This window comes from Lepidochelys kempii, chromosome 11, assembly GCF_965140265.1.
Source record: "Lepidochelys kempii isolate rLepKem1 chromosome 11, rLepKem1.hap2, whole genome shotgun sequence".
In the NCBI taxonomy this organism is placed as follows: Eukaryota; Metazoa; Chordata; order Testudines; family Cheloniidae; genus Lepidochelys; species Lepidochelys kempii.
This window is the reverse complement of record NC_133266.1, coordinates 33,471,422-33,615,600: the sequence shown is the minus strand read 5'-3', so window position 1 is coordinate 33,615,600 and position 144,179 is coordinate 33,471,422. Positions and strand designations below refer to the sequence as shown.

The 144,179-nt window shown below is 40.8% G+C and overlaps 1 protein-coding gene and 1 long non-coding RNA gene across 10 annotated transcripts; one reads left to right on the top strand and one right to left on the bottom strand.

The window, feature by feature from the left end:
• Window positions 1–32,026: 32,026 nt before the first annotated feature.
• On the bottom strand, window positions 32,027–67,990 carry TANK (TRAF family member associated NFKB activator). Of its 5 annotated transcripts, none has more exons than XM_073305614.1 (9): window positions 67,838–67,990; window positions 58,442–58,588; window positions 54,986–55,094; window positions 53,667–53,797; window positions 45,364–45,543; window positions 43,856–43,932; window positions 41,257–41,375; window positions 38,377–38,957; window positions 32,027–33,634 (listed from the first exon to the last, which is right to left on the bottom strand). In XM_073305614.1, exons 2-9 carry the CDS (start codon window positions 58,538–58,540, stop codon window positions 33,440–33,442), a joined length of 1,491 nt encoding a protein of 496 aa, XP_073161715.1. In that variant the 5' UTR covers window positions 58,541–58,588; window positions 67,838–67,990; the 3' UTR covers window positions 32,027–33,439. The 5 variants fall into 5 exon arrangements, with proteins under 5 accessions (XP_073161715.1, XP_073161717.1, XP_073161716.1 ...); XM_073305616.1 differs by lacking the exon at window positions 67,838–67,990 and adding an exon at window positions 56,983–57,061 and having other exon boundaries at window positions 58,442–58,487; XM_073305617.1 differs by having other exon boundaries at window positions 33,515–33,634; window positions 38,475–38,957.
• On the top strand, window positions 67,483–122,017 carry LOC140895577 (uncharacterized). Of its 5 annotated transcripts, XR_012154271.1 has the most exons (5): window positions 67,483–67,822; window positions 97,276–97,539; window positions 113,693–113,885; window positions 116,402–117,838; window positions 119,106–122,017. It is a non-coding gene; the product is annotated as an uncharacterized lncRNA (long non-coding RNA). The 5 variants fall into 5 exon arrangements; XR_012154272.1 differs by lacking the exon at window positions 119,106–122,017 and having other exon boundaries at window positions 97,293–97,539; window positions 116,402–118,997; XR_012154270.1 differs by lacking the exon at window positions 119,106–122,017 and having other exon boundaries at window positions 116,402–118,997.
• Window positions 122,018–144,179: the final 22,162 nt, after the last annotated feature.

The window sequence follows — 144,179 nt, the reverse complement described above, 5'->3', positions numbered from 1 at the left end:
TAAAGTGACCACTCTCCTTACAATGTGTATGATAATCAAGGTGGGCCATTTCCAACACAAATCCAGGTTTTCTCACCCCCCCCCCCCACACACACACACAAACTCACTCTCCTGCTGGTAATAGCTTATCCAAAGTGACCACTCTCCTTACATTGTGTATGATAATCAAGATGGGCCATTTCCAGCACAAATCCAGGGTTTAACAAGAATGTCTGGGGGTGGGGGTAGGAAAAAACAAGGGGAAATAGGCTACCTTGCATAATGACTAAGCCACTCCCAGTCTCTATTCAAGCCTTAGTTAATTGTATCCAATTTGCAAATGAATTCCAATTCAGCGGTTTCTCGCTGGAGTCTGGATTTGAAGTTTTTTTGTTGTAAAATAGCGACTTTCATGTCTGTAATCGCGTGACCAGAGAGATTGAAGTGTTCTCCAACTGGTTTATGAATGTTATAATTCTTGACATCTGATTTGTGTCCATTTACTCTTTTACATAGAGACTGTCCAGTTTGACCAATGTACATGGCAGAGGGGCATTGCTGGCACATGATGGCATATATCACATTGGTGGATGTGCAGGTGAACGAGCCTCTGATAGTGTGGCTGATGTTATTAGGCCCTTTGATGGTGTCCCCTGAATAGATATGTGGGCACAGTTGGCAACGGGTTTTGTTGCAAGGATAGGTTCCTGGGTTAGTGGTTCTGTTGTGTGGTATGTGGTTGCTGGTGAGTATTTGCTTCAGGTTTGGGGGCTGTCTGTAGGCAAGGACTGGTGGAGAGTGATCGCTTTAGATAAGCTATTACCAGCAGGAGAGTGGGGTGGGAGGAGGTATTTTTTTCATGCTTTGTGTGTATATAATAAGATCTTCTAAACTTTCCACAGTATGCATCCGATTAAGTGAGCTGTAGCTCACGAAAGCTTATGCTCAAATAAATTGGTTAGTCTCTAAGGTGCCACAAGTACTCCTTTTCTTTTTGTAGGATAACTACAAATGCTTACAAAAGGAATAATTTTCAATATCCCCATCTAGCAAAGTAGTCACTGTAGAAACATCAAAGCCAGTCTATTTAAATTGTCCTCAGTCATGGTAGTGCATTGTTAGTTTTAAACTAAGCAAGCGTGGAAGAAGGAATATTCCTAATAGCTGTAGTCATATGTGGAGTAGCAAATAGAGTGACCAGACAGCAACTGTGAAAAATTGGGATGGGGTGGGGGTAATAGGAACCTATAAAAGAAAAAGACCCAAAAAATTGGGACTGTCCCTAAAAATCGGGACATCCAGTTACCCTAGTAGCAAATATCTTTGGCAAGTCAGTGGCACAGCTGGGAATAGAATCCAGATTTCCAGATTCCCAGTCCTGTGCTCTCTCCACTGGACCACAATGCCTAGAAAAATCAAGTTTTCTACTTTACTAAAATTTTGTACTTTAGTAAAAGTTATTTCAACTAAGCAGGGTGCTGCATCTGGAGTAAAATTCAAATGGTAGCCAACTTGCATCTATACTTCTTCCTTTTGCACTACATGACTCAAAAATTACTACCTTATACACACAAAAACTGCCTTGAAAGATAGGAGGACCAATTTTAGAAGTAAGATTGACGCCTCTTTGAAAATATAAAGCGAAACAATTTTTGTCTTGCAACACAGAACACATTGCTTATTATTTGATATACACAGTATTCTGATTATTTTGAAAGTTCCTTGGATAGAATTTAGATTTCTAATGTATCGGCTGTTTATCTAGGTAGTAAACTTGACACTGTTTAGACCTTTTCATTTTCATTTATCATTTATTTCAATTCCTCCTTATATTCATTTGAGGATCATTTGTTACATTTTATTCAAACTACTGAAGAGTTTACCTAGCTTTGATACTTCTATGGCTACTTTCAAATTAGTTAAGATAACACTTCAGATGTAATATTACTTCTGAAAATGAAGTAGAATAGGTTTTTACTTGTTTATACTTTGTTAGAATAATAATGTATATGTATAATTTGTTCTTTGATTCTACCTTTGTGAACTGCTACACCATGAGAAGAAAATCTGAATAAGACAAAGCCTTTGATTTGACCAAGAGACCAGGCAATCTTTATGTATTTTGAATGAAGAAATAAGAGTAAAGAAGTCTCACTATTTGATGTTAGGCATGCAGAAACTCTCATATTTGGAAGTCTCGGACATTTTAACCAGTGTAACAAGCAGTTCTTTGTATGAATGCTAAGGATCCCACTAGGTACAAGAGTATTCAAAAGGCTCATTGGAGAATGCTGTTTTTAATTTGTTTTTACATTGATTGATGCCAGAAAAAAGGGAAGTCATGCATTATCAGCACTGGTATTGCATACAAATGTATTTAATTTGTCATTGTGTATACATTAATTATCTTCATGTTTATGGCCAAGACAAGTCTTCAAGAGCAAATTAATGGCATAAGTGATATTGTCCTTTCATTGTAATGAAGAATGGGCAATATAGCTTATTTTTATAAGCTTGAGGCCATCTCATAATAAATTGTGATCTTGCCAAAATGCACAAAGGAGTTAGTGCAAACTGGTGCTTTAAGTGAATAAGCCCAAGAGTTCCAAAGAGACACTGCCGCATCAGCTCTCTTTCTTTTGCACAGAACCATTCGCCCAATATGTTTGTTTTTAAGGTAAGACATTAAAGCAGAGGTTCTGGTTTGACATGGTCATCAAAATTCCCACAACACTCTAAAAGTAGGAATGCTAGCCCCAATATCTTGGCCAAACTCTGTCTACCTACATTCCCCATCTAGGTCCTGATTTTGCACCATAGAAGTCAATGGGAGTTTTTTGCTACTAATTTCAATGGGAGAAGAATCAGGTCGCTAGTTTCAATGGGATACAGTATACTTCTCCTTCTCCTGTGCTAAACTATTGTGTGGAGTGGCTGTTGAATAGTTGCACTTCAATGGTAGTCAAAATGATCCCATATAATCTGTATTATTAGTAGAGTTTGCAAAGCATATAAAGCTCTGCTCTTTGGAATCCATCTGGATGAAAAGCCCTTTACAGTTAAAAGATCATTATCATTTATTACTATTGATATTAAATATCTGTGCAAGTTGCATGCATTTGTTCTGAACATGGTGGTGGAAAATAAGGCCATGCATATTCCTACAACAAAGCTGTTCATTGTATAATTTAGTTTTCTGCTGAGTGAACTTACTGCAGGTGAAAATAAGATGATCCAGATCTGTCAGCACTGATATACATGTAGGTGGTTCCATTATTATAATTTGTGAAATGCTCACAAGCTGTCTTTGTGAGGATTCTTATATAGAATAATGTATTAAAACGAAGCAAGATGTTCTACCTTATGATGAGAGTTGCAGTTGTGCAGTTTGTATAAAGTGATCAAACGTGTCTCAAATACATAAGGAACGTTTTTGACCTGAAAGAGAGAATTTTGTTATTGTGTGATATATATTTTTGTGTAAGATATTCAATGTTGTAAGAAAAAAATTCGTTTCTGTTTCTAGGATGGATTCCCTTCAATCAAAAGTGACTGATAATATTTGTAAACCACCTGCTCTTTTCATGATCAGGGGGTTATTACAATAATTATAGCACAACTGTTCTCTACAGTAAGAATTGTCGGTAATAGTAGAACTCTCCATATCTCTTGAATGTGTCAAGTGGTTGTGTTAGTATCTTTAGATTAGCTGGGGTTGTTGCTGTTTTGAGAAGATCACTTTGTTTTTGTCAGCTGTTTCTTTAGATTCTAAAGGCAACTATTGCCTAAATTAAGTTTTCAGGGGTGACTGGAGCTTCAATAGAAGGTAGAACCAATTTGTAATGTCTGTTGAAAAAACAACAGCTTGATTTGACAAACAATAATGCCCACTTTTACTTTGAACACTGTTATTGTATTTCAGCAGTAGACCTGCTTGTGAAAAAAAGTTTGTTTCTTATATGTAATATGACAACATAACCTGATGTGATCCTGCACATAGTACACTGTATTTCAATTTAATTCTTTTACTTTTTCTCTCCAACAGTGTTCAGAAAAGTGGAGCCATCTCTAGTAAAAAAAAGAGAGGAAAAACTTGGTCTAAAACATGCACCAGTTTAATTTCACAATCATTCAATTGTATCCCCATAGGCAGGCTCATGCCACTTTGGAGCTTTGCTCAGTCGGGCTCTGTCTAGGCAGGAGTTGATTCAAGAGAGCATAAAAGAGAATCCAAAGCAAGCAGAAGAGCCAGTTCCATGAAACAATAGGTTAAATACGTGTTATGAAGACAATGAATTCTCACTAGTGGTAGGGTGACCAGATGACCGATTTTATAGGGACAGTCCCAATTTTTGGGTCTTTTTCTTATATAGGGTCCTATTACTCCCAACCCCCTGTCCCGATTTTTCACATTTGCTGTCTGATCACCCTAACTAGTGGTTTAATCCTGCAAACACTTAAACACATGAACAATCATATTCACATGAGTAAAGTCCCAACAGACTTACTATTCTTCTGCTTAAGTGATTTCTGGATGTGGGCCTACATGAGCATGGTGCTTGCAAACATGTGAAACGAAAAGCAAAGTATTCATGTTCTATACCTGAAAACAAAACTTGCATTAAAGTGAACTAAGTAAAACTAAATGGTTGAAGGGCAGGTCTCAGTTGGATAGGGTGACTCCTGAAGTGTATGTGTGGGAATTACAGGAGCCACTAAAGTTCCATACTGAAAGCAGCAGCACTGTTTTTTGCCTTTTGTTCTGGCCAGTGTGCCCATTTTTGAAGTATTCAAACAAAGAACCACAAACCGCTAGTCACACCATAATACCAGCTTGTGTTTATATTTTCAGCTCTCCAGATCATGAACCTTTTGAGTGCACGTAGAGCAAGTGTTCATGTGCACGCGTCCATACGCCATCAGGAGAAATGAAACTGTAAACACAAGCTGGTATTTTGGTGGGAGCACACTAATATGGCGGTTGGTAGGGTCAGAGGGTGGAAGGTGAATTATGGTTTCAGAATTTCCTTGCTTTTTACATTTGAGTCAGGCTGCTTACGCAGTAGCTGCTTTTCAAACTGAAATATTAATCTGCTTTAAAGCAATAGGGCCTAGATTACATGTTAGATTGGAGATCTAGACTTCCAAGAAAATTGATGGAAGCCTTACCAGTTAAAATATTGAAAGGTAGCCTTTCACAAAGTAATATAAAATATACTATGGGGAACTACTCTGCACTGGGAGAGGGATGGACTGGATGTCCTCACAGGTCTTTTCCATTTCTAGCTTCTATGATAGACCAACGGCCTGACAAATGTGATTGTTCAAAATTAAGTGAAATATAATAAAAAGCATTAAAAATTATGATTTTGGAGAAAGGGATGGTCATGTTTAAAACTCTGAGAAAACTATTTAAATCTAGGCTAAGGTTTGTATGCAAATGTAAACTATCAAACTATAAACCTCTTGATTGGTAAACTGAAGAGCTGAGAAATTTTTAACTATAGCTGCATTACCCAGGCATGTGTAAGAGGATTTCTAACGGTTTTTTCCCCTCCATTTAATTAATATTGTAATAGAATAGCATTATTCACCCAGAAGTGATCAGGCATACTTTAACCTACTAATGAGAAGGACAATTAAGGAGTAGCAAAATCATGAGTAATGGTAATGTTTCCTATAGATGAGCTAAATATATGTCACTGCAGCAATGCATACATCTTATATATCGGTACATGAAAACAAAATGCTGTAATATAAAAACTGTAGGTTTAGATCTAAGGACCCATTGGGGCTATATTTTCACAATGGTGTATGGAGAGTATATGTATAAATCTCATTGTCTCTCCTCTACCATATAGTACAACTAAGGCCATGTCTACACTACCACTTATGTCAGCAAAACTTACGTCACTCAGGGGTGTGAAATGACACATAGAATCATAGAATAGAATCATAGAATATCAGGGTTGGAAGGGACCCCAGAAGGTCATCTAGTCCAACCCCCTGCTCGAAGCAGGACCAATTCCCAGTTAAATCATCCCAGCCAGGGCTTTGTCAAGCCTGACCTTAAAAACCTCTAAGGAAGGAGATTCTACCACCTCCCTAGGTAACGCATTCCAGTGTTTCACCACCCTCTTAGTGAAAAAGTTTTTCCTAATATCCAATCTAAACCTCCCCCACTGCAACTTGAGACCATTACTCCTCGTTCTGTCATCTGCTACCATTGAGAACAGTCTAGAGCCATCCTCTTTGGAACCCCCTTTCAGGTAGTTGAAAGCAGCTATCAAATCCCCCCTCATTCTTCTCTTCTGCAGGCTAAACAATCCCAGCTCCCTCAGCCTCTCCTCATAACTCATGTGTTCCAGTCCCCTAATCATTTTTGTTGCCCTTCGCTGGACTCTCTCCAATTTATCCACATCCTTCTTGAAGTGTGGGGCCCAAAACTGGACACAGTACTCCAGATGAGGCCTCACCAATGTCGAATAGAGGGGAACGATCACGTCCCTCGATCTGCTCGCTATGCCCCTACTTATACATCCCAAAATGCCATTGGCCTTTTTGGCAACAAGGGCACACTGCTGACTCATATCCAGCTTCTCGTCCACTGTCACCCCTAGGTCCTTTTCTGCAGAACTGCTGCCTAGCCATTCGGTCCCTAGTCTGTAGCTGTGCATTGGGTTCTTCCGTCCTAAGTGCAGGACCCTGCACTTATCCTTATTGAACCTCATCAGATTCCTTTTGGCCCAATCTTCCAATTGGTCTAGGTCCTTCTGTATCCTATCCCTCCCCTCCAGCGTATCTACCACTCCTCCCAGTTTAGTATCACCTGCAAATTTGCTGAGAGTGCAATCCACACCATCCTCCAGATCATTTATGAAGATATTGAATAAAACCGGCCCCAGGACCGACCCTTGGGGCACTCCACTTGATACCGGCTGCCAACTAGACATGGAGCCATTGATCACTACCCGTTGAGCCCGACAATTTAGCCAGCTTTCTACCCACCTTATAGTGCATTCATCCAGCCCATACTTCCTTAACTTGCTGACAAGAATACTATGGGAGACCGTGTCAAAAGCTTTGCTAAAGTCAAGAAACAATACATCCACTGCTTTCCCTTCATCCACAGAACCAGTAATCTCATCATAAAAGGCGATTAGATTAGTCAGGCATGACCTTCCCTTGGTGAATCCATGCTGGCTGTTCCTGATCACTTTCCTCTCATGCAAGTGCTTCAGGATTGATTCTTTGAGGACCTGCTCCATGATTTTTCCAGGGACTGAGAAAACAGTTCAGGGACACAGTCCTGAGCAACATAGATTTTGCTGTCATAAGTGGTAATGTGCACAGCGCTATGTCAGCAGGAGAGCTTCTTCCACCGACATAGCTCCTGCCACTTGTTGGGGGTGGTTTAATTATGTTGATGGGAGAGCTCTTTCCCATCAGCACAGTGCGGCTACATGGGAGATCTTACAGCTGTGCCACTGCATCAGTACAGCGGTGCCGCTGTAAGCTCTCCAGTGTAGACATAGCCCAAGCTGTTGAAATGCTCTCAGAAGAGCCACTTATTTGTGCGGATATCTAAGGACTCCTTTCCGTGCTAGTGTTTTCCCAAATTCTATAAGTAGTAATTTCTGCTAAAAAAAAGGAGCAGTACATGTCAACATTACTCAAACCCTGAATTCTGAAATGAAAGTAAAACAAAAAGTTATCTTATTCACACATGAAATACTGTTATTTTAAGTGTATATTAAATACATTTTAAAAAGAGATTAACAGAGGATGATGCATGTACTGCACAGGGCTAAATTTTATCTAGAGAAAGCAAAAATTTGACAGCCTCTGTAAAAATCATTTATTCCACTGATTTGCACACAAAACTGATCCTGCACAACAAAGCCCATTTTCCCACCATTTCAAGATGACAGGATCTCATGCAGAGGCCATTGGTGGTCTATTTCCCTTTGCTTCTCAAAAGTAGAATATTGCCGGTGACCTATTCCTCCTTTCAGAGAGAGCAGCAATATGATGCAGAAATAGGCTGAGGGCCCTAAAAAACAAGAATAAAGATGTATGTCAAGAAGAGGAATGCCAGAATCTATGTCATGAACTCTGTGTGGCCTAGAGCAAGTCATATAACATTCTGTACATCTGTATACTCATTTTTAGGAGTTTAATATTTACCTGTCTCACAGGAGTTGTGAAGCTTAATACATTAATGTTTCTTTGGGATTACTGGGTAAAGGTACTATGTATTGTAAGTGCCACATACTATTATTTATTCTTATTATCAGTTCTGGAATTGTAATAGAGTTCAAAATAATCTAATTCTGTAAGTAAATCTGAGACAGTATTGCCAAACCAAGCATTCAAATGTAATGAGTCAGGCCCCCATAATCATTAAATTAACTTAAAAGTCATGGGATTTTTAAAATAATGAAACTTATGGGGCTCTTTGCTTTCTGGGTTTTAAGCCTTTAGGTCATATTTTAAAGCTTTTCTCTTCAAACATGCAGCCAAAAACTTATTTTTTAAAAAAATGAAAGCTGAGTTTCTCATGCAATCCCATCACTCCAAGAGCAGGGGCTTTAAGAACAAATCAATGTTGTGGGATTCTCAGTAAAATCATGAGAGTTGGCAACACTGCTAAAAGCTCGACATGCAAGAATTCCAGTGGGGTGTGTTGGCATGAAAATCCCATTTCCAATTCTCATTCCAATCAGTAGTTGTGGGTGCCAGTCTTTGGTTTGTGTCCTGCCTCTTTCCTCAGTCCTCTCTGTGCCTAAGCTCCCCTCTTCTTCCACTGTGGTGAGCAGCACAAGGTCCCTCAGTGGGGGTAGGATGCAGAGACCTGCTCTTTCTAGGCCTGCTGCCTGGCTTTGTGGGCCTCTCCTTCTCATTCAGTACTCCCTGTTCATGTTCCAGGGTAGAGAAAAAGAAACCCACCAAGGGGCAAAAGGAGTGGGAGAAACTGAGGGAATTCCCTAACTCCAGAGATAAGACAACTTCTGAAGAGGGGGAGTGATAGAAAGGCAGCAGACAGCCACCCAAAAACCCCTCACTTCTAGTCAAGGAAGGCTGTGGGGAAGAGGAGGAACTGAGACCTACTCAACAATCCTCCCTGATCCAGTCAGAAAAGCAGCTAACGGGCGCTGGGAGAGAGTGGAGAACTACTCAACAGCCTCTAGCTTCACAACAGAGCGTGAGTTCTGGTTATATTTCTCCCATTTCCATATTATTATTAGCAGTAGTGGTGGTGATGCTGTGTTGTTTTATTATTTGATATTTCCGTGAGTTCTTCTGTTATCCACCGGAAGCCATAAACCTCTGTTTCGTGACATCACCGCTGTGGACATGATTGTGATATCACACAGAGGATTATGACTTCAGGCTAAGAATAAACAGTAAAAGCAGATCAATCCATAAAAAGCACAGATCGCAGTTTTATGGGAATGTCCTTACTAATAAAAAGCCAAAAATCAGAAAATATTAGATAGTGTGGTGAAATCCTTTCTAAATAGACTATTATCCATTGTAGTGGTTTAGACTGGTTCCGCCCTGTCAGCCTCAAAAGGAGGACGCTCCATCTTGTTACACCACCTAGCATCTGATAGCCAATAGATAGGGGATTAGCGCAGTAAATGTAAGCAAAGAGGCTAGGACCCTGGCCCCTTAGGTCAGGGCAGGGCAATTGGCAGTCTATAGCCCAGCTCTCTGGCTGGAGCAGACAGCAAACAGTCAGGCCATCCAGCCTAAGGTGGGTAGGCTGCCACCTCAGGGGTGGTGTTGGCAGTAGGGGTTATTTCTACATTAGCAAAACTCTGATGTGGTGTTTGTAAGTGTTGAAGCAACAGATGAGCACCTTTTAAAATGCAAACCATTACATTTACAATTAGATTTTAAAACCTTTTTCCAAATGCAAGATTTTATGTTCCACATCTTATCCTGATTTAGGACCCAATCTAACCCCCATTGAAGTCAATGAAAAGACCCACCCTTACACTTATAGTATGTCAAGTGGCTACAGACATGTTTGGTGAAATACATTACTATTAGTGACCTTGTAATGACTATAATTGATTTGTTTGGTTCCTCTTGGTTTTGTGCCTATTTTTCCTTCAGAGTTAGGTCTTATTTACAGTGAATCCTAGGCAGTGAACTTGTGTTACTTTGTGCTCTTCAGTTAGAACAAGTTTTTGTAATTTAAAATAATGTCAGCTTGATACATGTGATTTGTAAAATAAAGTGATATCAATGTGTGTTTAAAAACAAATACTATTGTAATGGGTTAAGTAACTAATCTGAGTATTGTTGTAGGATGGGACACTAGAACAGATTGTAATAAGTTAGACATTAGTAAGAAAAAAAGCTATTATTAATTATTAAATATCATTATAATATGAAACTTAGGGCCCTGCTCATTTTCCCACTGAAGTCCATGAAAAGAAGCAGGATTAGACACATTCTCTAATTTCTCAGGAGTCTCACATGCCAGCACTTTATCAGAGATTGATCACTCAACTCTCTATGCAGAATTTAAGTAGACTTTAGCAGATTTTAGAGATTTAGGTCATAAAGTATATCAGGTTCTCCTCAAGGCAAGTAGACCTTGCTAGAGTATTCATTCATGTTAGAGTTCAAGATCTCTAACATTTCAGAAATAGCGGACAATACATTTGGGAATATAATAACTAAGGTTTATTGCAAAATTATTTACAAAAACAAAACAAACTCATCTTACGTTAAATATATTAACAGTGTTCACATCATCTTAACGTGCTCAAGGAAGGTTCAAAATGAAGACCTGTTTCTCAGAATTATTAATTGAGGTCAGTGGGACTCTGCATAGGTGTAAGGGTCCTCCAACAAGGATTCCTTGGTATGGTTAGGGACTTACTTGGGACCATGGTACAAATGAATCTGTCTATCTGTAAGAAGGTGGGTTTGCAATCCCATTGTTAGAGCTGGTCAAATAATTGATCATGATTAATTCACCTCTTTCTTTTCAGGAACTGTTTGTGAACAGAATGTGATTTTCTCAAATTGATTCATTTACTGTTTACTGTGAATAATTATTGGCCAGTTTGTTTATGAACAGTATACTGTGAATATCTGTTATTCAAAGGTGTTCTGTCTTAACCGGACACAGAGATACAATAATGATACACACAACACAGTAGTTCTCTCATCCGCACAAGCTTCTTCCTTGATGATGACCAACTCCCCCTAAGTAGTTCCTTATAAGGACTATCTTCCCAGCATGCCATCCTGGGAGCTGGCCCTTTAAATCTGGCAGAGACAGCCAGTTGTAATGCTAAAATGGTTCTTTTGCAGCTGGCTGCTGCCTCTCCCTCTATTTCAGCTGGTAAATACTGCGAACTCCTGTTATGTTTTCCCCTCATTTTCCTTTTGTTATCCCTGAGGAGATGGCACATTCCCACAGACAAAAAGACCATGTGTTAATTTTCTATTCCTTGATAGTATGTATCAGGTTGCCAGTGTGAATACTCATGACTACACATTCAGAATTCTCTTTCAGTGAATATTCTGCAATATTTGCTTAAAATTTGCTGCATCAGTGAATATTCCTTCAAGCTAACCCCAAAGGAGTGTGAACAGAGCTAGAGCAAATTAATTTAAAATTCCAAATTAATATCAAGGGAAGTTTTTGTAGCAGTATTTGGATAGCACTAATCAGTACATATGGCCTCATTGTTTCCTCCAAGATTCAGACATAGAAGGTTCTGCCATAGGTGATCTCTCCACCTTTGGTGTGGAAGTGGTGGCTAAACCACTTTTGTGACACCATTAGTTCCCTCCACCCTACCCCAACAACACCCTCTCCATGCAGTCTGGTGTTCACAATGGACGAACAGGAGGAAGATTGGGTGAGCCAGGGGCAGAGGAGATGCACATTTGTGCATGATGCAGACCTTCCCTGAAAAAGTTAATTCATCCTCAATGTGTACTTCCCCTCTGGATACCTTGTTTTGGCCCTATACCCTTACTCCTGTCCCGGTTTGTTCATTTGTTGTTAGTCAGTTGCTAACAGGGTTCAGTGGCTCCTCCCCCCTTAATTGAGGGGATGAGTCTTTAGTTTTGTGTGGACTTAGCCCCACTTGTTGCAGTACCTGCGATAGGGAACCTAAGAGAGCACAATCTGGCCCACAGAATGGAGTGTACTCAAATCTCCTGATGTCTGAATGGCCTCATAGTAGAATGGACAATATGGATTAAAACCCCAATCCATGGCAGGTGGATAAGAACATCAACACTATACTCTCACCCACAAAAATTATGAAATACCCTGCAGATGGTGAAAGGACGAAGAGGAAAAGTCTGTTTTTATTCTCTTTTCCTTTTCCTCAAAATGGAAGGGGATGGAAATAAGCTTTTCAGTTATGGTGTTCATAGACCAGGACTTTTCTCTAGTTACTATGCTATTTAACTGTGACTTAGTATTCCTTGTCTTCCCCAACCTTACAGATTACAAATACATTTTTCTTACAAGCTAGGAGAATGGGGATAATGATTCTAACAGTGAATTCTACTTTCTAACTTGTCTGCCCCAAATGTATTGAGATAGAAATTGGAAGGATTCCTTGCTTGATGGGTAAAAACCATAATTTCCCTCTGACCACTTTAGTTCTTAGCTGATGGCCAATTACGAGGAGGGAGAAAAATTGTTCTTCTTTACCTCTGCGGATAGGACAAGAAGTAATGGGCTTAAATTGCAGCCAGGGAGATTTAGGGTGGACATTAGGAAAAACTTCCTGTCAGGGTGGTTAAGCACTGGAATAAATTGCCTAGGGAGGTTGTGGAATCTCCATCATTAGAGATTTTTAAGAGCAGATTAGACAAACACCTGTCAAGGATGGTCCAGATAATACTTAGTCCTGCCATGAGTGCAGGGGACTGGACAAGATGACCTCTCGAGGTCCCTTCTAGTCCTATGTTTCTATGATACTTTGACAAACATGTAAAATAAATAGTCCAGCATCAGGGGACCCAAAAGTCAAAAAAGATCAAAAAATTATCACTCCTGTTCCTTAGAAGCAAAATGTATTTTGCAAAATTGATTTAAAATGTCTTTGGTTAGATTATATCATCTAGCATTTTTTAAAATGGGATATTTATACCATTGGCAAAAGTACATTCAAACATATGTACATCACTGCATATATCACAATTAGAAGAAATCTACAGCTAAAGATCACAAGCACATTCTGTCCTTGGTCCCTAGGTACTTCAGTACTCTCCAAACAATGAATGCAATGAGTCATGAGACAGAGTGCAGGGAGTGAACAGGTGAGCTTGCACTCTGATCACTCCAAGATCCATTAGTTCCCATTTCCTTCACTTCCTCTCCCTACCCCCAGAGCTGATTGTGGTAATCAGATAATCAGGCTGGCTGGCTGGGTGAGATAAAGAGCCAATTAGCCCATCATCCCAGAAGGATAAAGATACACAGGAAGGAAATGCCAGTGGAGGAAGGGAGAGAGGGAAAAGACAAGAAAAGATGGGAAGCCCAGCCAGCCAGCTATCTGAGCCCAGACTCACAGAGGCCTCAGAGAAGGGAGACCTCAGGTCCTGAGGAGAAGGCCTAAAGTATAGGGGATATTTACTGTTCCACATTTTCAGTTTTTACCCATTTTACTGATAAATTACCAGGGTTTTCTATTAAATGAGTTCAGTTTTTACTGATTTACACCTGTTTATCAATCCACTCAGTATTTTGTCAGGTACTTAATTTTGTTAAACACTAAAGCTTTACGTGATTGTTTGTCCTGCACCTCCAAGATTGAAGCTGTTCCACAGTGCAAAACACAGAACACACACACCGTGGAGGTCAGAAAATCAGAAACGTTAATATCTCGCTATGATTGGCTTATAAGGAGATGCTTCCTGCTATTTCTTTGTATCCATGTAGTGTGGCACTGAATTTAAGCAATCAGTCCTCCACAGATTAATATATGTAATGCCACTTATCCACCTGGTTACTTCCTTTAGTGCCAGTCTCCTTACAGATTTGGATGGACTGGCCTGGGTTCTTCTGGATCCCCACACAGTCAGTCCTTCCCTTTCTGTGGCTAGCTCCAGACCACCCCCCAAAATGGCTTCTCCCTCTTCCAGGGCTCATAGGAGAGGGAATCTCACTCCCTATTGCTCAGGCTAGCTCTTCTTCCTGGGCTTTCCCTTGTGATCATTTGACTCTGCCCCTCCCTCTGAGCAGGCACGCCTGCAATTCTTCCCAAAACCAGTGGGCCCCTGTTGTTCTACACAGTGTCTCTCCCCTCTCTCTCTCTCTGGGTTGCCTAGCAGACTGTCAGCCCTTGGCTCCCGCTTCCTACCAGGGACAGTGTGCTTCTCCTCCCTGAACTACCAGCACACAGAGCCCCAGGAACCTAGGTAAATTCCTTGGGGTTACATATAGATAAGGTAAAAAGTAAACACGGGGCAAAAATACAAATCTGTGCCTGAATACCAGCAAGAAAATCAGTGCTTCGAAATTTTCAAGAAAAGTGAAGACAGGAGTGAAGATGATGCCTTGCGCTGCAAGTACTGCAGCAGTGAGGTGAGTGCCTCCGCTGACGGAATAAAGGAGCATGTCGAAAGCAAGTGACACAAAAAGCTTAAAGGAGAAAGTGAGTTTTGAGATAAACAGTCAATATCAGGAACTTTCACCAGGACTTAAATGGAAGAGAGGACCCAGCACAATTCTGTCAATGAATTTGTGCATCATGCTTTTTTGTTTTTCCAGACAAACACTATTAATAGTAGACGGGCCTACTGGTGACTGTGCGACAGTACTGTCCAGCAGCAAAAACCCCTTCCGAATGCAGACCACCTCACTCGTAAGTATCTGAAAGAAAATGACAGTGCTTTAGTCTCTAACTGATGGAACAAATTGATGAAAATATGAGGTCTAATCTGATTTTTGACGAGCCTTATGATGCTTTGGACCATCTGATTCTTGGCCTTAATAAACCCACATTGTTTTGTGCTGATGTGACGTTCATCTCCTCTGCTGACAGCCGTTTTGTCGACGCAGTAATAACTGACATGTTTGAGATGTACCAACTAACTTGGGAAAATGTGGCCACAACTAACACAGATTCTGTTTCCTATATTGCTAAATTTACGCAGGAGATTAAACTCCATCAGAAACTGGAGTTGCTATGTATTATCTGTCCTGCTCATCTGATTAATGTTGCACTGTCAGAAGCTACTGCTACAGAAAAAATGAAAGACATGAATTCTTGCATCACTGGCTTCGGTGGCCATTTTCAAGCATGCAAACAAGTTGAAGGCTTTGTTTTACACAGTGCAAGACAAGTGCAGGGCCAACTGCTGATTACCTACCTCTGTTGTGCCACTTAGGTAGATGAGCTTGTATTTCGCTGTAAGTAATGAGCGGACTGTTCTAATGTGTCTCTTGATCATCCTCAGTTTGTTGGTTCTAAAGGAGAAACTCTGAAGAGACTGGCAAATAACCTAAATGACCACCAGATTCTGTGCAGTTAGGTAATGTTCATTGTTGAAAACTTGGAATCTCTGTGTGACACTCAGAAAATACTGGAGTTTTCTCCAACTACTGCCAACACATTTGCCAATACAGATGTTTACCACATCCTGACAAGGAAAATCTCAGCTGAACTGAGCACAAAAGCTGCAGGAGAAACATACAGCCAAAACCCCCAGCTGATTATGGAAATCCTTCTCACCCCAGAACACGAGAGAACCAAAAAACATTCAAAACCTTCAACACAACGCTCAGCAAGAAATGGGAGATGACCATTGCCCATAATCTGAACCCCAAAATGTTCTTTTTGAAATGTCATCCAGGTTATGCAGCCCTTCGTCAAGGTGAATTTTACAGCAGACTATGACTGTTATGCCAGAGTGTTTCAACCATTTGCCACTAAAGATGAAATTTCAAATCTGAAAGGGGAATTTACTACTTACATGAACTTGCCTAACCCTGACAATGTGAAACTAGATGTCTTGGCTTTTTGGAACATTCAAGACACATTTCCCAACTTCAGCAAAGTGGTACGGTGAGCTTTGAGTGTACCCCCTAGGTCTATTGATGCGGATTGCATATTTTCAAAGTTGGACTACCTCCAAGACAGCAAGAGATTCAACATAAGTGAGGATTCTTTGAAGAAAATTATGAGAGCATACACACACCAGGATTTCTGGAAAAACTACTGGGTCTGAGAGAGACAAAATATACCTTTGTACATTTAAAAAGTTGCAATTATATTATATTAAAGTGTGTATATTAGAAAAGGTTTTTTGTTTTGTTTTTTCTTTTGCCCTGGTTTTTTAATTTTTAACCCGAATTCATCCCAGTTTTAATGTCTGGAAAATAAACACTGAAAAATTCCCAGATTGTTTTACAAGTAAAAACTGAAAACATGGAACACTAGGGATATTATAAACAGACTGTTAAATGGGGACTGTAGTGGGCTTGATGGAGGGAACTCAAATAAATGGCACTGTGAATGCACCTCCTATAGAGTCTGTGCAGTTTCTGTGAGGCAAGAAAAAAGGACTAGATGTGGTGTACTGTCCAGGATCATGATTTTCCCCATGTGTGGTGACAGAGGACCAGAAGTGGGAAGCTGGTGGGAGGAGTTGGTGTTCGGGCAATGGAACAGACTCTACAATGGTTGATGGAACAATAATAAAAGATGCACAACATCATGCATTTGTTCCAGCAGTCCCACTGGATGGAACAGCAGTCCCTCCTTGCCTGGCAGACTAAGCAGCAGATGAGCCTGCAAGAGTTCATGAAGGAATCAGTGCAGGTGCAACAGCAATGGATCCGGAGTGTGGTGAGTCCCACAATGGAGAAAAGCAGTAAGACACAGGGTTATCCTGTGTAAGATGGGCTCAGCGCTTGACCTTGATGCATTTTTATCCACTTTTGAGGGGGTAGCGATGGAAGCCGGGTGGGATAAGAGATCATGGGCTCTCCGAGTGGCATCCTATTTGTCAGGGGAAGCACAGGCGGCTTATATGACCCTGAGTAAAGAACAGGCCTGGGACTACTATGGACTAATGGAGGCCATCCTGGACAAAGTAGGCCTCTCCATTGAAAAATCCAGATAGAAATTTCAGGCTGCTAGATGGACTGGAGGTGTGCAACCCAGGGTATTTGCATAAAAATTAACAGACTGGGCAACTCACGGGCTAAGGCCAGACACCCAAAGTGAAGGGGAAAGACACTAATATTGGAGGAATTTTTCCAGAGCCTCCCTGAAAGCGCTTGCCTCTGGGTCTGGAGGCAGCAGCCAACAGCCACAGAGGAAGCAGTGAAGCTTGCAAAAGAGTTTGTGGACATGGACTTTCCCAAGAAGGAATTACAGCTGTTTCAGGGACCGAACTCAGGGAAGAAGGGGGGCAATTTTTCAACACCAATGACAATCAAGAAGAAAAAGGAGGTGATGAGGAGACCTCATTCAGGGAAGTGGGGCATGGTTTGCTACCAATATGGATGCCCAGGGCATATAAAGTGGTTATGGAATGTGGGCTCACAGAGTTTTGTGGGTGGACTGTGGCTAGCAGAGACAGGCAGAAAAGAAAAACTCATAGCATCCCTGTAAAGATGGGGAGGAGGTATCAGAGGGGACTGGTGGAGACTGTTTCAGGATGTTCACTGGTCCAGAGAGATTTATTGAAGCCCCATTGGATGCTGCCAGGTGAGAGCTTAAAACTAGAATGCATACATTTTAGGTGAGAGGAGATTCTGTCTAATTCAGAGATGTCCCTAGAGGTCAAGGGGGCATTTAAGTGGAAGCTGGTGGGGGTGGGAGATAAACTGCTCACAGACTGGAAACCCTTCCCTTAGAAGAGAAAAATGGAAGTCTGGAGTCCCCTGTGACAGGAAGCAGGGCTAATCAGAAACAGGGCAAAGGAGCTTGACATAGAAAAATCAGAAAACCCGAGACCTAAAGACACAAGCCAGGAGGAAAATAGGACATCCCTAAGGGAGGCTGGCAGGCTGGGTAAGATAAAGAGCCAATTAGCCCATCAGCACGGAAGGATAAAGAGACACAGAAAGGAAGTGCTGGGGAGATCAGAGCTAGGGCTAGCTGGGCCCAGTCTCATACCGTATGTCCATACTGCAATTAAAAACCTGTGGCTTGCCTGTGCCAGGTGACTTGGGCTCATGGGGCTTGGGCTTAAGGGCTGTTTACTTGCAGTGTAGACGTGGGCTTCCACTGAAACCTGAGTTCTAAGACCCTGTGAACATCTACATTGCAATTAAACAGCGGTTTAGCCTGAGCCCTGCCAGACAGATTCAGGGCATGAGCCAGCTATGGCTGTCTAATTGCTGTGTAGACATACTCATAGAGGCTTCAGGGAAAGGCAACCTCTGCTCTGTTCAATTCCTGAGGAGAGGGCTGAGAGCACAGACAGTATTGTAAAGAGATGGTTGCATGGGGACTGTAGTGTTGGTGGAGGGAACTCAACCGAATGGTGCTGTGAATACACAATGAGTAAGGCTACATTTTAGTCACAGGTATTTTTAGTAAAAGTCATGGACAGGTCATGGGTGATAAAAATTCACAGCCCCGTGACCTGTGCATGACTTGTACTATATACCCCTGACTAAATCTTGGGTGTTCTGGGGGTCTCTGTGGGCACTGCTGGTGCTGGGGAGGCCACTGGGGCTGCTTGTGTTGGGGAGGGGGGATGTTCCAGGGTGCCCACTGGTGCTCATGGGGGCTTCGGGGCACTCACTGGTGCTGGGGGAAGGTGCTGGCGGTGTGATCTGGGGTGCTCGGGAGTGGGGGGATGACCTGGGACTGCCACTGCTGACAGGGGCCATTAGGGAGCACCGCCGTTGGTGGGGGCCTGCTGGGACTGCCGTGGCCACTGCTGGTGGGGGCCGGCCCAGGACTGCCGCAGCCAGATGCTCAGGTGGCCCTGGGGTCAGGCACACCTGCAGGCTGCAGAAGTCACGGAGGTCCCAGAAAGTCACAAAATCCATGACTTCCATGACCTCCACGACACTCTCACAGCCTTAACAATGAGTAATCTGTGCAATTTCTGTGGGGCAAGAAGAGAGGAAGGAAGGCATGCCCTGTTACAGAACATGTAATATGTTCTGCAAAATCATCACATACTGGAGTGAATTAATGACAGAGGACCAAATTCTGCTCCCCTTAATCAGGCATTTGGTCCCATAACTTCACACTTAATTTCTTTGGTTGGTTAAAGATGAATCCTAAAAATTCTTCAAGCTTATTTTTTGTAGAGTTAGGGTTTTTTAAAAAAAATAGTATTATTAACATGCTTTTCTGGAATTGTGTTGACTAAAGAGACTGAAATGGCTCCTTTGATCTTACTGTCTGGTATTAATATGAATTGAAATACATAAGGTATATATTTATTAGGTAGGTACAGTCCTGCTCCATCCAACAGAAGCCAATGACAAAACCTTCAATTGGAAAGTTATCGAGGCCTTTAATAGTTATGAATCCTTAAGAGCACTTACAGACTATAAAACTATTAGGGTTTTAATATGGACAAAAACAGACTATTCTTCACACGTTAGTAATTTTAGCCTTTCTAACGTTTTTATGTAATGTCCCTTATATTCCTTATATAGAGCAGGGGTTCTCAGACTTCATAGCACTGCAACCCCCTTCATTACTACACAACCCCAGGAGAAACATCCACCTTAACTGAATCGGCCTTGTTAGCATTGATCCCCACCCCCACCCCCACCTCCTAAGGCAACTCCCATCTTTTCATGTGCTGTAAAATATATATACTGCTTACTGTATTTTTCACTCCATGCATCTGATGAAGTGGGTTTTAGCCCACAAAACTTATGCCCAAATAAATTTGTTAGTCTCTAAGGTGCCACAAGGACTCCTCATTGTCTTTGCTGATACGGACTAACACACCTACCACTCTGAAACCCCAGGAGGGCAGACCGAAGCCTGAGCCCACCCGAACCCCACTGACCCGGGGGGAACGCAAAGCCAAAGCCCAAGGGCTTGAGCCCCAGGCAGGGAATCCTGTAACCTGAGTCCCAACACACAGGGCTGAAACTCTCAGGCTTTGGCCTTGGGTGGTGGGGCTCGGGCTTGGGCCCTGGGCCCTAGCAAGTCCAAGCCAGCCCTGACGACCCAAGTTTGAGAACCGCTGCTGTAGAATACAAAAATGCAGCCTAAACTATTTCACTTATTTACAGTTTTATTTTTTCACTTCTTAATCAGACTCTTAAATAACTTTTTACAAAAAATGTACAAAAATATTGAGGTGGAAACTTTGTAATACAGGCTTAAAAATTATTTGGGCTAAGAGGTGGTACGCGCACACTTGGAGAATTAGGTTTGTAATGGAAATGCAGTCAGAAGACTATTAACTGTAGTGGCACTAACAAGGCAGTGTTTAATAATAGATTTTTCATGTAGGAGACAAAGCCATTAAATCCACCTTGTGTGTGTGTGTATGTACATTGGAGGAACACCCCAGTAAGACTTTATGGAGAATTGGCAAGCATTGTCAATAAACAGGCAGGCACGGAGGTGACAAACTCATCTGTGTGGAATTATTGTTTATTGAATTTTCGGTGTATGGATTTCTGAATGTGTCCCTGGTTAAATTAATATTTAAAGAAGTCAGACCAAACTGGTATTTTCCGTTTAGTTAAGGATTCCACAATTTGAACTCTGGAAGCTCAAATGTTTCCTTAATTGTTACGATTCCCCAAATAACTTATTGTTTTAAGGAGCTGATGAGCGGAAGCCAAATGAGTGCATATTCCAAATTAAAATCGAAATGTATGACTCACTTCTTTACATTAAATATTTTCTTTACTTGGTGTAACGGGACATCCACCTATCCTTTGGGGGCTAGTGGGAAAAGGACTCTTAAAAAAAGTATGCAGCAATGGATAGTTATTCCTTTATTTTTAACTTTATTTTTCTTCTCTGAGTCTAGTTAAAGAGCTGTCTGGAAGTCTGAAGCTCTGAAGCTCTTGTTTTGAAGACAAGTGGGACGTTACTTTGGGCGCCTGGGTGAGCGTTGGAGGGCGATTTGATGTTGTTATTAGAAAGCATGGATAGTTTGTAAAGCCTTCCCTTTATTGGTCATGAAGTTTCTCTTTACAGATCAGCATGTACGTTGGTGATAGATTAAATAGACTTCTTTATGGTGACATCTCATCTGCATCACGTTCCCAAATTGTCTCAACTTGCGAGTCAGGTATCCTTGGGGTGTAAGAACAGGAAGGGTTTTCAACTAAAGACATAGTTAATTAGCAATGCAATGGCAATTAATAAGTGTGGGAGCGTAGATGGCACAGAGAAAAGAAAGCAGAAATGGCGATTTTCTGAACTGCATTCACGCTGCAGCATTTTATAATCTGCCTTTTCCTCCCAATTCCAGAGACGCTGAGCGCTTTAGACGTGAAAATATGACTGTTACGAATTCACAGATTATGGAAAACATTACCTAATCACCCCATCCCCGTGCTGGAAGAGAGAGACGTTGGGAAAGCACTGGGGACAGTCTGGTGTGAAATGCAGTAGTCCTGCCATGGGCTTTCCAAATTCATCCCCCTAGCACAAGGAAAGGATCAAGTGAGAATGCGGAGAAATGAAACGCTGAGAAATAAAACAATCAGGCTTCATCAACTGGGAGCCAATTACGCTTGGCGAAGTGAATTTCGCCAGGATTGCTGAGGCAGGCTGGGTGAAATTTGTAAACCATACCCTTGTCTATTGCTTTAGCATTGGCAAAGTCGCCCTAAGGAGCTGGTCCGAAGGCTCGCACGGCACAAGCCCAAGCATTTCATCTGCTTTGTTTAGAAAGATGGTAAGCAGTTATTTCCGAAAAAACAAAGGACAGGATCACCGGTAGAAGCGATTCCCCTACTCGCTGGAAGCGAGGCGCCTTGGGTATTTTTCCCCTGGGGTATCCTATTGTTATCTTTCACGATAAAGGCAAACTCGGCAGGACAACAAAGGTCTGATCTTTGTGTGAGAAGGGAAGGTAATAGAGTGAAAGTCCTCTCCAGAGGGTAATTAATTCCTGACCATTCAGACTAGAAGCCCCCTGTCACTGTTAAGGCTAATGTGCAGGTAGCTCCGCTCTATTTTTCTTTTTTCAAAAATCTTTTTTTTTAGCAGAATGTTATACTATTAATTGCCAATTTGCATATGTGTGCAGCTGCTGTTTTGGCTCCGATCTCCCATCCGATAAGCTTGCTGGAGGTATCACAGAGCACTTGGCAGCTTTCCTATTTGAAAAGAAAGCCTTCCTAACTACAGAACAGCTGATAGTCTATCAGTGATAGACCCTGATGGCGTGAATTACAATTACACTACTTTTCACACTAAATCTGGGTGATAGCTACTTGGAAAGAAGTTTCATCATTTTTTACCACAAACTGGAAAAAGAATTACATGGTCATGCTGTGCTTTTAAAGGCAGTTTGGTTCACTTTTGTCTATTTAACACCTAATTCGGAGGAGTCCATAGGCATCTGGAGATCTGAACGCCGCGTAATGAATTCACTGTTTAGATGGGAGATTTTTAAAATCTACCTCAAATTACATTTATTAACAAGGCGACCAGGAAGTGTTATAGTTGTTAGACGCTTCATTTATTAAATAATTTGTGGGTATTTTCAGTTGTCATATCCAGAGTCATGGGGGTTTACTTATTTTTAATTAGCAATTCCAAAACAATGCTACTGCAATTTAATAATTCATCGACTAATCTGGGGCTCTTCGGTTCAGCTGCTAATGTTAGATCATTCAGATTGTTATTTTGATCTGTTTATAAATCATTTTGCTATGGTAAGAGAACTGCTGCTTTGAAATTAATAGTCAGGATCCTTAGACTCTGCTAGAACCTACCAGCCAGCAGTGTCTACCTTTGGGTGACCAGTTTTTAAAAAAAGATAAGGTTTGGTATGTGTCAGAGGAATAGTAATTTTAAAAACTCACTTATTTTTTCTCTCACTTTATGATTGGTCCCTATTTCCTGTTGGCTTCCTTTGAAAATCAACTGTGAGAAGGAGAGGGGGGAAATGGAAGTGTCAAAGCAAATTTAATTGTAATACTAAGTCACCCGCATTGCTTCTGAGGTCACAGTCTAAACTTTCCTTTTTATGCAAGGCAGTGAATTCAGCAAGATCCTTAAATGTTTCAGATACTTAAATATGTTTTTTTTTTTAAATATTGAAATGCCCACTGGAAAGCACGAGGCCTGACGTAGCTAACCTAACAGAAAATAGACTCTGTTTTCCTTTTTTAGTTGCTTGCTTTATTGGATTTCTCACTCTCACAGATTATCCAAAAACGACCCATTGATTGATCGCCCGTAGAGCTGCATTTGGTGTAAAGAAAAACTTCACAGCTTTATTGGCTCCCAGGAGACAAAACAAACAGAACAAGATATTCTTATTAATACAAACAATGTAACAAATGAGAAAATCACCACATTTAAATAAGATAGTCAAGTCAGTCCACTGTACATCCCAGCCGCTGATAAACCAGGGATGGCAGCTAAGGTAACGACCAGCTCTCTGAGGGACAAGTTCCCCTGAGAATTGCAATATTGCTCACAGCATCTCATCATAGGGAACACAATTAAGCTAAGAAAACGCCACCGAAGTCAACTTTCAGAAAAAAGAAAAGGAGTACTTGTGGCACCTTAGAGACTAACCAATTTATTTGAGCATGAGCTTTCGTGAGCTACAGCTCACTTCATCGGATGCTGTAGCTCACGAAAGCTCATGCTCAAATAAATTGGTTAGTCTCTAAGTGCCACAAGTACTCCTTTTCTTTTTGCGAATACAGACTAACATGGCTGTTACTCTGAAACTTTCAGAAAGTAAACTAGCCTGCCTTTCCCACCCACTTATAATGGTGGTCCAATACGAAACTGCAACTCTGGATCTAAAAGGCGAAATGAGTTTATTCTTTCAAAAGCGTTTTGAAATCCTTCCTGGCATGGGAGATTTATATAGACTGTGATCTGAAAGCAGCTGGTCCGAATTTTGGGGCCTTCTACGAATAATCGTAACCACTATATTTACATGTGTGAGAGACCAGATCCAAACATCCTGCCACGTCTTCAGCAAAAATACAAAGGCCGTTCCTTACTCTTTAATTAGGACTCCCAAGTCACAGAATCAATCTCCACTTTCCACGTGATTATTTAAAGTGGAACAAATGTCCTCCACTTTTTAAAGGAAGCCAACAACCGATTAACTTCCTTTGGGGAAAAGTCGAAAAGTTTGGAAAAATAAAACAGAAAGTGAACCATTTTCAAGGTCAATGACCCAGTAAGTCAACCACGTGTCTGCTGTATTGGCTGCTAACCCATTAGAGGAAGGATGTAGCCAGCCTCTTGGTTCCTAACATTTCCTAAACTTTACATGGGAAAGCCAAGGAGGCACAGAGGGAAATATGGACCTCTTTGAAATGTTGTGGAAGTCTTAACAGCCTTCTGGTCCTGTTACACTCAGGTAAAGAGCTGGGGGATTGCTATTCTACCATGCCACCAGCAATCTCTTCTCTCCTAACAGACAGCCTAAAAACAAGTTAAAGAAACATTTGTCCAAAGTTTGTGTGCTTCTGCTAAAAACAGGATGTCCCCCTGCCTGGATGGCGGCCACATGACTTCGATGAGGCCAGTGGGAGTTTTGAGAAAACTGCACATGTGTCCGCGGGCCTTTACTCTTCTAGATCTGCAAAGAAAAGCTGAAAGGATGGGTTCTTATTGTGTGTTTGCAGAGGGCCGGGCCCAATGGTGTGCCATCCTGGTTGCTGCCTCTAGACCCTACTGTGATACAAATAAAATAAATAATGAGAATAATGAATAAACGCCTACTACACTCAAACTGGTTGACTTGCCTTTGGCCTGCTGTGGGCCTGTGAGCTTGAGAAAGGGCTGCAGGCTCTTTTGAAGTATCAGCTGAAGAACACCACTTTATGCACCTCCAGCTCCCAGGGATAATAAACAGGATGGAGGCCATTCATTCCAGTGGTCATGATGGGTACACAAGGGATGCAGAATGGCACCAGGTGAGCATATATACACGTGGCCCTGTGTATGTGTGTGTGTGTGTAATGTGTATGCCCCCCTACAGGCTTAGTGGCCAGGTAACTTCCATGACGTCAAGGGGAGTTTTGCCCAGGCTCTCTAGAAAAGGTATATTCATATTTAAAGAGTAAAACAATTATGTTTCTACAGTCCAAGTGGAATCGCTTTACCTTTAAAAGAAATGTCACCATTGATTGACTTCCACCCACACTGCTCTTGGTTGGGGCAGTGATTACATAAATGAGTTTCTAGGATTAAGAAATAAATTATTTCAAACAATTGCAATGAAATTATAATACCTAACGTTTGTAAAATTTTTAAAGTTGTAATCAAACAAGTTCCAATAAAATGCTCTAGCCTTAAAATCTTAATATATTATTGCAGGACATTTCAGGCCAAATTAGAAGCAATTTTCATATTACTTTCCAATCACGTTTTCTTTTTACATTACTTTGGACTGAAAGAATATTAGTAAAACATTAATCGGAACCCCCTCGGAAAACATGTTGATATTAGTGTGTTGGGTCAGATTTGCACAAAGGAATGCAAAGCCACTTTGATTACTAGGAAAATTTGCCGTGCCTATTCCCGGTGTTGAAAGATGACTAGACCTGGCAGACGACGCTGTCAAGAACTAATGTTCAAAGAATATTTACCATTTCTTGGATGCCTATGGGCACGATATTCCATGAGCAAGTAAATTAGGGATGACATTCCTTTTGCCACAGTCTCTGTTGTCACTTGAAGCAATTGCGAATCTATGCGTAACAAGTGTGCTTGATAGACTCTATACAAACTGCAGTTAAATGGACACATGGTTGAGAACTTTATTAGAAATTCAGTTTCTGTGGTTTTGGCTGCTGAGTCTCCGTGGGCTTTCACATCTTGAATGGCATGGAGCCCGAGGTTTCTTTCCACTGCTCCTATTGAGCTTGGACTTGGCTTTTTACGCCCCCACCCTTATGTCCACAGTTATGTGTACTGTATTTCCACATACTGAAAATGTAGTCTACACTGCTGAGGCTGACAAGGCTAACAAAGGCTCTTGGGGCGCATACACACCAGATCTATTTGTGCTCTGGAACGTAGCTCTCCAAGCAGATAGTTCGACTGATCTAGTGCTGTACTGGTTGATATGCATAAAACTGGGATTATATTTTTCTTCTCCTTTATCATTATATACCTCCTCCGACTAGGGTAATGCCCAAAGGAAGTCGTGGATATTGCAGTTTCCTTTAATCCACCACAAATAACCTGCTGTTCACAAGTTGATGGTTCGGATGCCCTTTCAACTAGATGACACTTCTGGGACAAGTGCTAATGCACTAAATTTCTGGATTGGATTCCCATCCTACCTACGGTTCAGTTTATGCTATGGAGGCACTGTATTGTCACTCACAGACGCGCCTTCACACACGCAATCTGCATGCGCATTCCTGTTGCACATGTATTGACCCTAGAAATAGCTTTAAATGTTTTTTCAAGGCACCTGCTGTAAACACAACACATTTTACAGACAGCTTCTAAGTCCAGGATCTCAATGTCTTGTTTAATTCCACTCTCCAATTAGTAATTGTTTTTAATAGCCGATGTGCGTGCGCCTAGTGGTGGCGACAAGGGCATTTGGTCCGTTAGAAAATAGCTACATTATCGGTCGCACCAATGTTCACGCTGAAGTATGAAAAAGATGCTTGTAATGACAGTGCATTTTTAGTGCTGTCCGAAGGGTAGCAACGCAGCTGCACAGGCTGCCCTGGTGCATCCGTCTCTTCCAGTTTGTGGGCAGGTACCGAATCGTGTCCCAGCTGGCAGGCAAAGGGAGTTAGCAGGAGAAGAGAGTCTTTTTGCGTATCTTCTGTGAATCCTCAAGAAACACAATCGCGTTCTTGATCTCTAGTGCTTGTAATTAAGAGGATGGCATCTTGGGCTGGAGTGGACGGGAGAAAATCACTTTCACAGCACCTGGAGAGCTTGGGGTGGTGTTTGCTGACTAGGATGACCAGATAACAAGTGTGAATCTTTATGAAGGTTCCATAACCTTTTGCCCTAAGAGACTGTACTTTTGACACGGCAGGATGGAATAATATAGATGTTTGTATGTGGGTGATAGTGCGGGGATTTTAAAACAACGAGACTCCTATTAAAGTATTTTAATGAACTACATTCAAACAATGAAACCCTAACAAAGCCTCCGTGTCCCTGCTAAGAGTAAAGTCTAATTGCTAGCCAGCGACTGTTTTGCTTAGCGAGATTTTGTATTGCAATCAGATACAGAGAAAAAGCTAGCAGGTAAGATTCACATTTAACGTTTTCAGCTCGTGACCTCAGAAATGTCACGCCACTTTTCTTCTATACATCCCCTTTACCTATAGATCTTTATAAAGAAAGTGGTAAAACAAACAAAAAGACTTCATTCGCATTCCGCGTCTGCCTTCTGTCTCACACATATTAAATTTCACAAAACAGAAAGAAACAATAGAGCTTATTAAGAAAAACTTGTTCGGATTGGCAAATTAAGCATAACGGAAACACACACGTTTTTACAAGTACGTGGTTCTCTTCACCAACTGAACATTTATAACCTTTTTGAACGTATATACTTGTCTCTGCAAAATGTTTCCGTTTTAGTTCACTTTCACCATGTCACCCTGTTACATAAATCTGTAATTCGGCCAGTTTTCAGAATCCCTTCTAAATCAGAGCACTCTTCGCCTTTATTTTCTGGGCAGATAGTAACCAAACAAGTGTAATCACTGCTTGTTGATTTTCTTTCCCAGTGAAATAGCTGGAGAAATGCAATGCACTTCTGTAGGTAAGGTTAGTCCCCACTGAACGTTCTTAGGCATGAAAGAAGTGATTAATATGATAGCCAGGGTGGAACCCACAGTCTCAGCATTCCTCTTTCCGGCCAATATGTGTATCATATGATGATGTATATGTTAAACAATCTTGGAAAATTATGTCAAAGGAAGCAACAGCCCAATAAGCCATATGTTCAGGGAACTTAACCGGTTTCCATTAGGGATCAAATATCAGTTCATCTTTGTCTCCTTGTGTGCAAATATTTTTTACAAAAATTCCATGTAGATAAACTATAAAGAGAGCCGAGATTTCATCCCCCATCGCTAGATTCAGAAGCAAAGATGAACAATCTCCTACTTAGCAAAGGGCACAAAGGTTAACATGAATGTCTCCCCCTATTTGTGTATCCAGGAGGTCGGTATTATTTACATATACAAAACTGTGCACCTAGCGTTTTTAACAGTTCTAAAAATGTAAAGAAATCTAATGCTGAGCATCGCGAGGTACTAGACTTCTCCGCATCCTGCGTATTGTAGCGATCTGGAGAATTGATTTTGCAGCCTGGGATGTCAGAAAGCCACAGACGCATGAAAGTCTCACCATCTGTATGCTCATGGAAAGTCTCATCAAATAGTCTCAAATAAAGGCGTAGCATCATTTAAAAAAACAACAACAATAACTAGCTATATACATATTTGAAAACAATTAAAAAGCTATCGAAAGTAGTGTTCAACCTGGATTAGCACGGTCTTCATCACAGGCCTAAAACTAGCACTTTTCTTTGTTTGCTTAACCTTCAAATCCCCTGGTAAGGCACACCAAAATGGTTTTAAATATCTCTTGTAAACGAGAGGTTTTAAACTAAACCGAGACGTGTGGCTAGTGGATTTCGGTAAACCAGGACAGGCTCAGGAACCGGGTGGTGGGCTGACTTTGGGATTAGCTAGTATTCTGAACAAAATCCTCCTGTACGTATTTCTCCTGTCTGTGCCAGAGAACAAGGGGTGTGTATTATTAGGAACCACCTTCTCCCTCTTAATGCAGAAATTACATCGTTCATATACACTCCTGCAAGTAATACAGCATCAATATGTTATTCCCTTAACATAAAAACATCCAGTTTGTGTAAATCTGTAATAAATAATATTTTAATGTTAAGGAGAAGTGTATAGTAATCAAAATCTTTAGGGGCAGGATGGAATAGAAACTGAGAAACATTTGACAGTAAACAATCCAACGCTCATTCTTCTGCCTCACACTAGGAATATGGCGCATTTAGCTGTATCAGTGGTGCAGATGCTACCGCTCTCGGAGCTGCCTTGGTGAAGTCCCGGGGTGCTGGAAGTGGGGGGCAGTGAGCAAGGCCGAGCAGGGCCTGGGCAGACAGCGTCTTCCCCCCGCCTGGAGCGGGGTGGGCGGCTTTCCGCGCAGGGACGCGGTGCGCGCATGTAAAGCAATGTAGACCTGAGCACCTTGTACCCCACTCGAAGGCCACCTCCCTTTGTGCCTCCTCGCAGCCAGCGAGCGGGACCGGCATGTGCCGCGCTTCAGGCTTGCAAGGCCGAGCGGTCTGCAAGGCACGAGGCTGGGCTCAAGGAGAGCCGGGGCAGGCTGCTGATCTGCCGGAGCCGACCAGCGAGACACAAAGACAGCAGGGATCCCCCGGGTCGGGAGCGGCAGAGGCTGGAGCCCCAGTAACAGAGCGCGGCCGTGCGCTTCTCCCGCCTGGGCACCTCTTCTCTGACTCCTCGGCCCGCTACACTGCCAGGAACTAACGGGTCCAGCCTATCCCGGGGCCGGGAGGGGAGCGGGCACTGCCAGGGGACTGCCCCACACGCCGGCCTGTGTGAGGAAGGCCGGGCCAGCGGGAGCTGGGTGCCCCCGGGGGGTCGGGCCGGCTTGCAGGCGATAGGCACGGCGCGCGCGTGGTGTGGTTGCGGAGGGCCCTGGGCTTGCCATGCGGCGGGCGGGAAGGAGGGATCGCGGCAGGCGGGCGGGCGGAGGGAGGAAGGAGGCCGGGCTGATTAGCATGCAGAAGCGCTCGCAAGCCCGGCTCCATTGTTTTAACACCTCCCCTCTCCTCCGCGCCAATCTGTCACCGTTCAGCAGGCGAACGCTGCTGCCTCGAATGCTGCTCTTCTCAAATGAGACGGATAATTAGCTGCCCCGCACGAATGGCGCACTCTTCTCACCCCTGATTGCTATCACCTTCTTGCTCCTGGCAGTTTTGACACCTCGTAATCAGCCTGCTGCTTTTTCTCTTTTCTTTCCCTATTTCTGATTTTTTTCTCTCCCCCTTATTCCAGTTTTTTTTTTTAATGCAATCCCAGTTGCCATTTGGATTGAAACTCCTCTGCTGAGTTAACCTTGTCGGGTTGCGGGGGAAAGGAGGATGTTCGGCAGGGAGGGAAAGAGACAGAGCTTCCTCTGAGCCCCAGCTGCTGAGCTCACCATGGGTGGGAGAGAGGAATAGCTTCGTTTGAGCCTCTAGTGCCCTTTTCTACTGAGGGACCAGCTTCTCCCGAGTCGCCTCTGAATTCACCGTGGAGAGAGAGTGTGTGTGGCGGGGGAGAGGATACTTTGAATGGCACACCGGCTCAATTAATGGGGGGGCAGTAGCATTGCCTCAGTTTAGTTACTTTTGTGGCATGGGGAGGGGAGTTTGAAAGTCCAGTGGCCATTTGGAGACTCTCTTCTGCACGGAGGGAGAAAGAGTTTAGCTTCATCTGAGGCTCCTCGAATGAGCCGACATCTGTGGGGGGGACGGGGGGGACAGCTCCCACTGGAGCGTGGCAGAGGGGACTGATTCCAGAGCTAAGAGACCTCAATTGATGTCCCGAATCTCTCTCAGCAATCACACAGGGGAGGACTCGGAGGATCTGTCACAGGCGTGTTTTCCTCTCCTCTACCGAGCACTGCCATGACAGGCAAATGACTGGAGCTACACGCAGCTGTCGCGGTAGCCGCGAGACAGAGGAGCTACACGTGTTCTGCCGGGCCGCCAGCACCAGGCACCCCCTGCACCAACGCTACCCCCAGGGGAGACCTCTCGGCAGAGGCCGGGGAAACACGCTGCCTGGGTGGAGGTCAGACCCACTAAGACCTTCACGGGCTGCTGGCTCTGAACACGTGCGTTCGCTGCCACCTACCGCCCTCCCTGCGGGGCAGAGGACTGCAAGCGAGCCAGCAGTGGGGGCTTGTAAGCCTCTGCAGCGCCAGGGCTGGCGGGGACTCGGCTCACGCCTCTAGCCCGGCAGGAAGTAGAGAGAGGGAGGAAAGCAGCACCTTGGCACCAACCTGCTGCTCCTGCCCTCATTCTGCTTCCTTCCTCCCACCCGTGATGGGTTCTTAATGCACTTCCCCTGCGGCCTCAGCCTCCGCTGCTGCGTTAAACGGGGGAGAGGAGCAATCGCTGCAACGGAACCTGCTCTGGTGCGGGGCGTAGTAAAGCCGATGTCCGTGAGCCGCCGCCCCCTCCCCCAGGAGCGCAGCGCGAGAGCGGCGCCCTCACCTCCCGCTGCTCCAAGCGGCTCGCAGCTGGCCAGGGTGTGCTTTGGGGGTGGTGGGGTTTTAAATGGATGCTTGCAGCCCCTTGCTGTGGTCCGGGCACCGCTCGCTGCCCTGGACGTGGCGCCCCTCAGGCAGGAGTGTTTGAAATGCAGATTTAACTCTTGTCGGAGTCAGGCCCCCGAGGCTGATAGGCAAGGTGGATTAGGACTCCCCCTCTTTGGCTTCTTCCTCCAGGAGAGGGAAGGGGCGTTGCTAGGCCTGCCAGCCCTGCTGTGCACAGAGGAGAGCCCTGGCCCCTGGGCGGACACCTCTTCGGCTCGGAGCAGGAGAGGGAAAACGCAGGCACGCGCAAAAAAGGTGCAAAAAAGGTGGCAGGGATTAAAAGGTAATGTGAGTCTTGCTTTTTATGGGCCAGAGGACAAGGCAGTTGGGTGTCAGCCTATTTTGGAGAGCGATTCCCTCCCCCCCTCTCCCCCACACTAAGTACCACCCCCAGCAGCACTCACCTCCCAGCAATAACTGGAGGGGAACTTCACCTGCCCCACTGCGCCCAAAGACATGCCTGCCTCAAACCCTTCCATCCATGGAGCTACGTAGGAAAAGGTGTTTTAACCCTATTATGGTAACAAACGCACTCTCCAGGTCACACGAACAGACAAGCACTGTACCCTGTACTTTATTACAGTACATCAGCAGCCAACAGCTAGTCACATACACAGCAGGCACTTAAAACTACAGTAAATAGTTGTAGAAAAACGTTTAGTGTAGGATCATTCTCCAGTGACTTAAAAATCCACTTCTAAAAACGATGCAAGATTTATATTTCCCTTTAGCTTTGTAAAATGGTGACCCTCACCCCCTAAATCTTTGAAAAGAGAGAAGTTAGGGCCTTGCTTACCTGTAGCTATAGAAAATATATTAATGCTAACAACCACTTTGACTGAACAGTTCCAGTCCAGACTTAAGTGCAGACAGCTCTCTTAGAAGAGATCCTTGCAAGTCAACTGTTTAAAAACAAAATGCAAGCTAGCTGATCTAGCATTCATAAAATACACACACAGCCATCAAAATTTAAATTATAGTTTAAAAGTGATTTCTAGTTTAAGAGAGTATTTTGAAGTGAAGACTTTTGTTCAATTTTTTAAAAAATTCCCTTGTGGTTGAGTAACAGCCAGTAGAGAACCACAAGAAATGCTAAATTATCTTTTCAACTTGTAGTTTTAGGGGAAAGCGTAACCTGGTTCATCTCATCTTCTCTCTATGTAAAAGCATGCGTCAGCTCCCACAGAGGAACAGGTATTTTCCATGAGCTATGGATGCTAACAATATACATTATTTAATAGTGCACCTCTGCCAAAGATACATACCATTGCTATCTTCATTTTAGCCAGAGAGCGAGTATTGTTTTGTATCTGAGACAAATCTGTTTATTACATCATTGGCAGAGATCGGTGTAAACAAAAGACAAATGTATCTTAAGTATGACATACCTGTTACTTGGCTGCTCTAGTGATTTTATAAGAACCTTATCTGCAATAAAAATACAACACTGAACCTGTCTTAAGTCAAATTTAGACATTCCGCCCTCGCCCTTCAGATGTTCTTGGGGCCTGTTCCTGCTTCTATTTACTACAATAGGAGTAGGATCAGGCCCGAGGGCACTGAGGAAAATGGATAGGACTGCTCACACTATCTCCCCAAATTAAAGGCCAAGTTCTGCAAACATGTACTCATGCAAGTAGTCCTTACTTACATAAGTAGTCATTAATTATTGTGGGACTACTCAGGTGAAGATAACTTGCGTAAGAAAAGGTTTGTAGGATCAGGCCCAAAGATCATATTGCAACATGACATACTGAAGTGAAACTGAATTACAGTTTTCTATGGGCTAACTTAAATATGTAAAATTACAAACGTTAAATGTAATTTTAAAAAAATGAAATGAACTTAACTAAAAAACAGTTTCAGCGACATTATGAACATAGTCTTAATTCTGAAGTTAACATACACACATGAATTAAAAATATACAAAAGTGCAACCCAGTATCTCTACAAAGTCTTATTCAGCTTGCTTCCGGATACATTGATTGTTCTTTAAAGTGTGAATTAAGATGCCTGAGAAAATCCCCCCTGGATGTAGTAGATGGTGGGAAAACTTTTTGACAGAATTCACATATTCCAGACTGCTTCAGTTCTGAGTCTGTATAACCTTGTGCCAGTAAGTTATTATCTTGAGTGTGATATGGCTTCCAGAAGGGCTGGAGAAAAAAAAAAAAAAAAAAAGGCAAAAAAGTTATTTATTTGTGTTTTAAATGAATACAGTTCTAAATATAAAAGTTACCAGCATTTGTTTTCCACTAGTTAGATTTTGTACATACGCGATATATTTTAACAACAAAAATGGCATCTCTGGTTCTCATTACATTAAAATCAAGAAAAGACTTCACATTTTGGCAAAGTAAAAGAATCAGAAGGAAACTAAGCATTTATACATTTACATCTGCAAACACTGTGTCAAATACAAGAATAGAAGTAAGATTTTAAAAAACACTCATGAGAATCAACTAAAGCTTCCTTTATCAACAATGTCAGTGTAATAAATACTAAGGCTTTTTATGGACTCTTCAAATATTTCACTGTAGGAAACTAAACCATGGCATCTGTAGTCTCTGTACTGAGATACTGTATAAACATTCCTGTACAGATAATATTGCCCTTTTTAGAAAAAAAAGCAATATACATTTTACATTAGAGTACAGCATAGGTTTACTATATAAGAGTTTAACATGAGGCAGATTTTATTTTACATTCCCCCTATTGGAACGTATCTAGTTTTCAATTTAATCAGAAAGCAATCTCCCTGGCAATGTAGGGTAATTTATATTTTACCTCTTATCTGTTGCTAATATTACAATAATGAAATTAAATTAATCCTTAACCTCCCTTTGCAATCCTCATTTCTTCATCACAAAGACTGTGTGGCCTGAAGTGTCTGAGTCTCTGCTTCTTCTTCCTACTTGGCATCAAGTTATAAGCCAAAGTGCACTCAAACTGAATGGCAGCAAGTAAGTGGCAGGAGGGGGCACAACCCAGGAGAGATTGCTACAGTCTTTTTGCTATAACCTCATGTATGCACAGAAGGGAAAGAGTATTTTGGCAGTAGAAAGGCAAGCAGTTTCCCTTGAAGTTAAGTCTCTTGCTGTCCATCCCCATAAAAGAGCTTCAATTTTCATGTTCCCAAACTTTGCCAGGCTAAAAAGCAGGTGCTTAATCCTCCAGTGGCAACAAACTGTGCTACCAACCTGGCTTTCACAGTGGTTAGTTCTTATTTCTAAACCAGATGCAGTTTCTTTTAGGAGTTAATTCCCTTCCTAAACAAGGTTTAGCATTTCAGGGGGCTGTTGTTCATTAGAAATTACATCAGTTTCTTCTGCAATACAATCTATGGATTGTATATCATGGGTAGTTGATGTAAGTTGCATATGAAATTTGTCTAGACACTAACATACTTTTAAATATTCCTATAGGAGTGTGTTTGTGGTTACTTGCAACACCACCTTGAATAAACTGGCATTTTTAATAACCATATAAAGAGGCATGATATTTAAAGTGGCCAAAAAGATTCTCGTAAAATTTGCTGAAATGTATTGGGGACTAAATAAGGTTCTACTCTTACAATCTGGAACTACCAGGCTTAGGTACCAATCCAGAAAAAAACTTAATACCACAGACTTCTTGGGGACTTAAGCATGTGCTTAAGTGTTTCTCTGAATAGGGACAGATTTAAGGAGATGCTTAAGCATTATGCTGAATTGGGACCTTAAGCATCTATTTAACTGTCTTCAAGCAATAGCAGTCCCATTACAGTCAATGGACTATTCATGTGCTTAAAGTTATGCATTTTTAATGGTTTTCTGAATTGTGGCCTCGCTAGGGTTGGCAGTCCCACTAAATAAAGCACTGCATCAGTAATTAATATTTGAGGAATCAGACCTTAAGTTGTAAAGGTATGCATATATGTACAAACACAGTTAACTATAAATCTGTAAAGTCTTAGGTCCAGTAAGATGCATGTTTATTGTAATCTGCCACATGTTTCAATCACATTGTTTTCAAAGAGGTACTATATCCTAACAGGGCCACCCAGATGGAGAAAAGGGAGGAGGAGAGGAAAAGGGACTGTTTGCAGGGGGCCCCCTAAACTGAGTGGCATTGTGACCGGGCGCATGGGGTTGCAGTGCCACTCAGATTTGGCACTGTGACCCTGTGTAACAGCTCACAATGCCCAGGGTGGGTAGCCAGCCCCACAGGACAAGAGCCACTGCTACACAGTAAGTGTGGGGTAGGCTCACTCTCCATACCCAACCCCTACAGCCTCCCCTCAGCGTTTCTGCACCTTTTTTTTTTTTGGGGGGGGGGGGAGGGAAGGGAAGGGAAGGGGAGACTGCTTCAGATTTTGTCCCAGGCCTCCAAAATCTCTGTGCAGCCCTGTACCCTAAGGAAACAGCACTGAGTTTTCCATTTAATATCCATAAAAACAAGAAAGCTAAATTTACCATATAAACTGAGAGCAACAGCTCCAGAGGTTCATTGTTGCCAAATATATTGTATTTTAAGGGGTTGTTCCATCTTATAAGTTAACATATATAGTAACTATGACAAAGTCCTAGTCTATACTAGGGGCAAAAAAAATCCAGCATGTAATTCACCACTGTTGGAGCTTCACCAGTAGCAACTATAGACAGGGCACAGGCAGGCTTCCCAGTACTCAGCATAGGTATCGACAGGGCTTGGATGTTTATTACTAGTCCCTCTACGACAAGGTGGTAAAAAAGATCTGGGCACTGTCTAAACTAGAGCACAACTGCTGCAGCTACACCAGTGAAGAGAATTACACCCCCAAGTTTTGCCAAAGTTGTATTAATCTAACTGGATAATACTTCAGCACTTGAACTCAGCTAAGAGCAAATCTCTAACCCTATAATCAGTAAAAAGACAACAGATCAATTCAATTCACCCAAAACAAAATGCATGAAAACGTTTTGGAGGCAGTTAAGTAAATATACATCACCTTTATTTAAATATACACACATGTATATTTAATGGATTCTAAAGTAATATTGGCTTCTGTCAAATAAACTTCTGGATAAGATGCAACATTTTAATCAATGTCCTTATGTTCTACTTTGCTACATGGATATGACTTCTAAATATTGAAACTATTTTGTATTGCCAGTTTTCTTTTGAAATGTAACATTCGATATTAAAATCTCCCCATAGAGCTGTAGTATTGGTCATTCACATTCTAAAATGATACCCTCAAACTAAAGTAATTTCCTTATTTTTCACAAATACCAATTATCTAACCCTATGCTCTCTTGTCCACCAACTCTCCTGCACTTTTAAAGCTGCATACTTCCCTATCAACTTTTAATCACACACCAGCTGTTTCACTTACTGTAATATACAATGCAGGGTGCCATCTATTGAAAAATGAATTCACAGACTAGCTAGTAAAAGAACAAGCAGGAGAGATAATGGAGAAAAAGGGGGAAAAAAACAAGTAGTAGAATGGACGCTTCATAGATCCACAGGAATTCTACTTGTAATAAAAAGTTGTTTAATGTCTTGTACTCAGTCCCAACTATAACTGAGAATTTGGAGGAAAATAAAGTACAATAAAAAGGAGTATGTAATTAATAATTCAGGATAAAATTAAAATCTACCACAGCACAAACAATATATTGAAAATATAATCATACACTTTGAACAATGAATCTATGGCAATTAAAAAAATAAAATTATGTAAATCAGCACTACAAATCTCGGATTCGCTGCCAAAAATTTTCAGAAATTAAATTTAAGACTATGGTAGACAGTAGAACGAGGCTGGGTCAGTTTTAATAATACATCTACAGCATCTGAGGATCTCTAGAGCAAGGTAAATGTTATTTTAGCCTCACAGCTCCTCTTTTCCTTATTTTAAAGGCAAAGTTGAGGCACAGAGCAGTTAAGGCAATTTGCCCAAGGTCAAAGGGAATAACTGGAAGAGCTGAGAAGAAAGTGCAAAAATTCTAAATATCAATATCTGCTCTAGCCTTTGGGTAATGCTCCCTCCTACGAGAAAGAGACAAAAAGTGAAATCCTGGCCCTATTAAAGTCAATGGAAGTTTTGCCACTGACTTCAATGGAACCAGGATGTCATCCAAAGGCTCTGATTAAGCAGAGCACTCAATGGGACTCACACACACACACACAATTGTTTTGCTGAATTTGGCCAAAGGGCCTTATTTTCAGGGACACCGAGCATCTACAGCTCACGCTGAATTCATCTGGAGTTCTGGACATTCATACTTCTGAAAAAAAAAAAAAATCACACCTCAAGCGTCTACTTAAAAAGTAGATATACATTTGCCTGTATTTCCTTAGGTTTCCATTTATGACTATTTGTGGAAATACATATTTTCCTATTCTACAAGTACTTCTAAAGTATTTTATCCCTTTTAAGTTGTTCTGTGTTTGTCCCTCATTAGATCTAAAGATAATTCCTTCTGGGGAAAAAAAAAAAAATCATCTATCTGGTATTTTTTTAAAAATAGCACATGCCCAAATGTTCAGTTGTACATTTTTAAAAAGTATAGAGATGCACACTATTTGATTCTATGGAATAAATACCTGGGTAAAGAGAATTTTTGGATAGTTGTGATTAAAATCAATTTTGCAATGGATACAGAAACAGTTACTTAATATCTTCCTGAAGTGAAATTTGTGCAAACATCTATATTCTTAAATCTAATTTAAATCCCTCCATTATTTCACTGAAAATGTAGTTAATGTACACAAATTTAGTGTCAGAAAGCAGATCTACATAAATGTCAAATGTTCACCATAAAAATGGTGTGATTCATATAGGTTTCATTCCTGCCTGAAAGACCTTTGCACGGCACTTGTTTAAATGAAATATTAACTTTTAAAATATACAATATCAATATAAAGATACCTGCTGAGGTCCTCTGACAGCCCTCCCAGTGGCCTCTGAAGAGGGAAAATTTAATTCAATGGCATCTTGATTTGTGTACGGATATACAAGTTTCGTACCAATGTCTGCTGTTTTCAAACATGGTGTTTTGTCCTGAGTATTCTGTTTGAGCATGGTTGTATGGCTTGGGGGTTTTGTTTTGTCAAGTGTAGTTAGGTTTTGCATAGTTATGGGGTCAACTCCATGAGTTTCAAATGGGTTACATTCCAATTTACTCCAGTTCATGGTATGGTCTTCATGCTTCATGTTAAAATGATGATCTTGAAGTATATTTTCAGCTATTGCAGTACAAGGAACTGTTGGTTTATCTGGAGTGCTCTGTAAGAAAGTAGAGTCATTGTCTGTAGGTGGAAACTTGACATTCAATTTAGAAAGTGATTCTACAGAGTTGTCTTCCTCATCTTGGCCCACTCCTCTTGGTGTGATAGATGTTGTGCATGATACACCTCTATTTATATCTGGTTTAACCTGAGGTTTAAAAAGTTCTTCTGCTTGTTCATCAGTTTTATCAGTACACTGAATAGGCATGGAAAATGGAATTTCTGTAAAGGGGGGAAAAAGGAAATTGTCAGACGCCATCTATGGAAATATTTCAAAGTAATTGTTAAAGCACAGATGTGTGGATCAGTTATTTTTCTTGATTCTCTTTCTTGATTTTTTTAGAATATTTTCCTGAAGCCAATAATTTGAGGGATGCTCCCCCTATCATCCCATTAAAGAAGGGTAGCCTCAGGGCAAAAAAACCAGAACGTGAAATAAGAGCTTGATTAATTTATTCTAACAATTCTATCCCTCTTAGATTGCCCCATATTCTCAACACACACTCACGTACATTTACTACAGTGTTCTGGCAGCTGTTGCAACTCAAGATATTGTTTTACGGAGTGCCAACAGTGTGCTAGGCACTGTAGTCCCAAAGTATTTGAAGTGAATAGACCTTCACAGTAGGGATGGTCTTCCTCTGTGTTTGAGAGCTCTCAGTGCATTCGAGAACTACAAATAATAATCTACATATTACTTCTAATCAAGTTGGGGAATAGTTTTACTATATATTTCATGTATGCAAAGTCCTCCTGAAATCGCTCCAATCTATGGTGATAGACGCCATATAAATTCACAGGCAGAAACCGGCATGGTAAGTCTACTGCTTTCTATGCTGCAGATATATATTTTTTAAAATTATAGGGTAAATTTGCCCCTTCTAAAACTACGTATAGTCATGTTGGTCCCAGGATATGAGAGACACAAGTTTGGTGAGGTAATATCTTTCTATTGGGCCAACTTCTGCTTTTCAGACCCACAGCTCATCTTCAGGTCTGGGGAAGAGCTCAGTGTGGTCAAAAGTTCATCTCTCTCACCAACAGAAGTTGGGCCAATAAAAGATATTACCTCACCCAACTTGTCTCTTCCTGAATGAGGCAGAGAATCTTAATGCAAAAAGGGGACACAGTATTGTTTATATAGAATAAACAATACACAATAATAATGTACTGTCAAAAAACCCCTCAGAAATCAATTTCACAGGCATCTATTAATTAACTGGAAGCAGCTTGACAGATACCCAGAACTTTGGAATATCAGGTCCCTTATTTACGTTTTAAAATATGGATTTAGGAGCATAACTTTAGACTCTTTCAGTATTTTTTTCAGCATTTGATGTCCAGGTTTAGCTGAAGTAGATACTTGTACATATTGATTTCAGCTGAGTAGAGCAATAAGTGGGTACCATTAAAATTTTATCTTTTTAATTGTTATCTATGAGAAATTATCACAAGTATGGTTACCGTTTAACAGTTAGACAGTGAATACAAGTTTTAAGGGAGTCCAGTGTACTACTTATTAGGACTGGAAGTCACGTTATTAATAAATATATCTCACAGTCTTGATCAGCACTTCATTGTACTTGCCTCAAGAAAAGACAAAACATCAACTTTGGAATAGCTTGCTGAGTGCCCCAAATCAGACATAAGAGGGGCACATTTGGCACATAAATAAAAGATCAACTTTCATGTACCCTTTCTCCCCCTTGAAGTCATGGACCACTAGCTCTTATTTCATATGAAGTTGTAACATCTAGTTTGTCAATATGTATTGGAGACATCTGCAGGGAGCTGGAAGAGTAAAGTAAATTTTTTTTTTGTGAGGGCTTGAAAAGCAGTCTATAAAACCCTATCGGGACCTGATCCTGCTGTCTTATAGTATGCAAAAGCTAATGAAACTACTTCAAGTATTATGTACTGTGTCCAGTATAAGTGTTAGCAGGATCAGGCTCATAGGACCTAGTCCAGTTCTCGCTGAAGTCAGTTTTTCCACTGATTTTGGTGAGAGTTGGACCTTTAGTCTGTATAATAACTAACTAACTAAATAAATTAAAAAAGAAAAAAAAAAAGGGCGTTTCAAGTCTGCACAAGGCACTTTGTCTTAAAGTCCTCTACCTCTCCACATGCCAGCAGCCTTCTTTGATAAACGTGAGGCTAGAAATATTCATAACAGGCATTTTTATAAACAGAGCTAAATAAAAAACAAAAAGTGCCGTCACTCAGAGCATGCTGGGGCATCAGACTGAGTGAGAGCCAATGATCTACTTCAAGGGACAAAAAAAGAAGTCTCTTACATGGTGACTGCCTCTTACACATGTAATTTGGAATGTTCCTCATACAATTCCAAAACTCATGGTGCATTTTCTTAGTGAACTGCAGAGCACCATGTGAGCAGACTTGAAAGAAGCAGATGGTAAATAGTGGAAGTACTTTCAATGTATGTGTAATTTACAGTATTTTCAAATATAAAGCAAAGCTTTCAAACAGTTGAATCACAATAAGAGCTAAAGGAAGATGTTACCATTTACAGGTTCTCTCTTTATGTTAAGTTTACTGAGTTGGTCTGTTTGCTTTCTTGCTAGTGTGCATATTCGATGACATTCTTCCTTCATCTCCTGGAAAACCATCTCTAGATCTTCCCTAAAAGTTCAATATTTTAAATCAAAAAGTGTCAGTGGGTTCAGCTCTTTCATGACCTTGAATTAAAAAAAAATATATATATTCCACAACTGTAAGCCAGAGATAGTGTTGACCACCAGAACCATTTAGCTGGTAGTCTTCTCCTTAAGGTGTGTGTGCGCACACACACACTCCTTTGCAAAAGCAAATGGAAGGGAAGAAAGTAGTCAAACATGATGAAATATGTAGCTGTTTGGTCATATCACATGCATAGGCCCCCTGCATGGAAGTGATGGAATGGAGAAAAAAACCTTTATAGGCCAGGGATTCAAAGGAAATGTGAGCCACAGACCTTTCATGTTTCACTGAGTTCCCTCCAGCATTGGCAGTACAACACATCCTTGGCAATTATAGTGCTTCTGTGTTCATGCGAGGGCCAGTCCAGAGAAATTAGCTAATGCTGTTGTGAACATACATTATTTCCCATTTTTGCTGTGGACTTTTTGCATAGCATATTTCCTTTCTTGCATGGACTGAGCAGCTGCTCCCTGGCTCCCTCCTCTCCTTGCTTATGTGACATTTTTGCAGCGGGCTGGAGAACTCCTCACTTAGGCCACGTCTACATTGGCAATTGAACGACAAAACTTGTGTCTTTCAGAGGTGTTTAAAAACAAAACAAAAAACCACACACCCTTGAAAGACAAAAAAGTTTTGTGGGTGACAAGCGCCAGTGTGAACAACGCTTTGTCGGCAGGAGCACTCTCCTGCGGACAATGCTAACGCTGCTCATTGCGGGTGGAAGTTTTTTGTCAGCAGGAGAACCAACAAACAGCGGCTACACAGCACGACTTTTAGCGGCATGGCTGTAGCAACACAGCCATGCCACTAAAGTTGTGTAGTGTAGACATGGTGTCTGTTGCCATTCCCTTCTGCACAACCCACATCCTAGCTTTTTTCTCTTGCTTTTTTTCCCCCTCAGGGCCTTTCACAGGTTCCTAAATGGCTGTCAAATACTTAGTAAAATCACGCTAAGAACGGAAAACATAGCTCTTCATACAAGGGCAGTTTTTGGCTTCTTGAAAAACATGGCATATTACATTATTCTGCTTACTTATGCATCACAAATACTTGAATTGAGGCACATGAGACCACGCAGACTAATGAAGCATAAGTTCCTAGATCTTGCAAAAAGGACTTTTAGTTAAAGGTGAACTGAAGATTTGAGGTGGAGTAGAGGAGAGACACAGAGCGTTAGTGTTTTATTTTGCTTCTTTATGCCGCAGGGTTTTTTTGTTGCTTTTATCAAAAGGTTTTTCTTTGTGAGTTTTTATTCACCCTGTTGCAGTTTGGACTATTAAGTGCTGCCTTCCTTATTTTGCTGGAGGTGTCCCTTGGAGGACACAGAGATGTGGATTAGGAACTCACTCAGAAGAATGAGGACAGCTGGTGAGTGGTTTTAGTATGCATTCCAACTGTTTCTCAGGTGTTTCAGTTCGTTAGTAGTTAAACACCCCAAACTCCACTCAAAGCTTTAAATAGTCTGATACCACAGATATTTTATTCAGTCAGTCAGATTTCACTTGCTTCTCTCTGATGCCATGTCATAATCCTGCAAATTCTTCAGTCATGCATAGCCTGGAGAGAAGAAGAACTGGGCATACGAGAGCTGAATTTTAATGTAAAGAACATGTGCTCAGGTGGGAGGGGGAGAAAAGGGGGAATAATTTAAAAAAACAAAAAAACTAGACACTTCAAATAAGATCTAGAAAAAAAAATAAAGTAGCAAAAAGCACAATGCCATTTTTTTCACCCCATGTGACACCTTTAAGAATCTCCTTCTAAATGATCCTTCAGCAAAAGTTGGTAAAAACCTGCCTTAGGGTCTGCACTTTTCACAGGAGAATATTACTAAGGCTCTGGTCAACCCCCTTCACCATAAAACATGCAGAAGGGCAATACTCACTCATTAAATACAGCAAGGTTCAGTGTCATACACCTCTATGATGCCCTACATTTGATTATTCAGGGATCACAAGGCCTCCTTTGCATTGTGGGCAGTGACTCCATAGCTAAACCTGGCCCCAAACACTCAGATTTGGAAACATAAAGTTGAATTTAGTCCCTTGTGCAATCTGTTGAGCCCTCTCCTGGCAGCACTGCCCTCCTATGCTGCACTAGTTATTCCAGCATGGCTGCACGATCGCCTCAAAAGGAGTTAAGGCTGATACAATAACCAGCATTAACATCCATAGCTATTTCCCATGGAGCTTAAACTCCTGCTGCATCACGTGGTTGTTTTTTCTTCCTCCTGATATATCCCTGAATATCCACAGAACACCAGCTATGCATCCACATGCCACACAGGCTCTGCTCCCCTCCCTACGCTGCTTCTGGGCCCTTTTCTGTTCTTTCTGTATTGTGAAAAGGGAGGGAAGCAGCTGACCTTATTACTTTTTAGCAAATGTGAACATTGTTTACAAAAATGCTGCAAAATTATTTACCTTTCATGCACAGTTAAAATACCAGGGATCCCTGGAGATAAATCCTGTCTAGCTGGAGCAATCTTCGTATGTTTAATCTTAAAGTAAAACATGGGATTAGGGATCTTGTTTTGGTGTACGAATTTCGATTCTTACATTTACATGGATTTAACACAAAGGTAGATTAACAAATGTCTCAACATTCTTCAACAATCAGCAGAACCAACTAATCTTACGTGTATCCCAAGAAGCCATTTAGAAAACAAATGTACAAGAAATCTCATGTTTCATTCTTTGATTTTAAAATCCCTTCTAGTACAAATTTGGTAATGCCACTATTTTGCCCTTATACAGAGGTTTTCATATGAGACCACAGGCGCCGACTCTGTGGGTGCTCAGGGCTGGAGCACCCACGGGGAAAAATTAGAGGATGCTCTGCACCCACCGGCAGCCAAGCTCCCCTCCTCCTTTCCCCCGGAGCATGCCCCATCGCTGCTCCTCCACCTACCTCCCAGTGTTTCCTGCCCAGCTGCCAAACAGCTGTTTGGCAGTGTTAGCAAACTCCAGGCTGGGGGGAGGAGGCAGGGCCGAAGCCAGGATTTGGGCAAGGGGTTGGAATAGGGGCGGGGGGGTCAAGTACCCGCAGAAAAGAGCGGAAGTCAGCGCCTATGTTTGAGGCTCTCATAGGACTTTAATATGTGGGTAAGCATTATCCTCCTCTTTATAGGTAGGGAAGCTAATGCACAGAAGTTGTATTGTATTACAATTCAGTTTTAATCATGTATCAGATCATAGGCTCATTTCTAAGGAACTGATGTATTTTAAATTCCAAAAATCAATTGTCTCTAAAATTTTCAACAAGCAGATTAAAGGCTGATAAATTATCTATCATGCTTTTAAACAAGTTGTTACCTTTGACTACCACCTTGTGGATTACACTAGTATTACATGGACTGTAAATTGTTCACTAAATATTGGCTACCCCAGTGGTTTTCAACCTTTTCTCAGTTGTGGACCCCTAAAATATTGCGAATGGAAGTGCAGACTCTTTTGGAAATCTTAGACATAGTCTACAGTCCAGCAGGGGTCTGTGGATCACAGGTTGAAAACCACTGCTCTACCCTGGATGTTTTTCCTGGTAAGTGAAACTCCAAATCTGACCAAAAAAGAGTGGGATAAAAATGGAAGACTGAAGCTAGATATAATATGCAATTTGAGTCTGAACGGTAAAGACCAACTACAATACAGCTATGTAATTTTTCTCCAGCAATATAATAATATTTAATTGTATAACCATTTAAAATAAAAATATGAAGAATAATTAAGGTACACAAAATAAGATTCAAGTATTTTATGGCTTAACTGAAGGAACATTACAGCTAGTGTTACTGTATATATTTTAACAATTTTCTTAGCAACTTACATACAGTTGTAATCTAAAATCTGTTAACCAGAGTAATTTGTATAAACAAAATCTTAAATAAGCATAATTATTTGCAAAGGTGTGGTGTCTCATTTTATTTACTTACCTCCATTTCATATATTGGCATATTTATGCAATCCTGTGCTTCACTTTTTTCTTTTAATCTGTTTTTTAGAAACCTTATTTCTTCTTCTTTAATGGCAATAATAGATACAAGTTTATTTTCCTTTAGAGTGTTTTCTTCCTCAGTTTGCTTCAATTTAATGCCCTCTGTTTCCAATTGTTCCTAAAAATAGCACAATTGGTTAATATTTCCAGAATAGGAAGAATATCATTATGCAACAGCCTGGGATATACTACATTAAGTCTTGGCAACCTAAATGAAATGAGTCTTATCTACTCACTAATGTCAATTTGCGTTGAAATAATTAAAGACCATTTAGTGCTATATACAGATATGTCTGATCATGGACAATTACTCAAAACAATTGTGTGCTGTTTTGAGCTTATAAAAGCCAAGCCAGCAGATTTCACATTAGTGTTTTAAGAAAAGTGGAAGACATGGTCTTACTTCATTTATACACACTGTGTGCAGTAACATTTAGTTTCATAGCATGCTAAACATTGAGTTACAGCAATTTTAAAGAAGGTGACAAAGTCTTCAGAGTTAATTTCTGGAGCAGTTAGAAATGTAGCTCTATCACTTAGGTGATTTAGATTTCCAAAAGACCCAAGCTGCATGCAATGCTGAAAAGATAAGGAATTAGACATTTTAAGTGTAGGCCCTATCCCAAATATTCAACCAGAATTTTGTAGAAATTAAATATGTACAGAGAAAAATCTATCAGGACACCAAAAGGGAAGACTTAGGTTGGTTTTTTTTTTTTTTAAATGTGTAAGTAGGCAATCCTTGAATTATTTCTCAGTAAAAGAATATATGGCTAGCGACACAGAGATGCAGTTACAACAGCTAAAAAGCTGTCTTTCCTTGAAAGTGGTGGAAATGTCTATACCCAAAGTTTCTATACTAATGGAAGCACGGGATTTCTAGAAACTTTGAAGAGGACAATAGAAGCACTAATGACCATTATCCAGTTACATGAATAAACACATTTAAAAAGGGGGAGTAAGAGGGAATTTGGGCAGTTATTTTTGGAGGGATTCAGGCAGCACTGTGGCAGTCAAATAAGAAAAGGCAAATTATGGAAGAGAACTATTTGAATATGGATGACTGAACTGTATTTTTAAAATGCCACAATGCAAACAGGAGACAGACATTCACTTGGTTCAAAATTATATTTGTCCAAAAGCAACCAAATACACCACAAATATTCTGCTCTTATCATTTTGAAATTGGATACAAAAGTCTTTCTCTGAAACAAATTTCAAATTGCTTTGCAAGTTATCCAAATAACAAAGTAATTCAGGTGTTTCATTCCCGAGACTTATTTTCCCACTAAAATTAAATGTTTGTTTGTTTATAAGTGTATTGATCTAACTGATCAAAATAGTTAAATAGAAACACTGTGACTTAGACGCAGGGCTGGAAAAGTCACATGCAATGTCAAGATAAATAATGTGCCAAAATGCAAGTCACACCATCTGGAAAAATAATTATTTTAAAAACAAGGTCAGTGGGAAGGCAGATAAAGAATGCTCAAGGGATGAGCCATATTAAGCCAGGTACCTGCCTCCAACAGGATAAAACTTAAGTCACTGAGTAAAGAATTAGGCCCAAGGTATACCCTGTTCACCAAAACAAAATAAACAAAAAAACCAACTCCTCCCTTCCCCCACCATGTTTTATGAAGCCTGTACATGCAAATACAATGAACTCAAAGTATAATGTATACATGGGATGGGGGGCAGATGGAGGCAATGGAGAAGGAGCCAGCCCCAGGTGTGGTGATACAAGGAGGGGAGTGTATTCAGATAATCCATTAGCAGAATCCCAAAGAGGCTGCCGTAAGAGTCAAAAATATAGACACATTCTGGGATGAAATTTAAAGAAGACATGTTTCTATATTTAAATTTCACAATTTAAGCCAGTTAACCAAGAGTCAGTGCTCCAGGTCAGCTCATCCCGCCCCGCAAATTACCTAGTCCATAGTTGGCCTTCCCTTGCCTCAAGGAGCCACACAGTCAGCTTCTTCCACTCACTGAGTGGTCAAAACAGTCTTTAAAATGGGTTCTCTCCACCGGAGGGAAACCCCTCATCTCCCTGGCTGGCTGAAGTCCTAGCAAACCCAGTTCCTCTCAGTTGGCAGGACAACCCATTTCTAAAGCCATCCTCATATATCTATATATGCTGTTACCTTCCCGATTATTTCCTACAGCTGGAGGACCCTACTTTCAGGTTTGATGCTTCTGCCAGGTACTGTGGGACAGATTTTAGTACCTGTTTCCAGGACAGGCCATTAACCCTTTTCTGTCCTTGTCCAGATTAGGATCTATATACCCCATTACAGGGAGTAGAAAGAGGTCTAGTATCCAAGGAGTCCAAGGAATGGGATGAAGAGAAAAGATGCAGCAAGAGAAGGGTTAGTCTTGACGGGACATGAATACTAGGAAGGAAGAGATTTTTGTACTCAGTTCTGAAATGGATAGGAAGTCTGAAGATTTCAGACTCAAGGTCATGTGTTCCCAACTTCCAGAGAGGGATGAGATTGTTCAAAATATGACAGCTAAATCTTAATTTGACTTAGGAGGGACTTAGGGAAAGCAAAAGGAAATAATCACAAAAGTGAGAGGAGTAGAAGGCACAAAAAGTTTCTGTAGTCAAGGTAATATTTGATGTGGATCAGGTTAGGAGGGGATAAACATTTAGTGAGTTGGGAAGCAAGTAAAAACTTTGCTGAAGTTTAAGACACAGGTTCCTGACCATTTGGGTGAGGTGGTGGTGTTTTTGGATTAAGATATTCTTACCAGTTTTGAATGTGCTGAAGTTGAAGGAAGTTATGGTGGAGCCAGGAGTTGCATAAGGTTGAAGTACTTAGAGAGTGAGGAAAGGGCTGTAAGAGTAAAGGTTATAAAGCATAAGGAGGTCTGAAAAACATTACACAGTAAAGTTAAGAATAAAAATGTAACAATTGTAAAGCAAGGTTAAGCATGAAATGTATTAAGTACATACATTAGAAACAGGCAAATGTACACCACCACTTAGCTCATGGCTCCTTCAGTCCCTGCACACAGCTCTTGCAGAGTCTAAATAGGATTGTGCTCTTTTTACTCTGGCCAAAAGTCAGGCAAATCAAGAGGAGCACAGATTACAGGAGAGCCCCCTGAAACACAGGGCAAAGACCAGAAGCAGTGTGGGAGTTGCTATGGTCTTCCTCTAGACCGAGGACAAAGGCAATGGGGCATAAGGAAGGCAGAGAGAAGAGAAATTCAGTGGGAGAGTCACTACATACCAGCACAACAGCCTGTCTGTGTACTAAAACGAGCATCATGTTGTTGTGAAGAAGCTATTTCATCACATACTGATGAAAGTCGGCATCACGGTGCGCGGTCATGACATTACAGCAGGATACGTTTTGGGTCTCTGACTATTTGGTTATCCATCCAAGTCGTTATATTGCCTTTTCCATATCTTACAGACACTATAACAGTGGCAATTCAACCTTTAAGAACTAGAGTCACCAAGACTGATTGGGTCTGGGTGGCTTCAACATCAATACGATAACTCTCCCAGATTAGTTTATGAACTCATGATATATTTCATATATCTTATATCTCATGATCCCATGACAGCTATGGGACTGTCTAGATGGTACCTAGCTCAATTAACATATCTGGCCATGTTCTGGATCTTATGTACTGGGATTAGCAACAGGGATAGAAATTATACCTTTGTCATGGAGCTCTCCATTATGACACATCTTTCCTGTCAGGGCATGGCAACCTATTTTAATGGTCTGTCCTAGGAAGCTAATGGAACAGGTAAAATTTCAGATGGCTCTAAGGAAGAATGCTGGTCAGCTGACAAACTGCTATCAATGACCTTATGGAACATTAACCATCTTTTGTCTGACTATTGATAAGTTTACCAATAAGTGTCCCATTCAGCTTCAGAGGTCACCTGACTAATTCTGCTTTTCATCACTCCAGTGGTGCACAAAAGGAGGCTTAAAGCTGTCTCAGACAGGCAGGTGCAGGAGAGTCTGCAGCTGGTATAAACCCAGCATATCAGCTATCCATTAGCTGCTCCCTCATCTCAGAGGTAGGTGGAATGGAGGAGGTATAATGGGGTGGGAGGCTGGAACACACAGCACTCCACAGGACTGCCCCAGCTAGCATTTCTTAGAGTAGCCTCTCAGGCTGCTTTAAGTTACATGGGGTGAGGGAGAGGGGCATTTCAGCCCCAGGATCAGGGGCACAGAATGGTGACTTATAGCACAATCCTTACCACTCTGCTTATGCTCTGAACAGCTCAGAACCTAGACCACAAAGTAACTTATTGCAGGATAAAATTATTTTTGAGATTGATGCCCTGGCAGTGCCTCAGGTGTAGAAGCATTTCTTCCCCTCTGCTATAGCATCTAAAGTCTTGGAATATTTCTGGGAGGAATGTGAAGAGTATGGTAAATATGGATGTTTTGTCTTGGTTGTGGAGTCAAGTATTCATGCTTCACAGATAAATTTACTCTGATTCACATGGCACTGTTTGCCTTTGTGGGGAGAGCTGTGTTTAGGGGAGAGAAATGCAAGGTCTTCTTTGCTTGGGTTTCATGTAGTTTTGCCTACAAAGGTCATGGCTATCCTGGGGAGGTTTGGGCTATGACATGAAAAGTGGACCCATGTCCTTCCTAGTTGATAAGATCTAACTGGGAAATACTCAAGACCATTCTGGAATGGAATGGGATATTGACCCCTTGGTCTCCTGAAGGGAAGCATTGACAAATAACTCCTAGTCCCTTTGATCATTCTTTACTGTCTCTGGGTCCTCATAATTATGCCAGTTATTACCCTCTCTAATCTCCTTTTCTGAGGGAAGATTGTTGAGAAGGCTGTGGCGAGGCAGTTCTGGATATAAAGGAGTCCACAGATTTCCATGACTTCATTTTGGTTTTAGCTTGGGTATGGTATAGAGAGACTGCACTAGTCTCTTTGGTCAGTCCCCTTCTGGGATATATGAAGATCATATCAACGATCGTTCTTTCAGACCTAGGAACTAAAAATACAAGTACTTAATGGTGAAAGGCTGACTATGAGGTATAGCTCACACATCTGCAGATTCCAACAGAGAAGACAACGTTTCTCTTGAGAGGCTATGGTTTTTCCTCTGCAAGAGGATCCAGAGGGATATGTTGAGCAATGCTCATATGTCCCAAGGGCACACTCAGGTATGGTTGTATAGGAATTATTCTGTCACCCCTCTTGATCAATGTATAAGAATGCCAATCTGGGAAATCTGTTTGGGTTACAATGTCAACAGATTGCAGATGAAAGAGCCGTGTTCTCAACAAGGGGTACAAGTACCCCGGGGGTACACAGAGGTCTTCCAGGGGGTACATTAATTCATTTAGATATTGGACTAGTTTTATAACAGGCTACATAAAAAGCACTAGCGAAGTCCGTACTAATTAAAATTTCATACAGATAGCTTTATACTGCTCTAAATACTATACACTGAAATGTAAGTACAATATTTATATTCCAATGGATTTATTTTATAATTATATGGTAAAAGTGAGAAAGCAAGCAATTTTTCAACAACAGTGTGCTGTGACACTTTTTATTTGTATGTCTGATTGTGTAAGCAAACACACCTCACTTGAAGGCTGATTTGAAGGCATGAGACAAAGATCAGACTCCTGAAAGGGATACAGTAATCTGGAAAGGTTGAGAATCACTACTAGCCCTGGATAGTGCAACTGTCTATCTCTGAACATTTAAGCAAACATTTTGAACCGCTAGAAATCAGGGATTGATCCTGTACCCATTAAAGTCAATAACAACATTTCCATCAACTTCAGTGGGTACAGGATTGAGCCAAGAGAAAGATTCCAGTAGACCCAGGTGAAGACAATTTGCGTATTTAAGTGAAGTTCTAGGGAAGACCCGGGTAATTACATAACTGGGGAATGTTCTAAAACAGGGGTTCTCAAACTTCATTGCACTGTGACCCCTTTCTGACAACAAAAATTATGCTAGGACTGCAGGAGTGGAGGACCAAAGCCTGAGCCTGCCTAAGCCCCGTCACCCTGGGGGAAAAAGCGGTGGCAAAGCCAAGCCCCACCTCCCCAGGCCAGGAGACCAAAGCCCAAGACCTCAGCCCCAGGCAGGGGGCCTGTAACCTGAGCCCTACCGCCCAGGGCTGAAGCTTTAGGGCTTGGGCTTTGGCCCTAGGCCCCAGCAAGTCTAAGCCAGCCCTGGCGACCTCATTAAAACAGGATTGTGACCCACTTTGGGGTCCTGACCCACAGTTTCAGATCCACGATAAATCTAAACACTAACTAGAGACAGAATGAGGGGACACAAACTATTTTTAATTTAAATGCCACCACCATGGATTTACCCATACTGAATTTATACAGCTAGTGAATGAGACCGTTTTGCTAGGGATGTAGCAGAAAGGAGTTCATGTGGTGGAGGACAATGGCTGTGGATATAGTTTACCTGGTTTTTGGGGAAAAAATTTGATAGGACATTTAAAAAAAACAAAAAAACCAAAAAACTGAAGTGAACTACCATACTTGGGTTGATGAAAAATCGGTTCTTCTACTGAAGACAGCGTTTACAAGAGAAAGCAATTTAGATTGGGCAGGGTGAAAAATGCAATACTAGGAGGATCAGTTTTGTTCAATATATACCAAAGATCCACATTAAGTAAGCGATTAAATTTACAACGGATACACCTCTTACTCATGCACATTTTTCTGTAAATCAGAGAGATACCTGAATAGTCTAGGAGCAGGTACCGATAGGTAGTTTGTGCCTCAAAAAGAAAGACAGTCTTGTGGTTAAGACACTGGACTAGAATTCAGAAGATCAAAGATCAGAAGATCATTTCCCAGCTCTGCCACAGACTTCCCATGACAGTGTAAGTACATCATATAATCTCGGTGTCTCAGGTCCTTATCTGAGAAATTGGGATAATTCAGCTTCCTTTCTCCCACTCCTTTTCGGTCTTATTTAGATAGATTGTAAGATCCTCGAGGTAGGGGCTGTCTCTTAATATTTGTACAATATAGATTACAATGAGACTTCAATCATGGTTGGACCTCTAGGCTCTACCAGAATACACATAATAATAATGAAATTCAATACAGAAAAATGGAAAGACCTGCAAAGATGTTTTGACAAGGAGTTAACTCTCCAACTAAATTCTACTCTCATTTTCAAATTAAATACAAAGAACTACCAAGGAAATTATATTGTGGGGTTACAAGTGCTAACCCAGAGGCGGAGACCATATGAGGAGGAGATTCTTGTATGCTCCTTTCATTCTAAAATGTCCTAGTAACAATAAACTGAAAATGCTTATTTAAAAAAATAAATAAATAAAATCTTAAAATTAGATTCCTACAAGATAATTAGCAACTGTCACTAATCCGATAAAATGATTTTCAAAACAACACCTCTGATTAAAATGTGCTTAGTTCACCAAAATGCAGGATCACTTTGCCCATAGCTCAGATTTAGCAAACAAATCCCCAAATTAAACTTTTTTAGTCTGAGCTTTTGGTTTTACAAGGTTTATTAAGACAACACTGTGGGGTCATGCTCAGACTGATAATTCAGCCTTATGGGATGTGCAAGCCCCAGAAAACGCAGCAGGGAAAGGATCAGCTTGATGCACAAGGTCTGCTCTGGGTGTGGGAGCCTCATGTAAATCACTTCCTCCCTCCTGAATGCTGCTGTTCTATTCTCATCCCTGCCAACCTCAGTAGGTCTGTGATGAAAACCCTTGTGTGGCTTCAGCCAGCAGCGGGTAGGGGAAAGGAATATATCCAGCCAGTTTTCACAGCAAGTCACTTCTCACCCCAATCACTTGCTGCCGCGCAGACTTGCCAAGTCCCCATCCTCACCCCGATGACTGCATTGTGACAGATTCTCATTACAGAAAAGGGGAGCTCCTTCTTGACTGTCACATACGTGAGGTGAAGAAATAAGTGAGCAGACATGTTCCCCCACCCCTTATTTTTCCCCCGAGTCAACATTATTCCCATGATCGACCCTGCCAAACAGCAACAGAGCTGGGAAAAGTGAAGCCTTATCCTCAACTGGTGGAAATCAGCACAGCTCAACCAACTTTGGTAGAGCTATGATAATTGACATCAGCTGAGGATCAAGTCCATAAGACCCTGGAAAGGGAGCAGTTCTGGGCATCTCTGAAAGCTCATTTCTCCATTAGAGCTTAAAAGCATAAATATAATAATCCCGTTAAAGACAATCAGGCTAGTGTACCTTTAAAAGTTTCTCTCTTTGCATTGCTAGTTTGAGTTTTTCATGGAGCTGATCAAAAGTTAGATTAGGGGAGGTGTCATTTCTCCATGCTTCACTATCTTCAGACACTAGAATGCGGCCATGTGCGCTACCTGTAAAATAAAAACAGCTCTCTGAGCAACACTATTTTTTTCCACCCACCAACCACGTTAGGATTTTTTTTTTTAAATGCATCATATGAATTTGGTATTTTCACTGGGCCAAGTATCACTGCAGATACATATTAAGTTGATTTTAGTTTCCTTTATTGGACCTAGTATTAATCCAACAGAGGCCCAATTCTGCCCTCAAATCTCAGACGGATGAGCAAATCCAACAATAAACACATATTCTTGAAAATAAAGCCATCAGCTTTGCTGGCATTTGTGAAAAGGAAAAGCATTAGACTAGTGTGAATAAATAAAATATTCACAAGAGTGCTTTTACTGAAAGAGTTTTAATGGCCATTTTGCAAACTTTATTTCCATCCTGTGTAGAATTGATTCAGAGAATTAAGAATGTTCACTGACCATTTGAACAGAAAGAGAAACTCCTGTTTATAAAGCTTAAGTAACCCAATAAGTTAACAAAAGAGTGCCATGTAACTTAGCTGACCCGTCACACAACATAAAAAGTGAACACCTATTGTACCCAGTTCTAGAAAAAACTATAGGCTAAAACTTGTTCACACAAATTATTCAAACAATTGTAATAAATATTCATAAAAATAAATCATATCCTGTTTGCAGATAATTTGTTACTACAATTAACAACTCTACTCACCTAAAGTCCATTGGCTTCAATGTGAACAAGCTGTACATTTTTAAAAAAAAAAATCTTCAGTTTCTTCTTGAAGAACAAACAAAAAGGTTTCCAAAGATTTTTCATTTTATAAACAAGATTTGAAAATGCAAAAGTATGTTAAGACTATTTCCGTGTGAACTTGATGATCACTTTAGATAAGCTATTACCAGCAGGACAGTGGGGTGGGAGAGGGTATTGTTTCATGGTCTCTGTGTGTATATAATGTCTACTGCAGTTTCCACGGTATGCATCCGATGAAGTGAGCTGTAGCTCACGAAAGCTCATGCTCAAATAAATTGGTTAGTCTCTAAGGTGCCACAAGTACTCCTTTTCTGTGTGAACAGAAGTAGTTATTTCCCTTAAGCATAGCATTACCGCAGAGTCCTTTTGTGGATACATATTGTAGAATCTGAAGCAATACACAAGTCAAAACTATTCTGCAGTACAATACATGATTAAAGGAAAGACATATAAAGCACACAAATTAGAGTACGTACCTTTGTTAGCATTCACAGGAGCCAACTGTGATTTAAGTTTTGTAATCGTACTTTTCTGAAACGCTATCTGTTCCTGCTGTTCAGATATTTGCTGCTTATAGCTATCTATCTGAAAATACAATAATTTAATTAGCATTAGTCTTATTTTGTTTTGATTAAAGGCTTCAATTTTAGCAGATACAGTTTATCAGCTTTCTTTTTGGGATGCCTGCGGCTGCAATTTGTGCACAGAAACGTGACAGTTTTCACCTGTGACACGTCTAATTTTAAGTCTGTACTGATTGGAAAAAGGTAAACTACTAGATAAAACAAGATTGCTGTAACTCTTGGTTAACAGTGATGGTAGTAAATGTCAGGATAACGTTTATACGGGAGGCAATTTTCAGTCATAACCATAAATTAAAATGTGTTTTAAAATTAGGATTTGGATATTTATTTATTCTTTCACAGAATCTGTTAGTTACCCCAGTTATATCTATATAGGACTCTATTAATTTAACTTTTCAGGAAATAAATCTAAATGTCTAAGTAAAGATATTAGTTTTTTCAAACTTAATTTGAAACAGTATTATAGTTCCACTCCCCATACCTGATGTTTGCTGTTTAACTAAAAAAAAACAAACAAACCAGGAATAAATATACATGTCTATATTTAATACATCAAACTGCGTGTCTTTGCTAACTTTGCCTTCCAAGGCTCCTGGAAGAGGGATGGGGAGAAGGCCCAACTAGCAAAGAAAAGAATAGCTGCTCAGTGTTATTCTTCATCCAACTTTGCCTGATCTTTTCCCCTAGCTTGACCTGCCCTGTTAGAACCTAGAAGGCCACGGAGCTACTCCAGGTAGATGAATATTGGCCAGCCAGTTAACTGAACAACAATCAGCTACCATTCAGGTAGCTGAACAACAAGAATATTAAAATATATACATGATGACACTAGCCCATTCTTGATGGCACAACACTAATAGTGCTGAAGTTATGGGAGAAAACTTGTGAAATTCTAAGAAGAAAGTTTTAGGAGGATTATTTGAATTTTTACTGAAAAAATGATACACATTACTCTACAAAGAGTGGGGGCAAGATTTGTTTAATGAGTTACTTCACTGTTATTGTACTTCATGTTATTGTACTACTGTATTGGAAGCCTCACAGAGTTAAGAGGACTTACTGAAAAGTCGCACTTGTCCATACATCAAGAATAAACCTACAATCTGACTAAAGGTTACTCTGAAAGGCCAAGTAATTGTTGCAGTGAGAGCGTTAAAAAAAAAAAAAAAAAAAGAGATCATAGAGCAGTACACTCCAGCAACTATAAAAGACCTCAGGAAGCAGAAAAATCACTGAAAACCAAATTGAAAATGTACAACAGCAATGTCTTGTCAACACTTCTGTACAGAGCACAGACATGACAGCTAAAACAGACAGAAGAGAAGATGCTTTTGACAGCCAGTGTGCACAAATTATTCTTTGAGTCAGATGGCAGCAACAAGTTACCAACTAGAAGATCTGCATGACAACCAACTATCCATCTGTACCAAACACCATCTGGCCAAGGAGACTCTGGCTTCTGTGTGTTTGACATGGCTCCCAACTCTAGAGACTGGTAAAACAAGTGGCCTACCAGTAACTTCAGTAAACTGTTAACAACAAAATGATGGACAAGCCAACAAAGTGCTAAGGCTATGGAGTGAACAGAGAAAGAGGAAGGAAACATTAGAGCAAGCAACATATGTAGGTCATCCAAAATAAACAAACAAACAAAAACTCATGTTTGGTAAAAACCTGTAGTTTCTATAGGTTGACTTCCCTTAGGAAATACTTTTACCTTTAATGGTTCTTTTCTGCAGTCAGAGAATCTGATTGCTGAAGGTTGATTAGGGCAAAGACAAGTTATTATGAACACTTTATGGAAGATCTGTGTATTGCTTGTCTAAGCAAAAGAGAAATGCACAACAAAATCCCATAGAAATTTGTTTCCATCACTGTAGAATACTCACAGTCTCACCCATTTGTTCCTTATGTTCCAATTTTCCACTGAGCTTTAGAAAGGCTGTTCCATAAGCATGTATTTATTTTCTTGTTTTGAATGCAGCATATGTATCCAAAGAGGACAAAATTAAGTTTATAATTTAGCAATTAATTTCAAAGAACGCAGAGTTAGAGTTTAGGAGCTTCTCAGTTGTGTTAAGAGAGCGAGAGCCCCAGTCCAGAACAGCAAATAGCTTGCGGGTAAGGCACTCAGCTAACATGTGGGTGACCCAGGGTTCAAGCATCTGGTCTTTGACTCAGGCAGAGAATGCACTTGAACTGAGGTCTCCCACATCCAAATAAGTGCTCTGAGCACCAGACTATTCTGCGGTAGGACTATTTCTGGGGAGGCAGTAGGGAGGGTTACTGGATTTCAGAATAAAAAGTGTGCTCTCTGGCAAACACTCTCTTACCCCTAACTCCATTACTTCCTCTCTCTGAACTGTAAGTTAATTTAGGACCCATGTTGCTCCAGACAGGCCTGCACCATAGCACCTCCATTGAACTGTGTGTGAACTGATGAACAATGGAGTCTCTCATTCAAGAGCAGGATTTGAAATGCTCTAGAAACCCCTGTGTGCTAGGCAGTATCACAAAGCCACAAACTGCTGCTTTTGCAGAGTATTGGACTGCATGTGCGGCTAGCAGCTCCAGACAACTCATGGAAATGTTGTTGGGTCCAACATGATGGTTGAAATATATCCTTGTAAATGCTTGTTCACATCATTCCAAAATCCTGAAAAACCCAAAATGCTATAAACTGTTCAGAATCTTCCTTGAACCTCCCTCTTCACTGCTTCATTGTTGGATAAAAGGATATAAGTATACAGTTTGATTCCTGTATTTTAAAAAGTGGTAATATTAAAACAACTTGTAAGTTAATTAAAAATACTTATGACAGAAACTATCTTTCTATGTGCTTGTACAGCATCTAGTACAGTGACCAAAGACCCCAATATCTCAATTATTAATAACTTATAAGGCACATCTGTGTGTCAGGTAAGTAACAATATAAATAACTGTCTGAAAGACCTTCAGATTTCCCTATCAATTTGTTGTAAAATAAGAGTAAGATAAATTAGATTTAATATTTTCCATGAAAGATGCTGTCTACAAAGATACATTTACATTTTTAAAGAGCTCCCTGATTATCTTCCGGAGACACCTTTCCCACACCTAAAACCACCTCAAAATTACAAATAAAAGATTAAAGACATGCCAGATGATACACACACATATTGGGAGTTTCTTCCCCACACCATAATGTGCTATTCTTTGATTTAGTGGTTTGGTTTTTTTAATTGCAATTTCCATCTTTAACAAGATGCACTGAAATTTCAGTTGCTGAAGTAAAGCAAAACTGAAGTCTCCACATTTACTTTGATTCTCAACAGAATGGATAGCTTTAAAAACAAAACCAACACATACTTTTTGCTGCAGTTCTGTCACAGCATGGTCTTTATCCATGCATGCCTGTCGAAAGGCTTCATAAGCTTTATTAAGCTGCTCTCCAATATTTTTATCCATACTTCCCAGCACTGTCTCATCACTGAAAAGATGGACAAATTAACAGACCTGAAAAGTGATCAGAAAAAAAGGATAGTTAATTAACAAAGGTAAATTTGAGAGACAAGGTGAGTGAGGGTAATATCTTTTATTGGATCAACTTCTGTTGGTGAAAGAGACAAGCTGTCGGGCTACACAGAACTCTTTTTCAGGATTAGGGAAGGTACTCTGAGTGTCACAGCTAAATACAAGGTGGAACAGATTGTTTAACATAAGTAGTTAGCACATATTCCAAAAAAAGGGACCATGCAAAGTAGAGTGACCCGTTAACACCTCTGCAGTGATAGGACCCCCCCCCCAAAAAAAAAGGGTGTGTGTGTGGTTAGTGGGTTACAGATTGCTGTAATAAACCATAAATCCAGTGTCTTTGTTCAGTCCATGATTTTTAGTGCCTAGCAGAGTTATGAATTTAAACTCCCAGGCTCATCTTTTGAAAGTGTTGTGCAGGTTTGAAGATGAGGACTGACAGATCACTTTATATCAGACTTCCTTGTGAAAAAAGTGTTCACCCACAGGTGATGGGATGTTTGTGTCTTTTATGGTTTTCCTGTGTGACAATCACTACGCTCTCGAATGAACTCACACGGAAAAATGAAAAAAAGACAAAAACATCCCATCACCTGTGGGTGAACACTTTTCACAAAGCCATCACTCTCTCTGACCTATCAGTCCTCATCCCCAAAGGAAACCTGCAGAACACTTTCAGAAGATACGCCTTGGAGCTTAAATTCCTAATTCTGCTAGGTACTAACAAAGACACTGGATTTATGGCTTATTAGACTAATCTGTAACCAACTAACCTCTCCTTCCCCTTTTTGTCCCATCACTGCACAGGTGTTAACAGCACATATTCAAGGTGGAGAGTGGCCAAACTACTTATACTAATCAATCTGTTCCACCTTGTATTATTAAACTGAGACATTCACAGTACCGTTCTTCTTCCCTGTTGAGCTCTGTGTAGCTTGAAATCTTGTCTCTCTCATCCACAGAAGTTGGTGCAATAAAAGTTATTACTCCACTCACCTTCTCTCTCTAATATCCTGGGACTAACACTGCATACAAAAGGTAAATTTGTAATTTTATCATGTCACGTAACAACTTTGCATCAATCAAGTACATGGGACAAATTATCAAAATCACCCAGTGTTATGAACTATGTATGGTCCTGCCCATGCAAACATTTAGGGTGTAAGTGTGGGCCTGAATCAAGGCTTAATGAAGTCAGTTTGGCTTTGGTTCAAGCTATATATGCACATGCGTAGTGCCACTGTGTTATTCATGTTTAAGTGTTTGCAAGACTGAGTGATTGTATATCATCAACTTTCTGATTTCAACAACACACAAAAGCGTTGAGGATTTTAATGATTATTCAACTGTCCAACCACCAGAGAGTTTTCCATTATGGAACAGAAAAATAAATAAATAAAAACCACCACGTAAACAATAGCACATGGACACATCCCTTTCCTGTCATATCTAACACTACAATGAATTTCAGAACACCTTTTATCAACAGGTTAACAATACCAAGCAGTGAAATCTAGCAAAAAAACCTCGGACCTGCTGTATTAATTTAGATGGAATAAGTGGGTCAGAGGTGTTAACATTCAAAGGTGTTAAACAAGGTCCGGGGTTTTTGGTGTACAGAGATTTCAGTCTGCTGAATGCCATGACAAATACGCCATTGACATTTTCTAAACCATTTATTAAAGATACAGAAAAGTAGTAAAAACAGTTAAAGCATTTGAAGTGTAAAATATTAAGTAAGGCTTTTATTTTAACAACATTCTTGTTCCCTTTAGCTGGAGAGCCTTAGAAGAAAAGAGTCTCTGGTTGACAGTCTTTTAGAAGGTATTAAAGATTGTAATAATTGTCTCTTTGGGTAAAAGAGAAGTTAGTTGGCATAAGCTGGAGCTGTTGCTGCTAAAATCCAATCCCGTTTCATTTTAGGTGGTGTTTGGGATTCAGTTGGAGCTGGTAGACGTGGCAATATCATCTGGAGCCCTCGCGCAGGCCTGAGCTGGTCATGACATCCCTCAGGATTAAGATCAAGACGGTCTGGGGTCCCAGGTGATGGGGGTGGGGAGAACAGAAGGGAGCAGCAGCTGCCACGATGGGGAAACTTGTTCCAGTAGCCTCTATTTGTTTCCTGCCCCATTTTATTTAAGGGCTTAATAAGGGTGTGATGGGTGGAATAGCCCATCTCCTCATTATATGTCAACCACTTAGGTCTAATATGACACAGCAGTTTTGGCTTATTAATTTCCAGACTTGTATTTCCTTGTTTACAAAATCTGACATGTTTAACAGTCTGACATATTATTAAGCTTTGTTGTTTGCACTAATCTAGTTTCTGTTGGTTTTCTTGCACCTATTTTTAATCAACATTCTTTATTGAAAATAACAATCTACTTTCCATGGTAAATTCAAAAAAAGCAGGCAAAAGTTATAGACCAATTGTCACAACAGACCTTTCTCCATATATTGGGATGTGTAACTGTAGGGGCTGGAGGGTCAGGGGTTAGACAACTCTGATTACTTTAAAGAGGCACACCTGAGAGGAATCAAGTGATTTCCCCTACAAACAGTAACTGGCAGCTGCAATGATAAGATGTAGTTTGTTCAGGAATGAGAGACTGCTAGGAGTGAGCGGGTGCAAACAGAAGATTGGGACTAAGACTCCAGCCAGGTAGGGCTTCATAGTGGCCTGCCAAAGCAGGAAAGGCCTGGGAGGGGTAACAGAAATGTGTTTGGTAGAGTTTGAGTTAATCTTCTGTGAATAAACCCAGACCCCCAGGAGGAGTATTTTGAACATACACTTCTTCTGTGTAATGGACCCTGAAGAGGGGAGAAACAGAGGCAGGGTACTACAGAGTGACCTCTGGCCACAAGGGGGTTCTCTGGAGGCAGCCAATTCTGTTACAGGATGTCTATTGTATGTAATGAACAGCTCCAATACCAATTCTTAGAGCTGAAAATCAGTGACCCCTCCTCCCCCAAACACAACAGTTTCCAGGACACAACTAGGGCAGATTTCTATTTCAGACAGAATGAAACATAATGCCATAAATCTTTTGCTTTGACATTTATTAATAATTATTATTTTTATTAAAGGAAAACTTATGTTCCTGAAGCTTGTGGAGGAATCTGGATGTAGTCCTAGAGAGGGTGAGCCAGGAAAAGGGGAACAGGGATGTGCATCTTCCCACCACTGAACCTTTGGTGGGAAATCCACCAAAAACTGCACTTTGAAGTGGTTAGTGTTTTTTGGGGGGGGGGGGGGTTCTTTTGTGGCATGCCCTCCATGCAGTAGAACCTCAATAAGGGGGTGGTTGTTTTAGAGACAGTGGTGGGTCTTTGCTGCGAGACTCCATTTGAGCAGTGCAGCAGGCCTCTACACCGATGCCCTGGCTTGGGGAAGAAAATCAGATCCTATGGTTTTGAGGGTTAGGCCAGTTGTCTTCCACTAAATTCATGTTAATGAGGTGGCTGGAATGACAGCTATTGCTAATTAAAAATTGAAAATTAAAACTTAATTTCAAATGAATTGGAAATCAGAAGATGCACCTGAGTCACTGTTTATTGTTTCTATCTAAATACAGTTTATAATCAGAACACCCACATTCAGCATGACCATGACTTAACAGCATTTCTGCTACTGTAGCACTTTTCTAACATTCTTTTTAGATGTTAAAGAGTGAGCTTAGGCAAACTTTAAATGAAACTTCAGTTCAGTAACACAGAAGCGGAAGTATTATTGTAGAACACAATCCCTGCTACATCAAAGCAATTCTGCTCCTGGTAAGCTTCAAAGCAAGGAGACTCAGGGGGAGATAAGGCAGAATACCCAAGGTAATCTTTCATACTAGAAATGTTTCAAACAAACAATTTATGCTTTATATAAGGCTTTTATTAGGGAAAAATCATAAAGTTCCTTATCTTCCTAATAGAAGAATAGAAAACAGTCTGGCTTTACAGATGTGAAACTAGTAAGATGACAAGAGGAAGACATCAGTATGGGAATTTTTAGTAACATATGACCATCTAAGCTATGCTACCATGGAAAGAAAACAGTACATTTATATAAATTGAATGGGATACTAGTTTAGAACTGTACAAGTTAGCAGGCTGAAAAGGTGACATATGCTTTGGCCATCTATATTCCTGTGTTTATATACACAAGAATATATAAAAGACCTGAAAAGGGAGGATAGAACATGCATGGATGCATGGGACTGTGGTAAGTAGAATCACAATTCTGTGATTATTCCTTGGTGAGCAACCAGCAACAAAGTGGACAGTTTAATTAGTGCTGCAGTCCTTTATGGGGGAATGCTAGTAGTCTTATCAGGAAAGGAATTAAGTACAAGTAGATGTGGGACCAAATTTTCCAACAGGGCTCAGCGCACACAAAAAAAAAATCTCCGCTCCCAGTTAGACAACTAAATAAAGTAGGCAAACTTTCAAAAGCAATCAGCTGCTCTCCTTGTTCTTAATAAGAGGTGCTGGGTTTTGAATGCTTTAAGACTGTCACAATTGTGGGTGTTGAGCCCTTCTGAAAATTCTGGCCATATTGGCTAAGTCCTCAGCTGGTGTAAACTGGCATAGCTCCATTAAGTTAAAGAACCACAGTGTTTTACACCAGCCAAAGAACTTGGCTCAGTATTTTTAAGACTGTTATATTTGTGTCCTATCAGCTCTGAGAGTCACTCCAACACTGAATATAAATAACATTTCATTACAAATATGCTAACAGGTACAAACACACACATTGTGTTTTGTATCAGAGAAAGGAAATACACATTACATAGCATTTATGGTAGCTCTCTCTTCAAGTTACAATATCACCTACGGTTGTGGTTGCTTCAGCTACCATAGCTAAATAAGGTCAAGGTAGGTCAGTACTTACATAGAAGATAGGAAAAACCCAGGTGCTGCAGGAAATGGTGTTGGTAATTCAGAAGGTGGCACTACTGCCTCTGAGTCAGTAAATTAACCATTCCCCCAGCATAGTAGTCAGATGTTACACAATTTTTGTATTGATCTAATTTCTTAATTCAGGGGTGTGATCGTTTACTGAAATAGTTCTCAGTGCAATCCCTCCTGTTGACATAGGTATACAAGTATAAAGGTTCCTTATACTAGTATAGCTCTTTCCCCTTCCCATATGGGGAATAAAATACTTTTACACCGATATAGTTGTGTCCATATTGGGGGGGGGGGTGTATAACTGGTACAGTGAAAGCAGTACAATGTGTGTGTGTAGATAAGCCCTCAAACTGCTTCAAGGGTCATCTTTCAGCTGAAGTGTGAACCAGAAACCTTAACTGTTGGTTATGTATCTTGTATCTGTTCTAATTGGTTTTATTTGAACTGTTCTTTTAAATGGAGAGAAGATCTCTTCTCTGCTGTAGAGGCTGTATCTATTTTGTGATCAGATGCATACCAAAGAGGAGAGACTCACTGGGTGCTCCCTTGCTGGGACCTCACTCTTGTTCTCTAGATATAAAATATAGATTAGATTATTGTGTCTGTAAAAGGTATTGGAAGAAAAACAGTATCTGATCATTAAATCTCACAAGTATCTTTCTCAAGAATGAAGGGTGACAACAGCAGTGACCGTGCTCTGTGTGTGTGTACAATTACATTCTGCCTACATAAACTTCCCACTGTACATGAAGTTGAATAATGTAACACTTCTCTCACTGTTGTGGAGTACTTCTGAGTGCTGTTGAACTGGATGAATTTCAACCCAGAAGTGACTGCACTTTTGTAGCCGGTGAAGCTATTTCTATATACTAGGTTCTGAAGTACTTGCGGATATTTAGGAATAAAAGGCATCATGTGGATGTAAGATTATAATAATACAAGTAGCTAGCAGTGATTGTGGGCTATGATGGGCATCATTGTCCTCCACCAATGCAACATAAGGGCAATGCATACTGCCCCAAGGCATCTTGTGTAATGTACACTATTTCTTCCCCTTCCCAAAGATTAGCAGTCTTCCTCTAAATGGAATAGTTTTCACTGTAGTCTATAGATGGGCAGGCAATTAGCTGCATCACTTACAGGAAGTCAAAAAGGAAAAGCATTGTTAAAAATCAGAATTACTGAAAGTGTGCTCTTATGTTCCTGAAAGGCTGGCACAGGACAATGAAACTGTTTTTATACCTTTTTGTAACTTCCCTCAAGTCACCCAACAGGTTGTTAGGCAAACTGTTGTGAGTTATGTCTTGTACTAAAAAATAATAATAATAGACAACTGGTTTTAATGGAGTTTGAAAGAATTGTGAACAGAAGAAATCTAAGTACAGGAAGATATGGTTTTTAGCTTTAGATGACTCACATTCTGTACAAAAATGAAGATCCTTTAGATTGATTGTTTCCAAAATACCTTTAGCCTAGTCTCTTGCGCAGCATAGTTCATCTAATTCTCTGAGGCAGTAACACAATGACTAGAGATGTTAAGTATTGAGACTTACCATTCAGGACAAAGTATTGAAGGTAGGGGGCCAGGTCAGCCACCGGTGTAAACCAATGTAACACCATTGAAGTCAAGACAACTACAGTGATTTACACCAGCTGAGATTAGTCTCCTTATGTACTGTTTAATATTTAACTAATCACTCAAGTCAGAAGACTAGACAGCACTTAATGAACCCTAGAAAAAAAATCACCTCAGAAATCTTGGCCTTTTGAGGCATCACTCTACAAACACTGATACCTGCTACTGGGGGAGGACTGAGAAATCTCCCTTGAAGACTCATTCTGGTCTCAAAGCATGAAGGGAAAGGCTATCAAGTAGAGCTAGGCAGGAAACAGTTTGTGTCCAATCCATATTTTTGAGAGAAGATTTCTCATCCTGAATCTTAACAAAACATCACTCTCATTTTCCTTAAAAAAAGCCTTTCAGTCTAACAGACTTAAATTTATTTCTTAAATAAAGAGCTGTTTTGAACTGGAAAACTGGAAACTTTAATTCTGAAAGTGTCAAAACAAGACATTTTGACAACATTGATGCATTTCAAAAAGCTTGAGTCAGGAGATTGGTCTGGAATTTGACAATTTTTTTGTTGAAAAATGCCAATTTGTTGAAACTGACCACTTTTACTATCAATCTTCCCCCCAAATAGTGTTAATGGGAGGTGTCAGAGGAGATGACACAAGGAGGACAAGTCATAAACAGGGCCCTCAAAGATTTAGAGCAAGCATGCACAGTTCTGGATACTTGTCTGATCCTCCAAACTTTGAGTTTATGCCCCCTCCCTTAATTATAATATAATCACAGCACAGAGGGAGCAATACAAAATGCTACATACACCATATGCATCTGTTGTATTGCATTTGCCAAACAGTATCATCTAACAGTGTTAAGTAGCACTTTTACATCCCTGTACAAACTCTGTGATCATGTAATTAAATATTTATTGAAATGCATATGCTGAAGAGGGGGGAGTTAAGGTCTATGTGACATCCATAAGGCCCAATCTTCGCCAGTGAACTGCTGCACCTACATGGAGTCCCAGTTGGGCCTCGGTAAGTATTTCCTGTTTAATTACATAAACATGATTGTGTAGGTCTGATGACACTGCTCTGCTACAGGATGGTACAATATCATGCAAAATATATTACAATAAGAAATGGCTACATGTACCAGGACTAGTAAGTTATAGTTTTAACAAAACACTGGAAAGTGCTCAGATACCACGGTGACAGGCACAACACCAGACATTATGAGAGAGGAAACAAAAGATACAAGAGCCTATGGCCATCTGCACACATAAGACTCCAACTGATTTCGGTTGTTGAAAGCAGCGTGTTCCTTAATGCTGTGCTATGCTGTTCCATTCATAGTACCACTACACTGACAGCCATTCAGCATATTATAAAGAAGTAGAAACAACAACTTAATTTGTTACTATTTATATATGTATTACTTCATATTCTAGCATACTGATAATGAAGATGTACACCATGAGTGTCCTTGCCAGCAACTTCTCAAAAGCCTTCTTAAAATGTTTAAAAACAAATTTATCAAATTGAGTGTATACACACCCCCTTAATGCTAAAAAGTTCACATCAGAATATTGGTGCCGTTCCAGCAACAAACACTTCTCTACATTTCATCTACTTTTCTATGTAGTTTTCTTCCATGGGAATATTTTTTTAAAATTACTTTGCCACAACCAGACCACCACTGAGAACTGGTGAAGCAGCTGAAGTCATCATTCAAAAAAAGTTGAGGGGTTGTCACTGTAGATGGGCTCTTTTCTCCAAAATGCCTGATTTTACACCACTGCTAGTGAGAGCGGAATCATACCCAAAGCCTCTAGTGCCCTGACTTTGCCTTGCTGTGAACAATGCTGAGGACCTCTGTTCTTAGGTCTTATAAATACAGATTATTGTTACTGTTGATTAATGTTATGGTAGGTTCCTTTAAAAAAATTAATTGAGCAAAGACATCACAAGGCAGGCCCCCAGTTCAGGTCCAGAAAAAGAGTCGTGTGATGAAATTCCCTCCCCCCATATTTCTTGCAACAGAATTTTCCCCTCATGATCTGAAAAATCTCCCATTCATTCCCCCTGTCCCAGCCACCTGTGCTCAGCCCCTGCAGAATAAGCCACCTGTGGAAGCTACCGGAGCGGGGGGAGGAGGGGATCGTTTTGTCCCATGACTGGCTCACAGAGCAGTGAACAAACCCTCCCCGCCCTGGGACCTCTGCAGCCGCTTCTGAACACAGCCCCCGCCTGTCAGCCCCTACAGAACAACTCCTCCCTCGCCCGCGCCTGCCCCACACAAGCCAAGCAGCCCGCACGTCTCCCTGCCCCGGCAAACCCAAAACAGGGCCCTGGCGGAACTCACGAGCACCTCGAGTCCCCATCCCCCCTTTCCTCCTCCCCAGGCAGGCGCTTCACTTCCGTCTTTCTGTCAGGATCTGCAGGGCGACTGCAGAGCTCCCCCCCGGCAGGCTGCCCTGGTTACCTGCGTGCGAGCTTCAGAGCAGAGGGGGAGAGGGGCACGAGTTGCCCCCAAACCGGGGGAGGGCGGGCGAGCGAGCGGGCGAAGGGCTGAAGGAGACGCAAGCCGGCTGTAAATGCGAGAATGAAACGAAGAGGAGCGAGCGGCTTCGGGGGCGTGCGGCTGGCCCGCTCAGAGCCGAGCCGCAGCTGCGACGCGAAGGCCGCTCAGGCCGCTCAGGCCCCGGCCGCTCTGCCCAGCAGGGCAAAGACAACGGCTGAAAAGTGAGTTAAACTTACGAACTCCTCGGGGCTCAGGCGGCGGCGGCACCTCTCCCTGGAGCTGTGCAGGAGCAGACTGCTCTTCGCCAGCCTCACTCTTTAACCCAGGAACCAGCATTTACTTCCTGTGGTGTCCCCCACCGGCCCCAGCCCATGTGACAGCGTACGGGCGAGCATCACAGCTCTGCCCTTTCCCCCCAGGTCAGGGGTTACCAGCTGCTGGGTGGTTAAACCAGACATAACTTTAAATGTTAGTAACTGTAGCAAACGCACACTTTGTACTGCAACGTGGACGTTACAAGATCCCCAGTAGCACTTTCCTTAAGAACAGGAGAAAGACTGTTTCAGTGCCTTTGGCCATCTCTCCTCCATTCACTTTTGTGTAGTATTATGTGCCAATTTTCTGCCTGTTTGTTACCCCCTACTCCCTACCAAAGTGGCTGCACTTTCATGCCCAATGGAGATTATAATACATTACGGTTCCAGAGAGCACCTTTCATCCAAGGATTTGAAAGCATCTTTTGATCCTGTGTATTGGTTCAGGATGACACTAAAAACTTTTCCACACAATTAATTTAGGCAAATAATTCTGTTTCTCTAAGTTGCACTGCACTGTCGCTTTTTGAAAATAACATTAGAAAATAAGCCAATCATTCATTTCATGCACATGTTAATTATGGATGAACAGTAATCACTCCAGAGCCAAGGTTGCAACTAAGTTCTCATTATAACCTTGAATTGCCTCTGTCCCATATACTGCTCTCTCCAGCTCCTGTAGATCTCTTTTAGGACCTCGGGGGAGGGAAGGAGACTAGACCTGGGAGAAGATCTGGGTCATCCCCCAATCTCCTTCCTCTGGCCTTCCTGATGTCAGCAGGAGGGGAGGATACCCTTCCCCCCCCCACCCCGGTAAGCCTCAGGAAAGTCATTGGGTCCCCTACGTATTCCTCTTGGGAAGCTACCCAGTGACCTTAGGAAGTGAATCAAGGGCCACTCTGACCCACACCATCCCCTGCCCCTCTGAGCCTTGGGAGGCTCATGGAGGCCTACCCTCAGTCTCCCACAAGGTTAGTTGGTCCATGATAAAACAGTTTTTACTGATAAGAGGCTGACAACTCTGTTTTGGCCCATTTAGTTCTACTATGGCTATGAAGACAGCTACAAGGAACCTAATTAGTCTTTGAGCCCTCCTCAGGTGAGGCCCTCACAAGCCGCCTAAAGCTTGCTAAAGGTTCTCTCCCGTTACAGACCCCTGGACATCTACAAGAAAGGGGGAAGTAGGCCCTCAATTTCCTCCATCGGAGCTTTAACCATCACCAGACATAGAAGGCTCAAATTCTCAAGTAATTTAATTTGGGGGTGGGGGGGGTATATCAAGCTTTTTATGGTTTTTTGTTTGTAAAAGTAAAAAAACAAGATTTTTTTTGTACCGATTCAGTCCTGCCACCTATGTCTGTACTTCAGCATTCTGTTCTTCAGCTCCAATTTGTCTGCTCATGAAAATGACCCCAATAAGTAGCTGACATAACAGAACTCTGGAGCTGCTGTATTCAATTCAAGCTGTGCTAAATTTAGTACAATTTAAGCCACATTAAAAACAGGCTAAGTGTGTCATAAATCAAATAATGTTATCTGACAACAGTGAAGATAATCCAGTATGTATTCAGCTGGTGTAAATTGTCATAGCGCTATAGATGTCAATGGAACTATGACAATGTATACCAGATGAACAGCTTCCTCAGGGTATGTGCTGTTGGTTTTACAAGAAACAGAAGTTCTCTGCTCAAACTCTAATACACTCAGTACAAGTTTCATGTTAATTTATTAAAGCTGCCAGAGCAAAAAGTGACAACCATTTAGAATTTTTTTCAATTCATAAGAACGGCCATACTGGGTCAGACCAAAGGTCCATCTAGCACAGTATCCTATCTTCTGACAGTGGGCAATGCCAGGTGCCCCACAGGGAATGAACAGAACAGGTAATCATCCATCCCCTGTTGCCCATTCCCAGCTTCTAGCAAACAGAGGCGAGGGACACCAAATACATGTACATTATTCTTCTATTTAGCACCTTGTCAGTAATATTTTGTGATACGCCACAAGGAAAGCTAGTCTTTCCTCCTTGATCCATATTTAGCATCATTTTTCTCTTTCCCCAAGTATGATTTGATATATAAGGTGGTACATGCTGTGGGTGGAGGAGTTCACATTTCTGAAGTGTTGTTCCAGGCTGCCTGCAGTCTTATTTGTTATACTTGGTCTATGTTTGGAAGTTGTTCTTTGTGGCTCACATTCTGCACAAACTGAATAGGTCAGACAGACCACATAACTACTTCAAGTGGGCTGCAGCTGGCCTCAGGCTGGGTGTTTGACACCCCTGCCATAAAGGACAGTTTAACAAAAGATACAAATACTTCACTCTGGGGTCAACATACAAAATATATTATTGTAGATAACATCAGTCAGGCTACTGCCATTGTAAATCAAGTAGCAATAAATTGTGGGGTAGAACTTACTACACATATGTTTGCAATGCAATATAGCTTCAGGAGGATTAAATTTAACTTAGTTTAAGGATGATCCTTCATGAGGTTTTATTGCTCATATATGAATTGGCCTCTACAAATCAACTTTCAGAAGCTGAAAGGTTAAAATGTTTCTCCAAGCTTCTTTATGTATCCACATTTTCAAACACTAGGTGGCCCACGTCAGATGTTTAATGTTTTTCCCCAGGACTATTAACTTTTATAGGGAAAGCATAGTACATTGTGAGGCGCAGACACAGCTTTTGGCATTGTATGAATTGAGAAGTTGGCGTTACTCTGGATATTCACAGAAGGGTAATTATCAGACTAAGAGAGGAGACCAAATCTAAAGTTTGGTCACAGAATTAACATGTCAGAATTAAAGAGAGGATCTACAGTACGTTGGTGCAGATGGAAAGTATCACCTCTGGGTTGGAGAAAGAGAAAGAGTTGTGGAGCAATTTAAATGAATCTGTAGAACTGTTATAAGATAGAGGAGACTAACTTTTTTTCTGAGAAAGTAGTAATCTGTAAACTTTAGCTATATGTAACATAAATTTGGTTTTGGTTTTGCATGGAATATTTTCATAGCAGACACAAATGCACAGAAGGCTTGAGTTCCAGAGACTAGCTAAACAACAGTTATCTTTAAATGCAGTTTAAAAAAAAACAACCTTGGTGTAATCCATAATAATAAGGCAAATATGAGTACAATTACAGTATTTACATCTCCCCTTGCAACCTTACGATAGCAATACAGTAAGACAATAAAGATAGGAGAAAATCATAATCTGACATTGTTTAATTATTTCAGTTTGACTGCAGGCAGTCTTTTGCCTATAAGCTATAGCAGCTAAAGTTTTTGATTACCTTGTAAGTAATCTCTTTAAGAATATTTTTCTCCGGTCACTTTCTTCAATAACAAGATAGGCAATTTTTATGTAGTCTGGAAGCTTTATCAACAGGATTTTGAAATGCAGCTCAGTCAGTCTCCTATATTGATTATGACTGACGATAGCTGGGAACTTCCACTGAGAAATCCCCCACTTAAGAACTTCCTTATATGCAGCTGCAAACAACCAATCATTATGAGATATTGCCCGCAACAGAGCCTTTTAGCAGAAGACAATCTGTAAACCAGCTATGGGCCTGATCCTGCAGTCCTTACTCTGCGTAGTTCCAATTATTTTCATGGTACCACTCACATGAGTAAATGCTACTCTGTGTGAGTAAGGGTTGCAGAATCAGGCCCTATTAATTTAAATGGCTGCTTCTTCAGAGCTAATGTAACTATTCCATTTGCAACTAGTTTTTTTTGTCTTGATGGGGGGAAAAAATCTAATATGTTGCTAAACCTTGGTCCCAAAATTCACATGAAGTCTGTGTCACTGACAATGCTGATAGTAAAAAGCGACAACTTTGTATATACCTTGATAAAATATATAGAGATTAGATGTATATGGTACGTAAGTACAGGGTGTAATTCATCACTCCGCAGAGAGCCTGAGCAAAACCTAGGCACCACTTAAGTCTCATTTAAGCTCTAAAGCAGTAGTTCCCAAACTGGGGTTGTGAACCTCTGGGGGTTTGTGAAATGTTACAGGGGGTTCTCGGGAAAATATTCCCTAATGGTGGACAGAGCTGTCCTTAGGGACCCCGGGCATCACGGGGCCAGCAGCCCGGAGCCCCTGGACTTCCAAGGGCTAAGCAGATCAAAGCAAGCATATCTATCACCGTGAAGAGATTTAAACTTCAAGACTCCTTACAAGAAATGGAGAGGGAGGTGGATATTTTTCGCTGTTTTTAAAATTAAACAGGCAGCTAGTATTGTTTTTAAAATTATTATGAAGAACAAGTTTAAGCTTTGTTGTAACGTGTGTTGTTTGCCTGGACTGCTCAAGACCTGAATGCTTGTGTAGGAGGAACTCTTTGAGTTGGCTTCTTAAATACCTTCATGCTGTTTCACATCTGATACTCTTTGATGAAACATAGGAGCCTTGTCTTATAACAGGCTTATTCAAAGTGATACAAGCTACAAAAGTGAGATCTTGGAAGAGTGTTACCGTTTTCATAATGTAATAAAAATACGGTAATGATAAATAATAATTAATAATAAATAGTGTGTAATAAGCATGTTATTAAAACAAATTTTATATTTCCAAAATCACTGCTTTTATAATTTATACTCAGGTAAAGGAGAAAATCCCCAGAAATATTCATTTTTAGGAGGGGGTTTGCGAGACTTGACATTTTAATGAAAGGGGTTCACGGGTTGTTAAAGTTAGGGAACCACTGCTTTAAAGGGACTTAAGTGCTACAGACCTTGGGCTTGGGTGAATTTTATCTCTAGTGAAAATTCTTTTCCCCCACCAAAAAAATGTATAGTGAAATTTACAAACTGAGTTTTGCTATTAGAATATGGAGGAGAGCATCTGTCTGGGAAAAATTCCCCTTCTTCCCACCTCGAGGAGCAGCAGCACACCCTTCTGTTGCAGGGTACTCTTAGTGATGTCACACTGATGCAGACTTCCAGGAATTTCCCTACATATGATAACCTCCTGTGGAAGCATCCTATATGATGCTGGAGGAGCAGGTAGCAATGCAGTCTCAACTCCTTAGGATATCCATGAGTTTAGAAAAACAAACTTTCTGCCCAATTAATGGAGGGAGATTGGAAGGTTGTAACCATGGTTTCTGAAATAATGCTGAACAGTTTGTCCTTTAAGAAAAGGAGTACTTGTGGCACCTTAGAGGCTAACCAATTTATTAGAGCATAAGCTTTCGTGATCTACAGCTCACTTCATTACACTATGGTCAGCACTGACTCAGCTGCACATTTTGTTGGCTCCTGTTGGCATAAGAGACACCAATTTATCAGCACAGCTTCAGTTAGACTTAGATCTCTTGCTAGCAAAAGTGACAATGCAAGAACCCACAGAGAAACAGCAATGTGACTTACCTGCTAGCAGCATAGGAGAGTTTAATAAATGTAGGAACTTCTCAGTCAGGAAGTTCTCTAATTACTGCTTGAAGGATGACTCTTCATGTTTATGTCACACTTCAGAACCCATTGTCAACAACAGGTACATTCAATAGTGTAGACGAGGCTAAAAAAGTGGGTTACAATAAATCAATTGTGGGGGTGAAATTCACCCCATGCAAAGGGCCTGCACAAGGCCTATTTACCATTTAAAACTTCACAATTGGGTGTGAGAAGGTAAAGATACTGCAGTCTGTAAAGGATTACCAAATTTCAGCTGGATACCTGGCTACTAGGGTGAATCAAAGGGAAAGGGGGAGGTCTCTGGGGAAATTATTGTCTTGTGTTTTTCACTTGATTTGCTTTTGTGATTGTTTGGTGGATAATAATCAAGCCTTGAGGAAAAGGCATTGCAATAGTGAAGGGGCAGGAGTTTTATTTCCATTCCTTGACTGATAAAACCAAACACAGCAGATTAAATGGGATTTACCTGGTGCAAAGGCTTTGGAGTGGCCTGCTGCCAGGAGGTGAATATCATCCTAGTAGCACTTTAAATTGCTTCAGTTAGGAATCCAAACCATTTTCCATTGTCACCCATGTTTTTTCATATGCTTGTGACTGTATGAAAAATGCTGTCGTTTTCCAGGGTTGTTTTCTTCCCAAAGCTAAATTATTTGGGAAAACTTTAAAAAAACAACAACAAAAAACAAACAAAAAAACCCTTCAGCCATTTGATTCAGAGGAGAATTTAAAAAGAAAAAACAAATACTGTCTCCCCTTTCTCTAAACATTCTTTGTTAGAGCATGCCAAGAGAAAAATCAGCTGAAAATATTTGTACATACTAGGGCTGTTGATTAATCGTGGTTAACTCATGCAATTAAGTAAAAAAAATTAACAGCAATTAAAAAAATTAATTGCAATTAATTGCACTGTTAAACAATAGAATACCAATTGAAATTTATTAAACATTTTAGGATGTTTTTCTCCATTTTCAAATATATTGATTTCTATTACAACACAGAATACAAAGTGTACAGTGCTCACTTTATATTATTTTTATTTCAAATATTTGTACTGTAAAAATGATAAAAGAAATAGTATTTTTCAATTCAACTCATACAAGTACTATAGTGCAATCTCTATCATGAAAGTGTAACTTACAAATGTAGATTTTTTTTTGTTACATGACTGCACTCAAAAACAGAACAAAGTAAAACTTTAGAGCCTACAAGTCCACTCAGTCCTACTTCTTTGTTCAGCCAGACGCTAAGACAGACAAGTTTGTTTACATTTACGGGAGATACTGTTGCCTGCTTTTTATTTAGAATATCACCTGAAAGTGAGAGCATGGCACTTTTGTAGCTGAGGTTGCAAGGTATGTACATGCCAGATATGTTAAACATTCGTATGCCCCTTCATGCTTTAGCCATCATTCCGGAGAACATGCTTCCATGCTGATGATGTTTGTTAAAAAAATAGTGCATTAATTAAATTTGTGACTGAACGCCTTGGGGGATAATTGTATGTCCCCTGCAGAATATGCATTCTGCCATATATTTGATGATATAGCAGTCTTGGATGATGACCCAGCACATGTTGTTTGATTTACAAATACTGTCACGGCAGATTTGACAAAATGCAAAGAAGGTACCAATGTGAGATTTCTAAAAATAGTTACCGCTCTCCACCCAAGGTTTAAGAATCTGTAGTGCCATCCAAAATCTGAGCGGGACAAGGTGTGAAGCATGCTTTCAGAAGTCCTAAAAGAGCAAAACTGAGATGCGGAAACTACAGAACCCGAACCACCAAAAAAGAAAATCAACCTTCTGCTGGTGGCATCTGACTCAGATAATGAAAACGAACATGCATCGGTCCGCTCTGCTTTGGATCGTTATCGAGCAGAACCCATCAGCAGCATGGATGCATATCCTCTGGAATGGTGGTTGAAGCATGAAGGGACATATGAATCTTTAGTGCAACTGGCTAAGTATCTTACAATGCCGGTTACAATAGTGCCATGCGAACGCCTGTTCTCACTTTCAGGTGACATTGTAAACAAGAAGCGGGCAGCATTATCTCCTGCATATTTAAACAAACTTTTTTGTCTGAGTGATTGGCTGAACAAGAAGGAGGACTGAGTGGACTTGTAGGCGCTAAAGTTTTACACTGTTTTATTTTTGAATACATTGAATTATTTTTTGTACATAATTCGACATTTGTAAGTTCAATTTTCATGATAAAGAGATTGCACTGCAGTACTTATATTAGGTGAGTTGAAAATACTATTTCTTTTGTTTTTTACAGTGCAAATATTTGTAATCAAAAATAAAGTGAGCACTGTACACTTCGTATTCTGTGTTGTAATTGAAATCAAGATACTTGAAAATGCAGAAAACATCCAAAAATATTTAAATAAATGGTATTCTATTATCGTTTAACAGTGTGATTCATCGCATGATTAGTCACCATTAATTTTTTAATTGTGCGATTAATTGTTTTAATCGTTTGACAACCCTAGTATATATTCTTCCTGATTTCATTGGTTTGGATATACTTTCCTGGGGCTAATTAGACTAAACATTTATAGTGATATCTGAAAGTCAGATAATGCTACTTCTCTACATACTGAGTGCTAGTATCTCTTCTTTTGAATCATTCATTTCCTCTGTCCTTTTTAAAACTGCCTTAACATGAAAAATCTATTTCTTTAGAATCTGAGTGCTTACTGCTTTTTTTCTGTATTATTTGACTGCAACCAAGCCATCAAGCTTACTGGCAATTGTTTATGTTGGCAGATGGTCAAAAAGAAATCTGTACTACTTTGAAAATGTAGGGGTCTGGAAACTTGAGTCACAGCACAGGGCTTTTCAGGATTGTTCTCGAAGGACTGGTGATATCCATCCTCAGCTGTCCTCTGTAAGGCTTGTATTGGTGAAAATAACTTTCATGGCTCCTTAGCTGATGATAGTATTTATAAAAGCAATTGGCCTCTGTATATGGTTCGTCTCTTATACAACCTTTTTTAAGACTCAAGTGTTTGGCTTTAGTTCTTATTATCTTCTCTAAGGAGTCTAAGGAGAGGGGAAGTTCCCCTACAAAGTACTTTTGCCACTTTTATGATTTTCATTTAATTTCACTCAGTTGTCCCATTTTAAGGGCACTCGAACTTTCTTTCTGAATATTGTAGTACAGTACTAGGCTTTTTAGTGCTATGGACTTTCTCTGACTCCAGCTGATTTGGGTGAGTGGCTCTCACACAGCCTCCCTCTGTAGGCAGGAGAAGCAATGGCTCCCTCTTACTGAATGTTTGTCAGCTGCGGTAGACTCACTTTTTCAGCTGTAGGGTCTGCAAGGGAAGAAATTCTTCCCATTGATTGCAGTAATCTGCATAGTTCCTCCTGACCTCAGCCTGCTAACTCTAGCGTCTCCTCCCTTCTCATTAGAGCATAGGAAGGCCCAATAGAAAACACCTCATGGCTCCCAGAAAATTGATGGGTTCCAGAAATCCTGCCCCCAGCCCCTATGCAGGGAAACCATACTGTCTCAACTGCATCCAGGGGTCCCTTAGCCCAAGGAGGGTGAGCAGAATTTACCCCAGTATCTATCGATACTGTCGGCAGTAAGATCAGAATTTGGCCTGTATGCTGAATACATGCAACAGCCAATGGAGTTACATATGTGTGACAGACCCTTTGGCTACATTTTAATTAATACAGGGAAAACTCTATAACTGACAAATTGCTAATTGTATGGACAGATTCCTTTGTATACCGAATTCAAAAAGCGAAAACATGTTCTGTCTTGGCTGTAACTGCTATAAAGCCTTTATATTCTTATTTTAGCATTTATTTAAAACACTTTCAATTCAATGTTACCAAACAAGTCAATGGGCCAGTTCATGAATATTAAGGCCCTTTTATACTATTCTGACAGGGTAACATGGATGGAAATAGCCCCCCTCTGTAAAACTAATTATTAGAGCTCTACATCAACCCTCTTCTGTCATCACTGGCATAGGCAATGGATTTGGGGTGTTGCTAGAGTAGACTGCAGTATAGCTATTCTCTGCTTCCCAGGACCATTAGAAGCAGAGTGAATTACAGCAGGCCTGAGGCTGCTCTAAATTATCCAGAGAACTAGGTAAGGCCCTGCAAGGCCCCAGAATATAGGGAGAATAAAGGTCACTTAAAGCTACCTTAGGCCTCCCTTCCCTACCTCAGACAAAGGAGTGGAGTAGCTGGGAATCAGGCCCAACATATCTAAGACTGTTCAGTGCTCAACATTTAACAGGGAAACACAGAGACATGGGAACATCATTCGGACAGTACTATTGCTCATGCCAGTAATTTCAGACATTATTGAGGCACATGTAATATCAGTTTACAACCAGTGGCTACAAAAGTCAAAAGGAATCTTCTGAACTCAAATCCTATGTCAACACAAGGCCAATTGACAGCGCTGACTTTCCTGAATGGGAGCCAAATCTGAGTAGAAGGCCAGGTTTAATGACAAATCATGTGGGTTTTTAATTAACTATTAGTTAGTTCACTTCATCTCTTCCCCCTCATCTACCAGATGAAGTTAAGTCTAGATTGTAGCACTAATGATGTACGTTAGAGGTGAATGATAACATAAAGGGGTGCCACAAGGGGGAGCAATTATTTGGGAAGTTAGCTAGTCATAAACAAAACATGTCTAATCCTGTCCTGTGTTCCTAATTATTGTACTCTCCGCAGTACAATAATCATGTCATGTCCCATTATTGTGTTCCATAATCATGACAGTTCTGTCATGATAATGGGACAACAGGTCAGTTTAAAATGAGTAAAATTAAGCTAATCTTGCAACCCATGTAAAACTGCAGCAGTAACCTAGGATATATCTTACAAATTTCACCTCTTTGCCACATCGTTCATTGCACTTTTCCATGTGCCATTACTTATAAGGGAAGGATGATCTGAATGACACCTCCACACCATCCAGTGTTTTTATTATTGTTCCTTGCTGATCTAATTGCTCCATCTTCCTGTTTTAAAATTCTTACTGTTTTTAGAATAGGAAAAGTGGCTTTGTGGCTCAAGCACGAACTGGAAGTTGGGAGAACTGAGCTCTGTTCTTGACTCTTCCATACACACGCTGTGCAAGCTTGGGCAAGTCACTTTGGCCTGGATGCACAAAGAGACATAAGTCTTGCAATGCTGAGCATTACAGTGCCTAACTTTTATGAGCTTAGAAAATCACTGGGACAATAATGGGATTCACAAACCCTGAGTATGGCACCTGGGTTCCCTATACAACAAATGTGGCAAGACAGGTACCTAAGAAAGGGACCCAAAAAGCAAGCACACTAGACAGGCAGCCACCTAATATAGCCACTGGGAGATGCCAACAAGAAGGGTGCATCCTAAGCCCTGACCCTGTCATGGAGTTAGGCACCTAAGCCCGGTATGCAGGGAGGCATCTATCTCTGCTTGCAGTCTACAGCTGGGAATCACCTCTCGTACAGTCAGGTGGCTTAGGTGCCGAAGTCGTTTCTTGTGAGAATGAGTTAGGCACCCGCCTCACTCCACACAAAATGGCTGGAGGAGGAGGTAGCCACCTTACAGCTATTAACCCAGTGGCTAGCACAATTACCTAGGAGGTGGGAGACCCAGGTTCAATTTCCCCCACTGCCTCAGGAAGAGAAAGGAGACCTCTGTGCAAACCCTACCTCTCAGGAAGGTGCTTTAATCACTGAGCTATAGGATAGTCTGACATGGGGGTTCCCTCATTCTCATCCCCAGTGAACATCCCCTAGAGTGACAGATTGTGTCTGGGAGCCTAGAGTGAAGCTGCAGTGCTCATCACCACAGGGGTAGAAACTTAGGCACGTAGGGAACTTTTATGGTGGAAAAATTAGAGGCACCTACAGCGGTAGACCACAGCCAAGCAGGAGTTTTGTGGATCACAGTGGGCTTAGAACTGGAGCTTAAGTGCCTAAGTCTGGGGTTTAGGTGCCTAAGTACTTTTTGGGAATCTGGGCCTTTACTTTTTCATGCCTCAATTTAATCTATCTGTAAAATGGAGGTAATATTTACCAACCTCAATGAATATTGAGAAGGCTTAGCTGTAAAGTGAAATGAGATGCTCAGATAAAAGACACTGTAGAGGGGCAAAGTATTGATTAATTAAGCTTACCTAGACACACATGCAGAGCTTCATGAAACTTCTGTAACAAAGCTCACAGCCAGGTGAAATTCACTTGTTTTCAGCAAAAGCCTGTACCGTTGCCAGGTTTGCCTTAATGTTTGCTGAGGTCCATGTACTTTCAAAAGAAGTTTCAGGTGAAAGAAGCTGAATTTTGAACAAATATGGGATGAATTTGGGGCCGATCTTCTTCCTCCCCCGAGGTACAGACAATTATCAATTGTGTTTGAAGCTATACGCTAGTTGGTGATTTTGCTTTGACATTTTGTGTTCATTTGAATCCAAACTTCTGTAAGAACTAAGCCAGATGAAACAATACAGACTAACCCCCATGCAAACCAAAGCCACTGTCTTTCCATAGCTGTACTCGCAAGTGTTAAAAAGAATGGCAAAATTATTCATCAGGCTGGTTTCCCAGCTCTTATTCACACAACAAGTAATTGATAAAAAATTTTAACTTCCTGAAAGAGTTGTCATACAACTTGTATTTATTCTTTAGATGAAGAAGGAAGAGAACAATATGATCAATGGAATTAGAGATTTTGCATAATTAGTTGGGGGGGGGGAACAAGCACAAAAAACATGCACACGCTTCGTCTGGCACAACTTCAATCTTCTTATTCACCAGCTGCTAAATAATTTTCATATCCCTTGCTGCTTTCTCCAAGTGAAAACACACCTGTTCCTTCAGTATTGTACCCATTTATTGTTGGCTCTCTGTAAGCAAGAGATGTAAGAGCATTTTGACTTGCATCACAGATCTGTCATGATAGAGCTATTTAATGGGGCTGTGGCCATATTAACTGCTGATTCCCTTTAGTTGTGTCCACAGCTATAGCTCATTCAATGTGTGAGCAGTATTATATGTGCTGACTGACATGCTCTCTTACATTTATTCTAGTGATAACATGCTGAGACCATTAGAAAATACAGTCCAGTTTACTCTGGTTTGCCAGTATTGCTGCACACTTCCCAATAGCTCTCTACATACACAGCAGTTATAAACTCCATCTCCATCAAGTCAGTTGGTCTGAGAAGTGCAGGCAGAGCTGTAGAGGTAGAGCCCAGCAACAGAGACTTACTGAATTGCAGTCTATGTAGCAGGTGGAAGAGCAGGTCATAGGCGCCTAGATGAAAGCGATATATCAGAGTAGGGATAATGGCAGGAAAGACCGAAAGAATAGCAGTAAGGAAGTAGAGTGATGATGCCTAGTAGAAAGCACAGGATGACTATGAGGTGAAAGGTGCTGTGGGATAGGATGAGAGGAGAGTAGCAAGTCATGACTTTGTGCCTGATCATATCCTACTGTAGAAAAATCCAAAGAAGAGACTAAAGAGGAGGAAACCACCAGTTGGTTCCTCTCATTGAGAAATTCTCATTCTTTCCATTGGAAGCCAGGAATTTACACACATGGCTGTGGGCCTTGCTTGTAAGATCTGGTAGATCCCCTAGAACCTACACACATCCTGCAGGATCAGTGGGAGGGTGGGACTATCTGCATGGAAACTCTGGGTTTCAGGTCTGCTCCCATTTCACACACACACCTTGCAGTGGAGCCACACTGACAAAGCTTCTGTAGCATATCAGCATTATAAGGAACAGACCAATGGTTAGTTGCAATCAATGACTAGACACTTTTCAGGAAAGGAAACAATTTGCCTGATTGTTGCCTGCTACCAACACTAGTCTGCTACAGTCAGTCATAAAAGAGGTACTATCATCTAAGTCAGGGGTAGGCAGCCTATGGCAACCATGCCAAAGGCGGCAAGCGAGCTGATTTTCAGTGGCACTCACACTGCCCAGGTCCTGGCCACCAGTCCCTGGGGCTCTGCTGCCGGCCAGGGTTCTGACCACCGGCCCTGCTCAACCTGCTGCCAGCCCCGGGTCACAGCCACCGGTCCCAGGGGCTCCGCTGCTGGCCTGGGGTACTAGCCACTGGCCCACTGCCAGCCGGGGTTCCGTTCGCCGGCCCCCTCAGCCCGCTGCCGGGCCCAGGTCCCAGCCACCGGTCCGGGGGGCTCTGCTGCTGGCCTGTGGTTCCGTCTGCTGGCCCCGCTCAACCTGCTGCCAGCTGCGGGTCCCGGCCACCGGTCCGGGGGGCTCTGCTGACGGCCTGGGGTCCCGACTGCTGGCTCGGGGCTCTGCTCCTGTCCTCAACCCAGGGCTCTGCAGCCGCCCCAGCTGTGGCCCTCTGGCCCCAGCCTGAGGCATTGAGGGGTGCAGACAGGGCCAAGAAGGGGCTCAGCTCAGTGTGAATCACATGGATTCTTATTACTGGCACGCAAAACCTTAAATTAGAGTGAATAAATGAAGATTTGGCACACCACTTCTGAAAGGTTGCAGACCCCTGATCTAAGTACCGATTAATAATAATTTGTAGCACTTATATAGCACTTCACAGACATTAGTTCATTCTCAGAATACCTGACCAAGGTAAGTATTCCCACTTTACAAATAGGAAATTGAAGCACAGAGAGGCTAAGTAATTTGCCAAAGGCCCCACTGCAAGTCTTGGTAGAGCTGGAATTGGAGCACAGGAGTTTCTAGCTCTCAATTCTGTTCTCACACCACTGGTCTATGGTTTCTCTTATTTACCATGTGACACCAGCAGTTTTATTTGGTTACTATCCAGCATCCATAGGTTTCTTTTATTCTAGCAAATTGCCTTTTTTTACCAGTGTCTCTCAAGTGGCTACATGCTCTTCACCATCCTTGACAGGATTTTTCTACATTGTTTTTTTGTTTTGTTTTTTAAATTCCTGTATGTATTCTTCCCATCTGGCTAGTCCATCACTCTTCTTAATTAGTAAAATGCCATCCTGTTAGATTCTCTCCTGCCGGGAAGTCAGTCAGCTACCAAATCATTTCTTCACCTCCATCATATATTTTAACATTTTAAAACAGCAAAACTGTAACATTCTTCTTTAACAGGAAAAAGTGAAATTAACTACAACAACACTAATTAAGTATAGTTTAACATTAGCTTGAATTTAAAACAGTCCTCATGAGACTTCAGAGCATGTACCCAAAGTATCATAAAATATGTAGCCACACTCCTTCTCAATTAACAGTCATTTATTTGGGAACAAGAAAAAGAAGCAACAAACAGGCACAACCTGTTCCTCACTCCTTTTCTCTCTAGTATTTATCCTCTGCCCAGCAACACCAGACTGCTTTCTCTCCTTGCATTCCAAAAAAGAGCTCCTTCTTGTGTCTGGGGAATACTAAGGTAGTTACAGCATCATTATATTTCCCTTTCTTGAGCCTTAAGCATGTTTTTACCATTATAAAGCTACTTAAAGACAAAATATTGGCTATTAAATTGTAAGCCTTATGTTGAATGTATCAGTTGTATTACAAAAATGTCATTATTTTACTTCTGTCTAACACTTACACCAAGTGGAATGACAACCATTTCAGATCACTGAATGCCTTAACTTTATTTATTGATATGGTGAAGAAAGAAAACTTAAGACAGTCACATACTACCATAATGATGTCTTTTTAAATGTAAAATTAATTCTTTATTAATTTTATAATAATATGATCATAATATAGCAATCATATGGAGACATATTCCACTGGTTTTTAAGCAGTCAGACAACTTGATTGAGAAAGTCACATTTAATAAATAAGAATAGATTCAATGAGAAATTACTCTAGAGATTTATAGAAATGAATAGAGATAATTTCCATTCGTCAAGAATTTTTTTAGCTGTCCTGTAGTATTTTATAGCAGAGATGTAGTTCTCCTAAATTCTATAGGACTCTTTTATAAGGAAGAACTTTAAAATAAAATACAATATAATGAAACATTGCTAAGTGTATAAATATGTACAGGTATAGTGCTACAAACTATTTTAAGACTATGTAAATGCTCTAATATCAAAATAAGCACACTGAAGTAAACAAGTTGTGTGGAGTAGAAGGGAGCAAATTCCTGTTAATCACAAAAAGGCCGATTCTGCCACATTTACTTGTAAGGAGTGTTACTTCGCTCCCCATGCAATCTCATTGAAGCCCTGAGACCAACTGCCTGAATAAGATACCACTCACTCTCTTTAACAGACAGATTTAGGCTATGGCATTGGGAGATACGTAGAGAGCAAAGGCCGCTATGCTCCCTCCCTTGCTATGTAGCTTCTGGGGAGTCCTCTGTGTCAATAATGTGTGAACAGAATTCTGTGTTAATTCAAAAACATAGCCTAGCAGAAAAGGAATTGGAACTAGGGAACAGACAATCTACATGCAAAATGTCATGACAGGTTCAGCATTAACTCACCTTCTTCACTTTAACCCCCACTGGAGGAGTCAGAAGTGCCAGGTGCCACTTGGGGAGCTGTAGCATAGTGGTAAAAGAGCAAAACTTTGCTTCTAGCATTGTGGCCTTACAGAGAAGCCAGCACTTAAATCCATAGGTTGAGACCTGTGGGGCTTCATTCGGCAGTGTCCTGCAGCAATCTCGCTTACATAACATTGTGACTGTTCTTTCAGACTTAGAACCAGATCCATTCCTGATACATGAGTACAGCATGACCAATATTTTAGTACATGGGAGCAATAGTATGAATAGATCAATGCATGTAGCTAGTCTCTGTTCATCACTGTCACTTTGGATAGCATGTTGCCTCTTCAAATCTTTGTCAGACTGGTGGCCTAGGGCATGCATGCCTGGAAAATATACTCTTATTTGGGCATTTTGAATAACATGGCACATCTCATTAATAATAAGTAACTTCTTCTGACAGAACAACATAAGACTCATTAAGCACAACTTTGCTGGGTTCACTCAATGTCTAAACAGGTGCATGTATCAAATCCCTATTTACAGGTTGTAACATACATACAGTAAATTGCCTTAGGCAGTATCTCAGTGGCTCATAGGAATAATGAGCATAAACAGTGATAATAAATCACATGGCCCCTTTAATATAAAAGAAATGAGAGCACCATCCTCAGCGTTGCGGAAAGGAAAACACTGGTTAACAAAATATTGAGGGGTGTTCAGTATAATAAAAAAAGTTACTTACGGAGAGAGCCAAGATACCACCACTGTTATGGATGAAGTAAGTCCAGTTTTGACCCCTCCTCCTATCTTTTCCAAACCAACTGTAGTACATGAAATTTCTCAGGCGTGATGATATGTAGTTGAGTGATTTTTGCCCAGAAAGTTGAGGGTCACTTCATGAGGCTCCCAGAAGCAAATCTTCCCTCCTTTCACCCAGACATTCTCTGTTTCTGTCTTTCAGGTTAAATTGTCTTTCCTGTGTGCGCTGCTTCTCCCAGAATCCTATACTGTCTTTCCAGTTCCCTCTGTCTTTGTATCTGCATTCTTCCCCAAAGTCCCCAGTCTCAGCTGCCTTTGCTCAGACCTACCATCTCTTTCCCACTCACCTGTTCTTCCTCAGTCTTTGCCTCCCACTCACCAGAGTTCCCATCACCAGCCTCTGATCTCCAACACCTCCCATCCCTAGTCTCTCCCTCCCCAGCAAACCTGTCTCCTCATGCTGCCTTGTGTAAGATATGTATCCCAGTTGGATGTGTACTTTATAAACACCTCATCAGCACTATGCACAACAGGCTGGCAGTATAGCAAAACCTCTCACAATACTTCAGGTGAGAAGGGGAGAAGATTTCTCTTTTACCTGCACCAACATTTCAGTAGGGAAATGTGAGGCAGTCATAGTCCCGGGCGGCGTGTGACTCCTGCATTGGGAAGGCTAGGCGTGAGTGCCGGAAGCTCCCTAGAAGTGGGAGGGACCACCAGTGCCTGGACCACAGCCCCGCCCCCTTCTCTGCCCAAGGCCTTGCCCCCACTTGGTCCCCTCCCCCAAGGCCCTCCCCTGCCACCGCTCATGCCTCTTCACCACTTTCCCTGAGCCCGCCCTCCCTCCCCCCCCCGGCCACTCATCGGCAGACGGTGGTGGGGGGGCTCAGGGGAACGGGCGGAGAGGCACGAATGGTGGGTGGGGTGATCCTGGGGGAAAGAGGTGGAGCAAGGGCAAGACCTCAGGGGAATAGGTGGAGTGGGGACAGAAAGAGGAGCAGTGCAGGGGGGGCCACAGGGCAAAAGTGGGAGCGAGGCTTTGGGATGGAGTGCGGGTGGGGCTATGGCCTGGGCACCCTTTTGGTGGCGGCACCCCAAAGGCAGTGGGCTGGCATACCTCCAGATGGAGGTGCTGCTGCATCCTGGCATCTTATACCCACTGCCTATGGTCACAGACAGAGAGAAGGGGGATTTATGCAGTTAAGGAGGTGTCCAGAAGGAAGGGAGGACAATAGGTTCAGGCATAGGGCGTGGGAGACATTCCTGAGGAGAGGGAAGCACAGATGCACAATGAGATCATCCTGAAGCGTGATGCATGTACTTATGTCACTTGAAGACTTAAGTAGATGGATGTGCAACAGTTATTGACCTTGGATCCATTGTTTTAAATGAATGGTTTATGAAAGATTGTGTTCTACTCCGTGGGGAAGGGTTACCACTGCTCCTCCAGAAACTAAAAGCAGTGGGTGCTGATGAAGTCAAATCAGCCAAGTTGTAATCCCCTTCACTTGCAAGAGGTACCACTTCCTGGGGAAGCTCACATAGACTAGTTCAAACTGGATTCTCCAGAGGCCAGACAAAGAAAGGATTGGTTAAATAGCCTGAGTTTAAACTGACTCAGGCCCTTCTTTCTGATCCAGGATATTGACAGGACCTTCTGTCCAAGGGGAGGCCCCAACCCTGGCTGAAGTTTGGAAAGGTTTGACCTACTAGGGCCATACAAGATTTGTGGGTGACCTCTGGTAAACTTTTAGCATGTGCATAGGAACTTTTTTGCTTTCTGTAATGCTTCTAACTGAAGAATAAATGTGCTTGCTTAGGAGGAGCTGTGTGGTGACTTGTAACTGCAGGCAATACACTGGTCATAGCCTTCAGAGAGAAAAAATAGCATAAGCACTGGCCTGTTTAGGCAGTCTGGCTTGCTGGGTATATCACAATAAGGGGGCTTTCCGGCCTTAAAACCCCTGGTTAGGGAGAGGAGTGAGGTCTTTACCTAACAGAGGTGTTAGCTGTGTGCCAGAAATCTTTAACAGTGCACCCTTGAACCATGGAGGGGGAATGAAAGTGCAGATACCCTGAAACTGTGACAGGATTAATCTAATTTTCTGTGTAGTACAGCTTTAAATGGAAGGAGTTTTGCTAGGCCCTGGTTCAGTGGGGGTGAGGGGCGTGCTCTGTTGTAGTTCATGTCAGCTGCTGCTTGTGCAGACTTTACTTTTGTTCTTTCTTGTTTTCCTTAATTTAAAATTAAAAGGTTTCAGAGTAGCAGCCGTGTTAGTCTGTATTCTCAGAAAAAGGAGTACTTGTGGCACCTTAGAGACTAACCAATTTATTTGAGCATAAGCTTTCGTGAGCTACAGATAAAGTGAGCTGTAGCTCATTAACCAATTTATTTGAGCATAAACTTTTATGAGCTACAGCTCACTTTATCTGTAGCTCACGAAAGCTTATGCTCAAATAAATTGGTTAGTCTCTAAGGTGCCACAAGTACTCCTTTTTTAAAATTAAAAGTAATTCAGGTGGAAAATACAGGTTTTCTCATAGTGTATAAGAAACATAGCTAAAGACACTGGTCTTTGGAAAGTGAAGAGGGAAGACTGGTAAAGCAATCTCTATGACAGATAGGAGGAGTAGAAGGGAGGACAGCAGTGGTTCTAATCTGCGCTAGTCCTACTTACCTCTCGAGAAACCTCAGGATTCTATTTCCCCATCCCACATATTCCCATCTGCCTATTCAACCACGCCAGCTCATCCCCTCCCCAAATATCACATTGGGTCCTTCAGTTAATTTGCCTTTGGGACCCTTATTCATAAATCCACTTAGCCATCAGAGAATGTATTAAATGGGGCTTGTTGTTCTTGTTATTTAAACCCATGTCTTTTCAAAGGCAACCAAATTAAAAACTAACATTTTTCTAGCTACATGCTTGTGATACAAGAACATCCTCAAAACACCAGGTTGGCAGAGTGGAGACCATATATACACACACATTAGTGGACTTGTTTCTTTCATCAGACTTTTTTTTTTCTCTTTCCCCGCTGCTCCTTTTTGGCATTTGTGTGAGTTTGGCATTAGGCAAAATGAAGATGACTTGGCTGAGGATGAGAAAACAAGAACTGACTTCAACATTTTTTTTAATTAAATGAGATTCTTACTTTAGCTTTTCAAGACCATCCATGCTGCACGTACCAACCCCTCCCCATTATTAACGTTTCCTTTTCTATTGTTAACACTTGAGAAGATGAGAATGTGTATATTTGCTAGTTAGCATATCTCAGATGGTAATAGCTTAAATAATACAAAGAAGAAAAATAAGTTACTGGAGAGTAAAAAAAGCACTGGGAAGATTTGAAGTGCTGTCAAATACAAAAGATATTTTAGGACATCTGTTCAAAATGCTGGCTTCTCATATCCTTCAATTTCATATTCCTTTTTTATATGTGGGCAATAAAATTGCATGATTCATTAAATACATATTTTGGCATCTGCGTTTACTGTATATTTTTGAATACTGGAAGTCAGAATAGAGAACTTCCTTCTCAGCATTTTTTTTAATGGTACACTTTGAGCAGAACATTACAGATGGTGTTCCCTGATTGCTCATAAAATTTCAGGTTTAGGCTGTAGTTCCCTGATAATTCTCCAAAATAGCCTGAAGGATTGCAGAACTGTATAACTGAGTTTTGATCATATATGGACTTACAGGTGAGCAGAACAAACTCAGGATTATTTAAAGACCTATTTGTTGTTAAGCCTAGGGTGACCAGACACCAAATGTGAAAAATCGGGACGGGGGTGGGAGGTAATAGGAGCCTATATAAGAAAAAGACCCAAAAATCGAGACTGTCCCTATAAAATCGGGAAATCTGGTCACCCTAGTTAAGCCATATATATGATATACAGAAGGCTAGTGCAAGCATTTTCAGCTTTCATAGCTTAGATCCCATCTTAATTGGTTAGTCTCTAAGGTGCCACAAGTACTCCTTTTCTTTTTGCGAATACAGACTAACACGGCTGTTCCTCTGAAACCCATCTTAATACAGCAATTGTTTCATGGATACCTCCCCCTCCATTCACACTCATGTAAAGTACCACCCTTCCCATTCACAATCACATAACATCCCTGTGGCAACTACTTGCTTACATGGATGTTTAATATTCATGTATATTCATTTTTTTTTAAAAAAAAGTGATTTAGCATCTGGAAAAAAGGAAAAGAGTTAGCCCCATATGACCAGCCAAGTCTTCTCAACAAATCACTCATTGCCTATGACCACAGATTAAGGACTGTTAGCTAAGCATCAGGTTTGATATAACTTGAGTGGAGCCAAGCAAAATTTTTTGTGCAAAACTTTTTTTTTAACAGAACAGGTCAACCAAAACAATTAGCAAATTTAGGCCAATTTTGTCAAATTGTGCCAATAAAAAAACAAAACGGGGAAAAAAAATCTGAAAAAATTGAAATGTTTCATTTCAACTTTTTTTGAAAATGAAAGGTTTTGATCTGAAACAAGCTTTCATTTTGAATTTTATTGATTCTTTACAAAAAAAAAAAGGTTAAAAATATCCTGAAAACTAAATGAAACTTTCAGTTCAGGTCATATTCAATTTCACCCTTCCCTCCCCCATTTTTTTTTTGTTTGGTTGGGTTTTTTTTGGTTCAGCCACTTAACCAAAAAAAAAAAAAATTATTCACACAACTCTAAACTTGAGTTTTTGAAATTAAAATGTATTGATATTGTTTACTCAGTGTTTTGTCAAGGTAAGTAAAAAGTCATGGAGTTTAATGCATGTGCATTATTTGCATATGACTTGAAAAGCTGTGATAAAAATTTACAAATTTGAGCACTTTGACAAAGGCACCACTTACTCCTCATGGTCATGGTATAGCTTTGCCTCATTTTCCCCACCAGTTGGCAGCCTCCCTGTGCCTTTCAGAGTTTCTATGAAGTGTTCTTAAAACTACAGTACCCACCTTCTGAAGTGAAGAAACAGATTGACAGAGCCAGAAGGGTACCCAGAGGTCACCTACTATAGGACAGGCCCAACAAAGAAAGTAACAGAATGCCACTAACCGTCACCTTCAGTCCCCAACTAAAACCTCTCCAGCACATCATCAAGGATCTACAACATATCCTGAAGGACAATCCCTCACTCTCACAGACCTTGGGAGACAGGCTAGTCCTTGCTTACAGACAGCCCCCCAACCTGAAGCAAATACTCAACAGCAACCACACACCACCCAACAGAACCACTAACCCAGGAACCTATCCCTGCAACAAAGCCGTTGCCAACTGTGTCCACATATCTATTCAGGGGACAACATCATAGGGCCTAATCACATCAGCCACATCATCAGGGGCTCATTCACCTGCACATCTACCAATGTGATATATGCCATCATGTGCCAGCAATGCCCCTCTGCCACGTACATTGATCAAACCGAACAGTCGCTACGCAAAAGAATAAATGGACACAAATCAGACGTCAAGAATTATAACATTCAAAAACCAGTCAGAGAACACTTCAACCTCTCTAGTCACTCAATAACAGACTTAAAAGTGGCAATTCTTCAGCAAAAAAACTTCAAAAACAGACTCCAACAAGAAACTGCAGAACTGGAATTAATTTGCAAACTGGACACCATCAAATTAGGCCTGAATAAAGACTGGGAGTGGATGGGTCACTACAAGAACTAAAAACTAATTTCCCCATTCTAATTTCCCGCTACTGTTACTCACACCTTCTTGTCAACTGTTCGAAATGAGCCACCCTTATTACCAATACAGAAGTGATTTTTCGTCCTGTTGATAATAGCCCACTTTAATTGACTTGTCTCGACCCCCCACTTGGTAAGGGAACTCCCATCTTTTCATGTACTGTTATATATATCTTCCTACTGTATTTTCCACTCCATGCATCTGATGAAATAGGTTTTAGCCAACAAAAGCTTATGCCCAAATAAATTTGTTAGTCTCTAAGGTGCCACAAGTACACCTCATTGTTTTTGCTTTCCCTCTGTGATAAGGAAAGTCCAACAGAACCAAAACCACTCCTTCATCCCTTGATTGGATCCTCCCCTAAGCTACAGCTCTCTCTCTAGGTCCACACAATCTTCAGTCTTTGGTCACAGGGTTCACAACAATCCCTTTACCACTTGGTCCCAGGCATGTTGTATTTGCCAGAGACAGTTTGGCCTGCCCCAGGACAGAGCAAATGTGAATAAGTCCCAGGCACAAATTCAAAGTGGTGTTCACCTAAAAAGCTTTTGTGACTCATTTCTCATGCTCCTCTCCTCATTCCGACAAAACCCACAAACATAGCCCCTTTTCCCTGACAGCTACCTCTTCCTCTGCCTCCTCCTCTTTTACCACCACCAAAACTCACCCCTTCCCTTGGTGGCTGCTTCCTATTACACCTGCCACCATCCTGTCTCTCTTTTTTCCATTGGCTTCCATCTCCTCCACCGCCACTCTTCTCTTCTTTCCTTAGTGGCTGTTCCCTTTGAAAGCTCCACTTAACTTTTCTAATGGCTTAGTGGAGCTGACGAGCATGCCTAGGTGAGTGGCCCTGCCCCATAGCTGTTTCACTGTGGGGAGAGAGAGCATGTGTGTTCTCAGATGTGTTGCTTCCATGGCTGGCTCCATAAGGGGCCACGGTGGAAGCAGGAGTGAAGGCGTTAGAGGATACTAGAGTTCAAAGTAACTGACAATTAGTTCCTTTCCCTTCCATGTAGCAATGGCACTCTGCTTCCCTATCACCTTTTCCTGGGTCCTTCTTCCCCTCACCTAGCCAGTCACAGATAGTAAGTGAAATAGAAGCGGGAGCTTCAGTTTGGTTCTTCTTTTTATGGCAGTTCTTTGTGTGGTCCTCCTGCAGCCCCAAAGCAGCCTGGGGCAGTTGAGATGGGAGTCATACTTCCAAGTGAGGCCATCCATATTTTTATTTTTAGCTTGATTTCCTCTCAAGTACATTTGTGATTTCTACCATCCTGATACCCCTCAGAATGACACACATATCAATAATATTGTTGCTCGTTGGAGCCTTGCCTGGTTGTACTGTTAGGAGGAGAAATTGATCTGAGTCAGGTATTTTGTTGTGCAATTCTGTTTATTTACAAAGAATGTGCACAAACTTCTGTTTCCCTGAACACAGTAAGAACAAACAACAGCAGGCAGTTTCCTTGCTCAGAATTTCCAAGCTGCCTTTCTAGTCAGTCCTGTGCCCCACAGAGCTCTATCTCTGCTACCTCACAGGGTCCCACTTATGACTGCTTCCCTGACTGCATCGAGGTCTATTAGCCAGGATGGGCAGAGATGGTGTCCCTAGCCTCTGTTTACCAGGCGCTGGGAATAGGCGACAGGGGCTGGATCACTTGATGATTGTCTGTTCTGTTCATTCCCTTGGGGCAGCTGGATTGGCCACTGTCAGAAGACAGGATATTGGGCTAGATGAACCTTTGGTCTGACCCAGTATAGCCGTTCTTATGTTCTGGCTTTCTGCCTCTGACACACATAGTTCCAATCAGCCAATGCCCTAGCCCAGGGGTTCTCACAACAAATTTTTCAGTGACCTCAGAGTGCAGCCACCAACTCTTGCTTGTGGCCACTCTGACAATTTTTCATAAAATACTTATTAACTTTAGGAAAAACAATAAATATTCACATACACATGTCCAAATCATTGTAATTCATTTATGTAGGGTTTATTGCTGACTCAGTAATAAAAATAATGTACAGTTGTCTTTATTCTTTACTGGACCTAGACAGAATAGAAACAAAGATAAGGTGCTTTACACGTTCTTGTCTTTTTTTGTTATTGTATCTTCTGAGGTTTTTGGTTGATTTTTTTTTTTTTTTAGATTTGCTAGTTAGTAAGTCTGCTGCTGTGAAAAGTGATACTTGTATGTTGATATCACTTTTCACAGCCTCCCAACTAACTACTAAGTTTGAAAAGTGATATTAACAAACATACAAATATCACTTTTCACAGCAGATTTATTCATCCCTAGCAAGCCTGGGGACAAATTAAGCCCTGGATGGGGAGGTGGGTAGTGAGGCAGTGGGGGCCAGGGATGATGGCGGGGAGGTTAGCCCAGGGGACAGAGCCCAGTGCCCTGCACCTGGAGGATGGAGACCTGCTGCCCGCCATCCCAGGACTGAAGCCTGATTCCCACTGCCTCTGGGAAGGTGGGGAATTCAGTGACTGCCTGCTCCTCCAGCATTTGTGTCTCCAGAGGAGGGTAGGGCCCAACTCCTGGTGGTGGTCCTGGGGGAGGGGCCACTGCTTTGCCCCCCAAATCACCACCCAGGAGACTGTGGCTGCAAGAAAAGCCCCTGGTGGCCACATGGGCCACGGTGGCCACATTTGAGAAAATGCTGCCCTAGCTCCTGCATTTACAATTAGTCACCAGGGAAACCTCTTGGCTCTGCATACAGACGAGTGCCTTGGGTGGTGGCTCTCTTTCTCTCCAGCTATTTTACTCCATAAAGGAACTTAATTGCTTCTTCCTTTTAGCCTGAATGAAGGGTGGCTAGCATGCCCATCTGCTCTAAGGTCTGTGATTTCCCATAGATCAAATACACTCCTGATGGCAGCCACTAACACCTTCCAATATAACAATATCCTGATCTTTTATAGTGCATTAAAACTCAATTTTTCCTCACTTCTCCCCATAATTAACACAAACACTGTCTCATCCTTTTTTCTTCCCCTCTGTATCTTTTCCTAATCTTAGTATTTGTGTAATGCAAGGCCAAACTGCACAGTTACAATCCTTCTGGATTCCCTCTTCAGACATGGTCCTAATAATCTCCGCTTTGTACTATATCCTGCTATGTATCCCAGTGTTTGCTTTGCTTTTCTTGCTGCTGCCAAATATTCTGTAATGTGATGCATTTAATAAATAATTGTTTTAAATATTGTCTGGATAGAGTTGAGAGGGAGGAAGGATTTTCTACGGTTCAGCCTCAAAATAGGAACTCAGGAAATTTCACTTCTATTCCCAGCTTTGCTATTGCCCTTCCAGCCTTGTCTAAACTAGGGAGTTTTTACCATAAACTCCCATCATTGCTCTCACCAGTTGAGCTGCATCATCGTTAGCAATATTGGGAGGATGAGTGCAGCCTTGCTTTGGCAGCTATTTTCAGCATTGTGTCAGTGAAACTCGGTCAGAACAAGTCTAATCGGCAGGATGGTGAAAACAGCTGCCAAAGTTAAAAGAGGTGTGTCCTCACACCAGGACAGCTGATAGCAAGGTTGGGAGTTTCTGGGGGGAAAAATCCCTTATGCAGTCAACCCTTGTTGTTCCTCACTTTTAGGATTGCTGGGAGTAGGGATGCTGTGAGTGCATCAGCACCCCTGGCTTGGAGTACAAATATCAATGAATGTATGGCTTCCATCATAGATAGGGTTTACAGTTTTTCCAATGGCTTTCTGCGCCCTCACTATAAAAATTGTTCCAGTGTCCCTGCCCACCCACAGACTCCTCCTGTGTTAAATGAGGATAGTAAAACTTATCTCAAAGTTATTGCAAACATTAGTGTTTGAGAAACAATTTGAAATCCTTGGATAGCAGGCATAACAGGAATGTGAGCATATAAAATTTGATTTAGATGTTCGAGAGGCTTTTCTTCTTACTTTCTTCAGTATCAGAGAATACCTTTCCAAACAGGTTGTAAGAAGGACTGTTTAATGAGTATTCATTATATCACCTCGGATGTTGCTGCAATGTACTCTTTTAGCGAGACTAGTAATTGAAAAAAGACATGGGTGGTGGCATTAATGAAGATATGAAGAGGGCCAGATGTACTAAAGGGCTGTATCCTGTGAGCTTTATTCAAGGGAGTCATTCGTACTCCTGCGAGAGTCCTATTGGAGAAAAGATCTAACATTTAAAAAGCTGTGAGCAATACATACATGTATATTCCTGTAATAAAAAGCTAGCAGAGAAAAGCGTGTGGAACACACAACATATGGCATTCTCTCACACCTCGCCTGGCATTTGCCATATTCTGCTTGTAACTTTCTAAATTTTGTATATTTTTTCCTCAGTTTCAGTGAATTGGATTTTTGGCGGGGGTTGGGGGGGGCATATACTATAATATCAGCAGGAGATGATTTACAACTACATTTGCATGATCTGAATCAGGGGGTTTAGTCTAGGTCACATCTTAGTAGAGACCACCACACTCATTAGCAGTTGTTCAGCTCATATAAATCTTACTGATTGTACATCCTGGCAGTAATGACAGCAGTCTTTCACGTGAAAAAGAAATATTAGAGAAGTGATGAATTTATTTTAGCTAGCTTCTCATGTGGATTTGACAGCTGGAAATAAAGAGAAGCAGCACCACGTGACCAACCTGCTCACGACAGATCACAGTTTGGGAAACTCTGATCTAAATGATTAATGGGCGATTTATTTTTATTGGTCATAAGACTGAAAGCACTGGGGGTTTTTAGAGGCAGTGGTTGCAGATCTGAATTTAGTAAATGTGACAGACTGACTTTATTTGTCAATAATTCATGTCTGATACAGAGTAGAAACACGGGTAAGGAAAGATATCAAACATCAAATCAAATATCAGGCAGAAAATGAGTTATTTTCAAGATTAAAACCTTGGGTCCATGCCAGTAAACATCTGAACGGATGTTTAATTAGCATCTCAAAAGGACCTTTTTCAGCGCCAGTTACCTGGAAGGTAGATGAATACAACTGTGGGCTGAGAGTCAGTGGTTGTGTGGATACACCTTCAAAGGAACATTTGGAGAAATCAGTGTGTGTAACAGAAAGAAAAACAGGAACCCAAATGTCTTCACCCAAAGATTGATTAATTAAAATAGGGAGTAACTTAAAAATATACAGTGGATTTTCATAAGAAACTTCCTATTCCCTCAGAAAGGGCATGTATATAAATACTTTAGCTCACATGCTGGGACTAGGAATACAGGCTAACATCTTGAGCATCAAAAGGATCATCGTCTGTAACTGCAGTGGAAGGGGACCAGACTCCTAAGAGTGGAAGATGATCTAAGACACCAGAAGAGACTGGTGTGTATGTGGAGAGAGAGAGAGAGAGATGCTGCCTGACAAAGAGAGTGGTAGGGAATAAAGAATACATGCTCTACTCGGCTGTAACATATTGCTTGTTCTCATGTAATGGCATGAAGGGGACCTGTCTAGAATAGCTTTTGCAGAATTTCATACTAGGCATGCTATGAATATCCCTTTCTTTTTAATCCAGGTTTTTCTCTCTCCTTAACAAATATTGTTTTGAGACCATCTGAGTCTTAGATTGTTTTGAGGTAAAATCCCTTCAGTGCATCCCTGAAGAGGAGAAGATCTCTTGTGAGAGGCAGCTGAACACAATACCTGACCCATAGCAATCATCTGAGGCAACTCCCATATAAACACTCCCCAATAGTGATTGTGGTCAGTAGATGGATAGGAAAGCTGGGTGCCCTTGCAGAGTGGGAGGAATAGGGGAGTGAAAGTTACAGTAATTATTTATACAAGGGCTCCAAAGGCCATTAATCAACACGTTTCCAGTCACTTTTCTGTTAGTTCTTGTTAACGTAGTTCCTCCCTGTGACTCTTTCCACTGATGACCAACCAAGAAGTAGTTTAGAAGCCTGTTATTCTTTCCAGAACATATGTATCTTATAGAATGAACAATATTAGTTCTCCCAAAGTATTCGTATTCTCCCGAGACTGCAGAAATCTGGATAAAATTTATTACAGACATGAAGCTGCTCACCTCTGTGATATTTAGTACCATGAAGCTAATATGTAATATCAGATTTCAAATCCTTAGTTATGTTCCCTGTTTAGAGACTGTTAAATTTCAGAATGTTAGATGGTTCCCTGTTAGTCTTGCTTACAATTATAAGAAATGATCAATAATACAACAATCAATAACACTTTTTTCTGTAACTTGTCAGTGAAATACAGTAGCTTTTGAAATAGCAGTGTCTGCTTATTTGATTTGTTCATTTACATCTTTACAGTCCACAGATGTCCTTGACCTCTTTATTTTACTTGCCAGATGGCAGTAGCAACTAATTTCCCCCTTCGCCCCCCCACCTACTTTTCTATATTCATGCAGTTCAGAATGTTTTTTAATGATCTCATGGCCTCGATTAGTAATTTATCATTTAACACATTTACAAAACTTACATCAAAATGTTCTTTTCCCTTCCCTCTTCAAAACAAATGGAAATATTTTTCTCCTGCTAAAACCCACTCCCACAACTCATGCATTTCTTATGGATATGTCCTGCACAGTTCTGCAGTAACAGAATTTGCAGGGAATTATCAGCCTCACTTCAAATCTTCTGTGGGTCAGGGAGTAAATTGGATCAGGGACTAAAAAGGACAGCTCCAGCACTCAGGTACATATTGTCTCTGCAGGCAGAAATGATGAAAAATAGGTGAATCTGTCCAGAAGAGTGAGGAATGGTCAGGTATGGGGAGGGGAGTGTTATTTCTATCGCATTGTACCGAAGACTTCTTGGAGCCCATCCATGTGTGTTCAGTGGGGTTCAGGTTCTACAGTTTTGGAGGGGCTGGGACAGAGCCAGAGGGAACAGTTACTCTCAGCAGTATTGCCTCCCCCACTTGCCTACAGTATTGCCTCCTCCAAGCCTACAGACTTTTGTGAGGAAGTTAATGCTTATTCTACCATAATCTCTGTCCCTCCTCTTTACTGTAAAGCTTTCTTTGGCAACCAGGAGACGAGCCCCTGACTACAAAGGGACGTGGAGGGATGAGTAACCAATGCAGATGGTTTTAGCGTCATGAATCGTCCAGAATCTGCTGATTTGTGGGAGAGAAACCTCCGGCCACTTCCCCAGGAAGAAGGGGAAGCCCCTGAACCTGAATGAAAGACTGCATCAGAAATTCCACCACTGCAGATGGAATTTCCTACATGGAAATAACCTGGGCACGGGATGGCGTGGCCCTATGTTATCTAGCAAGGTAATACAAAACTGAGTCACTGTAAATTGGTGTCTATCAGCAGTGACAGATTCATTATGATGTCATCATTGGGCTTCCAACATAAAATCAACATAACTTAGGACAGTGGCAAGAAGGTAGGTGGAACTGTTCTTTTAAATGCTGTTTCTACCCTTTTTGTAAGGGTAGGGTTTCTGCTCCCATGGCTCTCATGCTGTACTGCAGTAGGTTATTGTCCTCCTTTCTGGAAGTAGTTGCTTTCCAGGGGTACTGAATATACATAGCTTCTAAAGTGCTTTTGGAGCCAGGATGAGAGGTGTTAGAGAAAATATTATCAGTATAACATTTTAAAGCATATTTTCTAGAGTGGATGGGGGAATGGGGAAGGTAAAAAACTGAAGGCCTAAAAACTCTGGTGGCAGAAGAGGAGCAGACTGGTTATTAAACTGATTGTGTAATAAACAGTTAAGAGAGCTACTATGATGATTGATGGAAAGAAACACTTCTGGCAGCAACCATAAACTTTCAGCCTGAATGACTTTCAGAGAAATAACAAATCTAAAGTAAAACACAGAACAAAAGTATCTCTCAGAGAGCCCCAGCACACATCTCCTCTGTAACATGCTGCATTAACTTTCTCCTACCCAATGGCAGCTATCCTGGCACTCCACCACAGACATTTAGAAATGGAAAGATGCAGTACCCAGAGAACAATCATAACTACTAAATATCTCGTCATAATACTTAAGACATAACAGTTGAAGCAAAAAAAAAAAAAAAGAAAATTACATAAAACATCAGTCAACTAATTCTATATATTTCCTTCCCAAGAAGTCGGTTGTACAGACAATGCCAGAAACAGAAATACATTTTCAAGGGAAGTTATGACCACCCCAAAATGGAGGCCTGATTCTGCAGCCCTTATACACACAAGCACTGAAATCCTGTTATGGTATGTGTAACCTACATGCTTGAATAAGAAATCCTCAATGAGCCAGGGTTTCCCTAGGTGTTTAGGAAATGTAAGAGAGTGAAAGGCTGAAAATCTTTTCCAACCAGCAAGTGAGTTGTATAAATTACCAAAGAGAAGCATCAGATAGGAATTGAGTGGGTGGGGGGACTATTGGGTGACTGAACAGCTATCTGAAGAGAGGAGAAAACTAATCCATTAAAGTCTTTCCTTCCTCCTCAAATTCCTTCCTCAAAACCCACTTCTGTGTTGGTTACAAGCCAGCAACCAACCAATAAGTGTGAGGCTGAGCATCAGCTGGGGATAGGTGATCTATATAATTTGCTTTAAAAAATATTCAAGAGCTTTGGAACCATGAAGTTGTAAAACAGCTAACCTATAGAAACACATCCTTGTCCTTCTCTTTTCTCATAGCAAATTTCAAGTTAATTGCAGTGACCATGTCTTCCTATGTGTTTATACAGCATGTGACACAATGAGCTCTGGAACTGACTGGGGCATATGTATGCTCCCACAATAGAAATAATAGTAATCAAACATAACAGCAAGACTAAGGCCCTGCCTGAGTCTATAATCCTTACATAGGTAAAACTCCCACTGATTTCAAGGTGAGTTTTGCCTAACTGAGGACTTCAGGATTCAACCCCCTGATGCTTAGCGCGATCTTGTTCTGCCTCTGAACTTCCTACTGTTCCAGTTAGTAGGACATTATTTGTTGCCTATTTTGATTAGATTCTAAACTCTTTGGGGAGCAGGAACTATTTTATTTTGTGCTGTGTACAGCACCAAGTACATTCTTTGGCATTAATAAATAGCAAATTAAAAAATATAGAACATTGTAGAACTATAGAACTCAGTTATCAGGGATATCTACTGATCTTGTCCTTATTGTTAGTTATTTAAAACCTAATTTATTGCTTTGTTTGTTTTTGAGTTTAGAGCTTAAGCATCTGAAGAGATTTTAGTTTCTGGACCAAGAAGAGTTATTCCCATAGCACAGAAAGTAGACAGCTCATTTGTTCAATGGATCTGAAGCAGTTCTGTGTCTTTACTCAGTAATTAGCATGTTTTTCTTTAGTATAGCATATGGCATGCTTACTTGTAAACATACCCTGAAAAACCCTTTCCATGTAGCTGGCGCTCTGAACTAAGTTGCAATTTCATCCACACACGCTTGTGGAAATACAGTGGCAGTTCTGAAAGCGCTGATATTTTAACAAATTCTATGTGACATGCCCGTAACCTGAATTTCCTCTGTGAGTTTCATCACGAGAATTGGATTACACCTTGCATTCACAGTAGACCTGGTTCTCAGTTATGCTAAGGCCACTTTACGCTGTTTTGACGGCATAAAAGGTCTTCAAAGTGGGCATAGACAGCCCCCTGAGAACGTCACCTGTGTGGAGGGCCTCTGTGGTCAGTGTACAGCCTGGCTCTATGCTGGCCCTGATGCCAGCCTCCAGTTTAGGGTCTGAGGTGGGGGGCGGGGAGGGGTGGAGGAGGATTTCATCGGGGTGGCTAGTGTTCAGTGGTCCATGGAAAGCCAAGTGTAAGTTCGAGCAGATCTGGGAAACATGCAGGTGGCTTAAATTCCCCGCTGGCCCGAATACAGTAGTGTATTAAATGAGAATCAGGTCCTATATGTGTAGTTTAACCTCAGTGGAACTCATTTATAGGGTGAAATTTACCACTGTGCCAAGGGCTAACCAAAGGCCTCTGTACTAAGCTCTTGCAAGGAAATATTAAGTAGGACTTAAGTGGCATCACCGGCCTCATGCCACCCCTCCATACTGGGATGAATTTCACTCATTAGCGAGGTAACATAAAAGTTTCAGATGCTTTCAATGCATTTCAAAGTGAAAATGGCAGTGTTGTTATTGTGCTCTCTCAACAACTCTCTCTTTTCTGGACACAAAAGCAACTTGGCTTGGATACTAGAGTAGGCTTTTGTTGGAAATTTCTGTAATCAACCACAAAGGATTTGGGGATGGGAGCTTCAATTCAGTATAAGGTGATGGGTTGGCCCATGGGCCATTGATAAATGGAAAAATATTTTTAAAGAGAAAAATCTCCATTATCTAGACACTAGAATTAGCTATGCAAATGGCCATATAATCATATTGTCCTCCCCCTTCTCCTATCCTTCCTTATGCTATCATCTTTCTCCTTTTGTTCTCAACTTAATTTAGATGGATAATTTTTCAGGGCAGGGTAACTATTGTTATCTGTATTGTAATGTACATGTGCATCTGTGGCACGACTTAAGTAATAAATAACTATCATAATTCCTCAGTGAACAGCAGACTTATTTATATAGCACCCATTAACATTTTTCTGGTTTCTGTATCAAAGTTAAAAACAAAAATCATCTACTTAAATGGATCTAGGACAAATGAAACAGAGAGATGTAGCTACTCTCAAAGGCAGGCAGACAAAAAAGGAGAAAACAGCCCTAAAAGGAAGATGTAGAACAGAACAGGAAATGATCTGACCCAACTACAAAGGCTTTGCAGTAAGCCTTGAAGATAGCTACAAAGGGAGGGTGATTGACTTTTTCAGAAGGGGAAATCTACAATCAGGCTTTCTGAATGGAGAGGGCTCAGTCCCCAGACTGGTAAGCCAGACTGGTCCACGGAAAATTACAACTCCTTTTCCATGCACAATATGAAAAATCCTCTGTGACTGGACTAGTTCAGAGAGGCTTCAAAACCTATAGCCAGAGCAGCTTCTAGTGAAGGTAGGGCCTCAAGCATTGGGTCTAAGTTTTCTGGGGGAAGAGGGCCAGTGAGAAGAGGCTCCAGGGCCAGTACAAGCAGATCCAGTGTCCCCTTCAAAGAGAACATTGGCGAACCCCTTATGATACCTTTTTAAACTATAAGACCCAACACATGGTGCAGATGCCCTTGACTTTGACACAAACTGGGATCTTCTGAGCCACAGATTTAGCAACATGTTCATATGCTATAATGCTTCGGTTCCAAATTAGGGCACTCAAGCAATTAAAAAAATTAATCATGATTAATTGCACGATTGAAAGATTAATTGCGATTAATCACGCTGTTAAACAATAATAGAATACCACTTATGTAAATATTTTTGGTTGTTTGCCACATTTTCAAATAGATTGATTTCAATTACAATGCAGAATACAAAGTGTACAGTGCTCACTTTATATTTTTATTACAAATATTTGAGCTGTAAATATAAAAGAAATAGTATTTTCAATTCACTTAATACAAGTACTGAAGTGCAATCTCTTTATCATGAAAGTTGAACTTACAAATGTAGAATTATGTACAAAAAAAACCTGCATTCAAAAATAAGACAATGCAATACTTTAGAGTCTACAAGTCCACTCAGTCCTCCTCCTTGTTCAGCCAATCACTCAGACAAGTAAGTTTGTTTACATTTGCAGGAGATAATGCTGCCCACTTCTTGTTTACAATGTCACCTGAAAGTGAGAACAGGCGTTCATATGGCACTGTTGTAATCGGCATCGTAAGATATTTATGTGCCAGATGAGCTAAGATTCATATGTCCCTTCATGCTTCAACCACCATTCCAGAGGACATGCGTCCATGCTGATGATGGGTTCTGCTCATTAACAATCCAAAGCAGAGCAGACCAACACATGTTCGTTTTCATCATCATGAGTCAGATGCCAGCAGCAGAAGGTTGAGTTTCTTTTTTGATTGTTCGGGTTCTGTAGTTTCCGCATCGGAATGTTGCTCTTTTAAGAGTTCTGAAAGCACGCTCCACACCTGTAACTATCTTTAGAAATCTCACATTTCTGCCTTCTTTGCGTTTTGTCAGATCTGCAGTGAAAGTGTTCTTAAAATGAACAACATGCTGGGTCATCATCCGAGACTGCTATAATATGAAATAAATGGCAGAATGCTGGTAAAACACAGAGTAGGAGACATACAATTCTCCCCCAAGGAGTTCAGTCACAAGTTTAATTAACACATTATCTTTTTAACGAGCATCATCAGCATGGAAGCATGTCCTCTGGAATGGTAGCCAAAGCATGAAGGGGCCTACGGATGTCTAGCTTATCTGGCACATAAATACCTTGAAATGCTGGCTACAAAAGAGCCATGTGAATGTCTGTTCTCACTGTCAGGTGACACTGTAAACAGGAAGCAGGCAGCATTATTTCCTGTAAATATAAACAAACTTGTTTGTCTTAGCAATTGACTGAAAGAAGTAGGACTGAGTGGACTTGTAGGCTCTAAAGATTTACATTGTTTGGTTTTTGAGTGCAGTTATGTAACAAAAAAAATCTACATTTGTAAGTTGTGCCTTCACAATAAAGAGATTGTATTACGGTACTTGTATGAGGTGAATTGAAAAATACTATTTCTTTTGTTTATCATTTTTACAGTGCAAATATTTGTAGTAAAAATAATATAAAGTGAGCACTGTACACTTGATTTCAATTACAACACAGAATACAAATATATTTGAAAATGTAGAAAAACATCCAAAATATTTAATAAGTTTCAATTGTTATTCTATTGTTTAACAGTGCGATTAAAACTGTGATTAATCGTGATTAATTTTTTTAATCATGGTTAATTTGTTTGAGTTAATCATGTGAGTTAACTGCGATTAATTGACAGCCCTATTCCAAATGCTGTCTACTCCATTAGATGTAACTACATAGCATATTTGCAATTAAGCTATTTTCAAATATAGTCTATATGACTGTAATGAACCTTTTGTGTTTGAAGCATTGCTACGATGCACCCTTTCCACTTCTAAAATGCTCCATATAACCACTTTATTGGTTCTGATTCACAGACAGTGTGAAGGGAGGTACCCAGGTGCTGTGCAACTCGATGTGTCACATGGGGAAGCCATTGTCATCCTGCATAGTCTGCCTCTACACTGGAAGTGCTGTGCAAGCAGGCAATTGCCAATACACACTACAGAATGATGCAGGTTCTGGCCCTTAATTACAACCATTCTCATCTCACTGTGCAAGGATTTGGATTTAGGAATTTAACTAGTACTAATTCTAATGTTTCACCTAATGAAGTACCTGTACTGGCCAGATCAATTCTGAGAGGCTTTAATATTCACATACTAACATACAGAAGGAATATGTTCGGAAGGGGCAAGGATTTGTGTATGAAATATCTACTCATTCTGACAAATGAATAATTTTTCTAAAGACCTTCTTCTCAAGTCACATTATAATTACAGTACAATTGTTTTAGGCACCTCAAAAAGCATGACAAAATATTAGCCATTTCAAGCTAATAACACTTCTAAAACTGTGACCCAAACTTTGTGAAGATGGAGTGAATTTTATTTCAAAGGATGATGTATATTTTTCCATGGGAGTAAAAAGAACCATTTAATTAATCAAATGTTCAACTAACTCATCCTTCCTTCTAACAATGATCTACCTTTTGCTGTTATAAATGCTAATTTGCCTATGTCACATGCAACAAATTACATTTTAGAAAATTTGAACTGGATGATTATATAAAAATATGTGCAGTGTTGTACCTGGTGTTAAATTGTTTTCATTTATGTCTCATATAAGTTCTGCATTAATGGAATATTTCTGACTGTCATTGATTATACAATGAAGTCCCTTTGACAGAATGTAGATTCTAGAAGAGTAAAACCTCTCAAGTATGCAATATCCTGCCCCCGCTGATTAAGTAGTATCAACAGCTGCACTGAAGTACAGAACTATTCTGCTGATTGACCAGGCAAATCGGACCATATGAGTCTCATTTGTTCCCACTCAGAAGAGATAAAAAGCTGAAAGTTGCTTGAAAAAATAGAGGGTGGGGTCAGGAGGTCTTGAAAGCGAAAACTGTGAATAGTCAGTTCAGGAGGAAAACTGGGCCAAGTTTGTTGGCTTATTTTCAAATAGAGCACTGCTTCAGGGCTCTGTTGCTTGACTAAACTCACTGAGGAAGTTGAATAAAAGAAACCATTAGAAATATGGTAGGTTTTAACAGCCAGTATTTCTAAGTGTGGTATTTTTCTGAGGACCATGCCCTCCTACTTACACACCCTGTCTTTACAGTCACAGCTCTCATTAACAGTATTGGGAGATCTGTTTGTGTGAGGTCCGACTGAACTAGAATGCTTATCTTCTCCAAAAACATTAGGCTTCTTTATCAAGCACATTTTTGTAGCCTGGATTTATAGAAGAGCTGGCCCGTCACATCAACAGGATGCTATGAGCGTCTGACTCATTTTCAGTGCACATGTTTAATTCCATTCTTATAAAAACCTATTATAGGTGGGATTGGTACTGCCTCCTATTATTAAGGCTGACCACTACTTCCCATTATAAAACTGTTTTAATTGCTTTGAACTTTCTGAAATTGTCTGTGCTGTCTCCTTGTTTGTTTTTGTTAATCTTAGCCAAAAAGGTTCAACCATTTCTGAGACCAAGGCTAGGGGGAAATATCATTTTGCGTATGTTAAAAAATTCTGCTGACCTTTTGTTTGAAATGCTCTAGTGTCCCCATGCTTTGGAGCAGGCACCTGAAATGGGCCAGGGAGTGGTCTTTGTGTCAGGGATGTATCTTTAGCCATCCCTGTGAAAACCCATGCAAAGTTGGCCACATTGTAAGTCTGGAAAGAAACCACTTGCACATGCTCAGATTTCTTTGATTTTTAGCAGTTTAAATCGCTGAAGATTCTCATTCTTATGTACTCATTAAGCATATTCAAGCCATTCACAGCTCCTATGTGTGACTGAACTGTGTCATCCCCACAGAGCAACTAAGCATTTCCAGGCCATGGCTACAAGGGATCTGGACTTTAATGGCTTCTCCAGGCCAGCGTAGAGCTGGGTACTGGAAGGGAGAGCAGGGATCCTGTTTCACCTGTGCTGTCAATAACCCCTCCTGCTGGTACCCAGGCAGTATAAAGGAGGAAGCTTCCTGGTTTGACTGCACAGGGCACAAAAGTTTGGTTGGAGGAGAAGCAAAGGAGTAGACTCTCACTAGAAGTCTGGTGAGACTGGGAGTTTGGAACTGGCTGGCCAAGAGCTAGAGGGGTATAGGCTGGGATTGGTACAGGGGGAAAGTTAGGCTGGAACTGTTTGGTGAGAAGACTATGATTGGAAGTAAGGGGGGCACTGGAACTGGTGAGGGAAGCAGAGCAAGTGGGAGCTAGTTGGCTGGGGCAGATGCTGAGATTGGATGAAGAGTTAGAGGAGGAGGAGGAGGCTGGGGCTGTGTCTTGACAAAAAGACTGGGACTAGGAACCAGTGTGGAGGGAACAAGGGGCAGAAAGATCAGATGCGGAGCTGGGAGAGAGATGAAGACTGGGACTAGGATGAGAAGCCTGAGGAATTGAGACTGGCTGGGCAAGGAGCTAGAATGGGCTAGGCTGGGATTGGGAAGAGGAGCTATGCATAGATAATGAAACTGAGACAAGGAGCCAGGGGTGGGAAAGAGACCAGATTGGGACTGGGAGAGAGACAGGTTGGAGGGGATGGGGCGAAAGCAATCAGACTTGTGGGAAATGGGCAGATCAATCCATACGCATTAGAGCACATGCTTCTCCAGAGCTTTGAATGGAACCCAGATTCCTGAGTGTCACCATTCCTCTGCTGTCAGCAAATATCTGTGAACCCATTGACCAAGTGTCCCATTCCTCCCTGATTCTGATCCACATAGAGGATTACAACATATTATTGCTATTAGTTACTCCATTCACTCAAGTGACAGAGGCAAGGTTGCACGGGCAACCTTAATTCTGACATTTTCTAACTTCTGAGTGTTTGACTTTACAGCCTTAATAATGTCCTTTTAACATAGTTTCTCTGTGTGTAATATAAAATAATTTTAAATATATAAATCTAGGTTTGAAGATAATGTTTATTGATAATGGAAAATACTATGGCTGGATTTGAAAAAGAACAGGTTATTTTGATGAGCCCTAATAACATTTGTAGCTATGCAAGCTTGCTGTAACAGTAATATTCAATTTAAACAAATCTCATACTTCAGGGTTCAAAAACTGTAGAGGTCAGGAAGCATTGCACTCACTCCCCCAAATATACACAATATTACACACTGGCTATGTTACATAGTGTTTTTCACTTTCTTTTGAAACTTTAATGAGGAAGGGTAATGGGCCAATGGTCTAATCTGATATGGAGAAACTTATGTTCGTCTGTTTTTATTTTATTTTATTTCTTTATTTATTAGGTAGTGCACATCTTAAAGAAGAAAGACCTATTTTGTTATTCCTGATCTTTAAAAGCATTTATAGATGCATTATTCAAAGAGTAGACTGTTATGGCTAAACTGGTCCATCCAGACTGATCACTGAAAGCCAAGCCAATCACTTTAACATAGAGCTGGGACACACCAGACTTTATTAGTTGTTGATGCTTAAGCAGTTGGGATTTATGAAGACAGAGCATCCACCCTATCCAAGTTTCTTAGGGAACCAGGTTGGCTCTAAACCTGCAATTTATAGTATGTGCATTAGTACTCTATGTAAACAGAGCACCATTGACTTCAAGGAGATTCTGTGCAGGTGCTGCTTTATACCCACATACAGTAAATTTCAGGATCAGGGCCTGGTCATCAAATATTAATGCCATGTGAATTGTTAAGCCATTGGAGAAATTCAAAGTGGACTAATATTTAATATAAGTTTTTTTCTCTTTTCTGGTTATTAAAATTGCTCATTCCCTACAAAATTCCATGGTGACTGGGTTAGTAGGATGAGCTACTTTGCTGGAGTATCAAGGTAAAGGTGGACTGAAATGCTGTTCAGACTTATAATACAATACAAATCCGTTTAAGATCCTAAATCATTAGTGGAATACTTTTAGCTTCAAAGTTAAAGAAATATATTAAAAAACCAAAATATTTTAAAATCTTTTCCATGTTTATATATATGCCAGAATCTCATGTCTCAATGTTTCCTTGTAGGCCCATGTCACTCTGTCTGTCTATCTACCTGTTGTCTCTTCTCTTCTACTCATATTGTAAGTTCTTTGGAGCAGGATGTGAAGGCTAGGACTATAACAGGGTTTAAAAGAGAACCGGATAAATTCATGGAGGTTAAGTCCATTAATGACTATTAGCCAGGATGGTTAAGGAATGGTGTCCCTAGCCTCTGTTTGTCAGAGGGTGGAGATGGATGGCAGGAGAGAGATCACTTGATTATTACCTGTTAGGTTTACTCCCTCTGGGGCATCTGGCATTGGCCACTGTCGGTAGGCAGGATACTGGGCTGGCTGGACCTTTGGTCTGACCCAGTGTGGCCATTCTTATGTTCTTAGGTACTGTCTTTTCGTTCAGCATTTGTACAGCATCTAGCACAATGGGGTCCTGGTCCAGGGCTGGGGCTCCTAAGCTTATAACAAACAGGTTTAAAACAAACAAAAGGAAACATTTCTTCACACACAACACAGTCAACCCGTGGAACTCTTTGCCAGAGGATGTTGTGAAGGCCAAGATTATAACACGGTTTAAAAAAAAAAACTAGATAAGTTTCTGGACGATAGGGGTCCATCAATGGTTATTAGCCAGGATGGGCAGGGATGGTGTCCCAGCCTTTATTTGCCTGACGCTGGGAACGGGTGACAGGGGATGGATCACTTGATGATAACCTGTTCTGTTCATTCCCTCTGTTCATTGGCTACTGTCAGAAGACAAGTACTGAGCTAGATAGTGTGGCTGTTTTTATGATATAAAAATGCCTATGTCAAACTGTCTAGAGTGGCTCATGATCATGAATGCCAACCTCAGCGCAGACTGTTATAAACCAGGGCACAAACCCCAAACTGGTTGTATGTTCTATAATTAGATTTCACCAACCAAGGATCAAGTGTGAATTCCTGAAGCACTATACCAACCTTAACATGGAGTCACAGACACTCTTCTTGGGCACTCCAGTCTATCTTGCCACCCAGACAAGCCTGCCTTTGTGATAGATGGTCCCTTATACCAAAAAAACGCAACAATATTCTGGTCACTCCCACACCCAAAGGACCAGTCACTTACCCCAAGTCAAGTGTACCCGAGATCTCTCACCAGTGAAACACTTGTTGCCAATTGTTTGTTAAATTAACTAAAGGTTTATTAATTATGAAAAAGAAAGAAGTTATTTACAAGGTTAAAGCTGGTAAACATACACATGCAAATGAGTTGCGGTGTTAGGTTCCAAAAAGTAATAAAAGCTACTGTAACGTGCAAGCTCTATACTTTATGACCTTTAAGGTAAGCTGTTCAGGGATCCCTTGCTTATGTTTAGAAATATCGCCCTCTCCAAATTGCAAGCAGTATAGTGAGAGCAATTTCTTCTTGACAGGGATTTTTATTCCTTTTCCCCAGAGCTCAAGCTGAAGGGATGAGTGTTTGTACATATCTCCTCTTCATGGGTGTAGAGGGAACAATCCACTGATGTTCTGCAATAGCTTGTCTGATGTTTAGAGGCCTTGTTTTGTTGGGCAGGAGATGACATCTCTTGTGGTAAACTGATATTTCAGACTCGGTAATTCTTCTCCCCTGACTGTGGAGGTTTCCAGTTTCATAGCAAACACCTTTATAGTTACAGAATAAAACACTTAAATATTACCTTATAACATAGAGTATGGATATTATAAATGAACTTAATGCATGCAGCAACTCACAAGCATTATATTCACATTTAATTGCTATACGATATGGCACTCAACAGGTACAAACATCCATGCAGAGCTTTTCCAGCCTCCTCCCCTGGTTCCAATGCCTTTTGAGGTCTATGTGCCCCCTCCTCACTAAGGATTCATAGCCCAAAAGGCAGAGGGACTTTACCACATATATTCAAGTCTAGTGCCCATCTCTTCCTTTACCAGCCGTTTGACCAGCAATCTCAAAAGTGTTCTGCTACATCTCTGTAATTCAACAAGAGTAATTGTCATTAATATTTCTTCTACCATTACAGTAGAATAATATTTTGTTATTCTAGTAAAAGCTAGGTTTTTTTAAAGTGATGATCTTTTTGAAAATAAAAAACATTTTTCATGGCTGTCAAGAGGTGTATAACTAGTATGAAAACCAGTCTCATTCGGCTTTAGAGACTTGATAGCTCAGATAATTATGCAGAACTAATTAATTCAAAACCTGTTTATCAACAGTAGCCTGTAGCTGCAGCATTTCATCACAGAGGCATTAACAAAGGCTTATCACCTGCTTTCTTGATGCTTTTTATCTCAAAGGCAAATCAATATGCAGAGTATGGAAAAAATGTTATTCCCACAACTAACACTTCCCATAACTTGCAAGAAATTTTAGTGTCTGATACCAATTAGTTTTCCTAGGTTAAATTTTCAACAGTTGTACTTGGAGATGAGAAGTGTTAAACACCAAAGTTTCTAGTACATAAAGTCTGTTCATGAGAAAAAATTTAAATACAAATAAATGTTTAGAAAATTTAAATCTTTGTTTAACCCTCCCCAACACCTAGATTATTATTTTCATATTCATTCTCACAGTGTATTTATTTTACTGTCCGAATGAGCTAAATCACCTGCTCCCAACTAATTGTGTACATCCTAAAAATTGTGTACATCCTATATTTATACTTTGTCTTCCCTGCTCCCCGTCCCAACCCACGTTTTTTTTCTCATTCACCTCTCATGCCTTTTTAGATTGTATGCTCTTTGAGGCAGGGACTGTCATTCACTATGTATTTGTATAGCAATATAAATGTGTAACAGTAACAGAGTACACAGACCTTCCCACAGTGAGGTAGCATTTTTCTGCATGGTCCTAACATCAGCTAACACAGTGGATCAGCAGAGGTGCTCTACCACCTAAAATGTGCTAGGCGCCATCCACTCACATAGGAACATGCAGTCGCTGCCTCAAAAGGCTTACAGTTCCATTTCTAGAGTGTACCTATCACTAAATTATAGGTACATGAATACATTTATAATTGAACCGCTTTTCAAAAATAAATCAAACTCCAATACCAAGCAAACCCCACTTCACTAAGTTTGAAGATGGACCTGAAGGTGTCTCCACTCAACCACACCTGGACATTTAAAGTCTGGATAACTAGACGGGCTTAGTAACTTATCCTGAAAACCATCACATCTGGGCTTTTGGCAGCATGAGAAGTGAATTTCAGAGCTGCTATGAATGCCCTGTTTACAATTCCAGATGAACAAATCTAGGGGTCTGTCATTTTTAGTCACTTCATCTGAACCGAGCAAGCATAGTATGACACAAAATTACACCCAAATCATAAAGCGTAAAAGCAACAACATTACTTGTACTCAGGAACAAATTGGATGCCAATACAGTTTATGGACCACTAATGTAAAGTGCTCTTATTTTTCAGGTTGCTATATAGTCTCCTTGCTGAAGTTGCAAACTGTTTTTTAAGAAAAGCCCCTTGTAGATTGCACTGCTTTAATCCAGTCTAGAGATGGCAAAGCCATGGATGTCTGTCAAAGAGATTTACATCAGGGGGAGAGGTCTCAACCTCTTGGCCAGATGCTGATGGGGGAAAAAAGCACTCGTGTACATTGCTGCTAATTGGAGATTATTTTACTAAGGGATATGGTGGATTTTCCATCACTTGAAATCTATATCAGGATCAGATGTCTTTCTAAAAGATTGCTCCCTGTTGAACTACAGTATATGGCCTGTGTTATGCAAGAGATTGGGGGAGATGATCATAATGGCCCTTTCTGGCCTTAAAATCTAAGGGGGAAATCCTGACCTCATTTAAATCAATGGCAAAATTCCCATTTACTGTAATATACCGGATTGCACCCTGGGAATCTATAATAGCCCTCGGTGGTCCTAGTCCAGTGGTCCTAGTCCACAATGGGTCCAAATGTGTAAATTTATCTATATGCATAAGTGATTGAAGGATTGGGGCCATTGTCAGTGAGTTATTCATAATATTCAGCTTAAATATTTTTCTGTCCTTTAATTACACCTGCTTATACTCTCTAGTAACATCTTTAATAATTCATTCTCTTCCTGGTGTTTACTTCCTTCCAAAGAGAACAGTACTTATACACATCTATTAATAAAAACATTCACTGAGACATTTCTCTGTATGCTGCAAAATCACAGAATTTGTTGAACAACGTGGGGAGTTTTTTGAGGGGCGGAGGGAGAAAGGATAATTGTCTCATGTTGCTTTATTTCTTTTTATAGCTTTGTAGCAAAAAATGGGAATAGATCAAGGATACAAAGTAGAAACTAGCTAGAAATATAATGCCCATTCCTTTCTTCAGATAAACTACACTTATGCATGAAATATCCACTGACTATACTAGCTACAGTTGTAAAATCTCTGGAATAAAATGCAGGGTGGTTTATGCCTCCTGCTCAGCATTGTAAATACTGGATATAATGGCTTCAGCAACAAAGAAACGAAATGGTCCCAGGGTTATACATTGTCTGTATATTCTGCCTGCTCACAGAAAACTATAGGTATAGCAATAAGAAGTGACGCTGGAAGGGTTAAATCACTAAATTTTCAGACTTATTTCTTATCATTTATGAGATTGTTAAATGTCCAAAAGTGGATTTTTTTCTTTTACTATCAGTATAAAACTGAACATACTGTGAGACATAAGGTAGCAGGTGTCTTGGCGCTAAACTATCAAGTCTGTGGGCATTCTGTTATAACAGGTGCTCCAAAAATTCGAACAGATTTTAACAAGAGCTATATGGGCTTTTTTAATTAGCCTGGTTACTCAGCATGTGTAGAAAGTACTAGGTATGTGCTTAAAACATCATAATGTCTTGAAAACAAATGCTTCACATACCCATAGTCATTCTTTGTGGTTGTTAACTTAAGATTCATTTCTTTCTCACATTAGTATTTAATCCTTATAGTCATCCCTTTATTATATGTCCTGTTGAAAAGAACAGTCTTACTAAAAGAATGTAGAAATTCATCCAAGCTGTCAGTGAGTGTTTAAAAGCTTGGATTTACCTGATTTTACCTGGGAATTGTACTCTGCATTAAAGAACTAAAGGATCATATAAGCCAGAAAAAATATTTGCTTTGATTCTCTCTCATATTGAACAACAAGGTGCCACTTTTCTTCATTTCCAATTGTGCTTATTGCATTGTCATGAAACACATCAGAAGAATTATTTTAAAAAGGAAAATATATTGATTTGTAAAAGATTTTAGACTAAAATCAAAATACCTAATTGTTTGGAAATGGTATCTCTGTATTACAGAATCTCATGCGATGTATGATATCTAGTACCTGACAAGACAGCTCATGCTGTTTCAAATAAGTTTGTATACAATAAGGTAAAAAAAAAATCCCCCTAAAGAATAGGCCATATTACATTGAAAAAGTATAGAAGGGATAATATAACTGAGGCTTTTACTTGAATTGTTCTATAGCAAAATTTGCGATTTGATTTATGGACTGTTTTTCTAGTCAAATAAAAGATGAAATTCCTAGTTAATTGTTCAGTGACTCTAATGCAGGTATCCATCCCCAGATTTTGCTCTCGTATTTGCCAGTATTTATTTAGAAATGACTAGATACATTCTATCTATAATGCTATTTTATATATAGTTTAATCTGACATATCTTAACTAAGGGATCCAGTTGCTCTAACCTAGTACATGAAGAACAAATTGTTGAAATTTAATGTGGGTTTTCACTTCCTAGATGTTTCTTGTACCTTAAATCCCTTGGTCCAACAGAGAAAATGATCAATCTTTGTACATGAACATTCAAAAAACCTGTTCAGTTACAAAACTGTTGAAAACTATTTATTTATTTTGGAGGGAAAAAACTAACATTTTTCACAGTCCTTTTTCTTTCTTTCTATTGTTATTTACTTGCTAAACACGAACAGTATGCTCAGCACTGTAAGAAAAACATGTAAGGACAGTTTCATAACCCTATATCTTCATAGACTAAAATAATACTACTTAGCACTTAGTGTTTTTAATCTATGTATCTCAAAGCTGTTTCAAAGTTACATAAGCAATATTATCTTCACTTTACATTAAGGTGGGGAATTGTGATACAGAAAAATAAATGACTTGACCAAGGTCATGCTGCAAGTCAATGGCAGAGCTAGGAACAAATATATGGACCATGTGATGACATACACAGATGATAAGAATCACACTGGGAAACACTGTGGTGGTGTTAGCTTACGATGATGATTTTTTCCCCCTATTTTTCTCCTTAAATAATAACAGAATCCTCGCTCTCTGCAGACTTCCAAGTCCTGGAGAATAGTGAGCAGAGAACATGCTACAGCAGTGCAGGCTTCATGGATCATCCTCACAGCTACGTTATGTACCTGCAATTTCCTCCAAAATGGCATTTATGCTGTTCATAACATGCACAACTGAGCAACCAGAAAGCTGTAAATATCACTGCTGCAGGAGCATATTTTGCACTAATAAGGTACAGTATGTCAGGGTCAGTTGTCGGTTTGTAATGATAAATTTCAGGCAAGACACTAGGTGAAATTCCTGGTTCCACTGAAGTTCCTATTTCACCCACTGAGTTTATGCTCTCCAACTCCCCTTTGGCAATAAAGCAGCTGCTTTGGAAATATTGCCGGGATTGTCTCTTTATATAAATATCACTTTAAATAATGATAATAATATCTTACATGTATATACCAACTTCACAGTAAAGTATACAGAGGGTTTATACAAACTATGGACAGAATTCTCCCTGATGATCTGTGTCTCAGATCTCTTCTCCAAGTGGGTAGAGAGTGAGTTGGGGAGAGTTTGCTATGGCTGATGGGATATTATTCTTTGTCCCCCTCTATTAAGCAGTATCTTTTAAATGTTAGTACTCTGTCCAGTACATTTGATGGGCACTTCCACAAGAACAAATCTAAAAATAAGCACATGCATGAACCACACCAGGCATTACTGAAAGGCAGTTACCTCTGGGAGGGGAGAGGTCAGCACAGTAGCACAGCTTAAGATAGTTTGTGAAGTATACAGCAAATGAGACTATTGGAGGAGTTCTTATAACCAGAAGTTAGGAATCACTGTTGCAATATTAGGAGATACTGAGTGGCATGGGCTATGACTAAGGGGAGTGGGTTGTCACAGTCAGAATCCAAGAGATATTTTTGTCATTGTTTATGACAGCAAACCCTATACAGTTGCAGCAACCTACTCCTCAGACTGCTAAGGTTAGTAAATTAATGTACAATACCAGCAAGAGCCTCTCTTTTCAGATTTGGGGCTATAAACAAAAAGCATCTGCGTCAAAAGTTAGCACTGTTATAGGTGATAATTCCCACAGATGTAATATTTCACTTGTGAATGCGAAGGCTCTGAATGGATCTTGCAATGCAGGAAACTGCTCCCTATACTGGGATACTCCACACAAGCAACAGAGCAAAAGCACCATTTTCTGGGATTGGGGAGTTAATGACTCTCTTGTTCACATAAAAGAATATCAAAAATAAAGGGGATTTTAACACTACTTGTATAAGTGTCAGAATATACAGGGTGAGATTAATACAGGGATTCAGTTATTCTAATAAAATCTTTGAAGCCAGGATTAGGGATTTCAAAAATATATATATATATATTTCATTACACAAAGTAAAAACTATTTCCCCATGTTTATTCCCCCCCCACAAACCCCCAAAGCTCCTCGGAGGTTCCTGTTAACTGCTGGAAATGGCCCACCTTGATTATCACTACAAAAGGTTTTCTCCCCCCCCGCTCTCCTATTGGTAATAGCTCATCTTAAGTGATCACTCTCCTTACAGTGTGTATGATAACACTCATTTTTTCACGTTCTATGTGTATATAAATCTCCTCACTGTATTTTCCACTGAATGCATCGGATGAAGTGAGCTGTAGCTCACGAAAGCTTATGCTCAAATAAATTGATTAGTCTCTAAGGTGCCACTAGTACTCCTTTTCTTTTTGCGAATACAGACTAACACGGCTGCTATTCTGAAACCTGTAAATATACAGCAAGATTTCAAAGGAACATCACTTTGGTTTGGTTATGCAAACAGAATTTGTGTGTGCCATTCAGGTATGAACAGATCTAGCTAACTTCTCTTTGTGGGCAAATCCTGTGTGTGAATTAAAATTCTATTATTGCAACACACAAACTGATTGTGCCTGTAAAACTGTAAGTGCAAATTTAGTCCCCGATCCTGCAAATACTGCCAAACCCACACACAAGACTTTAAGCATACACGTAGTCACATTGTAGTCAATGTAGTCACATTCCTAAAATTAAGCAAAGTCTTTCAGGGAGTCTTTGAAATTTTGGTTTAAGAAAGTGTCACTTTCAAAACAGAGTGAATTCTGCAGCCCTGGAAGGAACTTTGAATGATGTACTTAATATTCATCACTATTTTATTTCCTATTGAACGTCTCTATGGTACTTACTGCTTGCCTCCAGAAATAAATAATATATATTTCAAGTATCAGAGGGGTAGCCATGTTAGTCTGGATCTGTAAAAGCGGCAAAGAGTCCTGTGGCACCTTATAGACTAACAGACATATTGGAGCATTAGCTTTCATGGGTGAATACCCACTTCGCTGGATGCGTGTTGTGGAAATTTCCAGAGGCAGGTATAAATATGCAAGCAAGAATCAGGCTAGGGATAACGAGGTTAGCTCAATCAGGGAGAATGAGGCCCTCTTCTAGCAGTTGAGGTGTGAACACCAAGGGAGGAGAAACTGCTTTTGCAGTTGGCTAGCCATTCACAGTCTTTGTTTAATCCTGAGCTGATGGTGTCAAATTTGCAAATGAACTGAAGCTCAGCAGTTTCTCTTTGAAGTCTGGTCCTGAAGTTTTTTTGCTGCAGGATGGCTACCTATAAATCTGCTATTGTGTGCTTAAGGGATATTGAAGTGTTCTCCTACAGGTTTTTTTATATAACCATTCCTAATATCTGATTTGTGTCCATTTATCCTTTTACGTAGGGACTGTCCAGTTTGGCCGATGTACATAGCAGAGGGGCATTGCTGGCACATGATGGCATATATTACATTGGTGAATGTGCAGGTGAATGAACCGGTGATGGCGTGGCTGATCTGGTTAGGTCCTGTGATGGTGTCGCTGGTGTAGATATGTGGGCAGAATTGGCATCAAGGTTTGTTGCATGGATTGATTCCTGAGTTAGAGTTACTATCGTGCGGTGTGTAATTGCTGGTGAGAATATGCTTCAGGTTGGCGGGTTGTTTGTGGGCGAGGACTGGCCTGCCTCCCAAGGTCTGTGAAAGTGAGGGATCGTTGTCCAGGATGGGTTGTAGACCAAACATTATAATCAAAGAGGCTGATAAAGGAGGTGCTGTTTTCATCATGAACAGGTCTGACATTCACCTGCACGTCAGTTAGTCTATAAGGTGCCACAGGACTCTTTGCCGCTTATGTATTTCAAGAGATTCATTACATGGTGCCCAACTTCTAAAAATTCAGCCTTAAAAACAACTTTTAAAGAAGATATTGCAATTATGAATAATAGCAGGGAAATATGAAATGGAAAATTAGGAGTTTAAGTACTAATTACAGTTTGTTTATTTTTCCATTTGGTTTGGCAATTCTGACTATCTTTCACTGTACAATATCTGAGGTCAATTAGGATTCAGCTGATCTTGGAGTCAGTTGACACAGATTATAATTAGATGGAGTAAAGGGAAGAGGATGATGTTTTCTCTTTCTCCCTCATTAGGGCTAACTGGCTGAGCTAGTTTTATTGCTATCTTAAAGGCAGTAAAAAGGTCATGTGACTGTTTCCCAAATGAATTGTTTTGAAAAATGCTGTTGTCTTTTTATGGACACATCCATCCCTGGGATGTATAAACAGTTCTTATTAAAATTAAAAGTGTGGAATTCGTCTTTGTTAGCAGTCAAAATGGGCCGTTTATTTAGTTGAATCCCACCCATCCAGCTCTTGAACTGTGAGGATTCAGATCAAATAGATCCCTGCTCATAACTACTGAGTCTAATTTTGCAGAAACCTGGACTACAAGAGTTGGAAAGATCAAAAACAAACTCAGCTTCCCCCCCTCTTACCTTTACTTAATCATCATTGCCCTAAACTACTATCATCTACTTAAATTTCCCCACATCAGATCTTAGGAACCACAACCTGAAACATTCCACCTTGGTGTCAATTTTGCAAAACAAAACCACAGCCAGCAAGACTTTGTGAAACTGAAAAACTGCCTGAAGTTTTGTGTTTAGCTGACAAGAATGAAAGTGTCTGTCTAATGATTCATTACTGCATTAAGCAAAAGGCATACAGCTCAAAGAAAGCAAATAGACGGTCACACTGACCCCAGTTTCAGAAATTTAAAATGCCACTTCACCAATTCATTTGTCTCTATGTTATCTCTGTAAGAAGCTAACCTTGTTTTGTAAGTATATTTGTAATCTACTTAATTATAGGTTTATAAATATTGCAGTGTTTTGCTTCTTTATAAGTGTACCACTGATTCTATGTTTACATTAAATAAGAAATGAGATGCACATTATATTTTGGGGGTGTTCGGTTACACCACATATCTGCAGTTTTACAATATAATAACCTTTTACTTTGGGAACAGTACTGGAATAGTAAACAAACTTAAGAAAGAACACACGCTAGTCCTGTTACAAAAGAAAAGCAGTCTCTCCAGTTATACAACTTGAAATTAATACCAACTGACACTTGGGCCCTCATGAGGGAAGTAAGAAAATAAGAGAAAGAGACGTTTCATCAGATTTCATGCAGCTGTAACGTCAGAACTCAAGCATTCCATAAACGCAAATGTTCATCTTTCTTGCATGAATACGCAATGGAAAAAAGATCACCACTTTTAATTATTGTCTACAATTCTGTCCTCAATGACATATATTATTCTCTCATAATAAATAATTTCTTCTATAATTCTTTATCCAAGTCAGTGGCAGCAAGAGTTTTTGCAGAGCCAGGTTTATAAAAATTACACAGAATAGTAGTATTTACATTAATAAAAAATTTTAGCTGCAGGCAGATTTAAAGTAGCTTCCAGCAGTCCCTGCTAGTAATATGTTGCCTTCCTTCAACACATACAAGGCAATGGAGAAATCTGAAGAAGGTAAATAACTAATTAACTTGTGGAAAAATAAAATGTATATTTTCTTTATAATTTTATTTCATTTGAAGAGAGGAAAAGCGAGAACAAAAAGCCAACACTTCCTTGGCAAAGTAGCAGATGAGGCCAACCTTATATAGCTATTTTTTTTCCCGGTGGCTTTAGAAAAGAGAGAATTCTTTATTATTATAATTCAGCACCAGCAGAAGGCAGCAATAACATTTTGGCCTGTTGGTGTTTAGAATTTTAGCAAAAACAAGTCAATGGACAATGTTACCCTTTTAGTCATCATCGCGCTTAAAACTGGGGATAGTAAACTCAGAGGCTTGCAAAGCTCTCAAACTATATTTAGGGGTTCACAAAACTAGTTTATGGATTCCGTTTTCCATTTAAACCATGTCCCCTATTACTAGGCAGATTCTTTTGAAAAACATGTTTACAAACTAAGAAAAGACCACTGTGTCTTGGGTCCAGAAGAAAACCAAGAAGCCTGGCTGATACAGGTCAACGCCTGCACACAGTATATTTATTTGGCTTTCTTCTTTCTCTGTTTCTCTTTCTTCCACAGGCCCCTTCTAAGCAAAACACAAACCTGATCACGTTCAATAAGTGTCAGAGTGGGTTTGAGATTAGGCAAAATGGGTTTACCCATCCCAGTTTAAAATACATGTAGGTAGCCTGGGCTGTTCAACATTCCTTTTCCCCTTTAAATGGAAATTAATATTACTACTGCACTAGCCAATGCCTTACGATTTGTTCAACCACCATCAAACAATATTTTAGGATTTGCAGTGTTCAATCCTGGAAAGGGCAGAAACTCTGTTGAACTGTGGGGCACACAGCAGGCTAACCCCTCCCCCCCCAAACTAGTGTCCAGTTCTGAAGCCATACAATTTTTAAGTGCTTGTGACGGGGTATAAATGACATTTTGGCTCTGAAAGGGTGGATTTGGGCCTGAGAGGCCAATTAACCCCATTTAGCTGCACCTGGAGGATGGTTCAGGCTTAATTAAAGATGAAGGTGAGATGGGGAAGGAGCTGAATGGTGACCATAAAGAAGAGAAGCACAGATTAGAAAGAGGCTGCAAGGAGAAACTTTGTAATCATTCTCTGGGATTAGTGAGATGAGGAGGGTCAAGGAGGAATCCCAGGGGGAGAGTTGGCCCTGTGATCCTCTCCTATGTAGAGATATATGGCTGGGATGAAAGATTAAGCCTGTGGAGGGCAGAAGGTGGGTTAAGTAGTACTTTTTGTTTGAGGCTTTATTGGGGGATTCTAGAGGAGAGATTTGAGAGCCAGCCAGCGCTGAAAGAAGGATGAATTTCTTTGGAAGAGGCCTGCTGACAGACTGTGACAGGAAGAAGTCCAGGGAGGCAACTACAAGGAGTCTGAAGGAACAGACCTTGGCTGCTGGTCATAGGGTCCCTGGACTGGCCCAGAGTTGGGGCCAAAAACCTTTTGTAAGGACATTAGACTGTTGTTTGTTGGACTTCTTGTTACCCTGGAAGGGGTCAGACTACAATGTGACTTTGCCAGAGGGCTGAGTCACAAGGAGAGGCAGACTACCACAGGCCTGGAGTGACCACTGACAGAGAGAAGAGAACCTGCAATGATGTGCCAAGTCACAAGGGGGTGCTCAAGCAGTAATTCGACTCTTCCATAGTGCTTAGTGAAAATCACTGGTATCTAGGGACCTAAGTCACCTATATGCATTTAAAAATTTTATCTGAAGTCTATGCTCTGACAAAATGCCTGTCATGGGATGGAAGGATGGTCTTATGGTTAAGTTGTTAAAGTCAGATGCAGATCTGGGATTCAATCCCTGATTCTGTCACCTTGGGCAAGTCAGTTAATCTGTGCCTCAGTTTCCCTTCTGTAAAATGGAGGTGATGATACAATATAACAAGGATGTTGTGAGGATAAACCCTGAAATATATTAGAGATGTTGCCAATGTAGACCATAAGTGCCTAGACAAAGAGAAAACTCTTGGATAGTGAGTTTTCTGTGCATTACGGTAATTCAAACAACAAATTATAGGACTTGCTGGTGGCAGAGGACAGGTATGTGCTTCAAGATGAGTTGTAATGAGGAAGGACACAAAGGATGGCAAATAAATTGTCCAGGGTTAGCTCAGCATTCAGCAGCAGTGAGGGATCAACATTGTAGAGTTATCACTGTAGATCATAAAACACTTGTACAAGTACTTCTGCTGGACCACATCTACATATCTCGCACATCCAAAATCTGTTGATTTCTGTGAGCAAGTAATGTAGGTTCAGACCCAGTATTTTCCAATAATTTCCATTATTTCCTGCATGTTAACCTCAGAGTAATAACCAATACCTTTGGGATAACTGAATGTACATAATCTGTTCCTTCAAACCAAACCCATTCCCATAACCCCAATGCACTAAAGTGCCTATCAAAAATCCATATCACTGCTGCTGAAAAATAATGCAGCGCATCTGTGGAGTCCTCATTGCATTGTATAGAAAGTACTGAATCTAGTGAAAAGATAAAACTCACTGAAGCATCAAAACACTGAAGCTAGAGCCAGTTGGCTGCCCTGTTTAGTGTGACCAAATGCCAGTACAACCAAAATCCTCATTAGCTATGAAGACCTCATGCTGAATGAGAAGCTGTTGCTTAGATAAAGGAAGCTACTCTTTGCACGAGTTGTCATCTTTTCTTCCTTGGATTCTCCAGCAGAGAAGATAGTTTAGACAACGAGGAACGTCTGTCTCATCAATTTCTGATAAATTAAGAATTTTCATACCTTGAAGAGTGGAAGCTGATGGAACCAAAGCACTGAAGAACAACTCTGCAAGTGTGCAACAATGGAGAAGCTTGTCCCGAAAGAGATGCTGTTGTGACTGAAAACTATGAAGGCACTTCCTATTGCAGAAAGTAATATGAAATGACTCTGTATTTGACAAGCAAAATGATTTGGAGATGTTGGCTCTACAGAAATTCGTTGATGAGGCTGTCATTTCTGAACCTTGATGGATAACACTTCCCTAAAACTTCCAAAGCAAGTGTTTCTCCACTAATCCTTAATGCCTTCACTGAATACATACTGTGGATATATGTTAGCCGTAGTCTATAGGAAGATTCCACTTTATAAAACAGGACTCAGTTATTAGATGTGGGCAACAAAAATAAAGAATTATTAATGTCATCTATGTAAATTGCAGCGAAACCTCTTGACTACATTAGCAATGTAAATAAAGCTGTACCTTTCGCTACAATAAATTTCTCTTAATACTTTTCTTCTATTGCATTCCCAACATCATCATAAAATACAGTGCCATATATAAAAATTACTCCCAAGAGTCTAACAAGCAGGATTCACACATTTAAATGAATTCAAAAAAAAGCTGAACAGTTTCCAAATTCTTCTATCCAAGCATCACTTAAGAAACTGTTTGTTCAGTTCAGTTTCATCTCTGCAGCTGCCAAACCACTTCAGTTCTGCCAGCTCTGATCTTTGATTGCAAAATAAAGGGTGGTCACTTAACAGTGTATGCAAGAAATATTCCTATTTTGTGAAAAATACGACATTTAAGAAGTCTTTTCAATGGTAAATTGCTAGACTATTAAGTCTATTTATTTAAGCAAAAATGAAGTAGGCTTTGTTCAGTTCTCCCTGTCTTGCTGTTAAATTAGTGAACATGGTATACAGGGTTTGCATTCTCTAAGACTGATGCACTTTGCTGCAGCTTACATTCATAAATATTTCTGTAGTATAATAGTCTGTCAAAACAAATCTGTTTTCCTTGTGTGTGTATGTCAGGGTATCTTTACTGCTGCTGTCCATCTTGAATGAAAACAAAAGGAATTTTATTTTGCACAATCTAGCAAAGCTCATCTCAGTTTTTATAAGTCACCAAAAAGCCCAATAGGGGCAAGAATAAAGTAAATAGCTACTTAATATATGAAAAGTGTTTGTGCATAAGTGCATTAGCCATTCAAAATCTCTCTGAATGTCTGGCTATCCATCTTGTGGGTATACTGCATGCAGCAGTGCAAACAAAGACATTCTGTGCATTAGAAATCTGGTAGGTCTAACAGGTAAATAAGAAATGCCCACTTTACACAAACATTAGCCACACAGATTTTTGTTAAGGGTATAACCTGCATAAACTCATTGACTCACTGGTGACTAAGCGAACAGATACCTAGTGTACAATGCAACACAATGTAACAATAAACATCTCACATGTTTTTTTTTTTCCCCTCAGTATTTTTCCCTCCCAAAAGTAAAAGAGATGGAAATATTAAGCTGGTTATTGGGCAGCTCTTCTAGTTTCCAAAGATTTTTCTTTTTGTAAGGGAGGGGATTATTCCTCTTACATGAAGAAAAAGTTAAAGGCAGTGCTTGATTTGTGCCAGGGCTTACCAAGTCTGAGCCCTGGCACCTCTAGCCATTCATAGTCCTGGCACCTCTGGCTTGCCATGTCAGTTATAAAAGTAAACAAAGTACTTGAGCCCTGGCACCTCTTTCATTACAAATTAAGCACTAGTTAAAAGGGTAGTATTTATAAATGAAAAAAGAAACTGATTATAATAGGGCTTAAGTTAGTTAGCCATAGAAATATTTGAGCATTTCTGCTCTTCTAAAAGTTGTCTGACAAAGACCACTAGATACTCGATGTTGCCATCCACTGAAGCCATATGGGAATTTCATCAGTGACTTCAGAGGGTGTAGGATTGGGTTGTAGATATGAACACATCTGCAGCAGGATTCTGATTTTCCATGCAACTAGAACCTTGTATTGTTCAAAGTGCTATTAACTTAGAGTCAGATTCTGTTGCTTTTCCACATATTGAGAAGTACCTTGCTGCGCAAGCAGTCCCATTGATTTCAGAGAGACTGCCTGCAGGGTAAGGAACTACACAATGGTGCTGGTCTCCATTACTTTGTACCTTGTGTTATCATATATGCTAGTGTAGAAAGAGTAAAAACTCGGGATAAAACACGACCAAATCAGAATGGTAGTATTTTGCACACACACCAACTTCTGTGAATGACCACACAAAATGCAAACTATGGAGACCTGGGTCCAATGTGAATAATGAGGGCAGAATCTGGGCATCGTTTAGTTATTTTTCCATTTAGAAATGTAACTTTTTTTAAAAAAAATCAGCCCCATAGTCAGTATTTAATGTAAGCATTGACTAATGTAGTGCCCATCTTTAAAAAGGGGAAGGAGGAAGATCCTGGGAACTACAGGCCACTCAGCCTCACCTCAGTCCCTGGAAAAATCATGGAGCAGGTCTTCAAGGAATCAATTCTGAAGCACTTAGAGGAAAGGAAAGTCATCAGGAACAGTCAGCATGGATTCACCAAGGGCAAGTCATGCCTGACTAATCTAATTGCCTTTTATGACGAGATAACTGGATCTGTGGATGAGGGGAAAGCAGTGGACGTGTTATTCCTTGACTTTAACCAAGCTTTTGACACCGTCTCCCACAGTATTCTTGCCAGCAAGTTAAAGAAGTATGGGCTGGATGAATGGATATAAGGTGGATAGAAAGCTGGCTAGATCGTCGGGCTCAGCAGGTAGTGATCAATGGCTTCGTGTCTAGTTGGCAGCCACTTTCAAGCGGAGCGCCCCAAGGGGCGGTCCTGGGGCCAGTTTTGTTCAATATCTTCATTAATGATCTGGAGGATGGTGTGGATTGCACCCTCAGCAAGTTTGCAGGTGACACTAAACTGGGAGGAGAGGTAGAAATGCTGGAGGGTAGGAATAGGATACAGAGGGCCCTAGACAAATTAGAGGATTGGGCCAAAAGAAATCCGATGAGGTTCAACAAGGACAAGTACAGAGTCCTGCACCTTAGGACGGAAGAATCCCATGCACCGCTACAGGCTGGGGACCAGCTGGCTAAGAAGCAGTTCTGCAGAAAAGGACCTAGGGGTTACAGTGGACGAGAAGCTGGATATGAGTCAACAGTGTGCCCTTGTTGCCAAGAAGGCCAATGGCATTTTGGGACGTGTAAGTAGGTGCATTGCCAGCAGATCGAGGGACGTGATTGTTCCCCTCTATTCAACATTGGTGAGGCCTCATCTGGAGTACTGTGTCCAGTTTTCGGCCCCACACTACAAGACGGATGTGAAAAAATTGGAAAATGTCCAGCGGAGGGCAACAAAAATTATTAGGGGACTGGAACACATGACTTATGAGGCGAGGCTGAGGGAACTGGGATTGTTTAGTCTGCAAAAGAGAAGAATGAGGGGGGATTTGATAGCTGCTTTCAACTACCTGAAAGGGGGTTCCAAAGAGGATGGATCTAGACTGTTCTCAGTGGTAGCAGATGACAGAACAAGGAGTAATGGTCTCAAGTTGCAGTGGGGGAGGTTTAGGTTGGATATTAGAAAAAACCTTTTCACTGGGAGGGTGGTGAAGCACTGGAATGCGTTACCTAGGGAGGTGGTGGAATCTCCCTCCTTTGAGGTTTTTAAGATCAGGCTTGACAAAGCCCTGGCTGGGATGATTTAGTTGGGGATTGGTCCTGCTTTGAGCAGGGGGTTGGACTAGATGACCTCCTGAGGTCCCTTCCAACCCTGATAGTCTATGATTCCTTGATTCTATTATTCTAATTCTGACAAGCTTCACTTCGTCTGTATCATATCACATGAGCACTAAGGTGGGGGGCACGGATTAGCATTACTTGAGCTGGGGAAGTTAATGATCCATCCAGTGGACCAAATTTGATGATGAATCCTGGTCATGTGCCACCTAAGACACATTGCACACACGCTAAGAAGAAGCACTAAGTTCCCTGGGCCCAATTCTGCCCTCACAGAGGTGCATGGAAACCCACTGATGTAATGGGCATTGTATATGTGTATTAAAGGGCCCATGCTGTATTAAATTGTGAACCCAAAAGAAATATTCTTTGCAGCATAGCTATGCCCAAATGCCTCTGCAGCTAACCCTACCATGGCAGGGGCATGATGAGTTTATCATTACTGATATAGCTTAACTTCTGTATCCGGAAAGATAATAGAGCAAATAATAAAGCAATCAATTTCTAAACATCTAGAAGATAATAAGGCGATAAGTAACAGTCAGCATGGATTTGTCAAGAACAAATGATAGCAAAACAACCTGATAGCTTTCTTTGACAGGGTAACAAGCCTTGTGGATGGGGGGAAGCAGTAAATATGGTATATCTTGACTTTAGTAAGGCTTTTGATAGTCTCACATGACCTTCTCATAAACAAACTAGGGAAATACAACCTAAATGGAGCTACTATAAGGTGAGTGCAAAACTAGTTGGAAAACTGTTCCCAGAGAGTAGTTATCAGTGGTTCACAGTCATGCTGGAAGGGCATAATGAGTGGAGTCCTGCGGGGATCGGTTCTGTTCAATATCTTCATCATCACATTAGATAATAGCATAGAGAGTACACTTATAAAGTTTGCAGATGATACCAAGCTGGGAGGGGTTGCAAGTGCTTTGGAGGATAGGATTATAATTCAGAAAGATCTGGACAAACTGGAGAAATAGTCTGAAGTAAATAGAATGAAATTCAATAGGACAAATGCAAAGTACTCCACTTAGGAAGGAACAATCAGTTGCACACATACAAAATGGGAAATGACTGCCTAGGAAGGAGTACTGCGGAAAGGGATCTGGGGGTCATAGTGGACCACAAGCTAAATATGCATCAACAGTGTAACACTGTTGTGAAAAAAGCGAAAATCATTCTGGGATGTATTAGCAGGAGTGTTGTAAGCAAGACACGAGAAGTAATTCTCCCTCTCTACTCTGCGCTGATTAGGCCTCAACTGGAGTATTGTGTGCAGTTCTGGGCACCACATTTCAGGAAAGATGTGGAGAAATTGGAGAAAGTCCAGAGAAGAGCAACAAAAATTGTTAAAGATCTAGAAAACATGACCTTCCAGGGAAGATTGAGAAAATTGGGTTTATTTAGTCTGGAAAAGAGAAGACTAGAAAGGGACATAACAGTTTTCAAGTACATAAAAAATTGTTACAAGGAGGAGGGAGAAAAATGGTTGTTCTTAATCTCTGAGGATAGGACAAGAAGCAATGGACTTATATTGCAGCAAGGGCGGTCTAAGTTTGACATTAGGAAAAACTTCCTAACTGTCAGGGTAATTAAGCACTGGAATAAATTGCCCTAGGGAGGTTGTGGAATCTCCATCATTGGAGATTTTTAAGAGCAGGTTAGACAAACACCTGTCAGGCATGGTCTAGACAATACTTAGTCCTGCCATGACTGCAGGGGACTGGACTAGATGACCACTTGAGGTCCCTTTCAGTCCTGTAATCCTATGATTCTTTTGATAAAGCACTATACTTAAGGGGATAATATATTGATATAATATATCTCTAAAATGCACCAAATTTCCACATTATCTTTAATGCTAAAAATATATGCTGTGGGTGTGGAGTGATAGGGGCCATACCCCACCCCCACAAACAGTTTCTTTACCACCCCATCTGCCACCCCAAATGTTAAGTCTCAGGAATACCACTGCTTTGCAGTACATTTTCTTATTCAAGTCTTGGTGGAAGGAGAGCCACACAGAGAGTGGGAACTGCAGGGCTAGAGAAACAGAGGGTCAAGCTTAGATCCAGGTAAGCAGTGCAGCTGCACTGAGGCCAGGGTAGTTGTACATGCTTCCAGTGGGTCTGAATTTGCCCTACCCAGCATAAGGCAAGAGCAAAAACTGCTAAAAATCAGCTTGAATGTTGCAAATAAGGCACAGAGAAGATGTGAGCACATTTATCAAAGAATTAATAAAGAGGCTAAAGGTATTTATGTAGGCAGGAACATATGGAAGAGGGAGAAGGCAGACTTGCTGAAGAAATTAGTTTGTTTCATTTAAAAAAAGGGATGAGAATGGAAAATAACAAAGTTTAGACTGTTCTAATGAAGCTATTCAATAGATACAATGGGAATTAGGTACTTGGGGCCTGAGCTATAGCTCACAGAAGTCTATGGGATGACTCCTATTGGTTTGGATCAAGCCGTTGAAATACAGCTGGATAAGTGTCAAATGTTGATGAGTGCTAATGGAGGGATAAAGGACAAAGAGTTTGATCTGATACACTTATTGGCTGTCTACACTATTGGCTGTTGCCAGAAACATGTCCATTGTTATTATCAGTGTTTTGAGCCCTACCAGTGGCTACCAACATTTTAGTCACTGTGTCCTCTAATCTTGCTCAGCACATATTTAGTAGTTAAAAGTACGGTTGCCCCTTTTAGCCTGAGCAGTTAGACAATTTTTGGGGCCTGGCTGGGAGAAGGAAAAATTGATGATAGTCAAGTATTTCTGTGGTGCAATAATGTTTATTTATAATGTACACAAAGTCTGGTTTCTCTGAACAGAAACAAACAATATCAGGAAAGAAACCATCTCCTAATTCCAAATCTGCTTTTCCAGACAAGAACTCTGTCCAAAAGAAGTGCTCTCTCTCATGCTGTGTCGGTTTGCGCTCCAGGCCATGCTACCCGTGCTTCTTTGGCTTTCTCCTGGCTCTTTTGGCTGCTTTCTGTTTGACTGGATTATAATTGTGTGTCAGTGTCCCAGCCCCTGCCTTGGCAATTGGTTCCCAGGGAAATCCTTTTTATTCTACATGAGTTAGTTCTAGTTTGGACCTTCCATGAGACAAGGAATTTGTGTGGTGGCTTTTGTTGCTTCAGGTATATTACTCCATAAAGGAGCTTAATTGTTTGTTCCATTTAGCCAGACCCATGAGTGGCTAGCATGCCCATCAACATCAGTGAAAGCTGTGATTGCCTATGGATGAAAGACATGCTTGCTGGCAGCTACCAATACAGTCCAGCATAACAATACTGCTACATGTAGCAAGAATCTGATCACATACCTTTATTTCACTAAAGAATTGCTTCAAGTTAAATACTATTTTAACCTGATTTTGCTAGCCAGGGTTAACAGGGACAAATTGTTTTAAAACAAACAAAAAGACACGACTAAACCACTGGTTCCTGGGAATGCTGTCAAGTCAGATTTGCCCCAGTGATTTGGTTTTGCAAAATCAAACTCTTCTAAAACCTGAAACCAACAGAAAAGTTCAACAGTTACCATAAAGAGTAAAAAGTAAAAGTGGATGTTAAAACCCTCTCTAGTGTTAATAACACAAGATGGTGTTGGTAAAATGGGTAAGAACAGGTGTTTATTTACAATGGCCCTGATTGTGCAGATTACAACGGATTACAACACAAAGTGGACTTAAAGTGGCAAGAAACAGCCAGGGGAGAATTCATGCTCTACAGGCAATTTCACCACTGGAGGAGCTGGTTCCTGAACAGGCTGCTCTCCAAACTCCCAGTGTAAGGGAAGGAGTGGGTATATTAGGGTATGCCAGGGGAGCTCTGCATGCCCCATTCTCCAAAGGTGTAAATTCTCTGCGACGTGGGTCTAATTTATGCCAGGGTTGTGCAATGCAGAATCAGGGGGCCACAAATGACTTTCTGATGGTCCCTCCCTCCCAACTGAATGCAAACAGAGTTCAGGTGGGGCAGAGAATCTGGCCAATTGACTTCAGTGGGACTGTATGTGGAGTAAGATACTCTTATTCATTCTGAATTGTATCAGACTCTGGCCCAATATCGTTAAACTGACAGCGTCCTGCCCTTAAGGCAGGCCCTTAAGGTTCCTTGCGAACCACAGATTCAAATCCTAGCATAAGTGGCACAGCCCTTCATCCGGAAAACAGTAAAGAGCTGTGTAGTACTGTTAAATGTAACATACTGTGTAGCAGTCATTTGTGAGACACTTCCAGGCTGATTCCCTTTTGCTCCATGCAGCCAGTAGAGATCCCATGGCACTTTTCTCATGAAAACTTCTATTCTCCTCCACTGGTGGAAAGTGTCCTACAAGTTTTGTTGGCTGCCTCTCTCTACTCCAAAGGTATTTCACTTGTGTGATAGGTACATTACATAGTTTGCAAAGCATTCTGAGATGAAAAATACTATAATATGAAAGTTACTATATTGTGTACATGCATTTGAGTAGGGGGGAAATAGATATCCCACATCCTGCATGCAAATGATTAATATAATCAACCTATGTGGACAAAGGTTTTTGATGAATAGTAGAGAGGAAAAGACAACACTGCCAACTAAACAGGACTCGGCACATCAATGGGGTTGCAGTATTTTGGTTCTATAGAAAGGAAATCTGTGTTCTCACAATTCTGAAGCTAAGAGAAGTATTAGCACATAAGCTAAGACTTAGGGTTTAGGTGTTAATCCTACTGGACAGTTTTACATGATCATTTTTATGTGTAGCAGAAATCTATTTTTACAAAATAACTTCTTCAGCACAGTCAGAGCTACATTTGCTGAGAATGGGTGGGACCAAAGCCACATTGGTTACCTGGAATACTTAAACTTGACATTCCCAACACAGTAGGAAGGGACTGGGACTCACAAATTGTCTTTATCTAATTGTCTTTTGGCTCAGTTTGGGAAATGCAAATAGGCCTAGGCTGCAAAAATTAGTTCAAGAAACCCTAACAAGATATCAAGTATTAGGCAGTACAGAGCAGATGGTAAAATATTTTTAAAAAGCAATCTTCATGAAGTTTACAATAGACTAGTGAGTAGGAAAATAGTTCCCTTTCCACCTGTTATCATGTTATGAGTTATCAGTTTTCTTTTCAGCAGTGATGAAACTGCTCCTGAAATCAGTAGAAAGGCGGTAGTGATGCACTTGGGAGTTGGGAGTCATGTGCCACAAGTGAGAGTTGACAAAAATGTAACTATTACTACAAAAATTACAGAAGAGGATGATTGTCTAATAAAATTATAATATATAGCCTAATTTTAAAATTAAATTCATACCATGAAATCTAGGACCTTGGTATTTCTGACAAAGAAACACAAACAGCAAATCAAGAGAGAGAATTTCTGGATTATATAGGCTGTCCAGTTAAATGTTAAGGAACATACGTAGCAACTGAGATTATGATCATCAGTGTGCTTGCAAACATAGGACACACAATTCATACCCCAACGTGCCTACAATCTACAACTGAGACAGACATTACAGTTCAGAAATATGATTTATAGGATGAAATTCTAAATTTGAAGCAGTGAAGAACTGGGAATGTGGGTGACACGTATCTTCGGTAGAACGAATACACTACCAGCAGGAGTTAGAAAAGAAAGATAAATTACTGTGGTCAAACAGATACAAAGTGAAGCAAAAGATGGTGTATGAAATTCCAGTCTTTAATATAAAAAAAATGGAAAGAAATATTGAAATGTAATTATCATGGTGAGTCTGCATCTACAGAGTCTGAAACACCACCAGCAGAGAGATGTGAATTTCACCATTCATCTTAATGTGGCATTACGTGCTAAGCCTTATTATGACAAGTTAATTGCTAATGGTATTAACTGTTCATTTTCTGAACTGTGTACCAGATATCACCACTATTCATTAATCGAACATGGTTGGGCTTTCCTGGTACAAACTAAGGCTTCATTCATCTGAATGAAAATTTAGGAAGCTGTTGCTGAAGTCCATTAACCTTCCAAAATCAGCCAACGCGCCAGCCACAGAGATAATTCAGGAGAGTCCATTACAATGAAGTAGTTTTCAAATCTTATTTCTATTCTTAATCAGCTCAATTATCTCAAATAGCATTTACTTGTGATAAAGTTTGTCTCTCTCTGCAGACTTAGTCATATAGCTTCAGACGTCCTTTTCTCTCTCTCTGTCCCCTTGGAAAACAGGTCTCTTTAGATGCTTATTTCAGTGTCTTGAATGACAGATGTGTAGAAGACACTGTCACAGTTGGAGCATGAATAAGGTAGAAAGCCACAGGACTCCAGCCTGGAGAGAAAAGAGCTAAGGGACAGAGGTCAAAAACAACTGAGACTTGTTAATGCTTATAGAGAGAGAGGTAGGAAGCTACAGGGAGTGAATTAGGAGCCGAACTACACACATAGAGATAGAAGAGCTTCTCTGTATCTTCAGTCTATTAGCAGCACCTACACTGCACCAGGGGATTGGCCAGGTAACTGATTCCCCCCACTCTATATAGGAGCTGGCCTCTGGGGACAGGGGCTGGAAATGTAAAGGAATTTCATTTACAAGGAGTGCTGCACGGGGGAGATTCCTGTAAATCAAGAGTGAAAGAATGAGCACTGAATAATTGTGAAGCAGGCTCCTGCACTCAGGGTGCTGTGCTTGCCTATAAATTAAACTAGCAGAGAAATCCCACTCCACATTTTCGTGCTTGCCCACTTCCCACTGGAAGAGGGGAATGCTGCTCCTAAAGAGTTGCTCAGTTCTGCCCATGAGGAGACCAGGAACTGGCTACAGACAGCTGGTTGGTGCAGGGGAAGGGCTGCCTGGAGGCCACATCGTGGGTGGGGAGGGCATGTTGCTGCAGATGCTGTTGCAGGGCCAAATGCTGTTTGAACCCAGGCCTGCTGGCTGCCTAGCCATATCTAGCCTGGCAGAGAGTGCCAAGCATGGCAGAAGAAGCCCTGAGGAGCTTGCTGATTACAGGAACAGACCCTCCACTCTGAGCTCACACCATAGCCAAGCATCAGTGACCATGGCAAAGGAAACAGCTACCCTATTTAGGGACTGAGGCATGGGGCAGTTTAGACCATTTGTGAGTTAATTTAGGGTTATTCTGTTGTGTAAATGGAGGCTCAGTTCACTATTATTGCTGGGGTTATACATGTGACTTCTCAGAGGAGACCCTTAATGGTTCCTTTTAATGACTGTAGTTTTTTCTCTTCCTGCTAGAGGTCAGATAGTCATTCCTGTATCACTCAATGCAGCATTTATTTCTCGGTAAATCTCTGAACATAAGAACAGTCATACCGGGTCAGACCACTGATCTATCTAAACAGTATCCTGTCTTCAACACTGATCGGTGCCAGAAACTTTAGAAGGAGTGAACAGAACAGGGCAATTATTGAGTGATCCATCCCCTGCCATCCAGTCCCAGCTTATGGTAGGCAGATGTTGAGGGACACCCCGAGCACCGGGTTGCATCCCTGACCATCTTGGCCAATAGCCCTTGATGGACCTATCCTCCAGAACTTATTTAGTTCTTTTTTTTAACCCAGTGATACTTTTGGCCTTCAGAAAATTTCCTGGCAGCCAGTTCCACAGGTTGACTGTGCGCTGTGTGAAGTAGAACTTCCTTAAGTTTTTGGTTTATTGTTTATGTTTGTTGTTTGCCTATTAATTTCACTGGGTGACGTCTGCTTACCATTCCTGTGTTATGTAAAGGGGTATGTCTCCACACCATTCATGACTTTATAGATCTCTATCACATCCTCCATCAATTGTCTCTTTCCCAAACTCAGCAGTCCCAGTCTTCTTACTCTCTCCTCATATGGAAACTGTTCCAGACACCTAATCATTTTTGTTGCCCATCTCTGTTCTAATTCTAATATATCTTTTTTGAGATGGGGGTGACCAGAACTGCATACAGTATTCAAGGTGGGAGCATACAGGAGATGTATGCAGTGGCATTATGATATTTTCTGTCTTATTATCTATCCCTTTCTTAATAGTTCCTAACATTGTTAGTTTTTTTGACTGCCGCTGCACATTGAGTGGATGGTTTTTCAGAGAACTATCCACAATGACTCCAAGATCTCTCTCTTGAGTGGTAACAGGTAATTTAGACCCCATCATTTTGTATGTATAGTTAGGATTATGTTTTCCAATGTGCATTACTTTGCATACATCAACATTGAATTTCATCTGCCATTTTGTTGCCCACTCACCAAGTTTTGTGAGACCCCTTTGTAACTCTTCTCAGTCTGCTTTGGACGTAACTATCCTGAGTAATTCAGTATTGTCAGCAAACTTTGCTACCTCACTATTTACCCCTTTTTCCAAATCATTTATGAATATGTTGAACAGCACAGATCTCAGGGGGACCTTGCTATTTACCTCTCTCCATTCTGAAAACTGACCATTTAGTCCTACCCTTTGTTTCCTGTCTTTTTACCCGTTACTGATCCAGGAGAGGACCTTCCCTCTTATCCCATGACTGCTTACTTTGCTTAAGAGCCTTTGCCTCTGCTTCTCCAAAGGTTGTGGAAGAGAACCAAAAGGCTTAGGCTGCGTGAGAGGCAAGTGACATTCTCCACCCCAAGGCATTTGGGTTGGAAATTGGGGACAGTTTAGAGAACTAGGGTGCCCCCACCACATAGCAAAGAGTACCAAATGTCATGGAACCCACACCGCCATCTCAGGCTTATTTTCCTTCTGGCATTCCTCCCTACACCCTTCAGCCAGTGATACCGGCGTACATATTCCGTTTGTCACCTTCTTCCACAGGGATTTCATGTCATCTTTCTTGCTGCCTGTTATACCTGGAATGTAGTTTCCAAATGTATCCCAAAGCTATCACCTTTTCCTCATCTGTATCATGCCTAAAAAAGTTACTTTTATATCATCACTTATTAAAAAAAAAAAAAAGTGAATCTGCACACAAATAGTGCCAACACCACAAATATGAACCATTAACATGAGTAAAAAGGGTTTCCATACAGTCTTTTTATAATCCAAAATCACCCTTTCCCTTCTTCAATCCTGTGTCTATATGATATCCACTTGTCCTTTAGTTCATCACTTAACTTGCAATCTGCAAAGTCATCAGGACTACTCACAACACATGTATTTAAATCTTTGTAGGATTAGACCCTTGGATTGTAAGGTCCTCAGGGAAGAGACTCATTTGCTGTGTGTGCACATTTGTATGTGCTATTAAACATTTCTATTTCTCAAGAAATAAAGCACAAGATAGGTATTAAACTTTACTACTATATGAACCAAACCTTTGGAGGCTCACCCACTACGAACTGTGGGATCTTTGAAAATATATTTTAGAATCCTATTGAATTGTACAGTATGTAGCATAATGTAATCAATACAAGATGCGGCATATAAATAAACTGTTTGGATTCTCACACATTTTAAGATGAGAGAGGGCACCATTCCCAGCAGTATGTCCCCTCCCTCAGAATTCACACCTTTTTTGGGGAGGGGAGAATGATTGCAAAGTATTAATTTAAGCCAATAACCAAAGCTTATGTTATTCATTTCTCGGTGATATACATAGTGCTCTTTTCGTATACTATTAGCCATGGACATATGTTTTTCGTTTGACTATGTTACTTACACACACAATTCTTTTTCAAAAATATGTAAAATATAACAGCTGCTACAAAAAATATATTTTTAGATCACTGAAGTGCTTAACAAGCTGTAGTGCACAAAAAAAAAGTATCTGATCTATATATCATGTCTATGACCAAAAAAAAGCTAATGCAGTTAGTCATCTACTAGACTCTCTGTTTTAAAAGAGAATGAAATAGCCTTTCTGTTGTGCTCAACTTGTTCAATATGGAGTATATTCCCTGGCTATAATGGCAAGGTTTTTATAATTAAATACATTATAGAAATGACACAGTGGACAAGCCAACTTTAAAAACAGCAGTCCAAAAGCAATTGTGTAGCCACCAACTGTATTTTTGCAGTTGAGCCGTGCTTTGACATTGGAGCTTTTTGATGGTTAAAATAGATCTGCTTCCTGTCTGTATCAATGAGAGAGATTAAGGAGTAATATAGAAAACCTAGTTTGCTTTGGATGTGAGCTTTTTTCTTCATGAATGATTGAATACATCAAATAACCTACTAATAATACTTCTCAGCAGAGTGTGATGATCGCTATTTCCAAAAAATCTGTCATGAGCAAATGTTGGTAAGGGTGAAGCAGTATAATCCCATGCCTGCAGATGATTAAGGATAAGAAGACATGTAGGATTCACAGCTAGCACTTCAGTATAAATGGCAGTGGTGAAATTCAGCCTAGACCCATAGATTACTAAAGCCGTGAAGTGGAATTTATGTGGTTTCTCTGCATAGTAGTGAATTTCGTGCTTGGAGAATACAAAGATGAAATTTCTTTCACTGCACCTTTTTTGGCTTCTACTATATGAGGGAATCTGAAGCATCAACAGCAGCCAAAGCTGAATGTCTGTTCCATCTCCCTTCCAGCTGATGGAGTCAGGAGAGGTAAAATGTGCTCTTGAAATCAGTAATGTGGTGTTTCGACGGAAGGATGAAAACCCAAAATTTTCAGCTTCCTGACTAAGTCCCCAATCCTACAATGCACTCTATACAGTGACTTCAAGTAGAGCTACATTCAGGATCAGGGTCTGAGAACGGAGCAGTGCTTTAAGAATAGTTGGCTCATGTATATAGTATTTTAGACTAATGCAACACAACTTCATTGTCTATAATCTTTTATACAAAATGTATATAGGGTTTCTACCTGCCCAGGTTTTCCCAGGATCGTCCCTTTTTTGAGGTAGCTGTCCTGGGAAATTTGTGAGAGTGATCAGTACACACTGCAAGCTATTCAGTTTTATGGTCTTAGGATCATCCTGAATTTTCTGTTTTTTTAATACTTCAGTGGTGGCAACCCTAACTTTATTCTAAAGTGCTTTACTGATGGTACAGTTGTACTGTAATACAATTACAGAGATGAGTAAAGGCAGAGGGATTAAGAGGTTTAGCTAAGGTAGTGGTGTCACATCTGAGTTTGGAAATGAGATGGAGAATAAATGTTGCTGCTCTTATGTGCTATGAATGCTGTTTATTGCAGTCATCTCACTGTTATCTTGTATTCCCCCATCTATTGTACCATCCATTGTCTCTTGTTTTAAAATTGGACTGTATGCTTTTTTGGACAGGGACTGTCATGTATGTACGTGTAGAGTACCGGACAATTCTTCAAGGGAGATGGGGAGTTGGAATTGCCCATCAGCTACATTCAGCAGTAAGTTTGGAGTGGCACTTACCCTTCACTTTGTTCTGCAAATTCCACTAAAGTTCAGGAAGGAGGATTTTGCCATATGTTGTTGGGCCACATGTAAATGGGAGGCATTCCTAAGATACAAGAGAAAATCAATGAAGTAAGAAGCACCCTGCACATCTGTCACCTCCAGGGAAGCGAGCCCTCCAGTTACCAATGACTCTCCATCTACTTACTACCAATGCAGCCTGCTAGTAATAATTAAAATTCTATTTGTAGAATGACAGGTTTCAAGAGCAGCCGTGTTAGTCTGTATCCACAAAAGGAAAAGGAGGACTTGTGGCACCTTAGAGACTAACAAATTAATTTGAGCTCAAGAAAGCTTATGCTCAAATAAATTTGTTAGTCTCTAAGGTGCCACGAGTCCTCCTTTTCTTTTTATTTGTAGAATGCCATTGATGTGCATCTTAAAAAGAGAGTTTTGATCCCTACTCTGTGGCATTTATAGGGCAGGGAACTTGTCTTAAAGTAACAGAAAGGAGTGGGAGTGTGTTTTCTTGCACGATTTTCAAAAAACTTAGACACAAATGCTATTTGTCCTCAAAATAATTGCAATGCAAACCCTTTAAGTGCATGTGCAAATGAGACATGCATTTCTGTTCATGCAGCGTGTAGCAACATTTTGGTTGTTAACATCTAGTGAGTGAGAAAAATATTGAATTCAATGGGAGTTTTGCCACAGCAAAGACTGCAGGATTGGGCCTATTGCTTTTATCTTGACGTGGACCGTTCATGGGAATAAAATAAGACTCCAAATAATGTCAGTTGACATAACCTGTCCTCATAGCACTACCTATCAGTCTCAAATTGTGACAGAATTTCAGGAACAATATGGAATGCTAACATGCTCATTGAGAACTGCATATGGTGTAGTTTTTACCATGGTATAGCAATCAGATATTTTTGAATTAATATTACAATTATGCATGATTTAAAGTCTAGCATACTTTGGGCATGCTGTAAATAACTCTGGGCCAGATTCTGATCTCCCACCTGTTTCACACTGATGAGACCTCAGTTCATTTACTGAAGTCACTTCTAATTTACATTGGTACTAGTGAGAGGAGAGTCAGATTTCCTGGCCCTGACCAGGAGAACAAGTGTCACATTTTTGTCTTCTTGTGGCTCGTCATTTTCCAAAGGAGCTAGTGGTGAAGAGGAGGATCCGGGTTACAGTGACAGGATCATGAGTTTGCTTTGATGGCTTGCTATGGATTTTATTTTTAATATGACAAATGATTTTAACTTTTTAAGCTTGTTGAGTTAGAAATGGGGGAGAGTGGATGGGGGAAAATACTGGATGGGGGAGAGTGGATGGGGTTGAAATCAAAGAGTTGAGACATCCCCTATGTTATGTGGGGTGTCTTGCAATTCTTTTGGAAGAATCTAACGTTTATGATCAGACAGTGAAGGGAAACTTGGAATAAATAACTCTAAGCAATCAGAGAAAATCAGAGTTGAATTCTGAGCTACTTCAGAAGATAGCTGGTAAAGGGAGCTATAATGACTGAGTCTGAAGACTCATATTGTGGGGAAAGAGTTTACACTAGGGGGCAGCCTCTAGCTGATCTGTTAGATTATAAATTCTGTATCTGATTTCAGTAAGAAACTGTGGCCCAGTAGACTCATATTCTGCACAGCTTTTAAGTGAAAATTTATGCAAATAGAAACTGTTGAGTCAGCACTGTCTCACGGTGTGAAGTAAAGGTCTTGCACAACATTAGAAGCCTAGCACAAAAGGGATGGTTAATGATGACATTTCTCTATGCCGTGAAAATGAAATCCTCTCTCATTCTAAGCAATAGAACTTGTTCTGACTTCAGATTTTTCCAATGCAGTTGCATTTTTAAACAATGTTGTTGGGTTTTGTTTTGTTTTTTCAAGCTCATCCATCTTTACAGAGGTGTTTTTTATTTTATTTATTCATTTATTTATTTTTTGTGGGGCGAGTTGGGAGAATTTCCTCCCTAATCAAAATGACCCGAGCAAATCACAGTTCCCAATCCAAACTGAAGGCAATTCTTTAGCTATGAAACATTTTTATATATTAAACCTCTTCTTTAACCTGAAATACTTAAAAATAGACATTGCTCAACTTTCCTGTTTAAGCAATACTTGTTAGTCAAATGACACCTCTAAAAATGTAGGGTGAATTTATTCCTGTTCAGTAAAGTACTTAAATCCATCCCTGTTTAGCAGAGGATTTAAGTATGTGCTTAAGTGCATTCCTGAACTGCGACCTTACAGTTGCTTCACAATAAGTAGTAGTAGTGCTTATTCCAAATAAAGTCTCATCATTGCTCTTCAGCTTATCAGGACCCACCACAGCTATGGACGAGGTCATGGCTCCATGTTCGTTACTTATTAGTCTCTCTGCTCGTACCAACAAGTGTGTCAGTTAGGGCCATTTGTGGTGGTTGCAAAGAACGGTAGGGACTTTTGATTGTGGCAAGACACCATAGTTCCTCCTGGGTAGGAAAAAGTTCAGCTTCTTTCCTGTACTTGATATATACATTGCACTTACATAATGACATTTGTGTGAGGATCTCAAAAACATCTTGCAAATACGGGTATTGCTTCCCCATTTACAGCTGAAGGAAACTGAGACACAGAAAGTGAAGTGATGAGCCCAGGGCGAAGCAGTGGTAGAGCTGGAAATAGAACAAAACTTTACCTCACAATATCTAGACTATGCTGACAATGAATTGTCCTATTGCTGCAGTACTTTTCTTATTGCTTCTTTGTTAAAACTTTTCTTATTGCTTCTTTGTTAAAGTTCATGTGAATGTATGCTAACTTGCAGTGACGGAGAAGGGTGGTACTGTCCAGCTCTTCTCTCCTCTGCATTTGAGGTTAGGCATATTCCTCTTCTTTGCTGTCTGTGCACCAGCAGGGGAGGTCACTGACAGCACAAGAGAAAATCTCTCTGCTCTGGTGCCTGCCAGGAGCTGCAATTTCAGGGGAAGTCCTGCTGCGCCCATGTAGCCTTGGGCTCAGTTGCTCCAGGGGGATAGTGCATGCACAGTCCAGTCACTTGCTGGGGCTGGAGCATGCTCAATGCAGACAGAAACTTCTGAGATTTTACCTGTAGTGCTCTAACAAGTCTCTACTGAGCATGTGTAAATTGAGATTTTTTGAAAGGCTTATAATGTGGCCAACTTTGGGGCAAATTTTCACAGGAATACCAAAAAGCACATCCCTCACACAAAGGTCCCTTGCCAAGTTTCAAGCCCCTGCTCCAAAACACGGGGGGCACTAGAGCTTTTCAACAAAATGGTTCAAGATTTTATTTGAACAACATATTTTCCCCTGACCTGATTACTTCATTATTGGAAATGGTGAAAATTGGCTGAAATTTAAATAAATAAATCAGCCTGAGGCAGGCATTTGGTTTGGGAAACTTCAACCCAAATGGTTAAAATTTGCCAAAGTTATAAGCAATTGAAAACAAGGGTTTATCATGGAAAATGTTGGGCAATCTTAATATGTGGCACTGCCAGCTCAGCCTATCACAATTACAAAGAAGGCCCACACATGGGACTTTCTTGATTCAGTTAGCTGAAAAGCCCTCTTGTACAGCACAAGTAAGGAGTGAATAGAGCCCAGAGGATTACAACAAGGGTAGCCTTGTTTACTCATGGGCAGGGACAATTTGACCCCGGAAAGTGTGCAAGGAAGCTTCCTTCCCCGCTCCTCTCCCCTCATACACTCTGCACTCTGGTCAGTGTAGTGTGTTTCTTCCTTGCAAATCACCTGAAGGGCCTGGGGTGAGACTATGGTCTGCCCTTTTCTGCCTTGACTGGCCTGCAGAGCTGGCTGGAGTGGCTGCTGCACCCAGGGAGTGCATTGTGTGCCCTGTGGTGTGCCAAGCAGCCATTTCAGCTCCCGATTTCTCTCTGGTGTCTTACCCACCTCCTCAGGCTCCCAGCATTAATCCCAGCTTTCTAAATGAAGCTGTTCATTGATTTATTACGTTCCATCTGCATCAGCAAATCAATAAACTAGAAAGCAGTATACCATAGCATTCTGGGCAATTATCTTCCCTTTTTGGATGAATGCTAATGTGTCTTGCTGAAGAAATGAATAAAAATAAGAGGTTTGCTTACAACTTCCCTGTTCTTCTTTTGTTGTAGAAGGCTGGTTTGGTTAGGAGACTGCCTGCGTGACATGATACCCCCTGTATTCTATAGGGAGCTAACATATTTAACTCCCTAGAATTAGGGGGAAATGGAGCATTGAATTTAGGCTAAGGCCACTAGAAGGCCATTTATTTCAGTGCTTATTCTCCCCAAGCTCAATAATAATAATAGCCTATCTTGGTGATCCTATTTTGTTTTCTTCTTGGCATACAGTTTTATTTATCATTTTCTAAATTAATCAAAAGCTCAGGTTGCTTTGTGACATTTCCTCCTGCTTCTCAGAAACATCGATCCAGCCCCAGGTGACCATTCAACATGTACTAGAGCTGTACACTGTGAAATTGGGCTGTGGAGTCAAGCTCCTCAGGAACCCATATAAAGTTCAAAATAGCAGTACTCTGGTTCAGTTGAATAAGCCAAATACCTAGTGTCTGTGTTGTTCTTTCACCCACTTTTTAAAAGCCTCCAGGAGTTACTATGGGGCCAGATAATGCAAAATCTAGATGTTTCTACCATTCAGGAACACTTATACTGCAAGAAGACCTGAACTTGTGTGTGTTTGTACAGTGCCTAGTCCTGGGGTTCCTACACACTACCACAATACAAGCAATAAATCTTGGTCCCAATACCAGCAGTAAATCTTGGTCCCATAACTCGCCAATAAACCTGTGCTGTATGACTTGCACTGGCTAGCAGTTTCCAGGCTGATCTTAAGGTGGTTTTGACCTATAAAGCCATCAATGGCCTGGGACCTGCCTCTGTCCCTGACATACTGCTACAATTGTGATCCTGAGCTGGATCCTCTGTGCTAATAGAAGGGGAGGCTGCTAGGGTGTTTTCCACTGGGGCCCTGCACATTTGGAACTTGCACCCTCCCTGGGAGTTTATTTTCCTTCAGGGTGTTCTGCAGGGCTTCTCTTTTCTCCTTCGGCCCTAGAGAGAGAGTTGATGGATAAGACTGAGTCGTGGTGGGATGAGGCTCTGGGGAGTCAGCAGCATTAACATAGATAATACATCAACAACTGCATTTTTTGCTTTACCTGATCATGGGAGTGGTTGATGGGTCAGTTTATTTATTAATGTACTTTTTAAAAGGGCACTTGGAGCTCTGGTTAGGTGCTCTTTTGTTGTAGAGTAGTAAAAGGCTATACTGAAATAAAAAGCCAGCAGGAAATATTGCCTGCACAACCTTTGAGAAATTCTGGGCACTATTTAGTAATAACTGCTTTAACACCATTAGCCCCATTCTGGCACAAACTCTGTTTCCCTAAACAGCGTAATCAAGGTCTAACCGTGCCATAAAACCATTTTACAAACCACCAAGCTCCCCCATCTCCTTTGCGCACTGTTTTCAGATTCTCTTCTTGGTGATTCTACCCACATTACTCAACTTTTGGATAAGATTTATGAACTTTGTTAAATTATTATTTTGAAGGGCCAAAGGGCCCTAGTTATGGACCCCATTGTGCTAGACATTGTATAGACACAGCACAACAGGACAGTCCCTGCCTCAAATAGCTTATAAACTAAAAATAAGATAAAAGACAGATGAGACAGACGGGGGAGCACAGGGAAATCAGACAATATGGGTCAGCATGATCAACAGGCAAGTAATTCTCTCTTCCTTGCATTATACTGTGGTAACTTGGGAGAAGACTGGGGGTGGGAGCAGGATTATTTCTAGCATTACTTCTAAGTATTCGTTGGTGTTGGTTACTAACAGCATTATTAAACAGATATTAGCACACGCTAGGGCCGAGCTCCAAGTAGCCTATTTGAAGTTACACACAGCTGAGACCATTCACAGCCAGCTGTGATGGCTGGGTTAATGTTTAAATAACCTCCAAAGATCTTGCCTGTGGCTTCTTCTGTTTTAACAATGGTTGAAATATAACAGGGATTCTGGTCTTGCTCATGTCTAGTGCTTCACGCATTCTTAGTTTGGAGTTGGTTTGTCCATGGTTAGCAAGTGAGGACGTGGTACAGAAGTTTGCACTCATCTTAATCTCTCATAGAAAGTCTGAGTGTCATCCTAATCCAGAAAATTGAAAACCTACTCAAGGTAAAGCAAAAAATCTACCTGGTACATGCCTGAATGCATTCTTGATCAGAAAGTAGAACTCACTGCACACCTTGAGAGGATATTCCTCATTCTCCTTATTGAACTATTCCAAAATAAACCCTCTCTCTCATTTCCATCAAAGTAAAAGGTAAATTTTAAAATGGAGCTAATTCACCAATCCACTTCTTAGCATATGCGCAGTGTGCCTCAGGTGGCATGTGACCAGGATACATCACCGAATTTGGTCCACTGGTTGTATCATTAGCTTCCCCATCTTGGGCTGGGTACTGACAGGGAGTGCAATGTGAACACTGATCCATGCCCTCCACCAGTCCACTTGTTTGGCAAAAATACCTGCAAATAGGCAGATCCCAGAAACCTCAGCCAAACCCTGCCTCATATATTGGTGTTTGCTGTTCTCCGTTGAAAAGCTTGCAGCACTGTGGGGAGTAAACTACATAGACCTTCTTTCAGCCTTTTACTTTTAGGACAGATCTTTTGACTAATATTGCAGACACAAATGATGAGGACCGGCTGTTCAAACTGATGAAGCAGAGAGCTTTAAATGAATCACCTTTACTTTTTTCCACCTGAACACATACAATAGTATCCTGTACATGATCAGAATTGGACACAAAGTCAGATACTGTGTATATAAATGGTGGTGCTCTTACAAATATCCCTGGGATTATGCTTACACTCAGCTGCCAATTATTGTAGTAAATATTAGAAGAACTGAACAAATTTATTCTCCGTGAGTTTAACTCAGTCTAGCCCCTCTTTCTGCTCATGGAATGCTACTTGCTGGTCATGATTTCCTCAGATCTATTTGTGATCTGAATTGATTGTCAACAGTTCACTGTTACAATTTAGTACTAGATCTTCTAGATTATTGTTGGATTAGCTATACAAATCACATGGAATTATCTGTTTTCTGAATAGATGAACGTACATTATTTAATCAAAGAAGGTGGTTTGAAGAATCCCCTGGGGGTTTGAATCTCTCCTGGAGAAGTAGTACTTTAAGAGGAGGCAGCAGATCAGCATGCTTAAGAGAATTTAGAAAGTTTTAACCTTTCCTTTTTGGAGCCAGATAGTCTTGCTCAAGTCTTCATTCCTGGGTGGGGGAAGGGGCGGAGGGGAGAGGAGGGGAGGGGAGGGGAGGAGGGAATAGGCTGCTGTAAGATTTACTGGCTGGACAGTTTACATTTTCTCACCATATACAGTACTTGCTCAGTTGTAATTTTCATGCATAGTTTAGATTCAGAGTGTACCATCTAATCTTTGTCTGCCTTGTTTAATTGTGCCAGGACTCTGGTAAGGGTTTTTGGGAATCATAGAATCACAGAATCTTAGGACTGGAAGGGACCTGGAGAGGTCGTCTAGTCCTATTACTAAGATCATCACTTGGCTCTGTATGTTCTCAGACTTTTCTGTCTGGGTCTACATACCCTACTTTTCAATTATCTCCCTCCTGTTCTTAATGTTTCGTTAATCTTTTTTTTTAATTGCAAGGCTGCACACTTTTCTTCTGTATAAAATCATAGAATTGTAGGACTGGAGGGGACCTC

Coding starts and splice junctions, on each gene's coding strand:
- TANK (XM_073305614.1), bottom strand. CDS start 58,540: ATGGATAAAAATATTGGAGAGCAGCTTAATAAAGCTTATGAAGCCTTT. Junction 43,933..45,363: donor TGCCAATATATGAAATGGAG/GTAAGTAAATAA, acceptor TTTTACTTTAAG/ATTAAACATACGAAGATTGC. Junction 33,635..38,376: donor CTGTCAGAGGACCTCAGCAG/GTATCTTTATAT, acceptor TTTTTTCTCCAG/CCCTTCTGGAAGCCATATCA.